Source organism: Stenella coeruleoalba (genome assembly GCF_951394435.1).
Source record: "Stenella coeruleoalba genome assembly, chromosome: 16".
NCBI classification, from domain to species: Eukaryota; Metazoa; Chordata; class Mammalia; order Artiodactyla; family Delphinidae; genus Stenella; species Stenella coeruleoalba.
Window position 1 is genome coordinate 77,429,736 of NC_137162.1, and position 121,896 is coordinate 77,551,631.

General features: G+C 41.2%; 2 protein-coding genes across 11 annotated transcripts; one reads left to right on the top strand and one right to left on the bottom strand.

Annotated features, from left to right (window-relative positions):
* The first annotated feature begins 21,881 nt into the window (after nt 1–21,881).
* On the top strand, nt 21,882–69,483 carry HEATR1 (HEAT repeat containing 1). Of its 5 annotated transcripts, none has more exons than XM_079900414.1 (45): nt 21,882–21,958; nt 22,301–22,474; nt 23,042–23,258; nt 25,106–25,247; nt 26,765–26,866; nt 27,308–27,448; nt 28,238–28,449; nt 28,605–28,738; nt 29,981–30,083; nt 30,994–31,104; nt 31,510–31,627; nt 32,720–32,827; nt 35,403–35,498; nt 35,940–36,028; nt 37,112–37,323; nt 37,663–37,784; nt 38,362–38,553; nt 40,205–40,388; nt 40,539–40,675; nt 41,431–41,623; nt 46,105–46,274; nt 46,885–47,043; nt 48,357–48,599; nt 48,858–48,989; nt 50,110–50,213; nt 50,385–50,528; nt 51,609–51,727; nt 51,823–51,944; nt 53,480–53,608; nt 55,065–55,295; nt 56,056–56,182; nt 57,621–57,781; nt 60,517–60,563; nt 60,669–60,792; nt 61,385–61,525; nt 62,040–62,329; nt 62,983–63,133; nt 64,098–64,256; nt 64,418–64,552; nt 64,679–64,783; nt 64,869–65,037; nt 65,771–65,925; nt 66,467–66,625; nt 68,263–68,371; nt 69,347–69,483. In XM_079900414.1, the coding sequence occupies exons 2-45, from the start codon at nt 22,333–22,335 to the stop codon at nt 69,433–69,435; spliced, it is 6,429 nt and encodes a 2,142-aa protein (XP_079756540.1). In that variant the 5' UTR covers nt 21,882–21,958; nt 22,301–22,332; the 3' UTR covers nt 69,436–69,483. The 5 variants fall into 5 exon arrangements, with proteins under 5 accessions (XP_079756540.1, XP_079756543.1, XP_079756541.1 ...); XM_079900415.1 differs by having other exon boundaries at nt 21,943–21,998; XM_079900416.1 differs by lacking the exon at nt 21,882–21,958 and adding an exon at nt 22,127–22,221.
* Nucleotides 69,484–72,289: 2,806 nt separating this feature from the next.
* On the bottom strand, nt 72,290–102,146 carry LGALS8 (galectin 8). 6 transcript variants are annotated; one of them, XM_079900422.1, is made up of 10 exons: nt 101,628–101,720; nt 101,228–101,503; nt 80,738–80,826; nt 79,638–79,848; nt 78,586–78,705; nt 77,696–77,752; nt 76,896–76,922; nt 76,075–76,163; nt 75,176–75,341; nt 72,290–72,453 (listed from the first exon to the last, which is right to left on the bottom strand). In XM_079900422.1, exons 4-10 carry the CDS (start codon nt 79,698–79,700, stop codon nt 72,304–72,306), a joined length of 672 nt encoding a protein of 223 aa, XP_079756548.1. In that variant the 5' UTR covers nt 79,701–79,848; nt 80,738–80,826; nt 101,228–101,503; nt 101,628–101,720; the 3' UTR covers nt 72,290–72,303. The 6 variants fall into 6 exon arrangements, with proteins under 6 accessions (XP_079756548.1, XP_079756546.1, XP_079756547.1 ...); XM_079900420.1 differs by lacking the exon at nt 101,628–101,720 and adding an exon at nt 98,088–98,237 and having other exon boundaries at nt 101,228–101,338; XM_079900421.1 differs by lacking the exons at nt 101,228–101,503; nt 101,628–101,720 and adding exons at nt 98,088–98,237; nt 101,129–101,208.
* Between the last annotated feature and the right edge of the window lie 19,750 nt (nt 102,147–121,896).

A 121,896-nucleotide genomic window follows, 5' to 3' on the forward strand; every position in this document is an offset into this window, starting at 1 on the left:
TGAAGAGACTGCCCCTTCCCTATTGTACGTTCTTGTCTCTTTTGTCATAAATTAATTGATAATATATGTGTAGATCTGTTTCTGGGTTGTCAATTCTGTTCCGCCAATCTATGTATCTGTTTATTTTCCAATACCATTCTATTTCCAGTCTTCCCACTGTTAGCCATTCTGGTGCATATGTAGTAAAATTTCACCGTGGCTTTAGTTTGACTGTTTATAATCGATGCTAAGAACATATCCATATATTTATTACACATTTAGAGACTGTCTTTTTTGAAATGACTGTTAAAGACTTCTGCCCAGTTTTCTATTGGGTTGTCTATCTTTTCTTTTTGATTTGAAGCCGTTCCCTAAATATTCTGCATATGAGCCATTTGTCAGATATACATATGGCAAATGTTTTCTCTCTAATCTTTGGCCTGCCTTTGCACTATCTTAGTGGTGTTTTTCGAGAAACTTGTCTTTTAAGTATCACTACTCCTAGATGGCCAATTGCTAAACTCGACTTCCCAGTGGGGTCCCCCCATTTCTCTGGGTTCTCTCTAATCTAACTGCTGCCTGTGCCATTGCTTTCAGGACAATGTCTCCTGCTGGCTACGTTGAACACCCTGGGAGTGCAGTGCACCTGTTCCTGTCCTTTCGGGACCTGCCCCATCTCAGTGGGCAGATCTGGTTCCAAGTTCTGGTATTTTCCGGTCCTCTCAGACTCCCTGCAGTTAACTAGCTGTGCCCAATTGTGTTCTGAAAATAAGTTCAGGATGTCCAAACAATTGACTTATAAATGAACTTTGGAGCCCACGACTTTGTTCATTGGGGTAGCCCTAGATATTCTGTTTCCTTCTGCCTTAGTCACTTAGGATCAAGTATCAATACTTCTAGCCAAAAGGAACTGAAATTTTAAAACCATAATTGTGGATCATCAAGACACCTCTGCAACTTAGTACCAGCCTACCAATCTATGGGAGAAGTTACACTATGAGAAAATGAAACTTTTAAGCCAAGTTGAGAAATTCAACAAGTAATGATTGACATGTGTCAGTCACTGTTCCAGACTCTACAGAAGTAACAAAAGAAAAAAAACCAGACACCAGACCATGCATACACGACACATATTTTAGATGGAGCAACAGATAGCAAACAAGCTAAATAAGTAAAACATTTAGCACGTTAGGTAATAAGTGCTAAGGGGAGGTAGGTGTGTCATGACAGAGGAGTTGGGTTGATAGTTTTAGATGGAATTTCCAGGTAAGGGCTCACCAAAAGAGTGATATTTGAGCAAAGACCTGAAAAAAGGGAAAGAGCCATGGAGATATCTGGGGGAAGAACATTTAAGGCAGAGGAAACAGCAAGTACAGAGGCCCTGAGATTCAAGTGTATCTCTTGCGTTGGAAAAGCAGTGAGCACCAAAGAGGCAAATGTGGCTGAAATCAAGAGAGAAAAGAAGAGAGAAACAGGAGAAGAAGCCAAAGAAATGTAAGGGGTAAGTAGGGCCTTATAGGTCATTGACTTACAATACGCATAAGACTACACCAATTTGGTATGGTGATGTTCAGAGGCCAAGCTCACCTCGTGTGTAGATAAGAAGGATGGTTGTAATTTGGGAGTCGTTAGGAAAAGCATGCTGCAGCCCTGACAAAAAAAGGAAAAATGAGCCATGGAAAGGGAAGGGCTAGAGGCTGCACGACTGGATCAAGGGTTTGGCTGGGGGTAAGTGAGGAACACTGAGATCCTGAGTCCACAGAGACAGGAAGATTCAAGGAAAGGCCAGGACATAGGGCAGAATTAACAAACTCCAGACACAGAGGTTCAGCAGTGCCTGGCTGGCTTCTTGCAGAGAATTAATAAATGAGGAAATGGGCTGAGGTCACATTAAGAGATCTTACTGGTACATGGCTCATTATTCAAGGATCAAGTTCTCTGCAGTGTCTGCCTGCTATGGGTCAGTCTCTAGTCCCTCAAATTATTAGGTTTTTAAAAAATATTTTGTGAAGATGTAATGATTTTTATCAGCAAAAAAATTAGTCCATCTTAGGTACTATACCAGTACTGGAAGTGAGACTTCTTTTATTACTTTTTTTAAATTCAAGATGTTGGCTGTCATCTTCAGCAACACGTGTTTTGTTAGTTCTGACTTAAACTCCTCTTTTTGGCAATTCTTCTGAAATAAGATGTATTTTTCTCCGTTGGCTTATTGGGCTCTGGTCTGATATTAGATTGCCTACGTTGATAGCTGAAGCTGTCTCTCCTCCTATGGCCTGACAATATAGAACAAGGTAGGTGGACAGTCCCATTGGGGATCACAGACAAAATCTTTCTGTTCTCAGTTTCTTCTTATTCCCTAGCCTCAGGATCAGTGATGACTCAGGACATTATTGAACTGTGTATCAGTAACCGTTGCTAGGTACCAATATTACTGCAAACAGTGGTTTAAAACAACACATTTATTATCTCACACTTCCTGTGGGTCAGAAATCCAGGCACAGCCAGGCTGGGTCATCTGCTTCAGCATCTCACAAACCTGCAATTAAAGCATCAGCAGGGGGGCTTCCCTGGTGGCGCAGTGGTTGAGAGTCCGCCTGCCGATACGGGGGACGCGGGTTCGTGCCCCGGTCCGGGAAGATCCCACATGCCACGGAGCGGCTGGGCCCGTGAGCCATGGCCACTGAGCCTGTGCGTCCAGAGCCTGTGCTCCGCAACGGGAGAGGCCACAACAGTGAGAGGCCTGCGTACTGGGGAAAAAAAAATAAAAGGATCAGCAGGGGCTTAGGGCTTATCTAAGGCTCAAGGGAAGGACCCATGTCCAAGCTCATGTGGTTGTCGGCAGCATTCATTTCTTTGTGGGCTATTGGACTGAAGGCCTCCATTTCTCTCTGGCTGTCAGCTGGAGGCTGCCCTAAGTTCCTTGCCAGGTGGGTCTTCCCAACAGTTCCTTGTTTCCTCAAAGCCAACAAGGAGGAGAGTCTCCTGGCAAGATTAATGTCACAATTGTATGCAATGTAATCACACATATCTTGTCACCATTGCCATATTCTGTTGGTTAGAAGCAAGTCATAGGTCTCATCTTCACTCAAAAGGCGAGTGTTATATAAAGGCATGAGGACAAGTACAGGGGCTATGGGGACCACTTTAGGACCTGTCTGCCTCTTGGGGCCAGGAAGACCAGACACACTCATGCATTCGAAGTCAACCTACCATAGGAAGGAACATCGATTTTAGCAGTACATGTTCTACCCAGGAGCCTCTCCTTTGTGGTCTTCACGTAAGAGTTTCCTGATATCTTAGCCTCCATGCTCTTCCCTGGTACCTGGAGAGCAGCTCACCCTCACACATGGCAAAGGGTCTACTTCTCCTAGCTGCTGCTACAGCTACCTGGTCCAGGTGAGGCACAGAAAGTGAAGTTACAAGTGAGCCTCCCTCAGGTGGCACATACCCAGAATTCTCTCTTAAATATATTTTTTAGTAACATGGAATATTTTCCACAGCTTAAGTGTTTGGAAAATAGTTAAATAAATTTGACACCCATAAATTATAGTACACTCAAATTATGTCACTATTAACAGAGATTTTACCATGGAAAAATGTTCCTGGAGAGGGGGGAACAGTTTGAAACAACAGTAGATATTTCAAACATGATTCCTTTTAAATATATGCATGTATGTGTCTATAAATGTTAAAAGTGGTTATCTCTAGGTGATAAGGATAATAGGTGATTTTATAGTTCTTCTTTTGACTTAGCTATATCAAAAAATACAGTGAAATGTATTACTTTTGTATTGAAAGTCCAAGCTTTAGAAGTTTTTGCTCATTTTTATTTGAGGGTGTGATCTACTGGAGATTGAGCATTGTGTTATGTATCTCTGTATTTCTAGCAAAACTCCCTTGGACATATTAAGCTCTTAATAAATGTTTTTTGACAAACATATGGGTTTCAGAAGATTTAAAACCAATGTCAAGATATTCTGTGGAGATATGCAGCAAGACTAATTTATATGCAGTGTTCCAAACAAAAAAAATATCTCCAAAACTTGCACTCCACTTCTTCTAAGGAACCAACTCCACTCCACCTTCCCCAATGCAATCAACTATTATAGGAGGCAAAGGTGGCAGATGGCATGGTTCCTGGTTAAGGATAGTTTAGACAAGTGAAATTCACAGATAATCTAGTTTTTCTTGTTTTAATCTATAGTTTCAACCGTCTTCCTCGATATGACTTCCGAAATGAGTACTAAGAAGAAAAATGGAAGGAATTGTCACTACATTTCCTATTTCGGACCACCACTCTAGGAGTTGGTAATAAGTATACAATTGATTTTGAACTTTAGGATGAATGAGGAGGAAAAATAAGGAACCAAGTAAATAACCCTTGTAATATTGGGAACTTACTATAAATAATTCCTTGTTATTTTTTACTTCACCCAAAACAAACTGTTTTTCACCAGGAGTGAGTGGGCTAGAGAATTTTTCCCCAAGAGTACTAGATGGTAACATATCACAATATGTTTATAAGTTGTTATTTCAGCACTGAATTTTAATGCTTACACTATTTTTAAGGAATATGGGCAAGTATAACTTGGGTCCTATTTTACAGAGGGGAATATCAAAGCATGGAAAGAGGCTAAAAAATTTTTACAAGATGGAAAAGTCAATGGCCTATTAAATAATAGATATTTTTACTTTGAAAGTCAGTGGTCCATCAAATAATAGCTATTAATATCATTGATCAATCTGTCTTTAGTATGACTAAGACCTTTTTACCTCCTACTCAATGTTTTCTTTCTTTTTTTAATGTATGAAAAAAAATTTTAATTTTATTGAAGTATAGATGATTTACAATGTTGTGTTAATTTCTGCTGTACAGCAAAGTGATTGTTATACAAATATATATTCTTTTCCATTATGGTTTACCCCAGGATATTGAATATAGTTCTTTGTGCTATGCAGTAGGACCTTGTTGTTTATCCATCCTATATATAATAGTTTGCATCTGCTAATCCCACACTCCCAATCCTTCTCTCTCCCCGTCGTTGGCAACAAGTCTGTTCTCTATGTCTGTGAGTCTGTTTCCATTTCGTAAATAAGTTCGTTTGTGTCCTATTTTAGATGACACATATAAGTGATATCATATGGTATTTGTCTTCCTCTTTCTGACTTACCTCACTTAGTATGATAATCTCTAGGTCCATCCATGCTACTCAACGTTTTCTTGATTCCTAGGAAAATAAAACAACAAATCAATAATTAGATCATTGGTCTTTTCTTTTTCCTTTTACAATCCTAATATTTTATGATGATTAGCTCAGTTTCCCCTTTTTAGTCTACTCGTTGCCTAATCGTTTTCTCAGGACCCAAGACGGGGCTTTCAGCTACAGACTCTTCAGCCTTGGCTTAGTAACAGAGCTGTCCACCAACATCATGATCCCAGCAAGAGTTTGCTGGTGTGTCCCATCTTGGGTTTTCCCATATAATTGTAGCTACTACCTCAATCTCATCTAGGTTCAAACAGCTGCTGCACTTTCCTCATTTATCATCCCTAAAAAAAAAAAAAAAAGACCCTGCCATGTACTAGACACTGTGTAAGGCCTGGCTGAAGGATGGGGTGAGGAAAGGAAAACCCAGTTACAGCTGCTGCTTTCCTGTGGCCAGAATGTTTTTCCTTTCCCTTTCACTCTATAACACACCTTCTTTCTCTACCATCTTCCACAAGTCCCTGCTTGGAAGTCCCCTGGCTTTGTACGTCCAATGTTTGAAATCTGAGCTCCACCCAGGCAAATCAACAGTCTACTTACCTCTTTTCTCTTTCCTTGTATTTTAGTCTCCTTTTCTCTCTCTCTATTGAAGTCCACTTTTTCTTTAAAAAGGTCAAACTTCAATTAGACCTTGCCTCATATTAACAAATTAATATGAGGTTATGTCATGCCCTTCCAGGAGTGCCTAAAGTTGACTATTGTTCTCAGAAATGACATTCAGGGGACTTCCCTGGTGGCCCAGTGGTTAAGACTCCACCTGCCAATGCAGGGGACACGGGTTCGAGCCCTGGTCCGGGAAGATCCCACATGCCGCGGAGCAACTAAGCCCGTGCGCTGCAACTACTGACCCTGCATTCTTGAGCCCGTGAGCCACAACTACTGAGCCCATGTGCCACAACTACTGAAGCCCGTGCGCCTAGAGCCCGTGCGCCGCAACGAGAGAAGCCACAGCAATGAGAAGACCACGCACCACAGTGAAGAGTAGCCCATGCTCGCTGCAACTAGAGAAAGCCCGCGTGCAGCAACGAAGACCCAACGCAGCCAAAAATAAATTAATTATTTTAAAAAAGAAATGACATTCAGGAAGTATTGTTTTAAGTTAAATTGGCTTCCAGGTCTTCAAACATTTTTTTCTGATGTCAAAAGTACACATTCTTTCAACAAAACCAGAAACTGCAAGGAACACAGAGAAGAAAACAGAAAACAGAGTTTCATCATCCTGAGTTAATGCTAATATTGGCATACATTTCTTTCAAGATCTTATTTTATGCATGTATGATTGCATATAAAAATATATGTTTACTGGGCTTCCCTGGTGGCGCAGTGGTTGAGAGTCCGCCTGCCGATGCAGGGGACGCGGGTTCGTGCCCCGGTCCGGGAGGATCCCACATGTCGCGGAGCGGCTGGGCCCGTGAGCGATGGCCGCTGAACCTACGCGGCCGGAGCCTGTGCTCTGCCACGGGAGAGACCACAACAGTGAGAGGCCCACGTACCGCAAAAAAAACAAAAACAAAAACAAAAACAAAAACATGTTTACTGAGTAGGGATAATTTGAGATACACACTTTTGGTATCTTTTTTTATTTAGCATAGAGACATTTTCCAACATAATTAAATGTTCAATTAAACAGGCAATTACCCTTGAATTACTTTCAGATGTTTCTCTTCATCTATTAATTGGGAAAAAGATCAGCCCAATAATTATGGCCATTCCTAAAGTTTGAAAATTCTAACTCCACACTGGGAAATTTTTAATCACTAAAAGTAACTTAAAACTTAAACATACGGAAAAAGCTACTATTGCTGTAGATTTTAAACAAAGATTTCATATATTTTATTTTACTTAATGCTGCCATTCATCATGAATACCAAAATGCAGCTAAAAATAACAACAATAGTAAGACTGCAGAAGATATTCTAAGGGCAGATGAGGAAGCATGATAGCAAATACCTCTGTAGTTTGAGAATAGACTTTTGAGCTCTGTTGGAAAGCCTGTGTCTTCTGTTCAACTATGAAATAATATCCAGGTTAATTTCGATCCTGTCTTTGTGGGCTAGTGGTTAGGGAAATGGTCAGAACTGGTCATCTGAGTAAAATATGGTAACCATCAATGAATATTTCCATGATGATTACAATAGTACATAGAGAAAAATTTTTTGAGAAGGATATATTGTTGTTTAAGAGAGCCAAAAATTTATGTGCCTTGATAAAAGCAAGAAACCACACATTTTACCTACTTTCTTAAGAAATATGAGAGCTGACTAGATCTGTGGGAAGCTAGATGTTCAGGTAGTCTCTCAAGGCCTTGCTGTAGGAGAAAAAGCATCTGATTGGGATTAGAAAACCTGGGTTCTCGTCCTGTCATCTTCACTAACCATTTGAGTGATTTGAACAAGTTACTTCACTTATCTGAGGCTCAGATTTTTTTTCCAAAAAAAGAAAAAGGAAAATGAAAAGACAAAAATAATGCATGCTTATTGTAAAATTTTAAGCAATATTTAAGTATGTAAAGTAAAAATGTACTTTGCCTCACTCTCTGAGTCTACTCCATGGTATAACCACTGTTTAAAATTTGGTGTACATCACTCTATACATTTCTTTATAAGCAGTTAAATATATTTTTAAAATAAAAATAGGATCAAACTCTATTCTTTTTTTTAACATCTTTATTGGAGTATAATTGCTTTACAATGGTGTGTTAGTTTCTGCTTTACAACAAAATGAATCAGTTATATATATATACATATGTTCCCATATCTCCTCCCTCTTGCGTCTCCCTCCCTCCCACCCTCCCTACCCCACCCCTCCAGGCGGTCACAAAGCACCGAGCTGATCTCCCTGTGCCATGCAGCTGCTTCCCACTAGCTATCTACCTTACGTTTGGTAGTGTATATATGTCCATGCCACTCTCTCACTTTGTCACAGCTTACCCTTCCCCCTCCCCATATTCTCAAGTCCATGCTCTAGTAGGCCTGTGTCTTTATTCCTGTCTTACCCCTAGGTTCTTCATGACATTTTTTTTCTTAAATTCTATATATATGTGTTAGCATACGGTATTTGTCTCTCTCTTTCTGACTTACTTCACTCTGTATGACAGACTCTAGGTCTATCCACCTCATTACAAATAGCTCAATTTCGTTTCTTTTTATGGCTGAGTAATATTCCATTGTATATATGTGCCACATCTTCTTTATCCATTCATCCGATGATGGACACTTAGGTTGTTTCCATCTCCGGGCTATTGTAAATAGAGCTGCAATGAACATTGTGATACATGACTCTTTTTGAATTATGGTTTTCTCAGGGTATATGCCCAGTAGTGGGATTGCTGGGTCATATGGTAGTTCTATTTGTAGTTTTTTAAGGAACTTCCATACTGTTCTCCACAGAGGCTGTATCAATTTACATTCCCACCAACAGTGCAAGAGGGTTCGTGGACATTCCAACTGCAGTCTTATATTTCGTGGTACAGAGATACCCTAATTGGTGAAACAATTTCCATTACTGATGGACATTTACTTTGACCCCAATTTTTCACCATCTAAAAGTCATGAAACAGGGACTTCCCTGGAGGTCCAACGGTTAAGGCTCCATGCTTCCACTGCAGGGGATGTGGGTTTGATCCCTGGTTGGGGAACTAGGATCTTGTGTGCCTAGCGGCATGGCCAAAAAGTAAAAAATAAAAAATCATGAAACAAGCACATTGGAACATATATTCTCATGTGTATGTATTAGGTTCCGTTAGGATAGCTTTTTAAAAATGAGCCAAAAGGTATATATATTTTAAGTTTGTGTAGGTGGTGAGAAACTGCGCTCCAAAATCCTACCATTTGATGTTTCCCCTAATTCCCCCTGCACACTTTAACCAACAATAAATATCACATATCTTCTTATATTCTGCCAGTCTGATCAGTGAAAATGGAACCTTATTGAAACTTTCTTAATCTATAAAAGGAAGAGTTGGATTGCATGATCTCTAAGGATGTCTGGGGTCTAAAATGTTACATGTGGAATTATGTGGAAAACATAATTGCTTTCCCTAAAGACATAAATGTCTGCCATCATAATGGACTTTTCCGAGCCCTTCCTGACCCATCTGCAAAACTATAATGCACAGTCCTGAGAGTTTCTGCTGAGGGTTCCAGAGGAGGTTGGACATCTATTTAGAGATATGGGACCTGACAATCTCATCTGAAGTGAACGAAGACAATTGTTGCTATTTTCAGCAATTTTAACTAAAAGGGAGGAAACAGTACCAAAAAAAAAAAAAAGTAACAAAAAGGCTAAAAATATATAATCCTTCCTTCAATACTGTATGTTATAAATAAACCAAGGACAATAGCTCGGTACTTAAGATCTAGCATTTGACAGGGACTCTGTAACTATTGGTAATAATTCTACTGATGAAACTATCTCTGTTAATGTCTTCTTTCTGGCTAAACTTTAGATATGTAGATATTAGGCTAATGCTAATAAAACTTTCAGTTAGCTCTAGGGGGAAAAGGATTATGACAGAGCAATGGAAAATCTACCCAGGGGAAGGTTAATTTGATTGATGTGCCCTTCTGGCTTTGGCACTCAATTGCTCTATTAAGAGTTACGTCTTGCAAGTAGCAGTTTGGAAGCTGTCTCCTAGATTTAAGGTACTCCTGAGTTTCCCTCCAGCTCCGAAAGTTGGTAAAGGCTTATGTCTTAATTACCATTGGTTTTTGTTTAATGCTTTCCTTTCAGGTAGCTCTTTTTTTTTTTTTTTTTTTTGCGGTACACAGGCCTCTCACTGCTGTGGCCTCTCCCGCTGCGGAGCACAGGCTCCAGACGCTCAGGCTCAGCGGCCATGGCTCACGGGCCCAGCCACTCCGCAGCATGTGGGATCTTCCCGAACCGGGGCACGAACCCGTGTCCCCTGCATCTGCAGGCGGACTCTAAAGCACTGCGCCACCAGGGAAGCCCCAGGTAGCTCTTTTTATTTCATAAAATCCTTGTGCAGTTTTAAAACTTTTACCTTTCAAATTTTCAATCAATCATACTATAAAAATGGAGGAAATAATTTCTAAACGGCACCTGTAGGGATTTTTTTTAATATTTTATTTATTTATTTATTTTTGGCTGAGTTGGGTCTTAGTTGCATTGCACAGGCTCCAGAGCGCGTGGGCTCTGTAGTTGCGGCACCTGGGCTCTCTAGCTGTGGCCCACGGGCTCAGTAGTTGCTGTGCGCGGGTTTAGTTGCCCCGCAGCATATGGGATCTGAGTTCCCAGACCAAGGATCGAACTTCAGTCCCCTGCATTGGAAGGTGATTCTTAACCACTGGACCACCAGGGAAGTCCCTGTAGGGAAATTTATTAAAATGTTAACATAACCCCAGGACTGAACCATTATAATCACCTCCTACTGGCCTCTCTGCCACCAGCCTTCGCTCCTTTGACCCAACCTACAACGTCCCTGCCTTATAGAAGATTTGGCTTAGAGCATCTTCCGTATCTGATCTTGGTCTCCCGATCCCACTTCCTTCCTCGCCTTTTTCCTTTTAGCATACCCCACGTTCTGGGCATGTCAGCCTGGCAGTTCTCCGAATTCTCTATTCTGTATCTCCATGCCTTTTCACAGGTGGACCCACTACCCAGAATGACTTGTCCCCCGGCATGTCATCCCCTTGTTTGTTTCTATTCAACGTTTCAAGATGCAGCTCAAATGTCACCTTCTCTGGGCAGATGACCTCCCCAGGGAAAGCTGACCCCTTTTGTGCCCTCAATGTCTGGTCTCGTGCCTGTTAAACAGATGGCAGAGGTTATTTTCAATGGCTGCTTTCTGTACTAGACTCTGCTAACGCCTCTTTCTGGGTAAATACAGGCTCTGTGTATCGGTCATCTTTCCAGCATTTATCAAAGTGCCGGGCATACTGTACAGACATAATTAGTGTTCATTGAATTGACTTGAATTGAATGACATAGTGGCAAATCTGAGTGTATTTGGAGACTCATTTTATTGGCGATCATGGAATAAGTTCCAAGAAAGCATTGTCATATAAACTACACTTATAGATCATGCAAACTCCGAACGAATCACGTCTGTGGCACAGTGATCCTAGTCCCCTTATTACTGGGAGAAGGAGGTATGAGAAAGATTTCATTCTGTTCTTTTTACAGTCTTCTTTGATGTACTTCTTGTACAATAGCCATGGTTCCCTAAGGATTCTGTGATCTTTTGAGCTGTTTGAAAGCACATTCAATGAAAACACAAGACTAACCACATGTGTGAAGTAAAATACAATTTGCTTTGTTAGTTTTCATCCAATTAATTTTTTAAAGGTATACCACCATCCCCAACCTTTAAAATGTTTAAAGAATTTTGACGTGACCAATTTTGGAGCTTAAATGGAATGGATTCCCCCTCTACCTATCTGACAGTCCAAAATAATAACTGCCTATACATAAATACCTCACCCTTTAATCTAAGGCCTTCAATTCCTTAATGTCTGCAATTATGCTGATAGCTTAACATTTTTATAAGTATAATGACTTTTACAGAAAAGTCCTCTGAGATACATACTGAAAAATTTCTCAGTGTCTTTATAAGTATATTAAATGGAGTTAATTCATTTCATTACTCCGTCTGTAATAGAAACCTGATTCCCAGAATGGAATGTCTTTTTCAAAGTATGCTGTTTGTTCCCAGGCTAAAGAAAAAGCCTTTAAAAAAGAATAGCATAAGGTGTAAACTTCCGGTTATAAAATAAATAAGTACTAAGGTTGTAATGTACAACATGGTGACTATAGTTAGCACTGCTTTATGGTATATAGGAAAATTAAGAGAATAAATCCTGAGTTCTCATCATAAGAAGAAAAATTTTTCTTTTTTTCTTTCCTTTTACTGTATCTATCTACACGAGAAGATGGATTTTAGCTGTACCTAATGTGGTGGTAGGTTAATTATTTCTCAATCAAACTGGAAAAAAATAGCATATCACAAAATGTCCATTTTTATTTAAATACTTGTTAATAGATATTCTCTAATCAATTATATAGAGTTATTTATGAAGAAAAATGTTAACTATATTAATTAAGGTTTAAATATTAGAGGCTGACTGAAAATGGAAAATGACATGTAAAAATGGTTTGTATGCATAGATAAATTAGAAAAAGACCTTTGATTATATTTTTCATTTTTAGTTGATCTTTGATTATTTTTGTTTAAAACTATCAAATTATAGTTTTAAGTTTATAATTTAAATTTTATACTTATATTAACTGTATATTTAATTATATATAATTATGCTTTTTAAAATCTACCATTCCACACAATAAAGTGACAACAGTCTGTTTACAGCTGTGGAATGTTGGATTGTTACAGACTTCCAGATATGGAATTAGGAAGTTAATGGGTCCAAACATATTTTGAATTCCTGATGCATATTTCCGAATTGCTTCTGAAAGGGTGACACCACTTTATAGTATCACTGGTAATGCATGAAAATATAAATTAAAAATCTGCTTTTTCCAGGAATAAACAATATTACTTTGTGAAAAAAGTTTGCTAATTTAGTAGATATTTGGTGCATTATTTTAATCTACATTGTTTGCTTTCTAACAGAGTTCAACATTTTCCTGTAAATTTAGTAATTGGATTTTGTGTGTGTGAATCATTTGTTTCTGATTTTTGGCTGTTTGTCTATTGAAATCTTAGTGTTTTTCTCATTGTTATTATGAGCTATGTGTTATAAGCATACATATATACATATATAGTATCTTTTATCTTCTATATTTGCTGTTTTCTCACTCTGTTGATTGTCTTTTAAAAGTTGTTTAGTTTGTTTACATGTTATTTTAAAAAGCAGAACTACTTAAATTTGTCATTTATATGTAGTTATACCTGCTGACCTTTTCCTCAGTAATTGTTTTCTGAAACTTCTAGGAAGTCCTCTCTCATGACGTCCCCCAAATTGATAAATATGCAATTCCATTATTTTCTGGGTGTTCTAATATTTAAGTTTTTATATAAATTTTTGCCATTTGATTATGATGAGACTTGGTGTCATCTTCTTCTTGTTTCTTGTGTGGGTGTTTATTGAGCTTCCTGGGTCTATGGATTCATCATTGTTCATCAGTTTGGAAAATGTCCAGCCATTATCTCTTCAGATGTTTTTTCTGCCTGCTCCCTTCCTTTGGGGAGTCCAATTACAAACACATTGTCCAATTGAAGTTGTCCCATAGTTTACTGATGCTTTGTTCATTTTTAAAAAAAAATTTTCTTTGCCCTGGGTGTTTCATTTGAATAGTTTCTATTGCTATGCTTTCAAATTCACTAATCTTTTCTTCTGTGATATCTACTTTGCCATTATACCCATGTGGTGTATTTTTCATCTCACACATTGTAGTTTCCTTCTCGAGTAGTTCAATGTAGGTCTTTTTCTTTTCTTTCTAATATTCCATGTCTCTTAACTTATTGAACATACGGAATATAGTTATAACAATTGTTTGTTGTCCTTGTCTGCTAATTCTAACACCTGTGTTAGTTCTGTGTCTGTTTCAATTGATGTTTCTCCTCACTGCATGTTGTGTTTTCTTCCTTTTTTTGCATGCCTCATAATTTTTTTTTATTGCATGTCTCAGACATTGTGAAATTTACCTTGTTGGGTGCTGGCTGTTTTTGTTTTCCTTTAGACATGCTTGAGTTTTGCTCTGGAATGTGGTTAGGTTACTTGGAAACAGTTTCATCTTCCATGTCTTGCTGTTAAGATGTTAGGTGGGATTGGAGCAGTGGTCAGTCAGGGGCAATTATTCCCCACTTCTGAGGCAAGATCTTTCCATGAATTCTACCCAGTCATGAGACTTTCATCTCGCTGGTGACATGAGTGAGATGAAAGCCTCATGATTGGATAGAATTTCATTCCTGGCGAATACAGATATTGTTCCCTCTGATCCTTTCAGATGACTCTTTCCTCAGCTTGAGATAGCTTCCTCACAAGCAAGTGCTGACCATTACCTGAGGCGGACCCTCTGCATATCTTCAGAGCCCTCTCTGAGGTTTTTTCTTCTTCATACTCTGACCCACAATCTCCAGCCACCTTGTCCTCCCTGGACTCTTAGCTCCATTTCTTCAACTCTGAGGGTCCATTGTGTTCTGCCTGGGTTTCCTCTTCTTGGGCTGCAGCCAGGAGACTCTCCCAAGGCAGTAAACTGGGAGAACCATGGGGCTCACCTCGTTTATGTCATGTCTTTCTAGGATCACTGGCAGCTTAGTTGCCTGATGTACAGTGTCTTGAAAACCATTGTTTCATATATTTTGTCCTCGTTTTGGTTGTTTCCAGTGAGAGTGTAAAAATGGTACCTGTTACTCCATTCAGTTCAGAACTATAATTTCTTTAGGTATCTGGAATCCCTTCTTTCATATGGGTTGAAGTGCATATCTATTTTGATTTTTTTTTTACTCCATCCAAATTATTTACCCCAACATTAATTAGTGAAAATTTTCTTCCCTGATTGTTGTTGATATTTACATTGCACTATTTTAAACATGCACTTAAATTGGGGTTTATTTCTGGATCACCTCTTGGGTACTGGGGATCTATTTGTCTAATTTTGCCCCAGAGCTATGCTCTTTTACTGACAGGTGCTTTGTCATATATTTTTAATATGTGATAATGCTAATATTCCCCATTATACTTTTCCATTAAGTGTTCCTCTGAGAATTTTTAATTTTATTCTGTTATTCTTTTATATCCGTTTAAGAGGCATTTTGTCAAATTTAAAAAACCATTCTGGGATTTTTCTTAAGACTGAATTAAATATGGAAATTAACTTGAGGATGGCCTACAGAAATTTTATATAATATTTGTCTTCCTATCCAGGAGCATAATATAGCTATCAATCTTCACCACTCATTCAAATTTTTCATTTTAATTTTCTAAAGGTTTTTATAGTTTCTTCACAAAGATCTTGTGAATATAAGTTTTCTCTCAGGTACTTCTGTGTATGTGTTTGCTATTGGAAATTGACCTTTATTTTTTTTAGAACATGTTGAGAGTAGGAGTTTATTAATTAATTAATTTATTTTTGCTGTGTTGGGTCTTCGTTTCTGTGTGAGGGCTTTTTCTAGTTGTGGCAAGCGGGGGCCACTCTTCATTGCGGTGCACGGGCCTCCCACTATCGTGGCCTCTCTCGTTGCGGAGCAGAGGCTCCAGACGCGCAGGCTCAGCAGTTGTGGCTCACGGACCCAGTTGCTCTGCGGCATGTGGGATCTTCCCAGACCAGGGCTCGAACCCATGTCCCCTGCATTAGCAGGCAGATTCTCAACCACTGCGCCACCAGGGAAGCCCGGAAATTGACCTTTATTTTGTCAATTTGTTTTGCTACAATTACAGATAAAATGTTCTTGACGCCACATGTGTGCCTGTGCGTCTGTGTGTATATACTTGCACTGATCTGGCTTCCCATAGTCCATACTATATCCAGTTGTTTTTAGAACTGAACCCTTGACTTTTCTAGGTATATAATCATGTCACTAGGAAATAATGGTATTTTTGTCACTTTATTTACAATACTTAAATAATTCCATAAAATGGGTCGTGAAACTGGCTACAACATAGAGCTACACTACAAGAAATATTAGTCTGGATCCCAAATTGAACTGAAAATAATTTGAAATCTTCATAGAATCCTTTTAAAAATACCAAAGGAAGAATCCAAATGTAACACAAAACAAAAGGTTTTTATTTTTTCTATTTACTTCTTGTCTATCTAATATCATCTCACACAGGGAACTGCTCTTCAATTTATCCCCAAAACTCCTCTCTCTGCCCCACATTCTTCTTCAAATCCAGCTCACACAGAGCCAAGTCCTTCCCCCACCAGCACCACGAAAAGTTTCCTGGATTTTCTGATAACCCTATTAATTCCACTTTGCTGGCTTTCTTGGTTCTCTATATCACCATTACCCTAACCAACAAAGAAAATCTTTCCAGTGGCAAATATTCAATGGAATTTAAGTTAGGATGGGCCTGGGGCAGGGGCAGGAGGTGGATTCAGGCTACCCACACCTACCGTTTAGTGTACTTATCAAACAGATGACTTTGAATGCTTCTCATTAGCTAAGAAACTATAAACATTTTAAAGTCCCGTGGTTCTCTAAAATAATTTTGAAAACATTATTTTTTATTACATGTTATAATATATGGAAGAGTTAATTAACCAATTTTTATATGATTGTACATAATTTTCAAATTTAAAAAGTTTGAAAACTGCTGCTCCACAGAAGGTACCTGGAGGTATAGCTGAATGCACTCCGGGGTCAGGAAAATGCTCTGGTGCCATCTGCTGGTTCCTGAAATTATACCAGTTGCTCTGGTTGATTTCCAAACCACTTCTTTCAACTCCCAGCTCCCTACCAATGGCTTTCAAAATAACCAGAAAAATCATTGCAATTTTGGGTGGCAAGACCACAGTGCTCAACCTCATAATAATGTAGATTACTTTGTTTGGGACACAACATGAAGAAACAAATTCTTAACTTCTCAGTCATTGAACTAGTCATGGATTTGTTGGCCCTTGACTAAAATGTAGATTTCACATGCTGCATTTACAGTGCTAATTAGGTACATCTTACTTGGTTTGTCATCAATAGATACATTTTCGAGGAGACAGTATGCCATCAGTTGTAATATATGATGCAAATAATCTGCTAAAAATACAATTTTGAATTTTCTGAATGATTTACTTTTATTATAGTTAGAATAATTCTAAGTTATTCCTGTAACAATGCTACTCTTACTTGCGTTCTGATACATATTTCCTGAACAGGAAGGAGATACAGATAGAGCTTACACACATTTACATTCATTCATTCATTTGTTCAGCTCATAAATATTTATTGTCAACCATACACCATGCACTTTACTGTGTAGCATGGATTCAGCCATAAACTTGAGGAAGCCCTGTCTTCAACACCATCCTTGGATCAGCATAAGGTCTGAACATGGATATCACAAATACATAAGAAATAATTTTTTTTTGAATGTGGAAGCCTGTCCCTCAAAAACTGCCACTTAGGTCTGCACATCCTATAACTCTGAATCTCCAGTCTCTGATTTTTGTATTTAAATTTCAGGGAAACAGGTCTCTTAACCTGTGTCCTCAAATAAAAGAAAAAAGCCTGTTTGAATGTTCTGGTTTGTGGATTGTACTGTTTCTGGACACTGCTTCAGAGTAGGGGGAAGATTTGAATCTGGAAGTGCTTAGATAAGAGAAAGGATAAATTGATGAACTTGTCACAATCTTCCTTTCAGACTGCATGTACACATTAGATTTTTGCATAGTAAAGTATTATTCCTAAGTAGTTCCAAACATGTAGTTTCCTGTTTCCTTTTTTTTTGCGGTAAGCAGGCCTCTCACTGCTGTGGCCTCTCCTGTTGCGGAGCACAGGCTCCGGACGCGCAGGCTCAGCGACCATGGCTCACGGGCCCAGCCGCTCCGCATCATGTGCGATCTTCCCGGACCGGGGCACAAACCTGTGTCCCCTGCATCGGCAGGTGGACTCTCAACCACTGCGCCACCAGGGAAGCCCATCTTGTTTCCTTTTGTCTTCCAATTTATGGTTCTGGAGGTACTCAGGAATTACTGTACTACATGTTCTCAAAAATTGGATGTGGTAGCTGAGGATCCTTGAACCACATTAAACAATTCATAGGACTCTTACATTTAAAAATAGGTAGATATAGATATAACATGAATGAAGGGTGATACTGATTCTTTACACTGGCAACTAGAAGGACATGGATTAATAAACTTGTGAATAATTTTTTATGAAAATATTTTATTGAAATAAGGTTATAAAATTTTCCAAAAAATTAAAAAAAAACTTTAACTTAATTTAATTTTATTTAAAACTTTCTCATTATAATCTGTACTTTTGCGTTCTTGAAGATAATTCTCTTGAAAACAAGTGAAAAATAATGTGTTTATTTTTACATAATTTATATTTTATGAAAATATATTCAAATTTTGTACACTTTGAATGTAATTAAATTTTATTTTTAAATCTCTTTTATCATTTTTGCCAATAGAACACAAATAATACAAGTCTGGATTAAACAACATAATTGGTAATTTTGCTGAAATGAAGGCAAAATTTTATGGGCTAAATATATAGGATATGTATTAGCTCTACATATCTTTATTACTCATCCACAATCATCAGCCAATCAATATTGTACCCAGACAGTTACAATGGTAATTAAATGCTGCCATCTTTTGTATTTTGCTGTCTTTCGGCCGTATGAAAACATTTTCATGTTATCATTACAATTGTTTACTTGTCAAAATTGGAGGTTATAACATATCCGAGGTAACAGTGTGTGAGGTTGATTTATAATTCTTAAGTATTTAGACTGACAGGTGTGTGCCCCTCTGTATCCTTGCCCTGGCCCCAATATCATAGGGGCAGGCTCCATGCCAGCCTATGTGGAGAGAGTATTCTAGTGAGGGGATACAAGAAATAAATAGATATGCAAACAAATCAGATCATTTCGGGTAGCCGTAAGTGACATGAGGAAAATACAAGCATGGTGTATTTGATGGGCAGAAATTAGCCCTCTTGTGATTGGAGTAAATGTCAAGATCAACCCTAGCTGAGATATCTCCACTTTATCAAGAATTGTCACTCAGGTCTTAGCATAAATGTTCCCTCCTCGGAGGGTACTTCTCCAACCACTCAGACTAATGATGCCCTCCCTCTGTGACCTCTATCATATGGCTTTGTATTATTGTCATCAGACCCCTTATTACATTGCCTGATGGTTTTCCGATTTATCTGTTTGCCTTTTATCTGTCACTTCCTGGTGGGATGTAAGCTCCACAAGAGTAGAGAACTTACCTGTCTTGTTCACCACCATATGCCTAGCCTGGTATAAAGTACACATGGAATGAATCAAAGTATCCGTGCTCTGGATTAAAGGGGAGTGGAGTGAGGAAGGGCTTTTTAAAAGTCCTTTTTAAAAATCCTTTTAAAAAGAATTCATTCATTCAAATCACTTATGAATTTGCTTTTTGGGGGTAGAGTCCTTGCTATGAAGAGTGATTGAAATAAGGAGTAGAATCATCACTCTGCCATATGACATCCCCCATAAGATGTAAGAATGCATGGTTAAAATACCGTCTCTGAAAACAATGTTTACACTGCATTAAGAAATATGTATCACGGGCTTCCCTGGTGGCTCAGTGGTTGAGAGTTCGCCTGCCGATGCAGGGGATGCGGGTTCGTGCCCTGGTCCGGGAAGATCCCACATGCTGTGGAGCGGCTGGGCCCGTGAGCCATGGCCGCTGACCCTGTGCGTTCGGAGCTTGTGCTCTGCAACGGGAGAAGCCACAAGAGGCCCGCGTACCGCAAAAAAGAAAAAAAAGAGAAAAAAAGAAATATGTATCACTACAGCTAAAATTTTGGATTTAATGAATGTAAAATGGCACAAGGCATTAAAAGGATTATAAGATAGGAGGAATTGCAGAGCTACAGATGATCTATAACCAATATTTTAAATTCAAATAACAACTGAGAAAGGACACTTGCTCTGGTCCTCGGCTGAATAATCAAACCAGGAGACAGGCTTATAATCACAAAAACTGAGGTGGTAATAATCAGAAAACAATTAGGAATATATCAAAAGAATTCTTTTTAAATTCTGGAGAAATTAGATGAGAATTCTAGAGAAATTCTGGAGAAAAAGATGCAACTCAAGATCATGGCATATTTTTTTAACTCAAAGCTTTTTGAAATGAATATTACGTTTATGGATCGCTGACTTGTTCTTTTTACTTTGCTAGTTTACTTCTTTTTAAAAAAATATATTTATTTATTTTTGGCTGTGTTGGGTCTTCGTTGCTGTGCGTGGGCTTTCTCTAGTTGCGGCGAGCGGGGCTACTCTTTGTTGCGGTGCGTGGGCTTCTCATTGCGGTGGCTTCTCTTGTTGCAGAGCACGGGCTCTAGGCATGCGGGCTTCAGTAGTTGTGGAACGTGGGCTCAGAAGTTGTGGCTCGCGGGCTCTAGAGCGCAGGCTCAGTAGTTGTGACGCACGGGCTCAGTTGCTCCGTGGCACACAGGATCTTCCCTGACCAGGGCTCGGGCCCGTGTCCCCTGCATTGGCAGGCGGATTCTTAACCACTGTGCCACCAGGGAAGCCCTGCTAGTTTGCTTCTAAAGTAAAATTCACACGGTACCATACACCATTGGAACTGACATAAAAATGGTTGAACCAAATACTTGCGGTAACTTTCCATTTATTTTCACTTTGACGAAGCTTTTAAAAATATGAGTTTTTTTTTTTTTTTAGGCAAAAAACCAAATATGTCTTTGTGGATAAAAATAGGCCTGATTTTCATTTCTCACTACTTTCACTTCTTCCCAAACTGACTGCTTTTGTAAAGAAAAAAAAAATTCCTTTAAGAGATCTGTTGTTAAGGATGAAAGAGATACCACCAGAACTTGAAAAACCACACTACAAGGCAATCAACACCCCATGCAAAAGGAGATTATTAACTCTGTAGAAATAACTGAAAAGATTTCTTTGGTTGTTTTAAATGCTGTTAAAGCAAAGCACAACAGAAGATTGTGTTCACAAAAGGGAGAGATCAGCACGGAGTATAGAAGTGAGCCCCCCAAACTGTAACTCTGTTTCCAACAGTCTCCAGGGAGGAATACTGACACCCTGGTATCGAAGAGCTCCACATCCTAAGAGAAACGAATGCATCCACAAAAGATAGGTAGGATATCCAATTTCACTCCTGTGTCCTGTGCAGCTTCTTGGAGAGGCCAGTTCACTCCATTTGGGCACATACTGCTGCTTTGGGAACAGATTGTTGTATATCCATATGGGACACTCGTCAGCAACACCAATCTATAGTGACATCAAGAAGACCAATGGTTATCTGAGGCCGGCAGTGGGGTGGGCATCACAGCAAAGGGGCAAGAGGGAACTTTTTAGGGGCGATGGAAACTTTCTATGTCTTGAATGGGGAGATAGTGTTACCTGCTTATTCTTTTGTTAAAACTCATCGAATTGCTAAACTGACGTGTGCGATTTCATTTGTAAATTACTTCTCACCAGGCTTAGTTTAAACCAACCAACGAACAAACAAAAAACAATGCGTGGCCTCCAAGAATGCAAAGTGGAGGAAGGGATGGCCCCCAAGCCCCTAGACGGGTATGTCCAGAATGTGCGGAGCGGCTCGCACCGCAATCAGTAGCTCATCGCCTGAAATTCGTATCTTCTTTTCGTTTTATAGAGGAGGTAAGAAACAGAGAGATGAGAATTCGGTGTAGCTCACACCGCCCAAAGGCGTTAGCGTGGGTATACGAACCCGGGCTGTGACATCACTGCGCGATGCTGCCGGTACCTAGTAAAAGCTGGATACGTATATGCTGAATGAATGATTCCGGCTACAGAACCTTAAAGCACACAAAAGACCCGCCCAGAAACTGAAACTTCCAGCCACAAGCCAAAAACGGACCACTAGCTCCCAGCTGGCGGACCGCAGATCCTGAGCCTGAAGTCCCGCGCGGCGGAGGGGCCGGGCTTCACTGCCTGGGGGCGGAGTCGCCTTTTTTTCCATTCCGGCAAGCTTGTACCTCTTCACTTGCCGTAGTGCCTGAAACCGGAAGTTCGCCCGAGGAGTGGTCCACATTTCCGGGCGAGAGCTGGACTTACTGGAACCACGTGGGAGCTGCTGAGGTACGTTGGCCTCTGAGTCCTGCCCCAAGTCGAGCTCCGGGTGAGCAGGAGCTGTGGGTCGGAGTGGTATACAGGGGAGCGTAAGGTGCCCGCGGGTTTTCGAGTCTCCGCGGAGTCGGGGCTGAGAAACGTTCGGCGCGGCCCCCGGGGCTGTAATTAGCTGTTAACGCTGTTGCTTTAGTGTTTGCACCTCCGGCGTCCGCGAGTCCCTGGGCAGCAGGTGATGTGCCCGCGACCGCGTTGAGTACGGAGGAAAGTTGCTTGTACGTGAGACATTTGCTGCTTACTGTTAAGCCACCTTGTTAATTTTGTAGAGGCGTCTCACGGGGTTATGTTTCTTAGCCTGTGTGTTTAGAAATCCGCTGGCCTGAAAGATGACGTCCTTAGCTCAGCAGCTCCAACGACTCGCCCTCCCTCAAAGTGATCCCAGCCTCTTATCTAGAGATGAAGTTGCCTCTTTGTTGTTTGACCCCAAGGAAGCGGCCACCATCGACAGGGACACCGCCTTTGCCATTGGTGAGCTACCCTTTAACTTAGGAAAGCTCTGGGAAGCGTGTGTTTCCAGGATGTTGGTGTATTTTCTTGTTTTCTTTTCTGACCCGCCCTCTTCCTCAGCGGTTTCTAACTTGCTAACCTCATTTACGTTGTTAAGGGGAAAGAGAATAACAAAAAGCCATGCGCTAGATGCGTGAAATGTATATAGGCAGCGGCATCTGAATGTCACAGGTGATAAACAAGGTTGGGGGGTCGTCTAAGCTGTAGAAAGGAGGAACAGTCAAAAGGGGCGGGAGGCTGTGGCTGGAGGGTTGGGGAGGAGCCTTCCTAGGACTGGCCTAATTATTGTATTGAAATTGTATTGAAAAAAGAAAAAAGCCCCTCTGCCAGAAGGTACTTTCTGTTCTCCTAGTTGGTGAGATGAGATTTATTCTCTATGTTGGAAACTAGAAATCTATGTTTGGGACTGTATTACAGATTATATATGCTAAGAGAATTCAGAGAGTTTTAGGCGAAAGTAACACTGTCAAAGGGGGGTGAGATGAGTTTGCTCATAAAGAATTGTTAAATAAAGTGGCCTTTTCCTAGGATGCACTGGCCTGGAAGAGCTGCTTGGTATCGATCCTTCCTTTGAGCGTTTTGAAGCACCGTTGTTCAGCCAGCTAGCAAAAACCTTGGAGCGGAGCGTTCAGACCAAGGCAGTGAACAAACAGCTGGATGAAAACATTTCATTATTTCTTATCCACCTATCTCCTTACTTCCTGCTGAAGCCGGCACAGAAGTGTCTGGAGTGGTTGATCCACAGGTAGCAAATGGAATTACGGAAATAATTATGGGCTAATAACATTTATCTTTTTAAATTTAAAGTTTAAAGTTGAAAAATCAGGTGTATTAAGAGATTAACACAATTTGTATTGGGTGAGGTAAGCATGCCCTTCTACTGTTGAACTCATTTCTGTTGATACTAAGAAGTAGAACTACTGAAGATCTTGAGTAAGTAGTCTAGCCTCATTAGTTCTGAGGGGCTTGTGTCAGTTTGCCGTTACAAATTGTTACTGCATATTTGGGGCAAAGAGTGTTATTAAACCTCTTGCCAAAATAACAAAAAAAAATAAAGGTTTGGGAACAGGGTAAGAGTATTCTCTAAAATACCATAACTTAAGAAAAACAATAATAGCTAATATGTATTGAACATTTATACACCAGGCCTTCTGGTAAGCACTTTGTGTGCATTATCTCAGCGCTCACGACATTCCTGTGGGGAGATGCTTCTCTTATCCCCATTTTACAGTTGAGAAGACAGGTGTAGAAGAGTTAAGTTGGCTGAGTCACATGACTGGTAAGCAGAGATGCAAATTTTGTTTCCAAGGTCTGATCTTTACTTTGGAAATTGTCTCAGTAAGTTTATTCAGTTTATTTTCTCATTTATTTGTATTACATTGGTATTACATCATAGTTGACACATTTTAATTTTTTCTCCTATGTATGTTTTAAAAGTAGAAAGGCTTTCACTTCATTAATTAGAGGCATGGGGGTAAGGGAAGCCAGTGAATCATTGAGAAAACATAAGTGTAACCTGGGTCTTCTCATTATCGTATCATTAGATTCATCAGACAAAAAAAAAAAATCAAACCTGTACTATTTTCCTCTGTCTTCTAGCATTTAATTTACCCTAAATAGATCGTTACTGTAAGCAGTACTTTTTGCGTTTGGTTTTGCATTTATGAATTCAGGTAACTTATTTATTTAGCAAACAGTAAGTTCAATACAAGGATGAATAGGCTGCCCTTTCTTACTCTTTTGAAAGAAATGCCACTATAAGGGTGTATACAAAGTTTGGGGCATGTGATGCTGCCTGAAGTAGTTGAGGAAAGCTTCATGGAGAAAGTGATGTCTTGGCTAGTACTAAAGCCATATTATAGAACTAATAAAAGGCAAGGGGTGTGGTGCTGTAAGAAAGGTACAGGTGAAAGGATAGGAGAGTTTAGACAGATGTAAGAGGGATCACCTGGCTGGGAGAATTAAGAAAAGCATCTTGAAAGAGAATGCATTTGAGCTAGCTCTTAAAGACTAGACAGGATGTAATGGATCTGACAGTTAATAAATCTGTTTTACGTTATTAGGGTGGCGTGACCAATACCAAGTTTTGTAAAGTTCATGTACAAATTAAATATGGTTGTAATTTGATCTTTTTGTTTTATTCAGAGAAGATAATATGATTTTCTTTATAATTAGTCTTCTGGTTTTAGGATTATGATAGTTAGGTGAGGTGAGGAAACTAAGCTGTGGAAGGTGAACTTTGGAGCATGGAGAGAAGCTGAGTGTTGCTGCCTACTTGACCAGTTTGGTTTTCTGTTGGTTTGACTGCAATGATCCCAAAGTCACGTTAATGTAATAATGGATTTGAAAAAAAGTTGAGAGACAGTGAATGGATGTCAATTTTGATAGTGAATATTTTAAAATGCTACTGCATGAGAATTGGCAAACCCTGTTGAGTACTTTCATGCCTATGCTTTAAGCGAGCTGTACCTTGCTTATAGTTGTATGGTTGCTTTAAGTGGGTTTAGCTCATTGATACACCGTTTGGACGTGTAAGGAAATACACGCTTGTAAGTTTTGTGTCAGTTAGAAGTGTTTGCTTTTTTCCCCCAGGTTCCACATCCATCTTTATAATCAGGATAGCCTCATTGCCTGTGTTCTCCCATACCACGAGACAAGAATATTTGTGCGGGTTATACAGCTTCTAAAAATCAATAATTCAAAGCACAAGTGGTTCTGGTTATTGCCAATTAAGGTATGATTGTTGAATGACGTGTATCTATAATCATTGCAAACCTTCATTAAAGGTATAATTTGGAAAAAATTAAGTCTTTGGTGCTCCTGAGAGTAGACCAAGTATTACCTCCATCACTTTTATTTCCTAACTTCCAGTTGAAACTGTTATGAATAATAGCTGGCTTTCATTTAGTACCTGATATCAGGATAGGCAATTTGTATTATCTTGGATTCTCACAAAATTCTGTTTTTACAGATGAGGACAGGTTCAGAGAATTAAGTTACTTGCCAAAGTTCATGTAACTCTAAAGTGGCAGAGTTGGGATTTGAATCCAGATCTGATTATAAAGCTTGTCTTTCCACTATACCGTGCTGTCTGGCATTTTAAATTTTGGAACTGAGAAGCTTAAAACAAGTTAGAGGTGAAGAAATGCATAAAATACTTACAAAAATTAAAGGGATAAGGATAACTTGAAGGACTTTGGAAATTATTAAAGTTGTGAAGAAGATGCTAGAAAATTAATTTATAGATGAATAATAGGATGGTTGTCTTACAGGATAGCTCTGGCTGAGATCAGATAGCATGATTTTGTAGTAAAACAACTGAATTGCCATTATCACTTTGTTTGCATCTATAGTAGAGGAAAGCAGATGTATGTTGTTAGCAAGAGTTTTACTGAATGTTGAGCACGGCGATTCAGGCCAGCAGGAGGGCAAATGGGGATGAAAGTAGGTTAACAGGCTGGGCCTGTGGAATGAGTTAACTTGATGGGTGATGACAGGAGGGCCATGGTCAGAATTAGTAAAAAGAAAGGGAATGGGAATTTTTAATTAGAAGAAAAATTTAAGTGTTTGAATGTAAAGCACTTGAACTTAAAGAATGTTCAAGAAGAGAAGGCCAACCTAAAATAAAGCTTCTTAATCCAACTACTCGACGTTCGCTCTGCTAATAACATCAAAATTATTTTTCCCCTAGTCTACACACAGACCCTGCTGTTCTCTAGGCACACTTGTTTCAGGTATCCAAACACCCCTTACCTATTAAAGTTCACTTCAAATTATTTTTTCATTGATTTATTCAAAATTTATTGAGCACTAATACATGCCATGCACAGTGCTAGGCAGTGGGAAGAGCAGTATAAGTTGACCGTGTTCCTCTCTGTTTCTATTACTAGTGTTATTGTGAAGCAGTGACAGAACCATAGCACATTGGCTCAAAAACCAAATTTAACCAGTAGAGTTACTAAGAATCTAGAGAATCCAGATTTAGATAAATACATATCAAAATGCAACACGTAATAAGTAAGCGTTTTTCACTGAGTACATCCACACTCATTGCTTGGCCTTCTCTTGAATTTCTAAAGTTTGCACAATTTTATGTGTTAATTTCATCTTTACCAACAGCAATAAGGAAAGACTATATTTCGTATTTATGAACTGCAGCAGTTTGAAGCTGCTACTTTGGTAGGTACTTTAAAAATAATGATGAGTTGATGAATGTCTCAAGTAATAGCTGGTCCTTTCTGTCTGTAATAGCAATCTGGAGTGCCCTTAGCTAAGGGAACTTTGGTTACCCACTGCTACAAAGATCTCGGATTCATGGATTTCATTTGTAGTCTGGTGACAAAATCCGTGAAGGTGAGTAGTAAATTGTTTCATGAACATATAATTCCATTAGCAGGTTGCTTCCTCTTCATACAGAAAACAAATGAAGACCTTCTCTGTAATGGTGGGACTTTGAAGAAGTGTCCTTTTTTTAAAGGATCTGCTGTTTTGGAGCATGAGCAGTGATCAGTCTTTCATCAGCAAAGCTGTTTTTCTACAAAAATAAATTATTCTCTTCCTGGCCAGATTCTATTTACAGTGACTGTTTAAACAAAGACACAGTCTAAAAATGTCAGGAAGGTTGTTCATTCTTGTCATATTTCATTGAACTGTTAGATGTGTTTATGTAATGTTACATATGGTAAAATTAAAGTGTCAGCCTGAAGTAGTTGAGGAGAGCTGTAAATATTTTTATACTTTCATCTGATTGGCCTTTCACTCTTAAAACTGTGTGTGGTTTGTGGTTTTTTCCAGGTTTTTGCTGAGTATCCTGGGAGCTCAGCTCAGTTGAGGGTGCTCTTAACTTTCTATGCTTCTACCATCGTGTCTGCTCTGGTGACCGCTGAGGACTTATCCGACAATATAGTCGCCAAGCTGTTCCCATATGTTCAAAAGGTTGGCCCTGCTCATGTGTAAAGTAGATTATTTTGTACCTGAAGGAATTTTCTTGCTTTTGAAAATTTCACGTAGACATCAGTGTTTTCACATTGACAATTTATTTCAGGTGGTTAATGAGATTTAATTTATAGGTAAAAAATATGACTTCTTAAAAATTTACCAGAGTGGGATCTTAGGGCTCCTTAGGGATGAATGTTGGCTGTTTGGCCCTGCCATCTTCTCCCAGATCTGTTTTCTTAGCAGTCATGTTACCTCAGCGGAAAGAGAACGGATTAGAAAATCTCTTCAGGGCAGAGGCTCTCTTACCATTCCGTGTGCATTGACTTCTGCTTCTCAGTGTTTCTTCTCCCCAAGGGCCTCATGGCCTCCCACCGTCCTGGATTCCCGATGGAGGAACTGCTTTGCTTCCCACCAGTGTCCCAAAATGACTGTCTTTAATTAGGCACTGTTTTGTTCCTGATTGAAGTCTCCCTTACACAGGTGGATGTTTTCATATAAAAGAAGACTCCTTGGCTCCTCTTAGGATGTGTTGTGGAGGTTTGAGTTGGGAGACCTTCTGAGATCCCTTCTGTCATTCAAGAGACTTGTCTCATTTCCATGTCCCCTCAGGAAAAGGGGCCAACATCTTGATTTTTCACTTCCGAGGAGCGTTGACTCTCAGTGTGTGTTAGGTTGTATTAATCTCTAATTTATGACGTTTCCAATTTGTCAAAGTAAAGTAACATTTTAAGTAGGATAAAATAACACAGTTTGTCATTTTTCCCTTATATTTTAAAATATATTTAGGGATTGAAATCATCTTTACCAGATTACAGAGCTGCAACGTACATGATAATATGTCAGATTTCGGTGAAAGTGACCATGGAAGATACCTTCGTCAATTCCTTGGCTTCACAGATCATCAAAACACTGACCAGAATTCCCTCTCTGATCAAGGATGGATTGGGGTGCTTGATAGTGCTCCTGCAGAGACAGAAGCCAGAGAGCCTGGGGAAAAAGTACGTATAATTGAATTGGCAATGATAATAATTACAAGTGAATGGAGTTATTTTGAATAGTTTTTTTTCATAAGATAAATTTTACACTATTTTTAAAAATTGCCATTCATTATCTAACTTGTGCAGTCAACATCTTATGTCTTGCTTCTTCAAAGGCCATTTCCTCACTTATGTACTGTTCCTGATCTTGTTACACTACTTCAAGGGATTTCTGAAACATACGACATCAGTCCTCTTCTGCGTTACATGCTTCCCCATCTGGTTGTCTCCATTGTTAATCATGTTACAGGTATGTGGTTTTACATGTTGTGTCCAGAAACTTCCTTTCTCAGATGCGATTCTCTTAAAATAGGAACCATATCCTTGTTAATATCTTTAAGATATTTAGAGTTTCTGCTAATTGTTTTTGTGTAATGTATCTATTTTTATGAATAGAGAAACATTTGAGGTGGGGAGCAGGTTTAAAGGAAATCCTTGTTAAATGAGTAATATGCTCAGTTGTTTTTTTTTTTTAATGTGTGTTCTCACACAGTCTCTACATGAAAAAGACTGGAATTATTTTAAAACAGAACACTACTCTACAACTTTCCCTTCTCATTTAGCTATTTAATGAACTTTAATGATTCATTTACAATAAATATCCAGTTGCCAAAACAGTTTTTCTCCCTTGAGTCATTGAAAATATAAGATCAAGAAAATCTCATGCATGAAAATTCAAATTTAAAAAAAGCCCAAAAGTTAATTAGAAGGTGATTATTTGCACTATACGTTTTTCACCCTTCAATAAATATAGAAAGACAAGGAAGAAATACTTGGTCCTGTTGCTACTGGACTAAGAAAGACTACTAAGAAAGTCATTTCTAAAGTTATATCCATTTATTGGAAAATAAGATTTGCTTAACTCCATCTCAGTTTAAACGTGAGTTTCAGAAACATGACTAGCACGAATGAAAGTGTACTTTTCCTGTTCTGATGGTGATGAGTAATGAAGCCAGGGCTCACGTTCATTCATAAATGTGGAATGGAAGATGACAGCTCTTGGTTCGGTAAGGAGGCTTTGAGATGAAGCTTAGCCTGTATTCAGGATAGTTTATTGAGATGTAGATTCAGATCCCAACTTCACCGCTTGTAGTGTGGCCTGGGGAAAGACTATATTCTTTGGACTTCTGTTTCATTCACGAAAGAGGCAAGATAGTACTTGTTTTTTTTGTTTTTTATATTTTTATTTATTTATTTTTACATCTTTATTGGAGTATAATTGTTTTACGATGGATAGTACTTGTTTTTAAAAAATGTAGAGAATTTCAGATAAAGGATAAATGAGGGTAATGTATACAAAAGTGGTTTGAAAAGATATAAATGACTAAACAGGTGAAGTACACTTTTGAAAATAGGTAAAAAGCTGGATGTCGTTATATATATGTTTTAAAGTTATTCCTGTAGAAAGATTTTCTGCTGTAAAAAAACTTAATAGCATACACATGTGGGAAAAGTTTTCCCCAATCAGTTTTAATTTGTTGTATATGCTTAGGGGAAGAAACTGAAGAGATGGATGGTCAAATCTATAGGAGACTCTTAGAAGCCATACTTACAAATATATACCTGAAGAACAACTTAGACCATTTGTTGGCTAGGTAAGCTGTTACTTTTGACATGCTTTTGATTTGTATTTTTGTGGCTTAGTATACTTTTGAGGGTTGGCTAACAGTTTTCCAGTATCCCTTTGTAATGTATTTCTTGCTTTGTCCATGCCATTTCATCTAATTATAAGTACTTAGTCCAATAATTGTGGCAACGGAAAATGTAATTTCTCTTGTTTGTCTTTAGTGCTTATATGTGGTCATGGAAAGTTAATAGTGAAACTAAATTTGGGTTATACTACATGTAATTTGTGGTTGTTTAAAATTTCCTAGTACTAAGTGGACCAAAATGCCTGAAACAATACATCACAGTTGGTAATCAGTAAATATCAATTAGAAACTTAATATTGAGGGTTGGCATGAAGTAAAGATAGTTCAGCCTCCTGTTTTCTTTTCTTATTTGAAGGGCAGCTCGATGCATTGAAAAGAATGTAGTCATGGTGGTCAGATGTAGGTTTAAATCTTACCGCCTCCGGCTAGTAGAATAGTAAGTTCTGACAGTCAGGCTGCGTGGATCTCGGTTTGCCGTTGTGTATCATTGGGCAGGTACCTATCTGGTGGGCGTGTCATTTGTGTCTCTGCTCCTGTAGTTGGCTTGTGAATTCAATGAGGTTAAATATGCAAAGTACTGTTGAGAGCTTGGCTCTGGACTCAGACAGGGGTGGAAAACCTGCTCTACCTTTTATGGCTCAGTAGGGCTCACTGAGTATTGCCTCTTGTTGCTGTTCTTGTTTGACCTCAGGCAAATTATAAGACTTCTTAGTCTGAGTTTTTGTATCTGTAAAGTGAGTCTAATTTCTATCTTGTAGATGTCTGACAGAGAATATTTCTAAAGTACCTAGAACGTAGTAGGTATTCAATAAATAGTAACTGTCATGTCTGCGTTATTTGTTTTGTTCTGCAGCCTTCTTTTCGAGGAGTATATTGCATATAGCTCACAGGAAGAAATCGATTCTAATAAAGTATCTTTGCTTAATGAGCAGTTTCTTCCACTTATCAGACTTGTAGAAAGCAGGTGAGTTGTGTGTGTGTTTGTGCCCTTCTTAACGTGTACCTCTTGTTTTATAAAGAGATGATTCAGAAGTCACAACTTAATATGGTGAATGAATTGTAAAGATACTGTTCTCCTTTTCAGGAAGGGACAATTATAGGATTTAAATATATTTGAAATATAAGGGAAAATAGGAGTTGTGTGGGGACTATGGAGAGTATAATTTTTTTTATACAGACTTTCTGTTGTTGAAAGAGTCATAGTAACAAACTTGATCAATATCATTTAGTTTTATATGTTCCATTTGTCAAAAATTTAAGTCTCAATCTCAGTAATTTAAAAAATTATATATATTTTTTATACATATATGGTGTGTGTGGTTAATAACTTTGTTACGAATAATGAACTAACTCTTTAATTTCATCCCAGATATCCCAAAACATTAGATGCCGTATTAGAGGAACGCCTAAAGGAAATTACAGACCTAAAAAAACAGGAGCTTTTCCACCAATTTATCTCTCTTTCTGCAAGTGGTGGAAAGTATCAGGTAACTTTTTTCAGGGGAATTATGACACTTATGGGTATTTGTGTGGTTGGTTGAAAAGCTCTGGAAGGAAATTTGCTACTTCACTTCTGTTTGGGAAGTTTCATAGAGAGAGAAGATTTTATACAGTTTGCCTAGTTAGCTGAAGTAAGACTCTGAGGCAGGAATTAAATAATTGGAGAAGGGTACAGTGAGTTTTAGATGACTGTGAACCTGATACTTACTTCTGGAAAAGCGTTTAGAAATTTTGTATATGATGCCCATCAGCAGTCACCAAAAGATGGCCTAACGTAGGTTTCTAGTGTTCCTTATCCTTCTCCTGTACCCTTGTCTTCCCAGTGCAGAGCCCACCAGCCACGTGTGGCTTTTTAAGTCATTGATGAGGAAAAGGGAAGTGGATTTTGTTTCATGATTATGTTAGAACTTCAGAAATTTTCTGGTGATTCGCCCTAAGTCTTTATACTCGAAGTTAGACATTTCAGTAGTTCTTATAATTAGCCTTGAAAATAAATGTTAGGAAGAGAAATATGATTGTTTGGGTTTTTCTCTTCCATAATTAGACTTTCGTCTTTCATGGTATTTCATTTCCAAAACCATATGTTGATAGACTTCCTTCGTAGTCTAATTATCAATACATAAATAAAGTTGTCACTAATTTGAGTGTCACTGTTACATCATTTAGATGAATTGCATTCTCTTCAGTGATCAATTTTTTTGATTTATATTTTCATTTAGGCGCTAATACAGTGATTTATCTTAGGTGCTTTTCACCTTGGAATCAGATATACGTAAAGAATACAAAATTACTTCATAGAATTACTTCACTAATTTAAACCTACATGTAGACACAAGTATACATGAAATCACAACATTCACAAAACAAATTTTTATCTGCTGTTACTCATACTATGTTCTGGAGACAAAGATTTTTGCTTTACTTTTTACTTTCAGTTTGGTGTACTTTTTGGTTTCTGAAATTAGATGGTTGTTACTGAATAAGTTGGGCAGCTCGGGGTGGTTTTCTCTGGTTCTTCTTGATCATGTGCTGCTCAGATTGAATGGCGAGATCATGTGGTAATTGTGCTGAACCTGTAGTTTTTAGCAGATTCTGATACCTCCTTGATGCTCAGTCTGAATCATCCACTTGCTCCTGTGAGACTTCTGGCCGTTAATCATCTGAAAAATGTCATGACAACATCAAAGGTTTGTGTCAGATAGCCTTCATTTGTGATGTTTTTACCCTTATGATGAGCAGTGTAATTCTAGAATAAGAAATTGAAGTTACCACCTAGAATCAATACTGTTTAATTATAGAGATAAGCCTAATAAAGAATATGGGCATTCACTGGACAAAGATTTAGGACCATACATGCCAGAAGCCACCATTTTAACCTGTATATGTTTCCACGTTGCAGATGATTAGGTTAGCTTTAGTTGAGAGTTTTTCAACCTGGGATTTATAGATTAATTTGAAGAGGGTCATAAATTATCTGAGAATTTTTTAGTTTTGAAATTTGAATTTGATAGTCTTAAGTTTAACATGAGCGTGTTTGGGGACATCAGAATGATAGCTTTTGGAGCCCTGTTCATGATTTCGGTACCTGCCAGTTGCATTTGGCTTTAAAATTTTGGTGGCTCCTAATAGTAAGTACAGAAGCTGACTTAATTTGTAAATAAAGCCTTTAGAACAAAATGATATTTTACAAAGACTTTGCAGTGATTCAAATAGAGCAGTATTTTCCAAACTTTAGTCATTCAAGCAAATATTTTGCTGTATTAGCTGACCACTGATGTTATTTTTTTTTTAATTTTTCTTTAGTTTCTTTTAAATGGACTCATTTTTTCACATAGCTTTCTTTTTTTTAAATTGAGTTATGGTTGATTTACAATATTATATTTCAAGTGTACAACATAGTAATTCAATATTTTTATAGATTATATACTTCATACAAAGTAAATACAAAATTTTGACTATATTCCCTGTGCTATGCATTATATCCTTGTAACTTAATTTATACCTAGTAGTTTATACTTCTTTATCCTCTTCATCTTTTTCATAGCTTTTAAATCATGCGTTTGAAGTGCTAATTGTATGTACATTTTACTGTAGGTAATACAGTTTGAAATAAGAATGTTCATCTGTTAATATCTAAAATCATCTCATGTACTACCGTTTGCATATTTGGAAAATTTCTAGACTAGATAAAAATGCTACCAGAGTTTAGTTTCTCCATAGCACATAGTAGTATAAACACACTGAACTCTAAACTTGTGTCATGGCCATTAAAGCCAGATTCATATTACAAGTAGAATTTAATTTCAGCTAATCATAATTACCATGTTAAGTTTATTTAATTTTAAATTTTACTGTTTTTTCTTTAGTTTTTTTACTTTCCAATTGGTAATTTTAAAAATATTTTAAAAATATTTTTGTTCTCTTATATTTTTAAAGAGTTATACATAATTTTTAAAATGGTAGACATATTCAAATTTGAAAAATATTGCTTGGCTTGATTCATTTCTGATCTGGTACAAATTATGTTTCTTTCATAAATTGCTGGTAGGTTTGTCTCATTGATTTGTTGAATAATTAAACTCAGTGAATACTGTTCTTTGTTGTAATAGGAAGATTTCAGCGCCTAGAATAAAAAGCGAGATTCCTGGAATCTCTTAATGTTCTTGAAGCCATTCTTATCCTTCCTGCTTTTACTCTTAATCCCGTCCTACCCTGTCCTCCTCTGGATTTGTTAGTTTTTTCAGTGAAGGGCAGTGTGTACATTCAACTTACAGGCTTTAGTATTGTAATTGCAGTTAATGTCTGTCTTTGCATGCTTTGATTTCCTTTTTCCTTCACTGTTAATGTCTGGACATAGGTTCTGTTCTGTTCTCGAATTCCAGATTGAGCTATTTGGCTACTTGTTAGCTTTTGAGAAAATTTTGGCATTTGGCATTAAACTTTGACTTCAGTTTTATGAATTTTAGGGATTTTACTTTTTGTCTCCCAATGTTCCGACATAAATTATCTTTTGTGGGATTATTTACTTGTTTTTTTTCTTTTCACCACCTACAGGTAGAGATATATTCAGTTTGGTTAGCAGTCTTATTTTTCTGTTATTGTGAATGATTTTATGCTTTATTTTCTTTTGTTACTTAAAAGAAAAATATGAACTTTTGGGGGCAGACTGCACTGTCATCAGCACTTGTCATCATCCTTGTAAAAACCTTGAAAATTAAAAGCTAACTTTTAACACTGCTTATTATGTCTAAAGTACTGTTTTAAGTATTGATATGTATTATTTGATCCTGTAACAACCCTTTGAGGTAGGTATTATTATTAGCCCTATTTTATAGATGAGAATAATGAGACCTAGGAAGGTTATGTAACTTGCTCAAGGTCGCACAGCTAGTAAGTGGTGGAACTGGGATTTAAACTTAGACATTCTGGTTCTTTAGTTTGTGCTCTCCCAAAATCTAGGTTCTCATTTTAACAAGATGAACTCTTTAATGCAGAATTGTATTTTAATTGCACATCTTATTATATTTTCAATGGAAACTGGAAAGAGTTTGTACCAAACAATTATTCATCTAAAAAGGACTTCTAGAGTTTGCCTAGTTCAACGCAAGTGTGCTTAGTTTTGAATTCGCATCTGGGGCAGCAGAACCTGTGTTCCTTAACTGGAATTTTGGAGTGCTTTTCACAAAACCATACTTTCTTTCTAATGTAAAGTCTTCAGAGGTTTTAGCAACAACTAAATTAATATTTTTTTCTATTGCTCAGGAGAGTATCGATGAGTCTTTCATTAAAGAAGCTATTTTAACCCGATTAGGTGATGATAACATAGATGTTGTCTTGTCAGCTATAAGTGCATTTGAGGTGAGTGAATTTGTTGTTCATTGATGTGCATGTTTTGTTTGTAAATTTTTACTTACCCTTCTCACATGAATCTCTGCTCTAGGCAGCAGCGTATTTGGAAATTATTCTTTCACTGGAAATTTGTTCTGTTGAGCGCACAGACTTAAGCCTGGTTGGGGAAAGCACATGGGAGTAATTAGGTCATACAACTTTCTATATTTGGAAGTTCTTTTAAAAAGGAAAAGTGCTTTGTGAGTTTTTACCAGTAGTAAACACGTAGGGATCCTGGGAAATTGGATCCTGAATGGCACTTTTGCGAAATTGCTCTCATAGAACTTTTAAATTATACTGGAATTCTTGGGAGATAAATTCTTTATAATTCTTAATTTTTTTAAGTTCGTTTAACAAGCACCATATTTGAAGCAAGCAAAAATTTACTTACGGGTATTTTTTTCTCTCTAGATTTTCAAACAACGGTTTAGTTCAGAAGTGACAGTTTCAAATCTCCTGAATCTCTTTCAAAGAGCAGAACTTTCAAAAAATAAGGGATGGTATGTATTTGTATCTCCTCATACAAATAAATTAATGAAATTCTTTTCTTTTTAATATATTTATTTATTTATTTATATTTGCCTGCGTTGGGTCTTCGTTGATGGGCGCAGGCTTTCTCTAGTTTTAGCGAGTGGGCTTCTCATTGCGGTGGCTTGTTTTGTTGCGGAGCACGGGCTCTGGGCGCACGGACTCACTCGTTGTGGCTCGTGGGCTCTAGAGCGCAGGCTCAGTAGCTGTGGCGCACGGGCTTAGTTGCTTCACGGCACATGGGATCTTCCCGGACCAGGGATTGAACCCGTGTCCCCTGCATTGGCAGGTGGATTCTTAACCACTGCGCCACTAGGGAAGTGCCTGAAATTCTTATATTAAGTTCACTTTTATTTGGGTTTGTATGGATTTGTTGTAATATTCTCTATGTTTGAAATTTTTCTTAATAAAATGGAAAAAGAAGTGTATAATGTATGATATAATACTGAGATCTGGGAAGTAGGATGGGAAGGAGCTTTAATTTTTTACTTCATATAATGTATTTCTATTTTACAAGGATAATATATTATACTTTATAATTAAAACAGTTACAAATATATTAAGTAAAAAATAAGCTCAGAATCACATGATACCTTCTGTAATGTTTTGATGAGCTTTTGTTATTTCATTTTTGGCACCTAAGCTTTTTGCATGGAAAAGTGACTAAGCTCCTTAGAGGATGAGAGCATGTCTTACAGGTTTTTGTGTCCTATTTAGTTCTTAGCATATAGTATGTGTTCAGATAATATTTTTTGAACTGATGAGTGAATCTCTGCTTTCTAGTGGAGTTGAGATGTATAGTGTGATACGTTTTATGTTATAGTTAACCTAATGATTTCTCAAAAAGAAAAATTTGACAGAGTTGGTTTAAAATTAATGTCCCAAACAACTCCTTTGTTAGCATGGATTTTAAGTGTTATCTTGATGTTTCTCAATAATGTGTTTGGTAAAGAGACTAGGATGGTGTCAGTTGAGCTGGAAAAATGTAACGATGACTTTTTGCTGAACTGAAGTCTCTAATGTGTCTCAACCAAATGTGTTTATGTATCTTTTAGGTACAATGTGCTTGAGATAGCAGCAGACATACTAATTAAAGCAGAGATACTGAGTGAAAATGATCAGTTGTCGAATCAGGTGGTGGTGCACCTGCTGCCATTTATGGTCATCAACAATGATGATATGGAATCTGCTGAGACGAAAATGGCTATATATTTATCAAAATCAGGAATTTGCTCTCTGCATCCTTTATTAAGAGGCTGGAAAGAAGGTAAGAAATTCAGTTGCTTTTTAGAAAAAGTGAACAGGTGACACTTTAAAAAAAGATAACCATAATTAAAAATTGGCAGTGATTGTTATTTGAAATTGTTCATTGTGTTACATGCCAGCAAGATATTTTAAAATTTTTGCTAATATGGAAAGTATACAGTGAAAAGGACACTGACCCACTGAAGAATTCGTAATTTTATGAAAAGAAAAATAAAAAGCAAACCTTCGTGGGAAAATTGTAAAACTTTTGCCTAAATTCATTACTTGACATGATATTTAGGTGAGTGTTAGTAACATAAGGGCCCTCTGGTGTTCAATTCCTTTTTTTTTTTTTAAACAGCTCTTGAAAATGTGATTAAAAGCACAAACTCAGGAGAACTAATTGGTGTAGCAAGTCAGAAGATGATTGAGTTGCTGGCTGACAATATAAATTCAGGGGATTCCTCTTCAATGTTAAAGATGGTAGGTATGTTGTCGAAGTCAACCCCCTGGGTTTCCTTCTCATAATCTTATTGGATCCTCAGTGTTTGCTTTACTAGATTCTTCTAGTTATTTTAAAATAACTTTTCCATTCTTGAGTATTTTGTTTTGTTTTAAAAACATAGTGTTTAGTATATTTTGCAGATTGTTTGAAATCCTTAACATTTTATGTAATTTATTTCATCCTGGTTGTATATTGGACCAGTAGGAATATAATGTCTACTTTTTAACCTTTTTTCCTCTCATTTAAAATATTGAAGTCATATTTTTTGTTAAAATAGCAAAATATCTAAAAGAGGAGAAATTTTCTTTTGCCTTAGTAAATCTTTTAAAGGCATAAAAACATCCAGTTGGCAAGTGCAGTTGTGTTTGTTATAATTTCTGAAATTATTTATTTTTATGGTTACCCAGAAATCAATGCTTACTACTTTTTTAAGGTTTTATATTTATCATCTCACTCTAAATATGAAATACATGATACCTAGATATGCAGAGGTAGAAAAAATTGTTTTTATGCAAACCAAGAGCTACCATTCACGGAGTCTGTCTATTTTTCAAGGTGGAGGATTTAATAAGTGTTGGAGAAAAGGAGTCCTTTAGCCTGAAGCAGAAAGTGACTTTTCACGTGATCATGGCTGTACTTGTCTCCTGCTGTTCGTCTTTAAAAGAAACTCATTTTCCATTTGCGACAAGAGTCTTCAGTTTGTTGCAGAAAAAAATAAAGAAGCTCGAAAGTGTCATTACTACAGTGGTAAGGAGTGCAAACTCTCTGGAAAGTTGAATGTTAGAAAAGTGACTGCCTGGCCTGTTAATCGCAGCAGAACTGAAAATCGGGGGCTGAGATGCTGAGTCTTTGGATTCTAGGGGTGAAATGTGAGTCAGCCTTGGGTAGCAGTAGATAGTGGATTAGGTGCTGTCTTCCTTTTGCAAGAAATTTAATTGAATCGTGGAATTTCACATTTGTGGTGTTTGTGTCTGATAGTTGACTCTCCCCTGTATCATCTTTATTGGGTAAGTATCCAAGCTATACTTAACTACGTCTAGTGGTGAGGAATTCACTAGATATATTAGTGCTTGAATAAAGTATTGTTTCATTCTGTTGTTTACTAGAATAGATCTTTTGTATTATTTTAATTTGGATTTTGCCAGCATACTATTATCTTTGACAGTCTTACTAAGGAACATGTTTCAGTTGTTGATATTTTTACGAAACACCACACCTTGGGGTTATAGATTATTTCTTTTAATACCTGCCATGGAATAGTGTCTTGTATTTAATAGTGTCTTGATTTTATTTGTTTTCCAGACTTCAGAGGGTTCCTTGTTGTAGGAGATGCTCAACAAATCCCATCTTTTTGACGTTCACTTATACTCTCAGGATTTTATAAGTTCTGGTCATAGCCATTATAGCTAAATTTATGTAAACTTTAAGAGACTGAATCTTCATATTTTAAAAAATAGCCCAGGGAATTCCCTGGCAGTCCAGGGGTTAGAACTCGGCACTCTTTTACTGCCAGGGCCCAGGTTTGATCTCTGGTCGCGGAACTAAGATCCTGCAAGCCACGTAGCGTGGCAAATAAATACATACGTACACACCCACATACCCAGATGAGCCCTTCTTAACTTCTTTCTTTATTTTTTGAAAGTGTGGTGACCCGGACTGTGTTTGTTCTCAGTGGTAAAGTGTGGACAAATCGAGTGTTTTATACACACGTAGATAACAGGTGGTTTTATATTTGATGCCCTTTCTGAGAGACCCGAGCATCTTTTGGGCAGTAGCAGCACTTTGAGCCAATGAAATCCCTCACTAGAGTTATTATCTTAAAAGTCTGGCTTTGGGTTATTTTACTACCAAGTTATTATTCTGCGCTCACCTACATGGAGTCTCGTTTGTTGTTTTCCTGCACCATTTCTCATGCTTCCTTTTGGCGCTTGTAGTGTAACATCTAAACACCTTAACGTTTTGCTTCTTGTTTAGAATCATCTGCAAGTTTGGGGATTTGACCATGTACCTTCTTCAGATAAGCAGGAAAAGTATGAAATGAGAAAAGTCCCTTTAAGGATCCCTTGGAAATCCAGTACCTTATTTTTCTGTTTAGAAACGTGCCTACCCTTTATTTGACAAGGATAAATTACATGAATAACATTTGTTTTTAGAGATGATGTTTTAAGAAAACATAGATAAAATGAAGCCATGATGAACTTATTTGTGTCTTGTGAATAGTGATGGTTAGATCTCTTTAAAAATCTGATTAAAACTATTATTCCTCTCCCCACCCAAATACACATATAGACAAAATTTTGCATATTACCCAGTCATATAGCCATTGCAGTCCATCTGTATAACCCATGTTCAGAACCCCTTTAAACTTGTGCTATTTTTGCTTCCTTTAACATTTCAGGAGATCCCCTCAGAATGGAATTTTGAGCTGATGATGGACAGAGGGATACCATTGGAGCTGTGGGCACATTATGTAGAACAGCTCAAGACTGCCCGGAGGATTGCTGTGGAGGACTCAGTTTTATTCGTGTTTTCACTGAAAAATTTTATTCATGCACTAAAGGCTCCTAAATCTTTTCCTAAAGGTAGAACAAGCTGTGAATCCTTTCAATGTGATACTATGGAAAACTGAGTTATTGATTCCACAACTTGTTCTTTGTCTTGAATGAGAAGTTCTCAGTGGTGTATTTGCATAAGTTTATGCACCGTTTCTCCTTCTCTTAACGTCCCCGTAGACGATACCTGGTGGAATCCTGAGCAGCTGAAAGAAGACAGCAGAGACTACTTGTGCTTGCTCATTGGGCTCTTCGAGCTGGTTCTCAGTGGTGCTGACACCGTCCATTTTCGGGTTCTGATGAAACTTTTCATGAAGGTACTAGCTCACCTTTTTCAGGCAGACTCTCCCCTTGAAGAAGATGTTGTAGATTCTTTGAGTTATGACAGTTTTTAATGAACATGAAAGTAGACTTTTAGACAGTGACGAGCGTGTGGTGATGGATGCAGACCCTGTAAAGCAGTGCTGATTCGTGACACCTGTCGGTAGGTTGGACGGAGACTGACATTGCTGCCGGCCTCCTCATGCGTTAGGCCTGCTCAGGTGTTTAGTAATCGCAATGGCCAGGTATGTTTGGTTGACTACTGTCATTACCAATGAGAAACTGCAGTTCAGAGAGGTGATTTAGGATATGCAGTCGCTCGGTGAAGAGATTTCATCACGGCACCGTGACCTCCGTGCTGCCACGCCCAGTGGTCAGTTCTTTGCTCTTGTCTTACCTGCCCTCTCGACAGCATTTGACACAGTTGACACTGCTCACTCCACCCTCACGGTACTTTCTTAGTGAGGCTTCCCGACATCACTTTTGTCTTGGTTTTCTGCCTGGCAACCTCATGCTTTCCATTGTTGTTAAATGTGTTCAAGTGCAAAATTATAGTGAGTCGTCTGAATTCTTTCACACCCTTCCCAGTCGGTTAAAGTACCAAGCAGAGAATAATTTTAAGTGACTAGACAAAGCAAAACGTTGCGATAAATTGTTTTCTGTAATTGTACACTAGTGGAAAGAGGATTTGGAACCAGCTTATGTGAGTAAAAATTAAATTAAACTTCACTGTGTTTTGTTTTTAATTTAGGTACATCTAGAAGATGTTTTCCAGTTATTCAAGTTCTTTTCTGTTTTATGGACCTATGGTTCTAGCCTTTCAAATCCACTTAACTGCAGGGTGACAACAGTGCTGCAGACTCAAGCTCTTTATGTGGGCTTTGCAATGCTCTCTTCTCAGAAAGCTCAGTGTAAACATCAGCTGGCATCCGCATCTTCTCCAGGTACTACAAGTAGCATCGTTCCGTTCTGTCGTGACCAGATGGCAATTCTTTCTCCACGTGTGGTGTGTGAAGGTCGTAGTTTGGAGAATTTCTTTTTATTTTTTTATTAGTGTGGGTGGATACTCTTTCTGTCTGTGTATGTATGTATTTGTGTGCGTATCTATTTTTGTGTATTTGTAGACTGTTTTTGGTTACTTCTGAGTATTGCTTTTAAGTTCTAAACGTCAGTGGCAAAATCTCACCAAAACAGATAATAAAAATGGCAGGTGGTTAATCATGGGTTTTTAATATCCATCTGTTCATTTTTTGAATAGTAACTGGGCTGTCTAGGGAAGCCAAACCATCATAATACAATTCAGCATTCAACTGATTAATTATTAAATTGGTCTCCATTCAAGCAACCCTCCTGGATTTATCTCTTTTATCAGGTATCTCTTTTATCAGGTTGGACGCTCACTAATGAAACACCCAAAAATAAAACTTCTGTTTTTATAAAGTAAATTGTAAATTTTGCAAAAGATGCAGAATTTCATAAAGTTGATAAATATGCTGTTGAGAAGTGGATTGACTTGCAAAGCTATTGACAAATGAGAGGATCTGTCAGAATTAGACCCTATAGTGATTGACGATGAGAAAGTTGATGAGGATGATGGAATCATTTAAGTATCAGAGGAATGAGAGTGGCCTGTGGAGAATTTGAACATGCTCTTGATTAAGGTTTTTATTCCCAAATCACTTGTTATAAATTTTCTATGAAAGCAAAGTGAATGATCATACATTTTCGCCAGAACAATTTCTCAATATTTATCTTTTATTAGCTCCTTGAAAGAGCACATAATTACAGTTGTAACCAAAATTTTGTTATATGTGAGATAGATATACAATTTTAAGTTTTACTTACACAATAAAATCCCACGAATGTAATTTTTTCTCCAGTACTTACTGAAATATTGCAGTCCCTTTTTAAGGTGGATTTACTTTTAAGAAGGTTTATTCAGGTTTTTCGGATGTGAATTTCCTGGACTTTTTTTTTTTTAACATCTTTATTGGACTATAATTGCTTTACAGTGTTGTGTTAGTTTCTGCTGTAAAGCAAAGTGAATCAGCTATATGTATACATATATCCCCATATCCGCTCCCTCTTGCGTCTCTCTCCCACCCTCCTTATCCCACCTCTCTAGGTGGTTGCAAAGCACCGAGCTGATCTCCCTGTGCTATGCAGCCGCTTCCCACTAGCTATCTATTTTACATTTGGTAGTGTATATATGTCCAGGCTACTCTCTCGCTTCGTCCCAGCTTGCCCTTCCCCCTCCCTGTGTCCTCAAGTCCATTCTCTACGTCTGTGTCTTTATTCCTGTCCTGCCCTTAGGTTCATCAGAACCTTTTTGTTTTTTAGATTCCATATATATGTGTTAGCATACGGTATTTGTTTTTCTCTTTCTGACTTACTTCACTCTGTATGACAGACTCTAGGTCCATCCACCTCACTACAAATAACTCAATTTTGTTTCTTTTTATGGCTGAGTATTCCATTATATATATGTGCCATATCTTCTTTATCCGTTCATCTGTTGATGGACACTTAGGTTGCTTCCATGTCCTGGATATTGTAAATAGTGCTGCAGTGAACATTGTGGTACATGACTCTTTTTGAATTATGGTTTTCTCAGGGTATATGTCCTGGGCATTTTTTAAACTTTTTGAATGAATACATTGTAAGCATCTTTCTATATTAATAAATATAGAATTATATATATTTTTTAAATGTCTGCAGAATATTTTGTGTGAAGATACCATAGTTTATTAAAATAGTTATCTACTGTTAAACTTACGAGTTTTCAAAAAAACGAAGTCATAAGTAGTTAGATTTTCTAATTAGGTGTGAAATGTGCTATCCTTTGGCATCAAAGGCAGTGGCTTTTGAGGAATATATGCCTCTTTGTACATAGCATGACCAAAGGACCTAACTTTTCCTCTGGTATTGCTGCAAGATGGGCTCCCTTTCTACCCCTGCTGTCTTGCCTTCTGTCACCTCCCCACTTCCTGAAGTACTTTTGCATTTATGCTGCCTAGATATGTCACAGTTACTCCACTGAAAACAGGAGAGATGCACTCTTCTTCATGGAAGCTCAAGGACCACTAGAGTCCCCCAGGGCCTCAAGTAGAGGGCTGCTTCCTCATTGCACCTGTCCTCAGAGCACTCCACTGTGAATCCACAGTGAGCTTCTAGCCATACCTTTTCCCTTAGGAGTCTAGGAAGTGTTGGCTGGTATTTGTTTTCATATATTTACAAGAAAATATTATGCTGTGCAAAAGAAAAAGGGTTTGCAATATTAATATAATTGTATGAGTTAACTTTTTGTCAGTGGCTTGGGAATCTAACCAGTTGTTTTACTTTCTTTGCAAATATGTATTCCAGCTCAGGCTTGCATAGAGCAAGTCTTTGCTAAATGAATAAGAATTTAACGTTTGTAAGCTGGAGGCTGCTGTTGGTTTGTTATGCCTTATCAATATAGTAAGTTTATCTACATGTTTAAAAGCAAAACTCAAGTATTCTTTTCAGCTTTTATGTAAAATATGCTATTTCAAATCTGAAAAAAATTAGTTGAGAGAATGAAGTCACATAGACTTTTAAGTGGAAGGACATACTTAACAGCTGATTGCTTCAATAATGTAGTTTAACCCACCTTGGGTTCCAGTTACTTACTTGAACATAGTAACCATAGTAGTTAGTACTTTGTTTTTGAATTTGGCTTTTTCTGAAAGCTCTGCCCCACTCTACTGGGAATTGTAGCAAACAGATACCTTGGCCTGATGCTGCCCTTTGTATGAATTCAACTTCTCAGCTGTTCATTTTTGGCTTTACTTCATAAATTAATGTCATGGAGACCAGGAAGGATTTCCAGCTTTCATATGACCTTCTTGGAAGAGTATGAAAGCTTATCACACTCTTCCTTAGCATTCCAGAAGTAGTGTATGTAGAATGGATCATTTCCAGCAAGATAAAAATCACCAAAATTTGCCCCAGTAAATAGTATGGAATAAAGCTTAAATAACTAATTACCATAAAAGGAATTTAGATGTCTCTTTACCCTGGAGACTTTTCTTCAAAAAACCCTGATTCACTTGATTTCTACCAGGTCCTTGAAGCCGGTTATTTCAGTGTTATTGAAGTGGGCAGGGCATAGAACCAAGGAAAACTTCCAGATTCTTTGTCTAAAACCAGCACAACATCCTTACAGATAAAAGGCGATGGCTGTATTTAATAATGATGCAAAAATTCTAAATAAAATACTTGCTGGGTCCAGCAACATTATTTTAGAAAATAAACATTCCCCCAGAGTTCATTCCAAAATACAAAGTTGGTTCAAAACAAGGTATTCTATTATATAACTGGCTAGAGAAAACCCATATAATCATGTCCAAAGATCTGAAAAGGCATGAGATAAAAATCAGTAATTACTCCTAATTAAGTGACAGCAGAGTAGGAGTAACATGATGAAAATACTTCTCAAATCAAAAGCTAGTATTTTTGCCACGTAATTGGCGAAACAGAAGCATTCCTGTTAAGTGCATCATTTTTACTGAACATGGTTCTAGAAGTATAGTTGGCAAAAATAGATACGTTTCAGATACTGATGAGATGTATGAAGGACAAAGCTGATATCCCAGATCTGTGGGGTTCTTAGGTTGACTGTTACATAGGACATCTGCTAGCCATTTGCAAACATTAAAGAAGCTTGACTCCAACCTTATTCTTTGGACAAAAATTTCACCTGAACTAAAGATTTCACATTAAAAAACACTTAGTTTTAGTGTTAGAAGAAAATATGGAATACTAGAGGTAGATACTTTTAAAACTCTTTTAGAGTGGGGAGCACCTTTCAAAGCAGCATGTAAAACTAGAAGAAAAATTCTTCTATAAAGCTATAAAATTTCGCATCAAAAAGAAAGTGAAAACAAACATCTATTCAGGACAAAATATCTGCAAAGTGTCATGCACAGATGGGTTATTTCCTCTGCACTCTTGTGCAAGGATGTATGTACAGGGTGTTTGTTGCAGCAGTTTTAATGCCAAAAGACTAGAAACAATCTAAACTTTTACCAGTAAGGTAAAATCCAGTAACCAGTAAAGTAAAATACAATGGAGCATTTGTATACGGTTTTAAAAGGATACTTAACGTAGATATGTATGTACTTACATGGAAAACCTTTCCAGTATACATTGAGATGTGATAGCAGTTGGTGCCCAACAGGATATGTTTGCTGTGGTCTCATTTGTGTGTTTTCAAAAGAATGTAACAGAAAATGTCTAACACTTCTCTAGCATAGAAAACAAATAATTAAACAGTGACTGGTCTTCAGAGAGGGAGCTGGAGTTGAGAGGAAAACTTGCATCATGCACCCTTTGGTACTATTGAAGTTTTACACTGGTTCAGTGTTTTGAATCGTTACTTAAATTTTTTTCCCTTTGGTTTTAGTGGTGACATCTCTACTCGTTAATCTGGGAAGCCCCATAAAAGAAGTACGTAGGGCTGCCATTCATTGTCTCCAGGCCCTCAGCGGAGTGGCATCCCAGTTTCATCTGATCATAGATCATGTGGTTCCTAAAGCAGAGGAGATCACCTCAGATGCCACCTATGTTGCTCAGGTAAACTCAGTAGCAAAGAAGATTGAGAGTGTGTATGCCCGTGTGGACACATGAACCTTTTTCTCCTTTCTTGACATTCTGCTTTGCAGGGATTTTTTTTTTTTTTTTTTTTTTTTTTGCGGTACGCGGGCCTCTTACTGTTGTGGTCTCTCCCGTTGCGGAGCACAGGCTCCGGACGCGCAGGCTCAGCGGCCGTGGCTCACGGGCCCAGCCGCTCCGCGGCATGTGGGATCTTCCCGGACCGGGGCACGAACCCGTGTCCCCTGCATCGGCAGGTGGACTCTCAACCACTGTGCCACCAGGGAAGCCCTGCAGGGATTTTTATTGACTAAGTCATTGAATTTAGAAATTGATATGTCAATGTCTGCACGTCTTTCTTCCCCCATTTTAAAAAGATAGCAATGCCATGTTTCATTTCTGCTATCTTTTTACTGGCTAAGAGGCCAGTGTTTAGCTTTTGATAGTAAGCTACCTGATGGGTAGTGATACCCTTTCCTATTAAGGGTATTGAAAATCATGAGCAGTGTCGCATCATTTGGGAAAGAATCTTCCATAAGTAGTACATGTAACTTTTTTTTTTCCAATCCGGTTTTCTTTTTTTGTATACTAGGATTTGGCTACTTTATTTGAGGAACTACAGAGAGAAAAGAAGCTGAAATCTCATCAGAAGTTGTCTGAAACTTTGAAAAACCTACTTTATTGTGTATATAGTTGCCCATCTTATATTGCAAAAGATTTGATGAAAGTACTTCAGGACGTCAGCAGTGAGGTATGTGCAGTTTAAGTGGGCTGTCCAATCCATGTGATGTTACTAAAGATTATTGTAACTGCTCACATGTGCGTAAGACTTTGTGAGAGTTGCATGTATACACTCAGATGTGAACATTTTATTAATTTGGGAGGGGGAAGAGTTGAGGTGGAGAAAAGAGATACAGGATACAAAAAGCAAGTATTAGTGAGTTTCTTTCCATTTTAAAATTGTGTGTTATCCCTGTCTCATCACTGATGTGATTTTAAATGAATTTTACAGTTACACAGGGAAAAACACTGGCGATGCACTGCTGAAAAACTGTCAGTTTTTGTTTGTTCTTCAGGTGAAAATCCTCCACAAAATAATATATTTGAACATAAAAGTCTGTGCACATTTCAAAATCATTTACTCATTTTTAAAATGTATGTGGCTGTACATTTTTCTGTGGGGAGAATCCAAAGCTTTCATTATGTTGTCAAGGAAGCCTGTGATTCAAAAGAAAGAGGTTGTGAATCACATGTTTGTGTGGTGGTTTGTGCTGGTACAGAAAAACTGCTTCTCATCCTTGTGTTCCAAAAACGCCCATGGACCTTACCGTTCTTGGACTCACTGCAACCTGAACTAAAAGAGGGATCAAATGGAGTAAAAGCCATTTGATTATATTGTCTTGTTGTAAGCAAACAGATGGCCTTTATCAGCCTGGTATAAACAAGGAATTGACAGTCTTGGTCTGTAAAAAACCAAGTAGTAAATATTTTAGGCTCTGTGGGCCATACAGAATGTGTTGCAGCCACTTAGTTTTGCCATTGTATTGCGAAAGCAGCCTCAGACAGTATGTAAACAAATGAGCGTGCCTGTGTTTCAGTAAACAATTGACAAAAACAGATGGTCCTCTGGACTTGGCCTGCAAGCCGTAATTTGCTGACTCCTGGTTGAGTTATTAAAGACTTCAGATACATAATTTGAATTAATATTAATTACACAGCATTGGAAATGTAGTGTAGAAAAACTACAATTTATTTTTGTAGTCCAAAACTTGAGTTTGTATTTCCTATTTTCAGAAAGTGTTAGGATGCTCACAGATTATTTTTCCTGTCATCTCTAAAGGGTTTGGAGCTTTTGACTGTTACAGACTGAACTGTCAGAGGGGACCTGGGTGCCTTAGTTGGATTAATAGCTATCCCTTTGTCTTAAGAGGTCATTATTTTATTGGGTTTTTTCTCCAGGCTAAGCTTCCAGTCTTGCGGCATATCTTCGGATATCTTTGTACAGCTAGCAAAAACTTGTATCCATATAGATAACTATTTACTAATAAATTTTCCAAACTTTAGATGGTACTTTCTCAGCTGTTGCCTGTGATTGAGCAACTGTTAGAAAAGATCCAGAAGGAGCCCACAGTTGTCCTGAAAGATGAGGTCATTGCTCTGCATCTCATTCTGGGAAAATATAATGAATATTCAGCTTCCCTTTTACATAAGGACCCGAAGAGTCTAGATATATTTATAAAAGCTGTGCACACAACAAAGGAACTTTGCACAGGAATGCCAACCATTCAGATTACAGTCCTCGAAAAGGTCAGTGATTTCTGTCAGAAACTAAAGCATGTTCAGGGTTTCAAAGATCTGTAATGTCTTACTTCAAGAAAATAGACTGGGCATATCTTAAAGGAATATGATATATTTGACCCATTTTGCAAAACTGAATGATGTACATGAGTCATTTAAACTGACAAAATGGAGACCAGTTTCACATTGTAAAAGAGAATGATAGAAAGATCATGTTTGGAATTGAAGTTTGTTCATTTATCTCAATTGCCTTTTTTCTGCCTCTAGATTACGAAGCCATTTTTTGCAGCTATTTCAGATGAAAGGGTTCAGCAGAAGCTTTTGTGCACATTGTTTGATTTATTGGTGAACTGTAAAAACTCACATTGTGCTCAGACTGTTAGCAGTGTTTTTAAAGGGGTAAGTTGCAAACTTCCTGCCATTTGTTTATTGATGTTTACTCTCTTCCAAGTAATACCATGTTTAAGTTTCCTCCATTTTATAATGCTTTTAGGAAGTCAGATGTTCCCATTAACCAGAATCATGGAAAAGGAAGTCATAGAGAAAGTGCAAAATCAATGTTATAAGTCTTCATCATTATTTTATTATTATTATTTTTTGTGGTACGCGGGCCTGTCACTGTTGTGGCCTCTCCCGTTGCGGAGCACAGGCTCCGGACGCACAGGCTCAGCGGCCATGGCTCACGGGCCCAGCTGCTTCGCGGCATGTGGGATCTTCCCGGACCGGGGCACGAACCCGTGTCCCCTGCATCGGCAGGCGGACTCTCAACCACTGCGCCACCAGGGAAGCCCCATCATTATTTTTATTGCATGAAATAATTATAGTTTTGAACACGTAGGGTGTATGTTAGTTTGGATCTTACTCATATTAGGGAGGATCTCCCTCTTATGCAAGAACAGGAATGAATGGTGCCTTCATGTTCAGCTGGGTCGTGGATTATTCTGCTTGATTTAAATAGCTGTTTAATGACATATAGAATGGAATTGAGAATCTGCTCATTGGTTTATATGTATATTGAAACCTAGCTGTAGATCAGAATAATCACGTAGTTACTTAGTGTTTTGTTTTGTTGTGCTTTTTTAGGAAAATACTTTCACAAAAATAGATAATAGTGTGGTAAAGTCTTAGTATCCAGATTCTGCAGTTTTCAGAATTTTAACATAATTACTTAGATTTCTAAGATGAGTTAAGTGGAACAAATTAAGGCACAGAGCAGTGTACATAATATGCTCCTCTGTGAGTTTGTGTGTGTGTGTGTGTGTGTGCGTGTGTGTGTGTGTCTGTTTGTCTGTCTGTCTGTGTTTAATCTTTATAGAGCTGTTGGTATGTGGAAAATTTCCCAAACAATACATAAGAAATTGTCAGTGATATTTGCCTTTAGGCATTGGACTGGGCTGTAGGGTTGTAGGGGGACAAAGTGGACAGAAACATGTTCATTGTATCTGTTTGAATCAACGTAAACTGCTCTAATTTTAACCCATGGAATCCTGTCATCACCCATTCTTCCTTCATATTCCAGATTTCCGTTAACGCTGAACAAGTCAGAATAGAACTGGAGCCACCAGATAAAACTAAGTCCTTAGGCACAATTCAGCAAACAAGGAGGCAGAAAATGCAGCAGAAGTAAGAGCCATGAATGCAGTGAGAACACTGTTGTCCCCCAGGCCTTGGATGTTTTGGAACCATTGTGATTTTTTGATACCCATCAGTTGGGCATAATCGGATACAGTCATTTTTACTTATTAGCGTTGATAATGTTTACTCTTCTAACTTTTTGTCTTGTCTGTTTCCCAGAAAATCACAAGATCTAGAATCTGTTCAGGAAGTTGGCGGTTCTTACTGGCAAAGAGCAACCCTCATCCTAGAATTACTGCAGCACAAAAAGAAACTCAAAAGTCCTCAGATATTGATACCGACTCTTTTTAACCTGCTGTCAAGGTAATGACACTTGCCTTTGATCTGTGAGAGAATGAGATTCTAATTCTTGCCCATCTTATTTTATTTAACATTCTCTTTTCACATTCACTTCTTGCTTAGCTAGTCTGTAAAATAGAGCAAGTTGAATACTATAGTTGAAAGATTTAAAGAATGATTATAGGAACCCGTTGCCAGGGCCCGAAACTAACCTTCATCCTGTATCACGTAATAAATGAGCGCTTTCTCCGGCCTACTTTCCTTCCTCACTTTCAACACCATGTCCCCGGGGGCATCATTACTTGTATTTAAGGATATAGTGTGACACCCACTGTATTTTTTAGGTGTGCGTTATTAGATAGCTATAGTGTATGCGTTGCATCGTGGATGTGTGCTCTCGTCCAAAAAGAAAGTAATTCCCAAGGTTGTCCTCTAAGGAGATTTAAAATAGGTTGATGGAAGGTGTGATAGAGAGGAGAGGTAATGTGACATAAGCGCCTGCCTGCACTAGGAGAATCAGAGTTAGAAATCTTACATCATGTTTATAGACTTGCTGTTTTTTGGGTTTTTTAATAAGTTTATTTATTTATTTTTGGCTGCGTTTGGTCTTTGTTGCTGCTCGCAGGCTTTCTGTAGATGTGTCTAGCAGGGGCTCTAGGCACGTGAGCTTTAGTAGTTGTGGCTTGTGGGCTTTAGAGCGCAGGCTCTAGACTTGATTTTTTTTTTTTTTTTTTTTGCGGTACGCGGGGCCTCTCACTGTTGTGGCCTCCCCCACTGCGGAGCACAGGCTCCGGACGCGCAGGCTCAGCGGCCATGGCTCACGGGCCCAGCCGCTCCACGGCATGTGGGATCTTCCCGGACCGGGGCACGAACCCGTGTCCCCTGCATCGGCAGGCGGACTCTCAACCACTGCGCCACCAGGGAAGCCCTAGACTTGATGTTTAAATAATGTTAATATTTTATTAACATTAAATGTTTAATGTTAATGTTTTATTTTAAATTAAATGTTTATTTAATATATGTTCTGGACAGTGGTCATTAATGCAGCACTGAAATTGTACAACTCTTTCATTTCCCATCATTTCTCTTCCGGGCATCCTGAAGGTGTTTAGAGCCTTTGCCACCGGAGCAGGGAAGTATGGAATACACCAAACAGTTAATTCTAAGTTGTTTGCTTAACATCTGCCAAAAACTCTCTCCAGATGGCGGCAAAATACCAAAAGGTGTGTAAGTTGTTGGAAGGAAAGGGGGGAAGGATTATCTACTCTGAGTATGAATGTACCTACCACTTAGAGACTTTTTATTTCTCGCCCTGTAGATGTTCTTGATGAGGAGAAGTTCAACGTGGAATTGATAGTTCAGTGCATCCGCGTTTCCGAGATGCCTCAGACCCATCACCATGCCCTTTTACTTTTGGGTACTGTTGCTGGAATATTTCCTGTAAGTGTTAATGATTTAAGACTTAAGCAGATATTTTTTCCCGTGGAAATGCGTAGGCCTGCACTGTTCTGGACTCAGTGGACATTCTGGGTCTTACAGCGCTGATGGGACTCTTGGCCCTGCTTCTTTAATAGCTGAGACAGTAAGCTGGTTAATCTTACTAAGCTTTGGTTTCCCTTTTTGTGAAGTGGAGAATAATAGTAACCTTCTTCGTAGGATTGTTGTGAGAACGGGATTGGATAATTTATTGTTAGCACTTAGCACGGTGCTAGGTGCAATGTAGCTGTCCAGTAAGTGGTGGTATTAGTGTTATTTGGAAAAAATCCCGTGAATCCTCAGGTAATCCTCACACAGCTTTCAACCAGTGACTTAAAATTAATTTGATTATAAAGTACCTCAGTTAAAGAAATTGTGTTCCTTATAGAAATACGTCATTTAAAAAATTTTGAAGAGATTGAAAATATTTTCATGCAGGGGATTTAGGTCAGATGTACTTAACCTGGAGTTGGTTCTCCATGACCTTTAGCGGGTCTCTCAATCTACTAAAATCATATACAAGATTTAATGTGTATGGGTTTTCTTTGCCCTTGGTGTAGAGTCAGTAGATCTCAAAGGGGTAGATATTCCAGAAAAAATTAAGAATCATTGATATTTTTCTTTTGTTTTTATTGAAATATAGTGCGTATGCCATATGAATCTATAGTTAAATGCCGCCCATTTAAAGTATACGATTCAGTGGTTTTACTTCATTCACAGAATTGTACACTCATCACCATTATGTACTTCCTAAACGTTTTCATCAACCCCAGAAAGAAACCCCGTGTGCATTAGCATTCACTGCCTGTTTCCTTTACCACCAGCAACCCTGATCTACCTTCCCTATCCTAGACGTTTCCTGTAATGGAATCTTATAATACGTGGCCATTTTTGTGTCTGTTTTGCACTTCATGTAACGTTTCCAAGGTTCATCCGTTTTGAAGCTTGAATCAGTATTCTTTTTATGGCTGGATAATATACCATTGTACGTGTATACCATATTTTGTTTATCATTAGTTTACGGACATTTAAGTTGTTTCCACTTTTTGGCTGTTAACAGTTACGCTGCTGTGAACACTCGTATAGGAGATTTTATGTGAATATGTTTTCAGTATTTTCAATAGGAGTGGAATTGCTGGGTCATAGGCCAACTTAACTTTCTGAGAAACTGTCAGACTATTTGCCAGAGCAAATTGTACCCACCAAGTAGTGTCTGAGGTTCTATGTCCCCACTCCCTCACAGCTGTTATTGTCTTACTATAGTCATCCTAGTGGGTATGAAGTGGTGTCTTCTGATTTGGATTTTGCATTTTCTTAATAAGTGATATTGATCATCTTTTCATGTGCTTATTGACCGTTTGTTTATTTGTGGAGAAATGTCTTTGCGAATCCTTTGCCTATTTTTAATTTGAGTTATTTCTTTTTATTGCTGATTTTAATGAATCTTGATACTTGATGTGCTTAAAATGGAAAATATGGAAAAATGTGTTTTCTTTCAGGATAAAGTTCTACACAACATCATGTCTATTTTTACATTTATGGGAGCCAATGTGATGCGTCTAGATGATACTTACAGTTTTCAAGTTATTAACAAGACAGTGAAAATGGTAATTCCAGCACTTATGCAGGTAAGCTGTCTTTCCACCATCATGGGTGTTATTTTTCTGATTTTTAAGATTTTACATAGCATGAAATTCAAGTAGTGGTAAATACATGACATGAAAAGCCTTTCTGAAATGCTCAGTTATTTATGCCCCTTAAATTTTAAAGTGGTGAAGCTAAGGAGTACTCTTGGAAATAATGTCTTTTGCGGAAATACCTGTAAACATGCCGAGCTGGTTCTGCTGTACTGCCAGTATAACTATACAAGTGCCTTAACATTCCTCTGACAAAGTGCATTTACATTTACCGTGTATCTCAGGACGTTGCGTCAGTTTGACAAGACCCCTGTGTAGGTCGATGAAATAGGAAGTTTTGAGCAAATGTGTTAACATACAATTCAACAAACATTTACCAAGCATTCCCTTGAGAGCTCAGTACACAAAGAGATGAGTGAGACCTGGTCTCTGCCGGACTAGTCTCAGCAAGGAGTGAAGACTTTGAAACTAAAAAGTAGCCTTGCACATGAATGGGCATGGCTGTCCGCTTGCGTTTTCTGTTTACCCCCACTGTTGTCACTGTCTTTCCTCATGCTATTGACCATTTCAGCGATGACCATATCCAGCACCTCCTCCTTTTAATCTTGGTACAAGGTTGGTATTCTCTGTCCAGCAAGTTAGCCACTACAGGAGACGTATATAAAAAGGAAAATAACGATATGCGTTAATATGGTATATGCCAGTGGTATTTGATAAACACTGAAGAGTTCAGGATAGGGGAAGGTCCACGTGGGCCAGGATGACCACACAGACTTTATTAAGAAGTGGACTTTGAATGGGTCTGAAGAGGAGATAGGATTTGCCCCCTGAAAGGGCAGGCAGTCCCGGCCTGGGGGTGGTGTGCGCAGTGTGTGTGAGGGACATGGAGAGCCGAAGGGGGTGGAAGTAGGGGCACCGGGCTAGCCGTTTGTGCAGGTGTCTGTTCCTTCATCCTTTCATCCATTAGGCTGTTATCTTCTGAGTACCCACACCAGGTGGTTTGAACTTCATTCTGAAAGCAGCAGGGAGCTGATGGCCTTGCCACACTCTGCTCTTCAGGTGAAACCGTTCTCGAGGCACAACTCAAATCCTGCTTGGTTTTTGCAGGACGGCCCGAGAGCAGCCTTGCTCTCAGGGCCCGTCTTTGGCATCTGCCATCTAGTGCCTCCTGTTAACCTTTTCACAAGTGTGTTGTGTCTCGTGGAGATGATACATCTCCTTTGGGGAAGTGCTCACGCCGTGCACTTCCTAGTCCCCTCAGGGCCACAGAGTGCCGAGGACATAATCTATATGTGCTCCTTGAATACTTACCGATTGGTCTTTGATTATTAGAATTCCTTTGATAACTTTTTGGGGGCACATCTGAAGGCCTTTTCGTGTCTGCTCATAACTTGTCTCTCGGAGGGTTATTTGCTTCTACTCAGTGTCCCTGCTTGCTGTCCTGCAGTCTGATGGTGGCGACTCTGCAGAAGTCACGAGGAACGTGGAGGGCATCGTGGTCAAGATCATGAACGTGTTTGTAGACGCGCTGCCCCACGTGCCCGAGCACAGGCGCCTGCCTGTCCTCGTCCAGCTTGTTGGCACCCTGGGCGCAGAGAGATTCCTCTGGGTTCTCCTCCTCCTGCTGTTTGAACAGTATGTCACCAAAACAGTGCTGGTGGCTGCCTTCGGAGAAAAGGTCAGAGCGTAGGGCGCGGTGACAAGGAAAAACGGGGGGTGTTTCACACAGATTTTGTGTTACTTTGCACTTTAAACGTGGGGCTGGTGGTGCTTAGTGTGCACTACTTAACGGTGTGTGCTCAGAAGGGCTCTTAAAGGTGTTTCTAGCATTCTCTGAAATTGCTTCCAGAGCCTGAGCCACTGAATACCCTCAGGAGCAACAGGGCTTCTCCTGAGGGCGACTTGACTTTTCTAAGAAACTAGGCTGGTGCCGTGCTGGGTGGGTGTATTTTAATTAAGCCCCAAAGAGGACAGCTGTACAGGAATTAAGCTGTGTCCTGAACATGGTGTTGAAGCCTTTTAGGGGGCAGGGGAGGAGGGTCGGTGTCACTGAAGTCAGTGAGATGCAGGTGACAGTTTTGAAGAGCCCTGTTTTGAAGAGAGATGAGGGCAGAAGTTACACGTCCAGGGCTGTTTTTAAATGGCTTCTTAGACGTGGGATCCAGGAATAGATCTAGAGCCTACTCCAAGTAGAGTAATATGTTCATTTCCGCCAGATATCATAATGCAGTTTATCCTGGAATTATGCCTCATAATTGGCTTTTTTATGTAAGAAGCTCAGTACCTGATTCCTCTGGTCATACACGTGACCATAAGGAACAGCGTGGAGTGGCTTTCTGTGTGAAGAAGTACTTCTAAAACGTTTCCCTTATTTGTACCTACTAAGTAGCATAAATCGGAGAGGCGCAGTTTACGACCTGTTTCTCTCCTCTACACAGGATGCTGTTTTAGAGGCAGACACTGAATTTTGGATTTCAGTCTGTTGTGAATTTACTGTGCAGCATCAGATCCAAAGCTTGATGAATATCCTTGAGTACTTAATGAAGCTGCCAGAGGAAAAAGAAGGTGGGCATTAAGTCCGATGTTAATTACTGTTTAATCTGGAAGCTTGAGAGAGGCAGAAGGTAATGCAGCTTGTCTTCAGAACCCATGGTGCGTCCTTAGAAGGATTTTTTAAAGTTAGTAATTTTTATTCGAGTATACGGTTGTTATCTTCTCAAATGTTTATGGAAAACAGTAAGTGGGATTTCTGCTTGCTGTTCCTCACACGTTGACTTTCAGACCTCTGTGCCTCTGTGCCTCTGTGTGGGCTGTGGAGTGTTCCAAGTGTCTGGGATGAATTGATGGTAAAGTGACAGCAAGTTAGCAGCATCTTATTAGCTGTATCTTAGTTTCTCCTTAAAATGTGAAGCTTTTTTTTTTGTTTTTTGTCCTCGCCGTGCGGCTTGAGGGATCTTAGTTCCCCAACCAGGGATTGAACCTGGGCCACGGCAGTGAAAGCGTAGAGTCCTAACCACTGGCCCGCCAGGGAGTTCCCGTGAAGACCTTTATAAGAAGAAAAATAAAGCAGGTACCACAGCAGTGGTAACTAAATATGAAAATTTTATCACGTAGGGGTCTTGAAGAAAATTCCGCTAATTACAGCACCAATGAGGTTGGCTTAAGAAAGGGCTGACGTGTTGACTGTTCTTAGTTCTCTGCCCTTTGGAGCAGAACAGTGAGGTACATTAGAAAGAAGGGTCTGAAGACTCCGCAGGGACTGTTGTCTGGGTGACCGGCCCTTTACCTTGTCTGCCCTGCTTGGCCCGGTTTGGGAGGGACAGAGCTGGGAGGCGCCGGTGAGCTGTGTGTGGTGACGTGCTGAGGACGAAGCCTTCATTCTGAGTCACTCTCTAGGACAGTGGTTTTTAAGTGGCCCACCACGGACCCCCAGCCATGGCACCCCAACCCCTTTCATATTTGATACATTTGAATGTGGGATTCTACAGAGTTTTAGGACAGACATCTGCAGCTTTTAGGGTTAAATGTTGAAGGCAAGGGATGACCCTCCTTTAGTCTGTTGTGGGCCATCAAAGTAAATGTCTCTGCAGCTTTGGAAATGGGGCATGAAGCCAGTTCAGACTCCTTTTGCAGTATCTTTGTCTTCTATTTATTTGTCTCAGTTACCTTATTTTTTGTTTGGTTGGTTTTGTCTTACATACTCTATTCTCAGGGCTGTTTGGGTACTTTCTTGGTAAATATACTCCTATCTTTCACTGATTTAGAAGAGGAAAAACTGGGTATAACAAATTATATATACACATGCATATGTATAATAATATACATGTTGTATATTATGTGTATAACAGAGTAACAGATTTCTCTCTAAAAATTGTATGCATTTGAATGTGGGATTCAAATTTGAATTCAGATTCAAATTACCCTGCTCATTATGTCTGTATCTATATACCAAAGAATCAGGTCGAAGATGAGTGAGGTCACTTGTTTTGTTGCTCTTTTTCAGAAACCCTTCCCATATCAGTATCTTACAAGAGCGAATCACAAGAAGAAATGCTCCAGGTTTTTAACATAGATGCTCACACTAGCAAGCAACTGCGGCATTTTAAATTTTTGTCAGTGTCCTTCATGTCTCAGCTCCTGGCTTCCAATAATTTTATCAGAAAGGTGAGATGTTCTTTCAATGTGTTTGCTTTTTCTGAAGGAACTGTGTTTTAGGCTAGTAAAAACAGCTCGGCAAGTCTCTCATGAAAACGTGAGGCATGCCTGTAATAGAAACAGGTAGTGCTCTTCACCTCAACATGAACACCCGTTGGGCACGATCTACCAAGACTGTATATACGTAAACCCTGTGGCTCAGCAGTTCTGTTCTCAAGTGGTATATACCCGCAGAAGTGTGTGAACATGTGCACCAAAAGACGTCGACAAGAATGTTCGTGGTAGCATTGTTCATGGTGCCCAGAACTGGCCACAACCCAAGTGTCCATCATCAGTGGAGTGGACAGAGCGTCTCGTCATAGCTGGACGTGGGTGAACCTCAGTGACACACAGCTATCTGGTGACTCATCAGCATAACATCGAAGGAGAGAAGGCAGACACACAGGAATGCATCCTGTGATTCCGGTTGTATGAAGTTCAGAAACAGGCAAAGCACACCTGTGGTTTTAGACGTAACAACAGTTCTATCTTTGGGAAGGAGGAAAGGGCAGGGTCAAGTAGCGGAAGGATTCTGAGGTGCTGATAACATGCTGTTTCTTTACCCAAATATAGTGAGCTCTACACACATGATTCGTGCACCTTTCTGTTTGTGTGCTAAACTTTAAATTAGAGAGAAAGAAGGAAATACAGAAACAAAATGAAGAAATAAAGAAACAGGAGAATCCAGGGTCATGATCAGGAACGTAAGAATGGCTGAGCATTCAAATATCTGTATTCTGTTTCTGTTATAATGCATGAACAGATCCGGGGGGGAAACCTATGATCATTGAAATATTTAGAGAAAGAATTTAGTGAATCCAGCGCTTATTCTTGATTTCAGCAAAATAATCCTCACCACTGTGAGATGGACAGAACTTCTCAGCCTGATAAAGACATCCGTCAGAAGCCTGTGGTTTACAGCACACTTCATGATGAGACATTAACATGTGCCTGTTAAAGTCTGGAACAAAAGTGCCCTCTGTCACTATTCCTACTCAGCAAAAGAAATGAAGTGTAAGAATCAGAAAAAAAGAGACTTGATGAACTTGTAGAACTGGTAATTAGCTCAGCAAGCTCACTTGAGAGTGATCAGCGTAGACATTGCTCTGTGTCCAGCAGGCTTGCCGAGGACGGCGGTGCTTCCCAAGCACGTGGGCGGGTCAGTGTGATTGGACTTGAGAGTGATCAGCGTAGACATTGCTCTGTGTCCAGCAGGCTTGCCGAGGACGGCGGTGCTTCCCAAGCACGCGGGCGGGTCAGTGTGATTGGACTTGAGAGTGATCAGCGTAGACATTGCTCTGTGTCCAGCAGGCTTGCCGAGAACAGCGGTGCTTCCCAAGCACGCAGGCAGGTCAGTGTGACTGGACATCAGGCGGACACACCCATGTGATGTAAGAAACGTGCTCCATGGCTGGTAGCACCACATGGCAGTGGGGCGAGAAAAGGTCCAAGAACTAGAGCTGGCATGGTCTGTTTTCCAAGTGGGGGGAAGAAAGACTGATCTTACATATAAACAAAAGACAGTTTTAGGTGGATTAAAAACTTCAGTGTGAAAAGAATTACTTAGCACTTTGAGAAGAAAACCAAGGGAAAAACATCGTTGTACCTGGAGGGTGGAAAAGAATTTCTTAAGAACTTGAACCAAAAGCCACCATAAACAATGAAAAGAAAGCCACAGACTAAAAGAAGGGTATTGCTGTTTATAAATCAAGAAGTATCCGTTTCTGTTAGGACAACTGGCAAAGAATATGAATTCATTGAAGAGGAATCACAAATGGCCAATGTGACAAAACAACCTCCCTAGTAAGAAGGAAAATTCAGATTATAGAGGATACCACCATGATGTTATCAAACTGGCAGGAAGTTTAAAGTTGTTAATACAGGAAGTGGCAAGGCTGGGGGGACACGGTCATTTTTGTACAGTGATGGGTAGCAGGAGTTGGTACAGCCACTTCAGAAAGTGCGGGGCAGTGTCCATTCAAAGTGAAGATGCTCACCCCTGCTATCTAGCAGTTTCCTTTCTCTATGAAAACTTGCCTAGATGCTCAAGGAGAAAGGTTCTTTTTTAGCACTGTTACTAAAGGGGGAAAAAAAAGGGCCATAAAACTAAATATCTACCAAGAGAGGTGAATGAATAAATAAGTTGTGGTGCATGGAGAGGAATACTGTGTGCAGTTAAAACGAATGAACTAGAACAACATAAGTTACCATAGATAGATCTCAAAAATCTAATATAATCAAGAAAGCATGTTGCCGGCTGATACGTACTCTTTGATAACATTCAGCCACAGATGCAAGTTTGTGGGGCTTGGGGTGGAAGGAGATTGGGATTAGGGAACGATACAGAGGGGACTACAGCTGTGTCCTTAAGTTTAATATCTTAAAATTAGATACGGGCTAACGAAAGATTAGCACTTTAGAAAACTAATAGGTGTTAATCGTTTGCTGTATTTTTCTGAATCTTTGTAGTACTTTACAGATAGTTTGAATATCTATAGAATGTAATCAAAATAAGTGAAAAGACTAATTAAATTAAGGGAAATGGAGTTATTACAGTATGACGGGGTGATCTGGACCTGATTAAATTGTAATGTCAGAAAACACTGGGGAGTGAGTTGGTCGGTCTCTGATGTTTCATTGCACTTCAAATGATTTTTCATCATCGGCTGTCATATTGTTCTAATGATGCCTTCTTTAAAAATTAGGTAGTTGAAAGTGGCGGTCCTCAGGTGTTGACAGGCCTTGAACAGAGGTATGTTACTTTTTAAAATTCGTATTTGAAAATAATTTCAAACTTTTAATCAAAAAGCTGGAAGAATAGTACACAAGACTCTCTCATGAGTCTCCTGTGTTTCAGGTTGCTGGAAATGGTTCTGGGCTACATTAATGCTGTAGCACAGTCCATGGAAAGAAACGCAGACAAGCTCACCGGGAAGTTTTGGCGAGCACTCCTCAGTAAAGCTTACGACCTGCTGGACAAGGTGGGTGTTTATTTCTCCCTGTCTTCTGTGTTTTGTTGCTGTTCTATGTCACCGTAAAGTTATTCAACAGAAAGTTTTACTTTAAGAGTAAACTTAGCAATAGCTTAACAGAAGGCAGTCCAGATTCTTCTTGGAAAAGAATCTCTTGATGACTGGAGATCATTTTATCTGGAAAACAGTTGTTTCCCTACCAATTATGAGAACATGTGCCTCAATAAATATGATGCTTTAAATATTGATTCATGTCCCGCTGTATAATGTTCGCTTTATTCAAGTGGAATAAAAGATACCTATTCAGTGGAGTTTCTAGTTCATCAGTAAAATCACTGGCCAAGACCACTGTTTAAGATCTAGCTGAATTGCTTAGCTCCATGGCATTGAGCAGTTCACTTAGCGTGAGCATCCTTTTGTTGTTGTTTGATAAATGTGGTTAGTAATGCCTCCCTAAAAGGTTAGTCTAACAACTAGATAGTGAGTGAAAATGCCTCACACCTAGAAGGTGTGCAGCGAATGGAAGTCTGTCTTAAATGAGTCATCTTCCCTTTTGTATTTTTTATTTTCCTTTTTTGTTAAATGTAAAACTGCTGTGTAGGTCAATGCCTTGCTGCCCACAGAAACCTTCATCCCTGTGATCAGAGGGCTGCTGGAGAACCCACTGCCCTCTGTTCGCCGGAAAGCTTTGGATCTTTTGAACAACAAATTACAGCAGAAAACCTCCTGGAAGAAGAAAATTGTAAGTGAAGACTGTGCTACAGACCCATTTCCCATTCTTTGCTTTATCAGAGCTGCATTTAACTGCTTGAAGTTTCTCCAGCGGTACAATTTAAATAAGTGTATTATTATCCAAATACAATGCTGTGATGCGTGTGTGTTTAAAATGTGATGCTAATTTTGATAGGAGCCACGTATATACGTGTCATAAGAGCTCTTAGAGTGGAATTGCACCCTCGCAGTATTCTTGCTGAATATGGACCATATGTTGCCTTAACCTTAGCACGATTCTAATCCTCTTTCACTCCACACGGGTAGGGTGCTTTATATACATACAGAATTGGTCACAAGCGCATGCGTCCATTTATCAGTAAATAAAGCAGATGGAGAAAAGGTCGCTTGTGTTTAATCGTGTGGCGCAGGACGTCTTGGTCTGATCTCCATTTAGGCAGAGTCTCAAGCAGTAAAACTGGAGAAAAGGACTAGCATTTTGTTTGTAGCTTTAATTATGTGGGACGGTGGGCTGTCTTTTTCAGGTTTACCACTTCCTGGAACTGGTCCCAGTCCTTGTGGCCATGGTGAAGCATAAAAGAAAGACATTAGAAGAACAACCAATCAACAGACAGACAGCTTTATACACCTTAAAGCTTCTATGCAAGAATTTTGGTGCAGAAAATCCAGAGCCTTTTGTCCCTGTGCTGAACACTGCCGTGAGGCTGACTGCTCTAGGAACAAAGGAGGAGAAGAACGTCCTGGGGGGTGCCCTGCTGTGTGTGGCCGAGGTGATCTCCACGCTGGAAGCCCTGGCCATCCCTCAGCTCCCCAGGTATGTCGAGGGGACCGGACACAAGACCACCGCACGAGGTTTCTGGTATCAGCTGGAAAATAAAACCTTAATGACTTTTTCCCGAGTGTCAGTAGAAGTTTCATAAAATTAGATTTGTTAGAGAAGTGACCTTTTCTTCAAACCGGAAAATAATAACATTCTCGTTTACCTGATGTGTATTGTCCCCCAGTTTTTGCTCCCCTTTGACTAGCGTTCCTCGGAAGCAGTAGGTGACAACACTGCTTCGTAGAGGGGCCCAGCCGGTTGGGCCACAGCTGCCAGGTGCTGGCTCTCTCGTCGGCTCTGGTGTTTGCCAGCGTGCAGCCTCGCCAGCTGGCCAGGGTTACGCAGCCTGTTAGAGATTTGCCGTCTACAAATCGAGGCAGCACCAACCTCGCAGGATGCCCGTGGGGCAGTGCGTGCAGGGCTTTTTTGCCCGACACACAGCAAGTGTTAAACTGCAAGGTGGTGGTGTTATTTAAGGTGATGTTGTGTCAGTACTGTGGGCACTGGGAGAGCTCTCGCTTTCGGTCACGTAAACCGTGTAGACGTTTTGTGGGACGTCAGAGATGTAACGGACACGGTTATTTGGATTTTTGCTGAGTGACTTCTGCTCCGTTCTCCTCAAAGAAACTTGTGCCCTTTCTTTCCAGCCTGATGCCGCCATTACTGACAACCATGAGGCGCGCCCGCGACCTGGCCTCGGGCGAGGTCTACCTGCTCAGCGCCCTGGTGGCCCTGCAGAAGGTGGCTGGGACCCTGCCGCACTTCATCAGCCCCTACCTGGAAGATGTCTTGTTGCAGGTGAGCTGGTGACCACAGGGGGGGAAGGGGAAAGCTTACAGATTTGATTGTTTTATTTGTGCTTGACGTCTTTCGTTTGGCAGGAGGATTCTTATTTCTGAAAAGAGGTGCTTGTTTTTAGTGAATGTGTCCCTTTTTCACTGCCATCATCCCTCCTGTTTAGTCGTGACGTTGGTATGGGTGTCACTCTGTCATGAGGCTCTTCTCTTTTTTGACTTTGCAGGATGTATTTCATTGCTTTCCCCCCCGTGAGCTCCTTGGCCTTGGTCTGGTAGAGCTTCTTGTAGAAACAGGCATGCCCACTTAGTTCTTCACGACCCTAAGGCGTCTGTCAGGGCGGAATGCCTGTGTTGCAGTCCAGATGGCGGGCTAATGGCATTTCCAACTGAATGCAAATGCCCGAGAGTGGCCTCCTGCCCCGCCCCGTGCTGTTGCATTGATCACTGGCCGTTTATGAAGTTAGGAGCCTTAAGTGCCATGATGCAGATGACTTAACCGATTCACATACTCTCCAGCCAGGCCTTGAAGGTAGACTTCTTATAGAAAGGGGCCTCTGCATCTGAGGAGCTTTCTAGATTCTTCAGCAAAGGAGAACGTGACTGTCTCTCCTCACGGGCCCCGGATTCCTGTTCTCTAAGATGGTCGTTCTGAGAGCTCTGTGTCCTGCCTTCCACCATCTGCCTGCATCCCTGACTCCCTCTTGGAAAGAGGCATCTGTCCATTTTTATCTATTTAATTTATATTAAATACTACAAATAAATTTTTATTTTTATTTATTTTATTTTAACATTCGGGGTTGGCATTAAAAGGAATCCTGTGTTGATGCTGAGTGCACTGAGCTTTCCCAGTCACCAGCGTTTGGACTGGCTTTTCCATCCTTACCAGGACTTTCTGTAAGCGTGTAGACAGATGCTCCCGGCGAGGACCCGTGGTGGCCTTGATCGTTGTTGTTATATTCCTACAGGTGATTCACTTGGAGAAAGTCACTAGTGAAATGGCTCCTGCCTCCCAGGCTAATGTCCATCTCATGTCCCTTAAAAAGACCCTGGCTACCACGCTGTCACCCCGAGTCTTACTGCCAGCCATCAACAAGACATACAAGCAGATTGAGAAGAACTGGAAGGTTAGACCGTACTGGGTATTAGACTTTGGAGGAGGGAGATGTGGTACTGAAATGTTTAGATTTTCACTTAAAGAAGAATATGGTGGTTTAATTCCATTATAAATGCATTAATGAACTAGAGAAATATTAACAATTGGCATGTCTCTTGACTGTGTTTTCAGAATCTCATGGGCCCATTTATGAGCATCTTGTGCGAGCACATCGGGGTGATGAGGAAGGAGGAGCTCGCCTCCCACCAGCCCCAGCTCACCACGTTCTTCCTGGAGGCCCTGGACTTCCGCGCCCAGCACTCTGAGGTAGGCGTGTTCCCTGCCCCCGACGCCCCGTTCTAAACTTCTCACCTGACTCAGACCTGTTGTACTTGTCAAAGGTAGGGCTAGATATCACTACTCTGGCTAACAAATCAGCTTTTCTGTTTTCAGAATGATCTGGAGGAAATTGGAAAAACGGAAAATTACATCATTGACTGTCTCATGGCCATGGTTGTAAAACTTTCTGAGGTCACATTCAGACCCCTGTTCTTCAAGGTGAGCTCTTTTCCTCTACTTCTCCTTTTACTCACGTATCAGTTATAAGATCTGAAGAAGAAACTAATGCTACTTTGTTTTTTAGCTGTTTGATTGGGCTAAAACAGAGGACGCCCCAAAGGACAGACTGTTGACATTTTACAACTTGGCAGATTGCATTGCTGAAAAACTGAAAGGGCTTTTTACCCTGTTTGCTGGCCACTTAGTGAAGCCTTTTGCTGACACCTTGAACCAGGTGAACATCTCCAAAACAGGTAGGTAGCTGACTCCAGGTCAGCTGGTGCCCTTGCTCTGTGCACCTTAGCGAGATGCAGTAAGTGTAAGGAAGGTGAATTCTTTATAGTCAGTTGTCAGACACTGAAGTGTTTTAGCACTTTTCCTTTAGCAGTTAATTAATGTTATTAACTGACTCACTTGGGAGGAAGAATAAATGGGCAGTCCTGTGTTATTGGAAGTAACTCTAAAACATTAAGACTGGTTTATTTTTTAATGCTAATAAGCAGTCTACTTGCCAAACTAAGCAATCTTAATAACCAAGAATCTTTTTTTTTTTTTTTTTTTCCGCGGTACGCGGGCCTCTCACTGTTGTGGCCTCTCCTGTTGCGGAGCACAGGCTCCGGACGCGCAGGCTCAGCGGCCATGGCTCACGGGCCCAGCCGCTCCGCGGCATGTGGGATCTTCCCGGACCGGGGCACGAACCTGCGTCCCCCGCATCGGCAGGTGGACTCTCAACCGCTGCGCCTCCAGGGAAGCCTTTAATAACCAAAAATCTTAACAACTCTGAAAGAACAGATCACTCCCCCGCGAGACCGTCCATTTAATTTGTGCTCTGCCTTCATCCTGATTGTGATTTCTAGATCATTTTAGAAATAACCTTCTGGTTATAGTTCTGTTAATAGCGATTTGAAGTTAAACACTGGAGATCAAATTGTGAAATTCAGTTTTTTGTTATTTTTGTTTCCATTTGTTTCTCTCCCCTATCTACAGATGAAGCGTTTTTTGACTCTGAAAGTGACCCTGAAAAGTGCTGCTTGCTACTGCAGTTTATTCTGAACTGTTTATATAAAATCTTCCTCTTTGACACCCAGCATTTTCTAAGTAGAGAGAGAGCAGAAGCCTTGATGATGCCCCTGGTGGATCAGGTAACCAGTGGAATGATCTTTTGTTAAAAGATAAGGAAGCCATCAGTGTTACATGCCTGCGGGGTTTATATCAACCAGAACCACAGTTTGCTGGTGTGTTTTTCCTTTTCATGAAATTTTTATTTCAAAATTGATTTCTCATTTTTCATGGATATATTAATAACTTATCTTTGTAGCGGCATTTACCGAGTTTTACTTTAAATATTTTCAAATAAGAGATATGATGTAAGGTGTGTTAAGTTTTTAATTCTTAAAAACTGGGTTCATTGAGAATGTGTCAGGGTCTGGCTGCCCTCCTCTGAGAGGTTCTGCAGGGGGAAAGGGATGATGCTAAGCGCTGTGATTCCATTTGAGTTCTTATAAGGTAGTAAATTTGCTCTCTTTCTCTTGAGAGCAAATAGTACCTGGTTTTTGAGACTAAACAGCACCTTGGTTTTTGAGCCTGCTGATCCCAGGAAGGGTAGTAAAGTACTATATACATTGAGTATTTTCTCAAACAGCAATGAGACCCGTTGCTCAGTCCTTGTCTCACTGTTAACAGCTGGAAAACAGGCTTGGAGGAGAAGAGACGTTCCAGGAACGGGTGACGAAGCACCTGATCCCGTGCCTTGCACAGTTCGCAGTGGCCATGGCAGACGACTCGCTTTGGAAACCACTGAACTACCAGATCCTGCTGAAGATGAGGGACTCCTCACCCAAGGTTAGGAGCCGCAGGGCCAGCAGGGATGCTGTGCGCTCTCCCTGGGGCCTCACCGGTCTGCACTGCTGGGTGTCTTCTAGCACCAGGGTTTGGCTGTGTCAGGCAGAAGGTTGAGCCTGGGAAACTTGGTTTTCTCTTACAGGCCATTTATAAATAATGGCAGTCCTCCCCCACCCCCATGGTGTGCTAGGCACGAGCACTAAAATACTTTACACTTTTAAATATTGAAAAGACTTGAATTCCTCATGTTTCTTATGCACCATTTAAATGTCAGTGTGCTCCCAGAGACAGCATGCTTTGTCTACAGAACATTCCTTTGAGTTAGAGCAGAGTCCCTGTTGTGTATCGATCTCAGGTATAGGACTTGGTGGAGTAACGCACGGTAAGGGCTAGCGGTTGATGCCCATTAACGTGGGGGGCGGGGGGAATGAGCGGAAGTTTGGAAGTTTTCAAACTGTTCTAGCAATGAATTGCCATTCCTCAAGCTAATTATCACACTAGAACCTCAGGGGATAAAACAGACTGAAGCAGAATTTTGTTAATAAATTTATTAGTTGAAATTCACAGCATTTATTAGGAAGTAATGAAAACAATGAGGCTGTTCCGATGAACCCCCAAATTTTATTTATTTATTATTTTTCAGATTAATGTTTTTATTACTTTAATTTTTTCTAGTTCAGTTTCCTTTTTACACATGAAAGGATCACAGTGCCCAAAGTTTTCTTTTTCTACATTGGCTTGAAAGGTCTTGGAAGTAAAATGTAATTAACAAAATGTATTTTTCTTCTTATTATGCTAATTCTTCTTCACAGATGTATGGATGGGAACCCCCAAATTTTAAATTGTAGGATCTTAACAAAGTTGCAGCATTAAATTTGTTGTTTTGTAATATGTTGTTTTGATTGTACAATATCAAGAAAATCCTGATTGAACATAGGCAGTAACAAACGTTTTTTCAACAACTCACTTTGCTCTATCCAAACCAGAATTACCCAAAACCAGAAAGAAGACTAACATAGCTTTTGTTTCAAAGTGAATCACTAACAAAACAAACAACTGGTTGCATTCCTTGTCAGAGACAAGTCGTGAGCAACACTCCAATCTTTTAAGTTCCAAAACTAGGACATTTATGACACAATGAGTGTGTTTTTTAGTCAGGCTGAGGTGGGGGTGTAGAGCCGGCGCCTGGCCCCTCACACAACCACACTGTGACCCCAGTCAGGGTCCTGAGGACGGGAGTCCTGCCTGCAGTGGCTGGGGACGCGGTCCTGCCAGGTCAGCATCACCAGCGGCCAGGCCAGCTGGCGGCTCCAGTGCAGTCACATTTGATGACACACTTGAATTTGCAGGTGGCATTTTTACTGGTTTAAGAAAAATGTTATAAAAAGACATTCACATGAAAGGCTTGTAATTCTAGAACACAGATTGAAATATAAGGTTGCCCATATTATAGATGGATCCCGAATTGTTAAACAAACTGGTATTCCAAGATGAAAGTTGGCCAGAAAGTGAAATAAACTCACGTGAGGCTAACAGTTTAAAATTCGGAGCTCATCTCAAGTTAGATCATAAAGTAATACAAGAATACTAGTTTTTTTTTTTTTTTAATTATTCTTCACCTTTTTTATCCCTTTCAGGTTCGATTTGCTGCTCTGATTACGGTGCTGGCACTGGCTGAAAAACTAAGAGAGAATTATATCGTCTTGTTACCAGAATCCATTCCTTTCTTAGCTGAATTGATGGAAGGTAATTCCCAAACTATTAAGAAATAATTAGAGTGAACTTCTGTGGGAATGTGCCCAATGAGAATGCACATTTGGATAGCCTGTGATGAGCTCATGTCTCCAGCCCTCTGTGCAGAGGCTGAGCTCCTGGTTTGAGTGGGGTGCTCGGGCTGCCTCATTGTCATTTGAGATTTGTTTATAGCATAATCTCACTATCTTTACTTTTGTGTTTTTTTGCTGACGGTGCAGACTATGATACTGTTTTTCTTTAACCTCACGCATGTCTGTGATTGAATATTTTGGTCCACAGATATAGGGTTATTATACCAAAACATCCAGTGCCACTAAGGCTGCAATGGGGTGGCTGCCTGTTAATGACCAGCACTTACTCTGTGCTCTACGTGGATGATGTCCTTAATCCTCACAAGGCATATGCCGTTATCTCCCTTTTATAAAGGAAAAAACTAGAGGCTTTAAGAGATTAAGTAATCTAGCTGATAAAAATGCGTGACAGGTGGAACTGGGGTTTAAGTCCAGGTTTGCACAGTTCTGGACCGACGGCAGAACGAGCACTGTGCCACCACGCAGCCCAAGAAATAACAGTGCAGCTTATTAGCCGGGTGATGGAGGCGAGTAGACAGATGCCTTCACGTTAGCGATTCACTGCTGATCCAAAACCAGGTGCCTGCATCTTTGTTTCCTCCCTCTTGGACAGGGGCTGTGTGAACTACTAAGAGTGGCATCGCTAGGCATCTGGAATTTTCGTTTGTGCACCACTTTTTGGGGTCTGTCTTATTCTGCTTCCCTAGTCCTAGACCGAAGGAAGGGAATGAAGGCAGGAGGGAGGAAGGCAGAGGAGGGGTTTCCAGGATGGCTTCCACCTCAGGACTGTGCTTCATTTCTCTCTTCTGACTGACGGCCAGCGAATGTGAGATGTGAGGAACCAGGCTCTGAGAACTGAGGCAGGAAGACTGACTCATTTTGATTTTGTTTTTAGATGAATGTGAAGAGGTGGAGCATCAGTGCCAGAAGACTGTTCAGCGGCTGGAAACGATCCTGGGAGAGCCGCTCCAGAGCTACTTCTAAAGCCCTGATCTCTGGTATTTCATACTGTTCAGAGGTCAGACTGACTTTTCATATTTTTATTTTGGGTGTTTAGGACCATATTACTTTTGGTGCCGCTAACACCTACTTGGACTTCTTTACAAAATTCCCACCTGGTTTGTGCTACCACATAAGCCTCTCCTGCCAGTTGTACAGAATATACAAAAAGAGTAAATGATACATGGCATTTTTATACAGACTGCTGTTTGTTTAATTAAGACCATCGATGATGGTCTTTTCTGAGTGATGTTATTACCATTACATACATGATTAATTTTAGCACCCAAAGCTAACCCCCGTTTAGACTGTAAAGCCTTAACTTTCCTGGTAAAGGACTATCTTTTGTACGTAGTATCGGTGTCAGAGATTTCACTCAAAGCAGCTCTTTACTTCAAGAAAATGAGTTATTCAGCACCCAACAAGAATGCTTTCAACTGTAAAGCCATTTGGACTTTTACTTTTCATTTTGGGTAGATGACACTGCAGTCTTAATTTTTGCGTGTGCTCATGGAGGGGAGTAGTTGTGGGATGCATTTTCTGCTCTAGAATATGATCGTCTCTCCTTTATCCTTCAGTCTTTTGGGGGGCAGGGGGTGGAAGCAGTAGGCTGTTTATAAAACAGCCACACCTCACTGCTCCCACAAATAATGAGGGCTCAGAAACACCAGGTGGTAAGAGGGAGCCCCTTCAGGGTTAGAAATGCTATTTCTATTGGTGGTTAACCAAGGATTACTTTTATGAGGAAAAAAGTAAACAACAGATTTTTTTTCAAAGCTTTGAAGTTCTCTAATCTCTATACTATGTCAGTCATGGTGAAGCTGCGAAGTGAGAGTGCAAATAAAAGTAAACAAATCTGCCTTTATTTTGTTTAAGGCATTTTATTTATTTATGCCTTTTTAAAATTTAAGGCCTCTAAGCACTGTTCCATAGGTGTTCAAATCAAGTCTGAAAGCCCTTGATCTAATTTAATACAGAAACTTAGTGTGGAATCGTGACAAGCAAAGGCTGATTTGCAGTCTGGAGACGGAGTTTGCTAGGAACACATATTTCTCTTTATGAAACATCTCAATAGGATTCATTAATAAATGCTAATGGCTTCTTTTCCAAAAAAATCTTAAGATTTTGTATTTATTCTATCAAAGAAATGGTCAGACGTCTTAGTATCATCCACATAAAATGAAAATGAACTATGTTTAAGACTTACAGGAAACAAGGTAAGTGGGCTTTTCTTTTTTCCTAAGTGGTCCACCGTTTCCACCATCTGCCAGGCCCTCTGATGTTCTTTTCTGGAGGAAAAAAAAACCTTGGGGGATACTAGACCCTTCTTGCCTTCTACAGCTTTCCCAACATCCTCGCCTCCACCAGTGTTTTTTTGTTTGTTTTAGCTTGGCAAGACTGGGCATAATAAATTAATATGACAAGGTGGAAAAGAATTAAGTGCTACACTGAGTACTTTTTAAAAGTAAGACTGGTAACAGTATTTTTTCCACTATAGGGATACAAATAATACCTAACCAAAAGCTGTTATGAAAATATTCCCAAATCCTGGCAGAATTCAGCCCAGCGATTTAATATAAAATGATCTGACTGATCTAGCTTTTTACCTCCCCACTCCCAAGGCTTTGAAATTCCCTGTGACAAGATCTGACCTGTAAGAATTCTACAAAGAACTTCTGCCAACTCTCTTCAAAGAATAACAGAAAAAATTACAGAAATGCAACAACAGTTCAACTTGCTGATACAGGTTTGATTTTAATCACTGAAGGGAGAACAGCGTTTTGATCTCAGTCACTAACGATGACGGAGTCGTCTTAGAAGAGGAGAGGCAGTGCTGGTCTGCGTGCAGACAAGCAACAGGCACACACGGCCTCTCTCTACTTCACTGGTCTCTGCTGGTGTATTTTACTTTCTGATAGGGCCTGTTCTATAATCAGTCATTAAGTCTAATCTTGACATTGCTTTGTTACCCACAAACATTTTACAAATTGAATCCATCTCTCGTCTACCTTAAACTTTCAGAGGAGGCCTCTGACTCACCCTAAATTCCAATATTCTAAAATAACCATTTACTGGTACAGAAGATCAGTGGCCTGGAGATTGACATCAAGTTAATTTCAGTACCATTTGGTTTTGTTCGTTTTGCTTTGTTTTTTGCCTCTATCTTGTGCTGTGTTCCGATCTCATAATGATAATTATTTGGTAATGCTTACAGCTAGAAGATATAAATATTATGCTAAAGAAAACTGCCAGATGTAGGTCAACATCAATCCTCTCAATTACAGGATACGATCAAACACTGGGTATGAAGGGCAGCACTGCAGGAAGAGTGGTGTCGCCTATAGTGTCCTCAGGTGATCTAACAGAATAATTCTTTTAAGTGCCTGGTGAGTTTATGTAGTGCATGGAGGAGAAACAATGGCACAGTGGCAAAGCACGGAAGGTTCTGAGCTGAACAGAACAGGGAACGTACGTGCCTCACTGTGTCCTCCCAGCTCCCAGCACAGTGCTGGCAAAAGACAAGCGCTCCATGCAGGGTGGCTACTGTGTTACAGCAGGCTCTTAATAAACACTTGCTGAATGTGAAGTAGGTTTAAAAAAGAGGCGGCCAGGGTACAGGAGAGAGAGCAGAAAGGCCTGTTATAATAATGGCTATAAGCTGCTGTTGCCTCAAATGTCCTCACTTCTTGCTTGACAAAGTCTCACTGTGTGACATGGACTGAGGACACCCAGTAGGACTTACAGCTCATTTTAACAATATATATAAACCGTATCATGAGAGTAAGATGCATTTTAACAAGGCCAGTGTTACAGAAGTCACCTGTATTTCAGTTTTTGTAGCACACCTGTCAGCTACCAGCTCCTTACTTCCAGTAAGTGGATATCGCCATCGATTTCCAGCGTGTCGATATGACTCAGGTCTTTATATCTGTGTCTGTACTCCAGGCTGTGTACACCGTTTACTGCAACCTTGAATTCTCTAACATCACAATAAATTATCATCTGGAAGGAAAGTATACACAACATTAGTGGTGCCCCTGGGCTTAAGAGTTTGTTTCCTGCACACGAACAGGCGTGTCAAGTAAACCATTTGGTTTCCTCTCCCAGCCTGCCAGCGCCGACTCCCTGCTGCAGTTTCCAGGATCTGACTAACGTGTATCTGTAGTGGCACTTTCTGCCTTGTCCCACTCCAGGAAGTGGCTCTCATGTGCCTGGACCTTCACACTGTCCCCAGGGCCTGCTGGCTTCCTGTCCTCAGCACGCGCCCTCTCCTGCCCTGTGCTCCTGGGGAAGTGGCAAGCCGCCCTCCTCGCCGACACTTGGGAAGGAGAAAGTGGCTGACCATGACACTCGTTCACAGAAGAGCTGGTTCCCAGTCACAGGCTGGTACCAAGGGGCTTGGATCCTCACTTTGCTGCCTCAAACTCTAGGGTCTTGGGCAACTCAGACAATATGAAACCTCAGAAGTTTAGGTCACTTGCTAGGGATTGCAGAGCTGCTTGGTGACCCTGATTCCCATCCTAGCTCAGCACCTCTTGTCTGTTTCTCCAAAGCTCTTCAAAGCTCAGTGTTCTATGAACCTCTGAGTTTTGGAAGAGATTCAGTTCAGAGTCCTCACTGGTGTTAGCCCTTCAGAGTTAACTGCGATCCTTTTAAATTGCTCGTACACCTAAACCTCTTACTTCTGCTACCATGTTCCCCGTGCCAGTCTGGCCACTGACTACCATTTGTTTCCCACCCACACTGCAGAGGCCAGTTGGGTGAACCCACACTGTGCTCTCCCCGGCACTCCCCGCCTCCATCCCCGGAGGCCAGACTGAGGCACAAAATCTGGATCTGCAAAGCAGCCAACGGAGTGTCTTTTTTCTTTTGCTAGAACTAGTGGAAATGGCTGCTGGGGGAGATTAGGAAGAGGGGGAAATTCCATGGATAACAGCAATAACTGACACAGATGAAGGCGCAGGGCTATACAGAGAACTGGGGAAAATAGCCATAACTGGGGATTATATGCCCACAACAATGGTGGAAATCCCAGTTTCAACCAGATGGAAGGGACCTTTGGTGATGGACATTTAACAAAATCTCAAGAGAATACAAAACACACAGCCTTATGCTCAGAAGGGAAAACAAACTGGCATTAGACGGATGCAGTGGGAAAAGAGTTCTCTAGACTAAGAGCAAGTGCAGAGCCAGCACCTTATGTTACAAATGGAAGAGAAATGGCAGGCAGCCTAGTGGACACACTGTTGCAAAACAAAGTACACACATGCAAACATGGAACGCCAAGATCCCTCAACCACCTGAACAGCTCCTAAGAACATGAATTTGCTAAAGAGCTCACTGATGACATTACAAAACCGAAAGATAGTTTTTAAATGATTCCAGCTGGAACTAACAAGTGAATCTGAAATGCCACGGAACAGAAGATACTGTTTAAAAGCAAAGCAATGGCTTTAATGGAAAGATCTGAGAATCTCAACGAAAGCCTATTAAAAAGGCAGGAGTTTAAAGCTATCACTACAAAAAAACTGACAACAGTGATCCCACATGAGGACAACTACTCTTCCTGAAGTAGAAAACTAACAAAGGAAAAGATTATTTAAGAGAATGTGTTATTTTCCTCTTTTGATACAGTAGTCGCAAACTTGGGGCTCAAATAGGCCAGAAAACAGGTCACGAGTTTCCAGTCACCAACCACAAGGATCAGCTTCCTGCCGGAGCAGCCACCTCTCCCTCCAGTGAACCCACGTCACCCTTCGCACCCTGACTGCCGCCCTTCCGACCTCCAGCGACTTGTCCGTATCATCCCCGAAATCTGTAAAACCCAGATTACCTTCACACCCCCACCTCCTTCTGAATTCCAAACGAGTACCCACCACTTCCAGGGAACCTATGATGAGCTCGCTCCTGTCTATCACTCCCCAAACCAGGGCACTGCATTAGACAGGAACTTACGGATAAATATTAATGCCAAATCACCACCTTCTGTTCAGCCTGATGTTCACACTTCTAACAACTCTGAGGAGTCTTGCGAGCTCCAACCGTCCAGAGCATGTGACAGTTTAAAATGCTGGAGAAGCCACGACCGAAATCAGTGACCCTAAATGACCACGTGAGCAGTGAGTCACGTAAGCTGGTGAGGGCACCCAGCCAACCCTGCAGCATCCACGTGGCAAGACTCCCCGGAAGCACATCTGGGGAGAGGCTGTGTTAGAACATTCGCACCTTTGGGGGCTCAGGACTACATGCCTTCAAGTCCCGGTAGTCTAAATGTGTCTTTCTTTGAATATATACAAACAGGACCGCCTGGAACAGAGTACTGCCACCTAAGCTGTGTGTCACCGAGACGACGGATAGTGCCGGCAGTCTCATGGCTCCTACGTCCTCACGTTCACTTAGGATTAAACGCGCTACTCCCGCCCTGAGACAAGGTTCCTGTTCAAATTCCTATTAACTAATATGGGGTTACACAGAAATTGTCATTATGAAAACATGTCAGATAATTCCAATGCAAATAACGTGGCACTCGACTGGCTTGGCCATTTATGCTGATTATTTGCGTTATAAAAGACGGCATTCAAAATACAATCTCCAAATAAACAAAAACCACACACAACCTCCACATATTAAGTTGGACTCAATTTAAATGGACCATTTATCTTGCATCTTACCCCTGCCCGCAGGATTTTTTCCTGTCCCATTTTCAAAAAGATAATCATCTCACCTCAAAGTACATCCCAGGACTAAAAGGGAAACAGGTAATATTTCTCTCTTCTTCTCCCCAGGACTCCTGAAGAAAAGAATTTCTTACAAATGCTTTAACATTCAGGCGTGGGTTCAGGTGGAGAGCAATATCCCTGGATTTTCCTGATAGTAGATCAACAGCAAAGCTTTTGAGAGAATTTTTAAAAACTAATTAGCCAAGTAGAAGAGAGGAGTCGAGTTTCTGCAATTTTAACAATCAGAATTAAACTCTGATTACACAAAACATGTACACACAAGGACCCAGGAATGCCGATGAAGGTGAAATTTAAAATTCCGAGTCAGCACACCGTTGGTATAAGTATGTTATTTGCAAAATAAAAATATGAAAAGCTTTAAGATCCACGTTTAAGGCTACAGGAAGAAATTAAACGGTTAGAGCAAGCGACCCAAAGGATCACGTCTGCTGCAAGAACAGGGTCCTTCCAAGCAGGAAGTCTCAGCATTTACAATGCCCTGTTCTTCAAAGTGTACTACTTGCTAGGAAATAGCTCTCATTTCAAGCTTTCAGAACTCTGAACACCTCTGGAAAAGGTTCTAAAAGCAGGAATCTTATAAGACCCATGGCAAGGGGAACGAGCCCTAATAAAAGTGATCTGCTCTCACAGAGCTGCCCTGCAGTTCTGCAAGGGTGGGCCTCGTGGACAAAAATGCCACCCTCCTGTCTGGCCACAAAAAGCCTAGGCGCCGCCAACTGCTAGTTGTCAGCAGTCTAACTTCATCTGGCTTTAACAGTCTCACTTTTCAAATGAAGCTTATGACATTAGCCCGACTTACACCTCACGAGATTGTTGACAGGGTTACAGCTGTAAGAGACACGCAGCAGCAGCCGCGTTATTACGGCCACTTACTGATACTGACCCTTTGGCGTTTGTATTTACTTCTCCTTTTATGACAACAGTCCGTCCAGGGCCCATTGAGGAGTTCAACCTCGCTACGAATGGCAGAGTCTGCAAAGAAATCCCAGTTAGCATCAGGAAGCCTGCAAAAGGGATCTTGAGGGAAAACTGCCAGAAGACACTGGGAAATGTTTAAAGGCCGTGAACCCCATGAAGGGACAGACCAAGTCTGCCTTGGTCCCAGGTGGGTCCCTGGCTCACAGCAAACACTCCATTTTTCAGACAATGAAATGAATGGATGTGGGGAGGGACCTGACATCCTCTGCCTGAGTGAAATGCCCTCTGAGAAGGTCACCTCGGCTGGCCTGAAGCGTGCACTGCCTTCAGCCCGGAGGGGAAGCGGCTGAGGTAGGGGGAGCTACAGAAACACACTAACGGCTCAGGGACCTGATGTCCGGTTGACTGATAGCCGTCCAGGACACCAATGCAAACACAGAGTGGCTGCTTTGGGCTTGTACTGAGGGTAGCAGTTACGCATATCAGCTAACTAACATTAAATACTTGTTAGACAGAATTAAGAAAATTTTGGCTCTTCAAACCTTTGACAAACAGTCGGTAGGTAGTATTTTGGAGCAAGTCAAAGTGTGATTGGCTGGCGAACCTTTGCTCTTGGTGTAGACAGTTCTGGGGATGATTTTAGAAATGTCTCCTCTATTACTAGGCTGTAGGGAAACAGTTCTGCAATAAGGTATGGAATGAATGAACCTGTCTTCCAAAGCTTCAACTATTCATTTCCTGGGCAATCTTATAAAAGGTTCCACAGGTTATAGCAAAAATACTTACAAACTGTGACATGCCAGACTTCTGTACCTATTGGAAGAGAAAGACAAAATACAGATGATTGACGGAAGAAATACGTTTTATAACATGAGCAGTTGGATCTTACTGGCTGTACCACCCAGAGCCTGGGCCGGTAGTGCCTGCTCCACTCCGGGGCGGGGGGACATGCAGGTGGCCAGTGCTTCCTGACCAAGTGCTTTGGAGCTGCAGAGTGCCACTCAGGCTGGGAACAGACTGACTGTCCTGTTCATCTGAATCCTATAGCCTCCGCCACAAGCTGAGCCTTTGCTGAAGGCCACATGTGGGCTTCAAACACATTTTCCTTGTTCTTCCCAGGGTGCTCCCCAAATGCTGAGATTCTAGTCTGTCTAGGAACGTGCTGAGATCAGTAAGGCCTCACTTTCTCCACACTAGTAACAGCAAAAAATGTCTGAACTGCAGTTGTTTCCACAGGGGGAGAAGATACACGTGGAAGTTCGTTTGCCCATGCACTGGCTGTGCTCACTATTTATAAACACCTCCGGACAGCCCTATTCAGCAGTTCAGAGAGTTCTTTGTACAGAAGATTGGTGGGTAGTGGTCAGATCCACTGAGAGTCTAAACAGCAAAACTTATAGCACCTGGCACCCTGAAGTATATGCCTCAATTTTCGAACGATTACTTCCAGCCTGTTAATTACTAAAAATGTAAGTTTTCATATTAAAAACAGTTTTTTTAAAACTCAGCCTGCCTGCCACCTAATTTACATGGCAACTAAAAAAAGATTTTTAAACTGGTGGTTGATTAAGAGATTTAATATTTACATTTTCTTCACTTATCTTTGTCCATTCCAGAGTAGATGCTTGGCTACTTCTTAAATCCTGAAGAAAAGTTCAGATTAATATTTAACATCCATCAGAATTCTAAATATAACCTGCTTGACATATCAACAAAAATTATAAATGGTATTAAACATGAAAGTATGACAGAAAATTATCCAAAAATGCATGAACATTAGCAACCTTCTCCCCTCTGTCAAGCTGGCAAATGTTAAAATCAGAACTAATGTCAAGAAGAATGTGAGCAGGGGCCTCCCTGGTGGCGCAGTGGTTGAGAGTCCGCCTGCCGATGCAGGGGACACGGGTTCGTGCCCCGGTCCGGGAAGATCGCACGTGCCGCAGAGCGGCTGGGCCCGTGAGCCATGGCTGCTGAGCCTGCACGTCCGGAGCCTGTGCTCCGCAACAGGAGAGGCCACAGCAGTGAGAGGGCCGCGTACCGCAAAAAAAAAAAAAAAAAAAAAAAAAAAAGAAGAAGAATGTGAGCAAATGAATACAGATCTTGAGACTACTTTGTTTTACTCTCTTTGGAGGGCACGTTAGCAATTTCAATCCTAACTTAAAATGCAGGTACCCTTTGACGTCCCACTTCTAGGAAACAATCCTAGCGAACTGCTCCACTACGCTCCTGCATCAGGGAAACGGCCGCTCTCCAGCTGTAAAGGCTGTTTGTTTTGTTGTTACTGTTTGGGTTTTTGTTGGAACCATGCTAGATTTGAGATCCTACAGACAAGCAAGCCCTGGTCAATGATTAGCATCCTGCTAGTCTGAAAGATTTACTTCCAAGAAATTAACACACTAATGAGGGACATATTTACACAGTTTTCAAGAAAACATCACCAAAGACCCCCTACCGCCCCCCATGGAAGGGGACTGACCGAGCTGAAGCTGAAACCCACGGAGTGAATGATAACTTTGCCATAAATGCCCAGGGTGTCGATCTTCTCTAGGCTGATCCTGTGGGCGTAGATCAGGGTATGTTTTCCATTGACAGCCACCTGGACAAACACAGAAGACAGGTCCCCCCCACGAATAAAACAGTTAATAAATGCATTTTAGCGGGTACCAGTGCACAGGGCGCCTCCCTCTCCCGCCAGATGTCAGTACTTGTAGGAGTGTCGGGAAGACACGCCGAACACAGTACAGTCTCTGATCTCAAGGAGCTGAAAATCCCATTGGCGGGCAAAAGAAACACAGGAAAAAAACCAAAGCTCAAGAGCACGGACAAGCATTAAAAAGAACGATCCAGACCCAAGTACTCCAATGGCCAGAGGAGGGATGAGGGGAGAGAGGAGGTTTAGGGGAGAAGTGCTGGTGGGAGCAGGCTCTGAGGGTCAGAGGGGTCTGCACCTCGGGTGGGGAGTCTCCACCTGAGCCGTCAAGTCCTCCACAGGCTCGTGGGCCAGGAGGTGGAGGCGCCTCCAGGACCACACACACCCGAGGAAGCAGCGGGAGCACTGACGACACGCAGCGGGGTTGCTATGAGCTCCTCTGGGTCTAGAATCTCAAGATCCTACGGGACTAGGCTGCGGCAGGATGCAACTTTACAAACCCCGACTCCCACGCCAGGATCCCATCTGTCAGTTCAGACTCTCCCACCCTGCGGGTCCTGCTGCCTGGGGTTTACTTTCCCATCCTGAGTGTAAGGCTGTGCCAGGTCAGAAGGAAGCTCAGCCCTGCGAGGAGCAACGATCTAACAAACTCCCGCTGCGCTGGCCTCGCCCTCTGCCAGCACGGCGACCCCGGCAGGGATGCTGGCTGTGCCCGCCTCACAGCAAGGGCCCCGCCGGGCCCTCCTCTAGAGGAACATGATAAAGGCAAACTCTTCCTCTGGATTTAGGACACGCAAGGGTGAGTTCACTCATGTGAAAAGCTTCCCTCGTGCTTATTCTCGTGAATGAGGATCTAACCCCTGTTCTCCAAAACCTGCCTGGAATTTGTCTTTCAGCACCATGATCACGATCTCAAAAGATTTTTCTTTATTGAAAGGCATGTCATAGGTGATCTCTTCCCAGCCCCACTTCTCATTTTTCAGAGTGTTGCAAACAATGCAGTTGGCCCTTCTGAACCGTGGATTGAAATGAAAGGCCACGTCCGCTCGAGGTTTCACGCTGCTGCCACACTGTAAGTCCACCTGGAACCTGAGGAGGGGAGGAAACACAGGCTGCGTGAGGACTCAGGGAGGAAGGCGGCCTCGCAGGCCCGGCAGCGCAGAAACCCAGGCCGAGTGACAGCTGACGGATCTTCTGTTCACTCACATGCTTTTGGTGGCGGTCCACCACAAGCACCCACATTGCCCAGTCTCCCCGCAGGTGCGTTCGCCCAGGTGCCCCAAGCTCTGCCGATGGGGTAGAAGTGAGGTGTGCAAGGAAGATTCCTGGAAACGGTCTCTAAAGTCAGTTGGCATCTGCCTTCTGTCCACCCCCCACCCCTTCCCCCCAAATAGCACACAGTCCCAGGCAGCTACCCAAACACAACGTGAGGACCAGAGTCCTAGCTTCCAGGAACCACGAGAAAGAGGACCTCACCCTGGCATGGCAGGGTGAGTGCGTGAAGAGGCGCCCTCAGCCCTCCAGACTGTCCCCTTTAGATGTCACGTTCACATCTTATTTAAACCACTGTTGTTCAGGCATCCACCACACAGAGCCGAGCCCAACTCTAGCTGATACAGCCTCGTCCAGACTCTACCCAAAGCAAGCATTAGATAAAACCACCCAGAACAGGCCTTAAGAGATGGTGTGGGAATGTTACACTGTAACTAGACTGTGTCCCTGTCATCTGACCACAGTTCCCTTCATTAACCGTATCTCTAATTCTTTATACTACAATCAGACTTACAGCAACAAAAAGTCCAAATAACCTGTATTTCAGTTTTTCATTCCAATTTCCTCAGCACCTTGGCCGGGGCTGCTATGAAAGCAAAATCAGGCCTCCGAGTATCCAAATGGTCTCTCCCTCATGATTTTTTGTTGTCCCACAATCACAACGAGTTTATTCTTGTTCTCTTCTCATCTAACAGAATGACTTTACCTGTCTGAGTCACTAGGAACATGCCCACGTAGTACAATCAAAGTTCCAGGCTCCAGCTGCTCAGAAATGGTCCCAACATAGGGGATTATCTAGGAAAAAAATAATTTTAACAAATGTTCATTTACAGAATCAAAAGACTACATTCTTAAAGGCTGCACATAAATATTACTCAGCCATAAAAAGGAACAAAACTGTGCCATTTGCAGAGATGTGGCTAGACCTAGAGACTGTCATACAGAGTGAAGTAAGTCAGAAAGAGAAAAACAAATGTTGTAAGTATCGCTTATATGTGGAATCTAGAAAAACGATACAGATGAACTCATTTGCAAAGCAGAAATAGAGGCACAGACGTAGAGGACATATGGGTAACAGCGGGAAAGGGGGGGTGGGATGAATTGGAACGAGGGGATTGACACATATACACTACTATGTATAAAATAGATAACCAATGACAACCTACTGTATAGCACAGGGAATTCTAGTCAGTGCTCTGTGGTGACCTAAATGGGAAGGAAATCCAAAAAGGAGGGGATATATGTATATATATATCTGATTCACTTTGCTGTAGAGCAGAAACCCGCATAACATTGTAAAGCAACTATACTCCAATAAAAATTAATTTAAAAAAAAAAAAAGGCTGCACACAAGTCTGCTCAGACACTAGCATTTTCCAGGTCCTTCCTCCCCACCATTCAAACAGCTACACCGGAACAACACGGCTAGGAGGCTCGCAACACCTGCACACCACTCCGAGTTCTTTAGGAAAAGACACATATTATTCCCAGTACTTTTTATGTGGCTGAGGGTTCTGTGACATGCCACACCCCACCCCTCCGTCCTTCCTAAAGTTCCACTGATCCCAACAGCAGGATCCAGAAGAGGCCAGGCCCTAGGCCAGTGCTGACAGAGATAATGACAAGCACTTACTGCCTGCAGAGGGTGCTCCAAATGCAGCCACTCTGCTGCAACTGGGATTGCGTGCCTCGCCTTCCCTGCTGGGCTTCCAAGCTGCACCCCACAGGGTACTGCCAGGAACCAGAGAACTGCTTGATCTGAAGGACATGCTGTGGGTGCCTGTGGATCTCTCACGACACAGCACCTCCATGCCCCGACTGGTGGTCCCACACAGGATTCGGGTCTCCCCCTCCCCCCAATCAGCTGGAAGCCAGCCTCTTTGTCTGGGGCCTGACATGATCAGATCTTGTCACTCCCCTCCTCCCGATGCTCCACCCTCCCCCAGGGGATCCGCCATCCTCCCGGGCCACTAGCTATGTGGATGCATCTCCTGCGCCACAACCACCTCCCTCTTCCCCCTGGGAGCCTCTGACCACACCAAGCAGGCCAGACACCAGCATACCTTACACCAAGCTCACCCGGGTTACATCTATGCTAAAATTGATCCAGGGTAGCTCTGATTGTCAAGAAGAAAGAAAGAAAACAAGAGAGGCCGTATAAAAGTAGTTGTAAGTCAGTGGCTCATCGGCTGAAGATCTTAGCTCAAGCACAATCTCCTCTGTGGAGCCTTGCTCAGACTCCCTGGGCCAACTGAGTTAGCCGCCCTCTGAGGGTCAATCACGGCACTCTGTACTCTGTTCACTTGCAAACAAATGCCTACACTGCGAGCTGCATGGGGCAGGACTGGGTCGTCACCTTTACACCCCCAGGACAGAGGTCAAGGGATGATCAATAATCACTTGGTGAATGAAGGAGCTCTCACCAGCCCGGAAGCTGGGCTCTGGCAGGCCTCACATGTGCAAAGGAGCAGCAACTAAGCCGCTGCTGAATGGAGCGTTGCTGCCTTAAGCAATAAGACAAGAAATCACCAAATCCAGCTGTCACCTGGTGTCACGGCAACTGCTGAAAGCAGCATGGGGGAGATGAACAAGCTTATCAGACCAGAAAACGAAAAGCGTAACAGATGTATAGAGCATGGCTACAGCTGCACCTCAGAGTGGATGCTTTTCATGCATAGAGAATGTGGAAGCAATTACTCCTCTTGGCCACAGCCCAAGAATAAATAGCATGTTCCATTTTCTAAATCTCTTAATAAAATGAGAACAGTTTTTGTGACTTGAGATTTTTTTATATGTTCAACTTGTATTTATGCAGATTATTTAATAACACAAAAATGTCAGTGATATAATTATCAGTGAGAAAGTGGCCTACAAAACCCCATACAGTACGCTCTTAACCAAGTTAATAATAAACATTAAAAGGGAAAAAGAAAACACTGTAAAGAAATAAGCCAAAAGGGAGCTTCAAGATGGCGGAAGAGTAAGACACAGAGATTACCTTCCTCCCCACAGATACATCAGAACTACATCTACATGTGGAACAACTCCTACAGAACACCTACTTAACGCTGGCAGAAGACCTCAGACCTCCCAAAAGGTAAGAAACTCCCCAGGTAGGGCAAAAGAAAAATGAAAAAAGAGACAAAAGAATAGGGATAGGACCTGCACCAGTGGGAGGGAGCTGTGAAGGAAGAAAGGTTTCCACACACTAGGAGCCCCTCCGGGGGCGGAGACTGCGGGCGGTGGAGGGGGGGAAGCGTCGGTGCCATGGAGGAGAGCGCAGCAACATGGGTGCAGAGGGCAAAGCAGAGAGATTCCCGCACAGAGGATCAGTGCTGACCAGCACTCACCAGTGCAAGAGGCTTGTCTGCTCACCCGCCGGGGTGGGCGGGGGCTGGGAGCTGAGGCTCGGGCTTCGGAGGTCAGATCCCAGGGAGAGGACTGGGGTTGGCTGCGTGAACACAACCCGAAGGGGGCTAGTGCGCCACAGCTAGCCGGGAGGGAGTCCGGGAAAAGGTCTGGAGATGCCGAAGAGGCAAGAGACTTTTTCTTCCCTCTTTGTTTCCTGGTGCGCCAGGAGAGGGGATTCAGAGCGCTGCTTAAAGGAGCTCCAGAGACGGGCGCGAGCCGCAGCTAAAAGCATGGACCCCAGAGACGGGCATGAGACGCTAAGGCTGCTGCTGCCGCCACCAAGAAGCCCGTGTGCGAGCACAGGTCACTCTCCACACCTCCGCTCCGGGGAGCCTGTGCAGCCCGCCACTGCCAGGGTCCCGGGATCCAGGGACAACTTCCCCGGGAGAACGCACGGTGCGCCTCAGGCTGGTGCAACATCACGCTGGCCTCTGCCACCGCAGGCTCACCCCACATCCGCACCCCTCCCTCCTCCTGGCCTGAGTGAGCCAGAGCCCCCAAAGCAGCTGCTCCTTTAACCCTGTCCTGTGTGAGCGAAGAACAAACGCCCTCAGGCAACCTACACGCAGAGGCGGGGCCAAATCCAAAGCTGAACCCCTGGAGCTGTGCAAACAAACAAGAGAAAGGGAAATCTCTCCCAGCAGCTTCAGGAGCAGTGGATTAAAGCTCCACAATCAACCTGATGTGCCCTGCATCTGTGGAACACCTGAATAGACAACGAATCATCCCAAATTGAAGAGATGGACTTTGGGAGCAAAGATGTATTATTTTTCCCCTTTCCCTCTTTTTGTGAGTGTGTATGTGGATGCGTCTGTGTGAGATTTTCTCTGTATAGCTTTGCTTCCACCATTTGCGCTAGGATTCTATCCATCCATTTTTTTTGTTGTTGTTGTCTTTTACTTAAAATTTTTTTTCTTAATAGTTTTTAGTTTAATAACTTTATTTTATTTTATCCTCTTTCTTTCTATTTTTTCTCCCTTTTATTCTGAGCCGTGTGGATGAAAGGCTCTTGGTGCTGCTGCCAGGAGTCAGTGCTGTGCCTCTGAGGTGGGAGAGCCAACTTCAGGACCCTGGTCCACAAGAGACCTCCCAGCTCCACGTCATATCAAACGACGAAAATCTCCCAGAGGTCTCCATCTCAACACCAAAACCCAGCTCCACTCAACGACCAGCAAGCTACAGTGCTGGACACCCTATGCCAAACAACTAGCAAGACAGGAACACAATCCCACCCATTAGCAGAGAGGCTGCCTAAAATCATAAAAAGGCCACAGACACCCAAAAACACAAAACCAGACATGGTCCTGCCCACCAGAAAGACAAGATCCAGCCTCATCCACCAGAACACAGGCACTAGTCCCCTCCACCAGGAAGCCTACACAACCCACTGAACCAACCTTAGCCACTTGGGACAGACACTAAAAACAACAGGAACTACGAACCTGCAGCCTGTGAAAAGGAGACCCCAAACACAGTAAGATAAGCAAAATGAGAAGACAAAAAAACACACAGCAGATGAAGGAGCAAGATAAAAACCCACCAGACCAAACAAATGAAGAGGAAATAGGCAGTCTACCTGAAAAAGAATTCAGAATAATGACAGTAAAGATGATCCAAAATCTTGGAAATAGAATAGAGAAAATACAAGAAACATTTAACAAGGACCTAGAAGAACTAAAGAGCAAACAAACAATGATGAACAACACAATAAATGAAATTAAAAATTCTCTAGAAGGGATCAATAGCAGAATAACTGAGGCAGAAGAAAGGATAAGTGACCTGGAAGATAAAATAGTGGAAATAATTACCACAGAGCAGAATAAAGAAAAAAGAATTAGAACTGAGGACAGTCTCAAGAGACCTCTGGGACAACCTTAAACACACCAACATTCAAATTATAGGGGTCCCAGAAGAAGAAGAGAAAAAGAAAGGGACTGAGAAAATATTTGAAGAGATTATAGTTGAAAACTTCCCTAATATGGAAAAGGAAATAGTTAATCAAGTCCAGGAAGCACAGAGAGTCCCATACAGGATAAATCCAAGGAGAAACATGCCAAGACACATATTAATCAAACTGTTAAAAATTAAATACAAAGAAAACATATTAAAAGCTGCAAGGGAAAAACAACAAATAACTCATAAGGGAATCCCCATAAGGTTAACAGCTGATCTTTCAGCAGAAACTCTGTAAGCCAGAAGGGACTGGCAGGACATATTTAAAGTGATGAAGGAGAAAAACCTGCAACCAAGATTACTCTACCCAGCAAGGATCTCATTCAGATTTGATGGAGAAATTAAAACCTTTACAGACAAGCAAAAGCTGAGAGAGTTCAGCACCACCAAACCAGCTTTACAACAAATGCTAAAGGAACTTCTCTAGGCAAGAAACACAAGAGAAGGAAAAGACCTACAATAACGAACCCAAAACAATTTAGAAAATGGGAATAGGAACATACATATCGATAATTACCTTAAATGTAAATGGATTAAATGCTCCCACCAAAAGACACAGACTGGCTGAATGGATACAAAAACAAGACCCATATATATGCTGTCTACAAGAGACCCACTTCAGACCTAGGGACACATACAGACTGAAAGTGAGGGGATGGAAAAAGATATTCTATGCAAATGGAAATCAAAAGAAAGCCGGAGTAGCAATTCTTGTATCAGACAAAATAGACTTTAAAATAAAGACTATTAGAAGAGACAAAGAAGGACACTACATAATGATCAAGGGATCGATCCAAGAAGAAGATATAACAATTGTAAATATTTATGCACCCAACAAAGGAGCACCTCAATGCATAAAGCAAATACTAACAGCCATAAAAGGGGAAATCGACAGTAACACAATCATAGTAGGGGACTTTAACACCCCACTTTCACCAATGGACAGATCATCCAAAATGAAAATAAATAAACACAAGTTTTAAATGATACATTAGACAAGATGGACTTAATTGATATTTATAGGACATTCCATCCAAAAACAACAGAATACACATTCTTCTCAAGTGCTGATGCAACATTCTCCACAATAGATCATTATCTTGGGTCACAAATCAAGCCCTGGTAAAATTAAGAAAATTGAAATCATATCAAGTATCTTTTCCGAACACAACGCTATGAAACTAGATATCAATTACAGGAAAAGATCTGTAAAAAATACAAACACATGGAGGCTAAACAATACACTACTTAATAACGAAGTGATCACTGAAGAAATCAAAGAGGAAATCAAAAAATACCTAGAAACAAATGACAATGGAGACACGACGACCCAAAACCTATGGGATGCAGCAAAAGCATTTCTAAGAGGGAAGTTTACAGTGATACAATCCTACCTTAAGAAACAGGAAACATCTCAAATAAACAACCTAACCTTGCATCTAAAGCAATTAGAGAAAGAAGAAAAAAAAACTCCCAAAGTTAGCAGAAGGAAAGAAATCATAAAGATCAGATCAGAAATAAATGAAAAAGAAATGAAGGAAACGATAGCAAAGATCAATAAAACTAAAAGCTGGTTCTTTGAGAAGATAAACAAAATTGATAAACCATTAGCCAGACTCATCAAGAAAAAAAGGGAGAAGACTCAAATCAACAGAATTAGAAATGAAAAAGAAGTAACAACTGACACTGCAGAAATGAAAAGGATCATGAGAGATTACTACAAGCAACTGTATGCCAATAAAATGGACAGTAGGATACAACCAGGAAGAAATGGACAAATTCTTAGAAATGCACAACCTGCCGAGCCTGAACCAGGAAGAAATAGAAAATATGAACAGACCAATCACAAGCACTGAAATTGAAACTGTGATTAAAAATCTTCCAACAAACATGGGCTTCCCTGGTGGTGCAGTGGTTGAGAGTCAGCCTGCCGATGCAGGGAACACGGGTTCGTGCCCTGGTCCAGGAAGATCCCACGTGCCGCAGAGCGGCTGGGCCCGTGAGCCATGGCCACTGAGCCTGCGCGTCTGGAGCCTGTGCTCCGCAACAGGAGAGGCCACAACAGTGAGAGGCCCGCATAGCGCAAAAAAAAAAAAAAAAAAATCTTCCAACAAACAAAAGCCCAGGACCAGATGGCTTCACAGGCGAATTCTATCAACCATTTAGAGAAGAGCTAACACCTATCCTTCTCAAACTCTTCCAAAATATAGCAGAGGGAGGAACACTCCCAAACTCATTCTACAAGGCCACCATCACCCTGATACCAAAACCAGACAAAGATGTCACAAAGAAAGAAAACTGCAGGCCAATATCACTGATGAACATAGATGCAAAAATCCTCAACAAAATACTAGCAAACAGAATCCAACAGTACATTAAAAGTATCACACACCATGATCAAGTGGGGTTTATTCCAGGAATGCAAGGATTCTTCAATATACGCAAATCAATCAATGTGATACACCATATTAACAAACTGGAGAAGAAAAACCATATGATCATCTCCATCGATGCAGAGAAAGCTTTCAACAAAATTCAACACCCATTTATGATAAAAACCCTGCAGAAAGTAGGCATAGAGGGAACTTTCCTCAACATAATAAAGGCCATATATGACAAACCCACAGCCAACATCATCCTCAATGGTGAAAAACTGAAACCATTTCCACTAAGATCAGGAACAAGACAAGGTTGCCCACTCGCACCACTATTATTCAACATAGTTTTGGAAGTTTTAGCCACAGCAATCAGAGAAGAAAAAGAAATAAAAGGAATGCAAATTGGAAAAGAAAAAGTAAAGCTGTCACTGTTTGCAGATGACATGATACTATACATGAAGAATCCTAAAGATGCTACCAGAAAACTACTAGAGCTAATCAATGAATTCAGTAAAGTAGCAGGATTCAAAATTAATGCACATAAATCTCTGGCATTCCTATACACGAATGATGAAAACTCTGAAAGTGAAATTAAGAAAACACTCCCATTTACTACTGCAACAAAAAGAATAAAATATCTAGGAATAAACCTACCTAGGGAGACAAAAGACCTGTATGCAGAAAATTATAAGACACTGATGAAAGAAATTAAAGGTGATACAAATAGATGGAGAGAGATACCATGTTCTTGGATTGGAAGAATCAACATTGTGAAAATGACTATACTACCCAAAGCAATCTACAGATTTAATGCAATCCCTATCAAACTACCACTGGCATTTTTCACAGAACTGGAACAAAAAATTTCACCATTTGTATGGAAACACAAAAGACCCTGAATAGCCAAAGCAATCTGGAGAACAAAAAATGGAGCTGGAGGAATCAGGCTCCCTGACTTCAGACTATACTACAAAGCTACAGTAATCAAGACGGTATGGTACTGGCACAAAAACAGAAATATAGATCAATGGAACAGAACAGAAAGCCCAGAGATAAACCCACGCACATATGGTCACCTTATCTTTGATAAAGGAGGCAAGAATATACAGTAGAGAAAAGACAGCCTCTTCAATAAGTGATGCTGGGAAAACCGGACAGGTACATGTAAAAGTATGAGATTAGAACACTCTGTAACACCATACACAAAAATAAACTCAAAATGGATTAAAGACCTAAATGTAAGGCCAGACACTATCAAACTCTTAGAGGAAAACACAGGCAGAACACTCTATGATATAAATCACAGCAAGATCCTTTTTGACCCACCTCCTAGAGAAATGGAAATAAAAACAAAAATAAACAAATGGGACCTAATGAAACTTAAAAGCTTTTGCACAGCAAAGGAAACCATAAACAAGACCAAAAGAGCCATCAGAATGGGAGAAAATATTTGCAAATGAAGCAACTGACAAAGGATTAATCTTCAAAATTTACAAGCAGCTCATGCAGCTCAATATCAAAAAAACAAACAACCCAATCCAAAAATGGGCAGAAGACCTAAATAGACATTTCTCCAAAGAAGATATACAGACTGCCAACAAACACATGAAAGAATGCTCAACATCATTAATCATTAGAGAAATGCAAATCAAAACTAGAATGAGATATCATCTCACACTGGTCAGAATGGCCATCATCCAAAAATCTAGAAAAAATAAATGCTGGAGAGGGTGTGCAGAAAAGGGAACACTCTTGCACTGTTGGTGGGAATGTAAATTGATACAGCCACTATGGAGAACAGTATGGAGGTTCCTTAAAAAACTAAAAATAGAACTACCATACGACCCAGCAATCCCACTACTGGGCCTGAGAAAACCATAATTCAAGAAGTCATGTACCAAAATGTTCACTGCAGCTCTATTTACAATCGCCAGGACATGGAAGCAACCTAAGTGTCCATCAAGAGATGAATGGATAAAGAAGATGTGGCACATATATACAATGGAGTATTACTCAGCCATAAAAGGAAACGAAATTGAGTTATTTGTAGTGAGGTGGATGGACCTAGAGTCTGTCATACAGAGTGAAGTAAGTCAGAAAGAGAAAAACAAATACCATATGGTAACACATATATATGGAATCTAAGAAAAAAAAAAAAAGGTCATGAAGAACCTAGGGGCAAGACGGGAATAAAGACACAGACCTACTAGACCATGGACTTGAGGATATGGGGAGGGGGAAGGGTAAGCTGTGACAAAGTGAGAGAGTGTCATGGACATATATACACTAGAAAACGTAAAATAAATAGCTAGTGGGAGGCAGCCGCATAGCATACGGAGATCAGCTCGGGGCTTTGTGACCACCTAGAGGGGTGGGATAGGGAGGGTGGGAGGGAGGGAGACGCAAGAAGGAGAGATATGGGAACATATGTATAGCTGATTCACTTTGTTAAAAAGCAGAAACTAACACCATTGTAAGGCAATTATACTCCAATAAAGATGTTAAAAAAAAAAGAGATAAGCCAAAAATATTACAGCACTTTTCTTGAGGGATGACATTTTAATTTTCTTCTTCATATAGTTGTATATTTTCCAGATTTATATAGTAAGTACTTATAATGTTTATAACCACAGATTTTTTTTATTATATATTTAACTTTAGGGTGAGAGTTTTTCTTTTTAATTTAAGTATAGTTGATTTACAATGCTGTCCCCATGTCTGCTGTACAGCAAAGTGCAAAGAGCTTTTTGAGACCAACCATCTATTCCCATCACTGCTAACAGATTGTTACAACTGTTAATGAGTTGTTCCAGTCTGAGAAACAACTGCGCTGCAAACTTGGGCCATTTGCTGTTTCAGTTGTCCATATTAACGCTGTCTACTTAGGAAAGTACCCTAACTTATATCAACAATACTCAACTTTTTTGGACCATGTGAAGGAAACAAATGCCCGACAGCCCGCTCACTTACTCACAAACATTGCTCCTGAGGAAAGGGAGAAGGGTGGTTTTCTAGGCAACTCCAAGCTTTGAGGCTTTGTTGTTTCAAAAATAATTGATGTAAAACAATAAAGTACAGATCTGAACACACTAGAGACAATACCATAAGCTTAAGCCCTAGTTAGGTTTGGTGTTACCTGCCCAAACATCCTAGCTGATTCATATTGCTTTGCCTTTTTTATGTCATTCATTAAATGTCTGCTCTACACCAGGGTCATGTTAAGGTAGCCTGCAGCTGGAAAGAAGTATGAGTCCCGTCCATCCGGGAGGAGCTGATACAGTTGGGAAGAAGTCAGATACCTATGGAAAGATTAGAGAGGAAATGTGACACTGTTTAGCGGTTCAAATTGGAATCTCCTTCCACAGGTGGAAAATCCTCTACCTTATAAACATGAGACCTCATCTGAACTGTGGCAAGAGCATACGATGAAAATCTGTCCATCAGTACCCCCAGCTCAGACTCTGAGTTAGGACTCGTGACAAGCAGCAGCCAGAATCATGCAGTATTCACTCTGGCCAGGGGGCAGCAGCTACATCTAGGGTCAGAGGCAGCAGTGGCACCGCTGGTGTCGCCAGTGCAAGAAGTACCACGTTTGTTCAGTGGTGGCGACAGACGTCTCTTAGAACAGCCCTGCAGCCTGATTTTGGCTGTTGTCTGTGATGCTGTAGTTGACAAGCCTGGTTCTTCAGTCCTGCCTGCTGATAGATATCACTTAATAAATTTCTTTTCTGCTTAAATTAGGGGTTGGCTTCCATGTTTACAACCACAAACCCTGACCAATTCAACATCCACAGAAATGGGGCAGTAAGTGTCGAATAAATGCTTCAGAAAAATGTATAAAAAATAATAACTGAGGTGGCCAAAGTTTATAACGAGGTATGATTTGAGCTGGGAAGAATATGGTTAGGCAGAGAGGAGAAGGAAGCCAGTTCAGGTAGAAATGTCCGTTTACAAAAGCAGAGAGGCAGGAAAAGACAAAACGTATCTGGGAGCCAGTAAATAGTAAGGGAGCAATTAAAGACAGACAGAGTTAGGGTCAGATTTTGGAAGGACATAAGGAAAGCGGGGGTTGGGAACAACAATCCAGTGGGGGTAAAATTCACTGGAGGGCAGGGGATTATTTGTGAGACTGACTCCTTCCGGGAAGCCTAGCACAAGGAGATAAGGACATAATCCAGGCTGATGGCGGCAGACACTGAGGGGGAAGGGGAGGCAGGAGATAAACACGAGCTATTTCAAAGGAAGCTGTCTATCCCGGGCCACCACCTACAATGGTAACACTGGGGAAGAAAGATTTCAGAGGGAAGATGCTGAGTTTGGCTTGGAATACTTTTAGTGTAAAGGGTTGGCAGGACATCTAAGAGGGAACATACTGAAAGGAGCGGAACACTCAGGACCAACATTAAGTGAATGGCCAAGACTCAGAAGTCAGAGTAGAGATGATTACTAAGTACAATGAGAGCTACTAGATAAACTGAGAGAGAGGAAAAGTCAGGAGCAAAGCCTCAAAGGCTGTCAGATTGGGGGGTGTGCAGAAAGAGTTAACACAGCACACCTGGCTGCTATCTTTGAAAGGCCTCCGTCCAAGGCTGGCCCATAGCTGCTGTCTAGGAACTTGGATTTGGAGAGAGCACCCACCACCCTAGGTGAGAAGGGTGGGTTACCCACCTAAACTGTTTGTGCAAACACTATGGTTTATGCTAAAAACCTGCTTTCCTGTTTAGAGTCTGGAGTTTGGGTATGTGCTAGGCAGACGCTATCTACGCATCAAGCCCTCAATAAAAACCCTGGGCAGTGAGTCCCTAATGAGCTTCCCTGGTAAAGAACATTTCACACGTGCTGTCACAACTAGTTGCTGGGAGATTAAGTCCATCGTGTGTGACTCCACTGGCCGAATACCCTTGAAACCCTGCACTGTTTCCCCCTGGACTTCGCCCCACGTGCCTTTTCCCTTTGTGATTTTGCTTTACATCCTTTCACTGGGATATATCATAGCCATGGGTATGACTCTATGCTGGTGAAGCATCAAAACTGAGGGTGTGTGGGAGACCTCGATGCAGGGGGTGAGAAGAGAAAGAAGAGAGAAGGATCTATCAGAGAGGGCAGGTGTATCAAGGAAGTTGATTTCAAAAACGGGAGGACTGTCAATGTCTTTAACATGGAAAAATAAGGAAGATCCCCCCGGCTGCCCCCCAAATGATACTAAAATGGATATCATACCCTCTGATCCAGTGATTCCACTTCTACCGATTTATCCTGTAAAATACTAGCACATGTGCAGAAAGATGCATCTACAAGGATGTACAGCACAGCACTGGATACAACCATGAAAGGAAATAGCTCTTTAACAGGGGACTGGTTAAATAAGTTACAGTACCTCCATACAGTGGACAAATTATGCAGCCATTAAAAATAAGTGAGTAAACTCTAAACATGCTGGTATCTGCAAAATGTGTTAAATGAAAAAAAGCAAGGTATAGCAGTTTATATGGTATGATACATGCATGTAAAGAAACAGGGTATACAAAAGGTGACACACACAACACATGCACACACAACACACATATTCTCAGGAAGGATATACAAAAATCTGGGAGGAAATGATTGCCTTTAGGGAGGGCAACTGAGCACCAGGTAGAAGGAAAATTCATGTTTTTTTTTTTAAATAAATTTATTTATTTTATTATTTATTTATTTATTTAGGCTGTGTTGCATCTTTTGTTGCTGTGCACGGGCTTTCTCTAGTTGCAGTGAGCAGGGGCTACTCTTAGTTGCAGTGCACGGTCTTCTCATTGCGATGGCTTCTCTTGTTGCAGAGCACAGGCTCTAGGCACATGGACTTCAGTAGCTGTGGCACACGGGCTCTAGAGCACAGGCTCAGTAGTTGCGGCGTATGGGCTTAGCTGCTCCGCAGCATGTGGGATCTTTCCAGACCAGGGCTTGAACCCGTGTCCCCTGCATTGGCAGGCGGATTCTTAACCACTGCGCCACCAGGGAAGCCCAAAATTCATGTTTTAATGAAACCCTTAAATACTGCTTGAATTTTTAAAAATGATTTACACATATTTTCTTTATACTTTTAAAATAATAATAAAAAAGGAAAAGCCACTGAGTTTGATGACATCAATGAATTTAAAATTTTAAAGACAGATTATCTTCAAACTGTTAGGGGCTTGACAGCGTGGAAGGACACTGAGCGAAATGGAAAACCACAAAACGGAAGCTGGTTTGGGAAGGACGATGGGAGTTTCATTTTGAACTCACAGTCTTCAAGGGCTGGCAGGGCATCTAAGAGGGCTGGAGATTCACCCTGGGTGAGAGGGCAGAACTGTACGCAGACTGTATGCAAACTGTATTCATATTCTGGTCAGTAAAGACATCAGAGAAATAAAGACAGACACTGAAGACAAGATTGATAAAGAAATTAAGAGTAAAAAATCAGAGGGCAGGGAGGGATAAATTAGGCGCTTGGGATTAATAGATACACACTATTATATATAAAACGGATAACCAACAAGGACCTACTGTAGAGCACAGGGAACTCTACTCAATATTCTGTAATAACCTATGTGGGAAAAGAATCTGAAAAAGAATAGATATGTGCATATGTAAAACTGATTCACTGTGCTGTATACCTAAAACTAAAAGAACATTGTAAATCAACCGTACTCCAATATAAAATTAGAATAAAAAAAAAGAATTAGGATTCAGAAAAAAAAAATCAGAGGGCAGAGCCATGGTGAGGAAATTAAGGCAGCAGAAATCGACTCTCTCAAGATGGAGGTCAGGGACTTCCCTGGTGGTCCAGTGGTAAAGAATCCGGCTCCTGAGGCAGGGCACGCGGGTTCGATCCCTGGTGGGGGAGCTAAGGTCCCACGTGCCGTGGGGCAACTAAGCCCGAGTGCCACAAACTACAAGGCCCACACGCTCTGGAGCCTGTGCCCCACAACTAGAGAGAGAAAACCCACACAACTCTAGTCACAACTAGAGAGAAGCCCGCGCACCACAACGAAAGATCCCGCGTGCTGCAACTAAGACCCAACACAGCCAAAATTAAAAATAAAAAATAAATAAAATATTAAAAAAACAAAAAAGGTAAGTCAGCAAAAGAAGAACAAGGGAACAAAGACGGGGAAGGACCTTCAGAGGTTAAAAAGAAAAGATTTTATTGTTTTGTTTTGTAAGGTTAAATTGCAAGGTAGAAACGGAAGTACTTAGAATACTAAGGAAAAAAGGATCAGTGTGGAAGTAAGGTTCTGAAGGAAATTGGAACAGATGAGCTTTTCAGGGCCAGGTGGGATTAATGTTAATAAGTGGTTTGTTAATTAGGAGTGACAACCAATCGGTTTAATTTCTAAATAACTTCTCAACTAACACTTAATCACGTTTTAACTCTATAAACAGCAATAATAAAATATTTAAGCAGATATTGAGTTGCCAAACAAGAGATTTCACTGAGAGCATTTCTGGTATGAAGATACCGTCTTCCAAATTATTCACTCAATTTGAGCGGAAAGAAAACTGAGCCGGGCTCCTCTGGTGGTGCAGTGGTTAAGAATCCACCTGCCAATGCAGGGGACACAGGTTCGAGCCCTGGTCCAGGAAGATCCCACATGCCGCAGAGCAACTAACCCTGTGCACCACAACTACTGAGTCTGTGCTCTAGAGCCCATGAGCCACAACTACTGAGCCCGCGTGTCACAACTACTGAAGCCCATGCACCTAGAGCCCGTGCTCCTCAACAAGAGAAGCCACCACAATGAGAAGCCCGTGCTCTGCAACGAAGAGTAGCCCTCGCTTGCCACAACTGGAGAAAGCCCACGTGCAGCAACAAAGACCCAACGCAGCCAAAAATAAAATAAAATAAATTAATTTTTTTAAAAAAAGGAAAAGAAAAGTGAGCCGGACTTTTTTAAGTCTTGGAATTCTATCAACTGAACTAGTCAATGAAATATACTAAGTAGGAAAAAATTACACAGGCCAGTTATACAATTTATCTTTTCCAACAGTTAATATGGACAGAGGGCTTCCCTGGTGGCGCAGTGGTTGAGAGTCTGCCTGCCGATGCAGGGGACATGGGTTCATGCCCCGGTCTGGGAGGATCCCACATGCCGCGGAGCGGCTGGGCCCATGAGCCATGGCCGCTGAGCCTGCGTGTCCGGAGCCTGTGCTCCGCAACAGGAGAGGCCACAACAGTGAGAGGCCCGCGTACCACAAAAAAATATATATATATCTATATGGACAGAATTTGCCTACCACAATTTTTAAAATATATTTTAAGTCATTTTTATTGAATTAATTTTAATAACACTGTTTTACCTGGTTGGCAGCTGCCCCAAACCAAACTAAAACAAAGTCATTGTGAATGCTATTCAACATCCTCAAAGTAATCCAGCTTGTTTTTGGAATATATTGTTACAATAGTTACACTTTTTTAAAAAAATAGTTACACTTTCGACATCACACAAGTAAATAGAGCATACTATGTTATTCAAAAAGATTTTATGCATTTCATTTAAAAAATCATTTTGCAAGAGGCTTCAGCTTTATCACTGACACATTCTGTACTTCATGCTCTCAAAATAAAAAAGTGCCCTAGAGCTAAGTTTTTTACTGATATTAATGAATAGTATGCAGGGTTATACGAACTAAAATTTAACATTTTACGGTATAAGAGGCAATAAATGTGGACCAAAACTTTGGAAACATTAAGAAATAAAAACAGAAAGATGGCAGTTCCCTGTCTTCACAAGGCTTAATAAAGAGTATAGCAGAAACTCAATAAACACTTCCCTGTTGTTGAACTGATCACTAACAAAGTAACCAGAATGCAACGAAATATTTACTTTGGAAAGTTATCACGATCTATCCTCAGAACAGCACAAGGCCACCGGGAGCCCTGAATGCAGCTGCTGCTCAAAAGCAGCACTACTTCTGCAGGCCCCTGTCCTCAGGAAATGAAACGTCAGCTGATTTTTGTTTCAACTCTGTAGTCGAGGGTGCTAACCCCAGAAATTACAGGAATCATCATTACACTCTAATACCAAGACATGCAGGAATTTTAAGCTATAAAATTATTTTCTAAATAACATTCAAATAAGACATCTCTGTGATGAAGGGCAGAGCTGAAGGGCATTAACCCGACCATCCAAGCCTCCTGGCTTGCACCAACATTACTTCAGTCCCCCTTGGCAGGCAGCGTTGTTTTTTTTTTTTTAAATCTTCGCAGAAAGTCAGTCTACAACTTTGAGATGTTTTTAACTCTTAAGATGCGCAAAATTATTTTAAATGTCTAGCTGACTTCAAATTCATCAAGTCTTCCTTTTTAAACATACTACGATTGAAGGCTATTTCTTCTAAGCCTCATTCCTGCACAATGACAGTAAACCTTAGGGGGAAAAGAAAGAGCTACAGCTACAAGTAAATAACAAAAAATTGAATCCACTTACACTAATAAGACTGGTTTAAAGCCTTACTTGAAGCCTTACCAAGAATCTCCTATAAAGGGTTTACAAGAAAAAACAAAAAACGGCAGCAACTTTGTCTCAGACCTAAATTCAGGATTCAGCTTCAGACACATGGAAACTAGACATTTCTAAAGATTCTCACACCACATGAAACTGAACAAGTTCATTACTTCCCAGGACGTATACTGAAATTTCCAGCAATTACATTCAGGGGTTCCTGGACCAGCCTGAGGCTGGGACGTGACCATTAGTTTTCCTCATTCTCCATCTCACCACTGGCTTTTGACATTCCCCTGCTCAACTACCAAGCAGGATTTGAAAGGCAGAGGGAAAAGCTGAGAAATTAACTTCTCGTGAACAGGTCTAATTTAAAAAGAAAATTAAAATGTGTAGACAAAGAAATCCACTTTCCCCGGAAAATTATGTCTTAGGATGGTCTGAGCCTTCCCTCCACTGTCCTCCCAAGTTCTCCGTTCATAACACGTCTTATCGTCTTATACAGTTGACCCTCGAACAACACAGGTTTGAACTGTGCAGGTTTGAATCCACTTATACTCAGATTTTTTTCAATAAACACACACCACCTGATGGGCGGTTGGCTGAATCCTCAGATGCAGAACCTTGGGTACCGAGGAGGGCTGACTAGGGAACTTAAACATCTGTGGAGCTCCAAGGGCTGGATCTGGTTTTCAGTCAGGGCCCACTGCAGTCCCACCACATAGCAGGTGCTTTATGTTTACTGAATTTTACTTCTGCCCCTATCCCCCAGCAGTGGATAATTACTATCCAGTTGGACTTGCTCTCAACCCTGGCATAGGCAAAAAGTGGTTTTATAGAAATTACTTACCGGGTTACAGACGACATTCTGTAGACTGTTTAAGGACAACATCATTCTTTTCCACCTTACTGTTGACTGGGGTCTCTCTTTTGGGTATGGTCTAAGATTTTAAACAAGTTTCATTTAAAGAATTCCCAGATTGAAACTGAGGCACCTGACCTGTGTAAAATCAAAATAGAGGGAAAGGAAAATAAGCACCATTTTTCTTATAACTATTTTTTTTTTATTTTTTTTTATTTTTTGCGGTACGCGGGCCTCTTACTGTTGTGGCCTCTCCCGTTGCGGAGCACAGGCTCCGGACGCGCAGGCTCAGCGGCCATGGCTCACGGGCCCAGCCGCTCCGCGGCATGCGGGATCTTCCCGGACCGGAGCACAAACCCGTGTCCCCTGCATCGGCAGGCGGACTCTCAACCACTGCGCCACCAGGGAAGCCCCTTCTTATAACTATTTTTAAGTACATAAATTATTTTACTGATATTTACCAAATAACAGGATGCTATAACAAAGATCTGACTCCAGTTCTTATCTAATGTACTTTACTAAATAATTTTGGATTATGAGTACAGGAAATATTGATTTTAAAACTACATCATTAGAAAACTTCTAATTTGGAAAATTTATTAAAAATACTTATTACTGGGAGTTCCCTGGTGGCCTAGTGGTTTCACTGCTGTGGTCTGTGTTCAATCCCTGGTCGGGGTACAGGGATCCCGCAAGCCAGGCGGCACAGCCAAAAAACACAGAAACAAAAATTTGTTATTAAAATACTATATCAGGGCTTCCCTGGTGGCGCAGTGGTTGAGAGTCCGCCTGCCGATGCAGGGGACACAGGTTCGTGCCCCGGTCCGGGAAAATCCCACATGCCGCAGAGCGGCTGGGCCCGTAAGTCATGGCCACTGAGCCTGTGCGTCCAGAGCTTTCGCTCCGCAACGGGAGAGGCCACAACAGTGATAGGCCCGCGTACCACCAAAAAAAAAAAAAAAAAAAAATACTATATCAAATAATAGCAAATACTCCTGTACAGCTATCTGAGATATTCATTTAACTTTTCTCATCTGTATAATGAGAATAACAGTATTCACCTCACAGGTTTGTTCTGCAGATTAAATGAATTAATAAAGCAATGGAATAGTACGTGCTTTATAAGTTTTATCTATTGTTATTAGTAGAAGGGATTGCTCTTCCTCCTCCAAATTAAACAAGTCAAAAGGAAAAAAAAATCCAATGCCTCAAATATTCACTTCCATGTGGCTAAAAAAAAGATAAAAGCTTTAAAGGTAAAAGTACCCATCAGTACTACATATAACAGCTCCAGGGAAGACTTGAAGACTAAGCAGAACCAAAAGAGAAATGAAACTCAAGCTTCCTACATTTTACTTCCTCCGATTCTGTCATTATACCAAAGGGCAATACGCACTGATCACATGTATTACTTTTTCTCTATTAAGAAAAAACTGCATCTCCAACCCTGGATGTAACATAAACTGAGTGGTTAAGTTACAGCAAGAGGTGTTAGCTGAGCAGATGCAGGTTGTGAAAGAATTCACAGAAGTATTAACAAGGGAAGAAAAGAAAGTTTTTATTCACTTTCCAAGGGAGGAAAGGGGCCAGACACATAGAGTGGCATCGGCCCTGAAGGGTGGCGGTCTGAGTCTTTTAATGGGTTTCAAAGGGCAAAGTGCAGGAAAGAGCGGGTGGGTTCACATCTATTTTGGCCCACAGTTGTATTCTGGCTTGCTGTGTTTCTATAGGATGTGGTTCTTCTGAGAATCTGTAACTTTTTGTCTTCAGTAATTTTTCAGTCCTTGGGTGTCTCAAAGAGACATGATAGTGGCCTTTGACAGGCATTACTCTATTTTGAACAATGTCAGATGGGCTCACAAGAGGGATTTTGCAGGTGTAATTAACATCAGCTGATGTCAAGATAGGGCGATTGTCCTGGATTAACTGGTGGGCCCAATGTAATTACATGAGCGCTTAATAAACAAAGAAGCCTGAGAGATGCAGTAGCAGAAGAAATCAGAGATTTGAAGCCTGAGAAGGATTCAACACATTCTTGGTGGCATTTCGATGGAGTGCGGGTGGGCATACACGGAAACTGCAAGAAGGAAACAAACCTGGAAAACAAACTAAAGTATCCCAGAAGTTGATTCTTCCCCAGAGAATAGAGCCCAAACTGGATAACACCTGAACTTCAGCTTGTGACACCCTAATCAGAGTACTCAGCCTGGTCTGCCTAATTTTATTTTTGGTCCCCCTAATGTCTGATCTAAGATCTATTAAGAAAATAAGTGGGTGTAATCAAAACAATCAAGTTTTATGCGCTAAATGTATACAATTTCTATTTGTCACATATACCCCAATAAAGCTGGGAAAACAAAAACCCTGCAACCCTCTTGGTTTATAAATGTAACCCCATCTATTAACTTACACATTAGTCAAAACCTCAAAACTTTTGCTCCATCAAACTCGGGAAGCATCAACAAGAGCAAAAACAAAGGATACAGAGATGCCACAGCCACATTCATAATTTACATCGTTAGTAGAGAGTGACCCAATTTAAGCCACAGGCCCGCGTGAAACCAATCATTCCCAGAAACATCCACAGGCATGGGTCCTGGTGTTATTAACTCTTCGTTCGCTTCCCAAGAAGCCATCACGATGCTGTTGCAATTCTGAGGACAAACGTTTCCTACCGTTTCACACTGCAGTAAATGACTCTGCATCTCAAAAGAGGATGTTCAGAGCCCGGGAGGGCCACGGAGGTCTGTCATTAAATTTAAAGAACCCGTCATTTAAAACACCAAGAAAGAAACGTCCCCGGATTCCACTGCGCGAAGGCGGCGCTCGCTCCCGGGCGAGGAGGTCGCACGAGCCAAGACAGCACCGGACGAGGCGGTGGTCGACAGCGGGGCTTCCTCCGGGGACAGCGCCGGTTTGCCCGAGGGCTGCGACTCCCGACCATCCCTCGTTCCCGGGTCGCAGCGCGCGGGGCACTGCCAGCCGCCCAGCCCGACCCTCCGCGGTGAAGACCCGCGCGACAGGGTTACCGGAGCCGGTCCCGCCCGTCTGACTCTGACACGGGGCCAGAAACACCGCATCCCCTCCTCGGCCGACGAGCCCACCGCCGCGACCGCCCGCCGACTCACCCCGGGACTGGCGTCGCGCTCGGCGTAGGAGGCTGTTCTGCGGCCGCGGCGCGTTGTCCGGGTTCCCGGCCGGGCGTGCGTGGGCGAGAACGGGAAGCGAGAGGAGTCAGTCCGCCGCCATTTTCTGGTTCGCGCGCCCCTGGCGTCGCCGTCGGCCTTGCGTCTGCGTGCGGGGCGCGCTGGCGGCTCCGCTGGGCTAGTGGCTGGTCCGCTGCTGGCCGCTCCCCCGGCGGGGCGCCCTGCACGGCCTCGGGGACTCGGACCGCCAGTGGCTTGCTGCGAGACGAGCAGAGAGAGAGGGGGCAGAGTGTGTGCTTCCAAAATTCCCGGGTGGACTGGCCGCCTCTGCCCCGCCGCCGGGGTTGGGGGGCCGGGAAATGGGGAAGAGAGAAGGAGAGACCTTCTGCTCCCTCGGCCCGCGTGTCCCCGGCCTCCAGGGCCGGTGTGGACTTCGCACAGGCCCCGCCTCGACCCGGTGATGGCTGAAAGGGGCCCACGCGGCCAGAGGGGCCGTCTGTGACCTTCCCTGGTCGCCCGGCTCAGCGGGGTCAGTGCCAGGTATTTCTCAAGGTCTGCTTCCTTGTCTGCCATGGGTTAGAGTCCAAATAGTACATACAGTGCAATAAAAGAGAAGCTGACTTGGAGGCATCCCGGTGTTTTGTTTGCCACACCTTTGGGTGTAAATAAAATGCGGGGGGAAATGGGTTCAGTATAGCTGGACTGAGTCCAGCCCGGAGCCCCTATCTAGTGAGTCTAACTTGGACTTCAGCCACTGCGGCTTATCTGCCAATTTTGTGTGTTGTTGTTTTCTAAGTTATATACTACCCCGAGGGAAATGTCAGCAGTATAGAGCACAATTCTGAGCACGGTAGATGTTCAGAAATAACCAACTTTTCAGGCAAGTGCCCATAATGACTGCCAGTTTGACCTGTTGGCTGTAAAAAACGTCAGCGAGAAATACAAATAAAGTTATGTAAGCTACCTTGAACAGCTGGTACAGTTTGTTTTCTGTTAGGGATCACAAAGTTCTTATCTTCCTACTTGTCTCTACTTGATTTTTATCCACGTTTCCTTTGAGAGACATGTTTTGGTGTCCCTACTCTGGGCTTTCTCCTCTGTAGCTTTGGGTTTTATTATTTTTTATTTAAATTGAGAAATTCATTACACACCCAATACCATCGAACTCACATTCTGATTCCCTATTACTTTGCTCTCCTATTCATTTTCCAAGTTTGCTTCACTCTTTGGGATCCAACTTCAATAGCTGTATTTAACCCTTAACATACACTGCCTGGGATTTGTACTTATCTTTCTGTGTGTTGTTTTATCTATCCAACTCGAATTTAAATTGAGAAGAGGATGTCGTGAATATTCCCCAATGCCTAGTGTAATGCTTTGCATGAAGTAGACATTCTGTAAATATTAGGTTGAAATGATAGGTTATTGATAAAGTGAGGAGCAATTGAATGTCTTCACAACTTTGCCTGGGTTGGTTACCTCCCCCATACAAAGTAAGCTGAAATAAATACACATCAATGCTCCACTTCTTTGGTAAGTAGAATTTAGGTATAAATAGGACTGTGCAAAAGGGCCAGAAATCCTGTATTGGTGCAGTAATTCTGGATTAAAAGATCCACACATCCAGAGAATTTATCTTAGAAAAACCCCTTCGTTGGTCCGGTTTTGTTCAATGAGCTCCGTATGTTTTTTACATCTTTTAGAATCAACAAGTATGTACTCGATGTCCGCCATGACAAGGCACAGTGATAAGTATACAAAGGGCTTTGTAACATTTGCCGTACCGAGCCGGGCCCTCTAGACGCAGAGAAGCGATATAAATATACGGAAGTCCCACTCCTCTTCCTTGGATTATTACAATAGCCTCTTCATTGATTTCCCTGCTTTTTTTTTTTTGCGGTACGCGGGCCTCTTATTGCTGTGGCCCCTCCCATCGCGGAGCACAGGCTCCAGACGCGCAGGTTCAGCGGCCATGGCTCACGGGACCAGCCGCTCCGCGGCATGTGGGATCTTCCCGGACCAGGGCACGAACCCGTGTCCCCCGCATCGGCAGGCGGACTCCCAACCACTGCGCCACCAGGGAAGCCCAGATCTCCCTGCTTTTACCCTTCCCCCTGCAGTCTGTTCTCAACACAACAGTCAGAGAGATCATGGGGAAACACAGCCTAAACAATGTTACTTTGCTCAAACCTTCCACTAGCTTTTGCTCGTTCTTTGAGTAAAGATCCAAGTCCTTACACTTCATGACCCGCCCCCACCTCCACACGCTCTGACTTCATTTCCTACTACATTCCTCCTCCCTTGTTCTGTAACAACCGTACTGGCCTTTGTGGTGTTCTTACCGCCTGCCTGTCACACTCCCAGCTCAGAACTTTTGCATGTGATGTTTCCTTTACCTCCTTAAAATTGAGTAATGACAGTGAGTAATGTCGATTCTTAGTGAGGCCCTTCCTGACCACCGTATTTAAAATTACAAACACCCTTCCAAAACACACACACACACACACACACACACACACACAATCCCTATCACTCTTTCTTGCTTTATTTCTCTCTAGCATTTACCACATTCTAATATGCTACATTATTTACCTTTTTATTTTATATTACTTCATCCACCAGACTACAAACTCCATGAGGACAGGGAGTTTTTTTGTTTGTTTGTTTCTTTGCGGTACGCGGGCCTCTCACTGTTGTGGCCTCTCCCGTTGCAGAGCACAGGCTCCATTCGCGCAGGCTCAGCGGCCATGGCTCACACGCCCAGCCGCTCCGCGGCACTTGGGATCTTCCCGGACCGGGGCACGAACCTGCGTCCCCTGCATCAGCAGGCGGACTCTCAACCACTACGCCACCAGGGAAGCCCGGACAGAGAGTTTTGACTGTTCTTGTTTCAATCGTGCTTAATCCAGTGGGGGACACAGATGGTGATACATTCCGGAGAAGATTAAGATAGGATGATGGCGCTTCCCTGGTGGCGCAGTAGTTGAGAGTCCGCCTGCCGATGCAGGGGACACGGGTTCGTGCCCCGGTCTGGGAGGATCCCACATGCCGCGGAGCAGCTGGGCCTGTGAGCCATGGCCGCTGAGCCTGCGCGTCTGGAGCCTGTGCTCCGCAACGGGAGAGGCCACAACAGTGAGAGGGGCCCGCGTACTGAAAAAAAAAAAAAAAAAAAAGATAGGATGATGTATAATTGGGAGCACTTGGGTGTCTACATTAGTTGCATGCCTAGGAAAACTTCTCCAAAGAGGTAAAGTTTAAGTTGCTAGTGAATGAAAGAAAGGAGACAGCTAACCAAAAGGAAAAGACAGCTTATGGCGTGGGAGAAATATTTGCAAACAATGCCACCGACAAGGGCTTAATTTCCAAAATATATAAACAGCTCAATATCAAAAAAACAAAAAACCCAACAACCCAATCAAAAAATGGGCAGAAGACCGAAATAGACATTTCTCTAAAGAAGACATACAGATGGCCAACAGGCACATGAAAAGATGTTCAACATCTCTAAGAGAAATGCAAATCAAAACTACAATGAGGTATCACCTCACACCAGTCAGAATGGCCATCATCAAAAAGTCCACAAGTAACAAATGCTGGAGAGGGTATGGAGAAAAGGGAACCCTCCTACGCTGTGGATGGCAATGTGAATTGGTGCAGCCACTATGGAAAACAGTATGGAGGTTTCTTAAAAACTAAAAATAGAGTTACCATATGATCAAGCAATCTCACTCCTGGGCATGTATCTGGAAAAGACAAAAACTCTGATTTGAAAAGATACATGCACCCCAAAGTTCATAGCAGCACTATTTACAATAGCCAAGACATGGAGACAACCTAACTGTCCACTGACAGATGAATGGATAAAGAAGATCTGGTTCATATATACAATGGATTACTCAGCCATAAAAAAGAATGAAATAATGCCATTTGCAGCAATATGGATGGACCTAGAGATTATCATACTAAGTGAAGTAAGTCAGAGAAAGACAAATATATCACTTCTATGTGGAATCTAACAAAAATAATACAAATGAACTTATTTACAAAACAGAAACAGACTCACAGACATAGAAAAAAAATTTATGGTTACCAAAGGGGAAAAGGGGGGAGGGATAAATTAGGAGTTTGGGATTAACAGATACACAGTACTATATATAAAATAGATAAACAACAAGGTCCTACTGTATAGCACAGGGAACTATATTGAACATCTTATAATAACCTATAATGGAAAAGAATCTGAAAAAGGATACGTATATGAATCACTTTGCTGTACACCTGAAACTAACACAACATTGTAAATCAACCATACTTCAATTTAAAAAAAGAAAAGAAAAGAAAGGAGGCAGCTACATGAAGATCTTGGGGGAGAGCATTCTCAGCTGAGGGAACAGCTAATGCAAAGTCTCTAAGGCTCTTGAGAATACATTTAGTGTGTTCAGGCACAGAGAGGCCACCAGCATGGCTAAGCATAATAAAAGAGGGGGAAATTATATGACATGAAGTCATGGAATTGGATGAGGTCACCTGGGCGAGTAGATAGATGGAGGAGTTGACCTAGGACAGAGCCCTAGGGAGATTAAAAAACAAAACAAAACAATAAAAGAGGCTGGGAAGAGGCGACCATGGAGACCTGCTGAAAATGTGTCTTAGCAACCAAAGAAAGGAAGTGTTTCAAGAGAGTAGAACAACCAGTTGTGGTGTTAAGAGGTCAAGGAACACAGAAATAACCAATAGATTTAGCAACATGGAGGTCATTGGGGACTGACTCTGAAGTGCGTTGAGAAGTGAGGTAAAGAAGTAGTGGGACTAATGACTATAAATATCTCAAGAAATGTCGCTGTGAAGAGGAGCAAAGAAGTGCAGAGGCTAGGGAAGCAGTGGGGTAAAGGGAATATTTTGATTGTCTTGTTTTGTTTTTGTTTGTTTTTTAAAAGAGAAGATACTACAGTGGTGCCTTTTAGACTTTTATCAAGTAAACCACAATAAGAAATAAATACATTTAGGGAACCTAAATGTATTTAGTCCAGTGGTTTAGTCCTAAATTTAGTCCAGTGGTTAGGACTCCGTGCTTTCACCGCAAGGGCCCAGGTTTGATCCCTGGTCAGGGAACTAATATCCCACAAGCCATGCGGTGCGGCCAAAAAACTAAAACTAAAAATAAATACATTTACATTGTGACTTGTTACATATGTACTTAAAATCATGGAAACAAAAATTTCACAAAACGATACTCTTGTTATGCATGAAGCATTTTTTTTTTTTTTTTTTTTTTGCGGTACTCGGACGTCTCACTGCTGTGGCCTCTCCTGCCGCGGAGCACAGGCTCCGGACGCGCAGGCCCAGCCGGCCACGGCTCACGGGCCCAGCCGCTCCGCGGCACGCAGGATCCTCCCGGACCGGGGCACGAACCCGTGTCCCCTGCATCGGCAGGCGGACTCCCAGCCACTGCGCCACCAGGGAAGCCCTCTAATTTTTCATTTTAAAAAAATATTGTTTATAACTCACTAAAATGTTTGCAAGACGAGATGTTACTAATTATTTGTAGATAATTGCCTTAGACTTCCAGAGATGAAGGGATCATTTCTGGTTGGATCAATTTCTTTTCCATCTATCTTTTTTTTTTTTGGTACCTGGGCCTCTCACTGTCGTGGCCTCTCCCGTTGAGGAGCACAGACTCCGGACGCGCAGGCTCAGCGGCCACGGCTCACGGGCCCAGCCGCTCCGCGGCATGTGGGATCCTCCCGGACCGGGGCACGAACCCATGTCCCCTGCATCGGCAGGCGGACTCCCAACCACTGCGCCACCAGGGAAGCCCCTCCATCTATCTTTATTGTCCTCTTTCCTTACCCAAGAAGCCACATTCACAAAGTACAAATTTAGAAATAGTGTGATATAAAAATATTAAATATACACACACTACTATATATAAAATAGATATACAACAAGGAGCTACTGTATAGTACAGGGAACTATATTCAATATTCTGTAGTAACCTACAATGGAAAAGAATATGAAAAAGAATATATATATATAACAACAAATCACTTTGATGTAAATCTGAAACTAACACATTGTAAATCAACTATACTTCAATTAAAAAAATTAAAATGTGAAGTAATATATATTGCCCCAATTTTCAAAAAACTAGTAAAAAACAAATCACATGATTTTAGACTTACGAATTGAAACTGTATATACACTTGCTACTTGGCAGGATTAGTTGACTAAACAAATTCCTGCCATATTTTGTCAACAATGTGAACTATGTTGTTTCAAGCTAGGAAACACCTCTGGTAGTGATTTTGCTTATTGTTGTGTTGCTGTGTTATTTTTGTTATTATAATAATAGTAATTTTTTTAAATGTTGGCCTTCCATTCATTAAATGGTGGTGCCATTGATGGGAAAATATGCTCCCAAATCAGTAAGTCTGAAATACAAGTTAGATGTGATAAAACATTGTAAAGAACTTTAAATAATTACTTCTTTTTCACTATGAACTTAGGAGCCAGAACTCTAGAACCTTTAGCAATAATAATGATAAATAAAAGCGATATTAAAGTAAAAATTTGCCACAAAAGTTATAGACTTATGAACTCTGAGAACACATACTCTGTTCCATTTATTCTCATGGAAAAATTAGTCTTGAACTATGCAGGTTTTAAATTATGCAGTCTTTAGGAGTGCATTCTTTACAAAATCACAGCACTCACATTTCTCATGCGTACGTCTACTTCCCAGGGAAGTTTTCATGGTTGGCGTCATCTTCCTCCTCTATCTTCCCCATTCTCAGTGGACTCATTTCCTCTTTGAATCGTCATGCTTTGAACTAATGTCTCCCACACACCAATACTAGTACCACCTATAAGGACTCAAACTCTTTTCTCACACTCCAGACACCCTGTGTTCAGACTGATCGGGCTTACCTCTTACGTTCTACAGGATCATGTCCCAAATCTAGTCTTTTCAGGTGTGAGAAACAAGCTTCTAGAACTATGGCTCTGTCATAAAATAAAAGAATCTTGGAGATGGGAGAAATCTTCAGAGTAGTGTGGATTAATTTATTTATCCCAGTGGCTCAAAGAATGAGATGCTGTCCCGTTTTTAAAATACTTTTCTTGAATGGCTTGGCACATTATGGTATGTTAACTAGAAAATGTTGTATTGTTATTTGACATGAAAATATATCTGAAATTATCTAAAACTCAAAACAAAATAGAATCCTTTAGAAGTTTATATATATATATAAATTGGGCAACGTGTTAGGCTCTAGAGACACGGCAGGTAAAAAATATAGCTTTCCTGGAGCTTAAATCCAGTAGGAGTTAGACATTCAGTAAACACATATGTGGATTTTTAGAAGTGCAAAAGAGTGCTGTTAGTAACTGTTAATGTTCATTGTGATCTTTGTTCCTGCAAAGTTGCTGCAACTCATAAAACCATTAAAAGGCCTCCCTCAGCCTCGCTCTCTCAATATTTAACCAACCCGCCATGCACATAGCTAATCTCCTTCCAGCTTGTATTTACACAGCTCATTATAAAATAAACTGACAAGCGAAACCTCAAGGGAAGAATTTCTGTGACAGGTTGAAGCAAGTAAGAAATCCAGGTGGTTTTTCCAAATAGAAAAATGTTATTAAGTCCAAATACTTAATTTTTTATTTTGGAAATTTCAAAACATACACATAAGAGATAGTGTGATGAATTCCCATCCACTCACGGTCCAGCTCCAAAATGGACATGTCTTATCAACATGCCCTATCTTGGTTCATCTACTCCTCACCTACTGTCTCCCCACCCCGGCCCACTTTGAAGCAAATCTCAGACTTCATTTAATCTATAAAACTTCAAAACTGGTTGTTAGACTGTAAGGTTACTAAGACCCAGGTTCAGTTTTTTTGGCCAGAAGACTTCATAGGTGGTATGTATTTCCAATCGCAAGTCAGCAGGAGAAACTGAAGGTCTGGTTGTTTTTCTATTAGCAATAATCACTCCTTGGATAAACCTCACTGGCGATGACATTGCAACTATGCAACACTGGTTGTTTTTCTTTGTATGATATCAAGACTGGTCAGTGGTTTCCGCTGTTCTCAGCCTGATCCATTCATCTATTACAAAGTTCCCATCAGTTTTTGATCAAATGGTTTTAGCAGCTGCTATTCATGTTCACTGCCTAGAGCCATTATTTCACTAAAAATTGAAAAGTGGTGATACATCAATTCCAACATTCCTCCTGCATTTATGAGTTGCACTGTTGGGAATACAAAGTTGTGCACCCGCTATGAAAACCAGTATGAATGTTCCTCAAAAACTTAAAAATAGGGCTTCCCTGGTGGCGCAGTGGTTGAAAGTCCGCCTGCCGATGCAGGGGACACGGGTTCGTGACCCAGTCCGGGAAGATCCCACATGCCGTGGAGCGGCTGGGCCCGTGAGCCATGGCCGCTGAGCCTGCGCGTCCGGAGTCTGTGCTCCGCAGTGGGAGAGGCCACAACAGTGAGAGGCCCGCGTACCGCAAAAAAAAAAAAACTTAAAAATAGAATTACCCTATGATCCAGCAATCTCACTTCTCTGGGTATATGTCCAGAAGAACTAAAAGCAGGATCTCAAAGAGATATTTTCATACCCATGTTCACAGCAGCATTATCCACAATAGCCAAGAGGTGGAAGCAACCCAAATGCCCATTGACAGATGAATGGTAAACCAAATGTCATATATTCAACCTTAAAAAAGGGAGGAAATTCTGTCACATGCTACAACATGGATGAATCTTGAGGATATTATGCTAAGTGAAATAACCCAGTCACGGAAAGACAAATACTGTGTGATTCTACTTATATGAAGCATCTAAAGTAATCAAATTCACAGAAACAGACAGTAGAATGGTAGTTGCCACTGGCTGGGGGAAAGAGGAAATGGGAAGGTGTTTAATGGGTAGAGAGTTTCAGTTTTGAAAGTTCTGGAGATTTGGTGCACAATAGTATGAATGTACTTAACACTACTGAACCTTACACTTAAAGATGGTTAAGATGGTAAATTTTATGTTATGTGTTAAACACAATTTTTTTAAAAAAGTAATTTGAAATAATGTATCTCTGTGAGGAAGCCACCTTCTCAATACACCATTAGACTCATTGGTTTCATCTTGCTTTCAGCTCCTGGGCCTTGCTTTTCATTTATTTCATTTTGGTTTAATTTTGGTTTATAATTTTGTGAAATATAGTACATGGTTTCAAAGCCAAATTTACAGACAAGATACAGTCAAGGAAATCTAACTTCCACCCCTGTCCTCTCCATGCTGTTCCCTCCCTCTTTCTACAGGTAACATAGCTCGATGGTTACCTCTATCTCTATTCATATTCGCCCCTTAGACAAGAGGTGGCACTCCATGAATAGTTTTGCATTTGGCTTTTACTTCACATATAGCTTGAAGATCTCTCTGCACTAGTATACTACAGAGACATTCCTCATTTCTTTTCATAGCTTCATATTACTCCATGGTGTCAACATACCATAGTTTACCTAACCTGTGGACATTTGGATTGTTTATCTATCATAAGTAATGCTTCAGCACATAACTTTGTGTACATGGCCTTGTATATTTGCCACACTGCCTCTGTGGGATTCCTAGAAGTGGCATTTTTATGTCAAAGGTTAAATGCTATGTAATTTTGCTAGATATGACTCCAAGCACTTTTTGAGAATTCATTCAAATTCTCTGTCCCTACTCTACTATAGAAGAAGATCCAGGCTACTCTGATGGGAAAGGGGTATTGGAGGTGAGGCCTGAGAAGCTGTACTGAGAAACCTCTCACTGGAGATGAGAGAGGAACAGAAAAACCAAAGGAGTAAACAGGACCAGGAAACACATGGAAAGTCAAAGTCAAGAAGCCAGGAAGGAAATCTAGGGGAATTCAAATAGGGACCACGAGGAGATATGGAAGCTTCAATGCAGGAACAGAAGTGTGGGAATAATGAATGCCCAAAGGTTGGGAGCAAATTGGGAAGTAGTCAAGGTAATTACCCAGAAGAGCAACTGCTTTTCTCCATTCTTTTCTTGGCTGGCTGAAGCATAATGCAAAGTCACAGAGTCATTGCATATGTTCATAAAATGCACAAGGGCAATTAGCTGAAGGAAGACTTGGTAGCTGAAACCCAGTTTCTACTTTACTCACCAAACCGATAAAGTGCTCCATCTTCAGGTGCAAAGGAATAGTGGTAGGGCGTAGACCACCTTTTTCTAACTTGTACAAAGGTGTCACATGGTCCAGCCACGGCCTTGCTCAAGTTAGCTGGGCTTACGGGCCATGCAGAAAGGGCAACAATCACTCAAAATCTCCTCCCACCTTAGTAGTTATATTCATTTTTCTTCTATAATTTAGCTATAATATTGCACTTTTAAAGTGCAAGGAACTTTAGGAAAGTGAGGGTAAATTTTATAGTCTTTTGCACTTGAGCCATAAGTAGAGTTGTTTATTTTAATAAAATGGTTTGTTTTAATAACAATGGTTTCCAGGTTAAACAGCCAACTGGTTAAACCTTAGGGTTGTGTGAGGTGAGGCATGTTAGTACTTTTGTTTATTTGGAGATGGGAGAAGCAGGAAAAACAGCAAACCATGAGATACCTGGAGATGATATAGATCTTTATGCGTAAGATCTTGAGCTTTGGCGTTGAGAGAGACAAGGAACTTAATCCTAGCTCGACGATACACTAGTTCAGGTAAGTGCTCTTTAAACGCTTCTGCTCACATAACCTCTAATGGAATTTTGAAAAACTATGTAAACTTCCCTTTAACATTGTTCTGGAAGTCCTTGCTTACACAATGAGGAAAGAAAGGGAAATAAAAGGTATACAGCGGGGCTTCCCTGGTGGCGCAGTGGTTGAGAGTCCGCCTGCCAATGCAGGGGACACGGGTTCGTGCCTCGGTCCGGGAAGAGCCCACATGCCGCAGAGTGGCTGGGCCCGTGAGCCATGGCTGCTGAGCCTGCGCGTCCGAAGCCTGTGCTCCGCAACGGGAGAGGCCACAGCAATAAGAGGCCCACGTACTGCCAAAAAAAAAAAAAAAAAGGTATACAGGTTTGGAAGGAAGACATAAAACTGTCTTTGTTCACAGATGACATGATCATCTACGTGGAAAATTTGAAAGAACTGGCAAAAAAATTTCCTGGAACTAATAAGTGATTATTTCAAGGCTGCAGATACAAGATTAATGTACAGAAGTTATTGCTTTCTAATATACTAACAATGAACACGTGGAATTTGAAATTAAAACCACAATATCATTTATATTAGCACTCCCGAAAATGAAATACTTAGGTATAAATCTAACAAAATATATATGAGGAAAACTACAAAACTCTGGTGAACGAAATCAAAGAACTAAATAAATGGAGAGATATTCCATGTTTACGGAAAGGAAGACAATATTATCAAGATGTCAGTTTTTCTCTACTTGATCTACAGATTCAACGCAATCCCAATCAAAATTCCAGCAAGCTATTTTATGTATATTGACAAACTGATTCTAAAGTTTATATGAAGAGATAAAAGACCCAGAATAGCCAACACAATATTGAAGGAGAGAACAAAACTGAAGGACTGACACTACCCAAATTCAACACTTCAAGCTACAGTTATCAAGAATACCATGGTATTGGTGAAAGAATAGACAAATAGATCAATGGAACAGAATAGAGAGCCCAGAAACAGAGCCATATAAATATAGTCAACTGGTCTTTGACAAAAGAGCAAAGGGAATAAAGTGGAGTAAAGACAGTGTTTTCAGCAAATGGTGCTGGAACAGTTGGACATCCACATGTAAAAAAATGAATCTAAATACAAACCTTATGCCCTTCACAAAAAATAGCTCAAAATGGATCTTAGACCTAAATGTTAAATGCAAAACTTTTATAAAACTCCTAGAAGATAATATTGGAGAAAACTTAGATGACCTTGGGTATGGTGATGCCTTTTTAGATACACCAAAGACACGATTCATGAAATAAATAAATGATAATCTGGACTTCAATAAAATTAAGGACTTCTTCTTGCAAAAGACAATGTCAAGAGAATGAGAGGATAAGCCCTAGACTGGGAGAAAAAATTGTTGGCAAAGGATACCTCTGATAAAAGACTATTATCCAAAATATTAATATATAAAGAACTCTTAAAGCTTAACAACAACAAAAAACTACCCAATTTAAAAATGGATCAAAGACCTCAATAGACACCAAAATATACAAGGAACCATTAAAACTCAACAATAAGAAAATGAACAACCTGATTTTGAAACAGGCAAAAGACTTGAGCAAATACCTCACAGAAGAGGACATGCAGATGGCAAATAAGCGTACGAAAAGATGCACTACATCATGTGTCATCAGGACAATGCAAATTAAAACAACAATGAAATAACACTACATACCTATTAGAACGGCCAAAATCTGGAACACTAACACCACCAAATGCTGGTGAGGGTGTGGAGCAACAGGAACGCTCATATATTGCTGGTGGGAATGCAAAATGGTAGAGCCTCTTTGGAAGACAGCTGGGAAGTTTCTTACAAAACTGAAGTCTTACCATATGATCCAGCAATTGCACTTCCTGGTATTTGCTCAAAGAGGCTGAAAACTTATGTCTACACAAAAAGCTGCATATAAATGTTTATACAGCAGTATAATATAACTGTACTTATAACTGCCAAAGCTGGGAAGCAAACAAGATGTCCCTCAGTAGGTGAGTGGTTAAATAAACTGTGTTACAACCAGATAATCAGTGCTAGAAAGAAATGAGCTACCAGGGAATTCCCTGGCAATCCAGTGGTTAGGACTCTGCGCTTTCACTGTGGAAGGCGCGGGTTCGATCCCTCGTTGGGGTCTAAGATCCTGCAAGCCACGTGGCATGGCCAAAAAACCCCCCAAAAAACAGAAATGAGCTACCAAGCCATGTTCCCACTGACCTCTCCCTCACCCTCCTCCTTTAGACCTAAAGATGCCTACATCTGTTAGCTCCTCACTGGTTTCCTTTAACTCTTGTAATTAGTTCCTTTATTAAATTCCCCTGATGGAACTTACCATTTGTTTCTCCAAAAAGAAACTGACTGAAACAACTAGAAATTCTAAATTCTAGGTATCAAAGACAAACTTCAGCTTCCTAACAGGACAGCTGCCTGTCTTCTTGTCTGTCTTCATTCCTGGACTTGTTGGCCCCTTGAGGCTGGGGACTGCCAAGAGCTGTCATTACATTCTCAGAAGTGAGCTGAGGGCCTGACCACAGTAAACGCTCAGTAAATGTTTGTTGACCGAACTAATGTGATTTCTTCTATTAGTGTCTTTTTTATTTTTTTGGCCACGCCACACACGGAGTCTTAGTTCCCCCACCAGGGATCGAACCTGCACCCCCTGCAGTGGAAGCTTGGAGTCCTAACCACTGGACCGCCAGGGAATTCCTCTATTAGTGTCTTTTTAACATTAAAACTAGAAACAGAAATCATCTAAAAGAGGTAAAATCTGTCCGAATCGGTCACTCCAGAAAAATAACCCTTTTTTTGATCTGGCTTGTTTCAGAGACATACATGTAGAGGAAGAACCAATTTTTGCCATTTATTTCTCTTCATTTACCTGGTCCGGTTGGTTCTCCCATGTTGTTATTTACTGAGTCCACAGCAAACATATGATGATTTTCTGTAACTCGGCCCAATCCAACAGCTACTGCCCTGATCACTTTGGCCTCTTCGGTGTTTTGGCCTGTGCTGTCCCGGGAGAGGGCGGCAGGGCAAAGAGGTTAGATGGATGGTGGTATTTGGAGCAGGGTCCCTAGTTCCACAGACTGTCTGAGGAGCGGGATCTTCAGCTCCCCAGAGGACAGCAGGGGTCCAGAGCGCTCTCATCATCATAGCTGTCACCAAGGAGACGGAAGGCACATTGTTTGGTTGGACTCACTGAGAAGTCCTCACGGGCTTCAAGACCAGCCTCTTCCTCACTTAGCCCTCCACCTTCACCCCACTCCCCTCAGCCACAGACGCCTGGCTCTGAGCTGGGAGCTGCTCTTTCTGCCTTACTCTCCCCTGTGGGAGCAGCTTTGGTTTTTTTTTTTTTTTAACGTTTTTATTGGAGTATAATTGCTTTACAATGGTGTGTTAGTTTCTGCTTTATAACAAAGTGAATCAGCTATACATACATATATATACCCCCATATCTCTTCCCTCTTGCGTCTCCTTCCCTTGCTTTGGTTATTTTTTATGTGTGTTTTTTTGTGTTTTTTTTTTTTCCCCAATTGGGATACAATTCACATAACATAAAATTCACCCCGTTAAGCATTTTAAGGTGTACAATTCAGGTGCTTTTTAGTATATTCACAACGTTGTGCAAGATTCACTACCATCTAACCCTGGAACATTTTTGCTTTGATCTTTGAAGCCCAGAAAATGAATGAAACAGGTTGAACCTCATTAAAATAAAAGCTCCCCATGTCCGAGAAGCATTCATGGTTTGGTATGTAAACGCCCTCATTTTGTATTTATATTTATAAGCATTTTTCCTCCTCAAGGACCACGATATTGTAAAAAAAAAAAAGTTCTTGCTTTTTTAGAGTATTAATTCATTAGTTCCATTTCATTATTTCAGCATATTTCCAATTGCTTCTGGATCAGAGGGTGCTGATGAGACAGAGTGAACAGCGAACAATACCCTTGTCCTCTAGGGTGTGCAGTCGGGCAGGGGTGAGATCAGTAATCAAGTTATTACTGTTGGGATGAGTGCTACGGGGTGAATAATAGGAAGGCAACCAAGTCTGGAAGTCAGGTGCCCTTTCCCTGAGAAAGTGGTGTTGACGTGAGACTTGGGGGCTGAGGTGGCTGAGCTAGGGAAGGCTGGTGTGTCCAGGTCTGAGTGTGGCCAGGGTGTGGACGGGGCAGATGAGGCAGCTCGCAGTGAAGTCTTGGGTGGGAAGGGGACCTCACGGTTCAGTGTGGCTGAAGCATCAGGAGCTGTGGACGAGTGGAGCACGACGACATGCCACACAGGCAAGTCACAGGGCCTTGGAGGCCACGCTGCCAATTTGGGACTTAATGTTCAATGGGAACCCATCAAAGGCGTTAATGTGGGGATGACAGGATCCGTCCACCGTATGGAGGCCCCTTGGGAGACCGTCATCGGGTGAGAAAGGGTGGCTGCTTGGGTGAGGACGGTCATGACGATGGAAGGGAGGGAAGAGATTTAAAGAGATATTTGGGAGGTGGAAGAGAGAGGGATGGAGAGGGGCATTTGATGATGACTTAGAAACAAGGTGGATGGTACGATAGGGAACTCAGGTGAGGAACAAGTTTGGACGGAAGAGTCATGGGTTCCCTTTAGGACGGGTTGGGTTTGAGGTGCCTGGGAAACATCCGCATGCGTGGAGATGTGAAGCTAGTAGTTGTGGGTGTCTGGCAGCTCAGAGGACAAGCCTGGACCAGAGAGATAAAGTTAGGAGGGGCGGAAAGTAACCATGAAACCGCCCTTCACATATAGACATCACGGCATCTGAAGCACTTCGTCAGACTGCTTATTTACTTGTCTTTCTTTCTACGTCAGTGATTCTCACTTTGTTCTGCCCATTCCTGGACGGGTGTGGCATTTTCTCCAGGAACATCTCTCATCGTGTACGATGACTCTCCCTCGTCTAAGGTTCCTGGAGGGTAGGAAGGTGTTGTTTATCTTTGCATCCCCGGGATGCATTTTAGAAAGTCACTAGGTTTCTGACTGATGACTGACCAAGAGAACACATGAATCAACAACTGTGTTAGAATCTGCATAAAAGCACCAATTAGAGATATGGTTGACATCAATTTAATTTTGTAGCACCCGTTATTACAGTTTCAAATAATTTCTATTTACAAAGAAAACATAAAATCATGCAGGACATCAAAATGAAGGCAGCTTAAAAAGTACAGCACGAAGATATAGAAAGGATCACAAAAATTCAGTCGTTTAAAAGCATAGCTGAAGACGTGTCCCCCATGGAGCTTCCAAGGGTCTGCCTCAAAGGAAAATGGTCACTGGCGGTCACATCAAACAGGAGAGCATGGCTCAGCTCAGGAAGCCATGAGAAGCTACCCTCTACGTTTCCAAAAGGGTGGATAAACTCAATCATTTCGTTTCGAGTTGCACCGTTGACTACTTTGATCTCTTCGATTCAGCTGTGGAGTGATTTCCAGGAGGCATCCTCGGCCGAACATGGCCACGGGGAGAGAGAGAACAGCCTCTCCTCCTCTGCTGTGGGGCTTCCTCTGGGTGATCTGGACCCCCAGGTGTGGCCCCCCACTCGCCCGGCACTTGGATCAGCGTCACGGCCGTGACCCTCTAAACATGAAGGAAGCGAGACATACCCTCTCATCCATTTATACCCAAGTGCACCCGGTTCAGTAGGTGGAGTCGGAATTCCCAGGTAGGAAATCATAGAACAAAGAGGGAAACTGTTTCTCAGTCAGTTCCTTGGGTGCACGCAGCTCCGTATGTTTCAGTTACAAGGGCAGAAAACAGTTTCAACGTTCTTAGGGCCAAAGTGTCACTAAATATGAAAGACAATCCAACAAATTGTTTCTGCATGTCTAAGTGAAAAAAGGAAGCCGATGTTAGCCCGTAGCTGGGAGAGAGAAGGCCACAGGCATACAGAAGAAATCTGATTCAAGGAGTGAGGAAATGGCCCTAAAACAGGCAACAGAGCAGAAACATGGACCTGAAGGAGAGGAAAATTCTAGAACAGAGAGGGCAGATGTGGAAAAATGTTATAAGGAGGATAGTCATGGCTCAAAACTAAATGAAACATATTCATTCATCTGAAAAAGGGAAAGAAAATTTGCTAGACCAGTTATTAGGACTGTATTTAAAATAATGTGTTTTTCTATCATGTATCATAGAGGAAGAGGAAAGTCTAGTACTTCTGGTTGAAGTTCGCTGTAACTGAGGGAGATCGATCCCTTTGTCTTTTTGCATAGAAGCCACTGTTCTCATGATGTTAAAGACGGAGCATCATGAAATTGAAAGCCAAAGAGACTAACTATCCCCAGACAGCTAACCTTAAATCTCCACAGAAGAAAAGTCCTTCTGAGTGTTTAGGAAGAATCCCCAGAGTGAGGAACTGTTATGATGGGGAACTTCAGGGGAATGGAACCCTCATCTCAATCATGCAGGCCCCATTCCACTTCTAATATTTGTCAATTTGTAAAGTAACTGCACTCTTCCTATCTTTTAGTGGGGCTACTTCTAAGGGTTCTAACGTAAAACCAATAACCAATGGAAGGTTGGTTCTAGGCTGGTCTTAAACAAGCCTGAAAGGATGTGAACAGATTTCATCCTCCAGCAGAGGGCAGTACCACATTAAAACTACTATTCAGAAAAAAACAGAGGTGCAACATCTTTTGTCTATTACCATGCATTTCCTATACTATTATTTTTTTTTTCATTTTTGCCTCACCAGGTGGCTTGCAGGATCTTAGTTCCCCAACCAGGGATTGAACCCAGGGCCCCTGAAGTGGAAGCACGAGTCCTGACCACTGGACCACCAGGGAATTCCTCTATATTATTGACTAATTATTTAGTGTCACAAAAATGGAAGACTTGTTCATACAAGTTATCTGAAATATTGATGGGCAATCCTGGCATACAATTGAAGCCCTAACAATTTTAAATCTTATAATTTTAAATAACCCTGTGCTTTATTTATGTATTTATTTTTGCAGTATGTGGGCCTCTCACTGTTGTGGCCTCTCCCGTTGTGGAGCACAGGCTCCAGAGGCGCAGGCTCAGCGGCCATGGCTCACGGGCCCAGCCGCTCCGCGGCATGTGGGATCTTCCCGGACCGAGGCACGAACCCGTGTCCCCTGCATCGTCAGGTGGATTCTCAACCACTGCGCCACCAGGGAAGCCCTGTGCTTTATTTTTGTCTACATCTACTTGAGTCTTCCTCTGTGCGTATATGTCCTGGGGGTGTGTGGTGTCTAAAACAGCTTTGCTTTCCATTCCCTTGCAAGTAGAAATTTTCTATTGCAACCAAATAAAATGCTTATTACATAGAGCCTCATCACATAACATCATAACATTGCAGATGGGAGTTTTGTTTAAAAGAGTGTATCTCGGAACTTAGCTAAAGAGATTTCATCCTTCTAATAGCAAAAGGACCTCATCAGAAGCAGTTTAGTTTATAATGTGGTCAATTCAACATGGATCCCTACAGAGAGTATAATAAGCAAAGCTCTTAAGTATTTTTTTAAATATAAATTTATTTATTTAATTTATTTGTTTTTCGCCGCACTGGGTCTTCGTTGCTGTGCGCGGGCTTTCTAGTTGTGGCAAGTGGGGGCTACTCTTTGTTGCAGTGTGCAGGCTTCTCATTGCAGTGGCTTCTCTTGTGGAGCACGGGCTCTAGACGTGCGGGCTTCAGTAGTTGTGGCGCACTGGCTCAGTAGTTGTGGCTTGCAGGCTCTAGAGCGCAGGCTCAGTAGTTATAGCGCACGGACTTAGTTGCTCTGCAGCATGTGGGATCTTCCCGGACCAGGGCTCAAACCTGTGTCCCCTGCATTGGCAGGCGGATTCTTAACCACTGCGCCACCAGGGAAGCCCAAAGCTCTTAAGTATTAATGAACTTAAATAATTTCCTTTCTTTCCACTTTTGCCTTTGTAAAGTATTGGGTTGGCTAAAAGGTTCGTTCGGTTTTTTCCTAAGATGGCTCTAGTAGCACTTAGCTGTCTTTAACTTCATTCGAAACAATTTTGTTAAGATTGTATGTGACAGCTGTCATAGCAGCGTGCATTTAAAAAAGAATTATCAAAATTGGTGAATTTTTGTGTAGCCATTTTAATATTGAAGATGGAAGGAAAAAAGCAACGTTTTCAGCATATACTTTACTATTTCAAGAAAAGTAAAAATGCATGGAAATGCACAAAAAGATTTGTGCAGTGTAGGGAAAAGGTGCTGTGACTGATCGAACATGTCAAAAGTGGTTTGAGAAGTTTCGTGCTGGAGATTTCTCGCTGGACGATGCTCCACAGTCAGGTAGACCAGTTGAAGTTGATAGCGATCAAATCGAGACATTAATTGAGAACAATCAACATCATACCACGCGGGAGATAGCCGACATACTCAAAATAAACCAAATCAAGCGCTGAAAATCATTTGCACCAGCTCGGTTATGTCAATCGCTTTGATGTTTGGGTTCCACATAAGTGAAAAAAACCTTCTTGACTATTTCCGCATGAGATTCTCTACTTAAAGTAATGAGAACATTCCGTTTTTAAAACAAATTGTGACGGGCAATGAAAAGTGGATACTGTACAACAATGTGGAATGGAAGAGATCGTGGGGCAAGCAAAATGACCACCACCAACCACACCAAAGGCCGGTCTTCATCCAAAGAAGGTGATGTTGTGTATATGGTGGGATTGGAAGGGAGTCCTCTATTACGAGCTCCTTCCGGAAAGCCAAATGATTAATTCCAACAAGTACTGCTCCCAATTAGACCAAATGAAAGCAGCACTCGACGAAAAGCGTCCAGAATTAGTCAACAGAAAATGCATACTCTTCCATCAGGATAACGCAAGACCACGTTTCTTTGATGACCAGGAAAAAACTGTTACAGCTTGGCTGGGAAGTTCTGATTCATCCACTGTATTCACCAGACATTGCACCTTCAGATTTCCATTTATTTAGGTCTTTTTTTTTTTTAATTCATATAGTTATTTATTTATTTTTGGCTGCGTTGGGTCTTCATTGCTGCATGTGGGCTTTCTTTAGTTGCGGTGAGCAGGGGCTACTCTTTGTTGTGGTGCATGGGCTTCTCATTGCGGTGGCTTCTCTTGCTGTGGAGCATGGGCCCTAGAACATGTGGGCTTCAGTAGTTGCAGCATGTGGGCTCAGTAGTTGTGGCTCGCGGGCTCTAGAGTGCAGGCTCAGTAGTTGTGGCGCACAGGCTTAGTTGCTCCGCGGCATGTGGGATCTTCCCGGACCAAGGATCAAACCGGTGTCCCCTGCAATGGCAGGCGGATTCTTAACCACTGCGCCACCAGGGAAGCCCCATTTATTTAGGTCTTTACAAAATTCTCTTAATGGAAAAAACTTCAATCCCCTGGAAGACTGTAAAAGGCACCTGGAACAGTTCTTTGCTCAATAAGATAAAAAGTTTGGGGAAGATGGAATTATGAAGTTGCCTAAAAAGTGGCAGAAGGTAGTAAAACAAAAGGGTGAATACGTTGTTCAATAAAGTTTTTGGTGAAAATGAAAAATGTGTCCTTTATTTTTACTTAAAAACTAAAGGCACTTTTTGGCCAACCCAATATCAGCATATTTATGCTTTTATAATATTTATTTGTTAAAAATTAACTTTAAACAAAGTTATTTTGGGTTATTTCACAATTGAATTATAGTTCTACTTTAGTTGAGATTTACTTTTGGTATTTCTGTATGTAACACAAATAAAAGTCATCCTCCATTTGGTCAAGGTCTAGAATCCGAATGAACTTTAATTAAAAACAATGTTTGGTTAAATCTCTCTCTGCTAATATCATACTCTTAATAATTAAAACTTTTCATAAGGTAAATGCCAACAGATACAGATGTCAATATGAGCAAATAATGGTAGAGTGAAATTAAAACAACATATTTTTATCAAATCCCAT

Bases quoted from the DNA above. Each gene is read 5' to 3' on its own strand.
- HEATR1 (XM_079900414.1), top strand. From the start codon at position 22,333: ATGACGTCCTTAGCTCAGCAGCTCCAACGACTCGCCCTCCCTCAAAGT. The intron at 40,389-40,538 runs GTAGAACAAGCT...ACGTCCCCGTAG, and splicing joins TCCTAAATCTTTTCCTAAAG to ACGATACCTGGTGGAATCCT. The intron at 46,275-46,884 runs GTAAACTCAGTA...TTTGTATACTAG, and splicing joins ATGCCACCTATGTTGCTCAG to GATTTGGCTACTTTATTTGA.
- LGALS8 (XM_079900419.1), bottom strand. From the start codon at position 101,818: ATGGCAGACAAGGAAGCAGACCTTGAGAAATACCTGGCACTGACCCCG. The intron at 79,849-80,737 runs GTAAAGTCATTC...TCCCCTCCTCAG, and splicing joins GTTCCTAGTGACTCAGACAG to GTTCCAGGTGGACTTACAGT. The intron at 76,923-77,695 runs GTAAATATTAAA...CTCTTCCAATAG, and splicing joins CAAAGATAAGTGAAGAAAAT to GTACAGAAGTCTGGCATGTC.